The 116,498-nt window shown below is 44.5% G+C and overlaps 2 protein-coding genes and 2 long non-coding RNA genes across 9 annotated transcripts; 2 read left to right on the forward strand and 2 right to left on the reverse strand.

Annotated features, from left to right (window-relative positions):
- Positions 1-6,414: 6,414 nt before the first annotated feature.
- On the reverse strand, positions 6,415-9,561 carry LOC134165168 (uncharacterized). Of its 3 annotated transcripts, none has more exons than XR_009965413.1 (3): positions 9,380-9,561; positions 9,087-9,221; positions 6,415-7,228 (listed from the first exon to the last, which is right to left on the reverse strand). It is a non-coding gene; the product is annotated as an uncharacterized LOC134165168 (long non-coding RNA). The 3 variants fall into 3 exon arrangements; XR_009965412.1 differs by having other exon boundaries at positions 9,332-9,561; XR_009965414.1 differs by having other exon boundaries at positions 9,503-9,540.
- Positions 9,562-9,820: 259 nt separating this feature from the next.
- Positions 9,821-16,144, forward strand: GMNN (geminin DNA replication inhibitor). 3 transcript variants are annotated; one of them, XM_062621681.1, is made up of 7 exons: positions 9,821-9,876; positions 10,384-10,438; positions 12,223-12,321; positions 12,704-12,833; positions 13,476-13,558; positions 13,637-13,747; positions 15,651-16,144. In XM_062621681.1, exons 2-7 carry the CDS (start codon positions 10,403-10,405, stop codon positions 15,852-15,854), a joined length of 663 nt encoding a protein of 220 aa, XP_062477665.1. In that variant the 5' UTR covers positions 9,821-9,876; positions 10,384-10,402; the 3' UTR covers positions 15,855-16,144. The 3 variants fall into 3 exon arrangements, with proteins under 3 accessions (XP_062477665.1, XP_062477664.1, XP_062477666.1); XM_062621680.1 differs by lacking the exon at positions 9,821-9,876 and adding an exon at positions 10,071-10,194; XM_062621682.1 differs by lacking the exon at positions 9,821-9,876 and adding an exon at positions 10,235-10,256.
- A 6,053-nt stretch (positions 16,145-22,197) lies between these two features.
- RIPOR2 (RHO family interacting cell polarization regulator 2) lies at positions 22,198-86,708 on the reverse strand. Its single transcript, XM_062621679.1, is given in 23 exon segments — positions 22,198-23,739; positions 23,741-23,775; positions 25,211-25,301; positions 25,541-25,624; positions 27,105-27,307; positions 28,320-28,478; positions 29,447-29,608; positions 30,545-30,680; positions 32,276-32,444; positions 34,235-34,419; positions 36,926-37,615; positions 39,635-39,764; positions 40,772-40,920; positions 41,589-41,714; positions 42,954-42,997; positions 47,056-47,119; positions 48,030-48,179; positions 50,864-50,917; positions 51,951-51,974; positions 52,243-52,321; positions 53,009-53,164; positions 54,408-54,534; positions 86,440-86,708. Coding segments are annotated over 23 exon segments (3,372 nt in total). The 5' UTR covers positions 86,504-86,708; the 3' UTR covers positions 22,198-23,448.
- LOC134165171 (uncharacterized) lies at positions 23,709-31,650 on the forward strand. 2 transcript variants are annotated; one of them, XR_009965415.1, is made up of 3 exons: positions 23,709-24,476; positions 29,437-29,681; positions 29,813-31,650. It is a non-coding gene; the product is annotated as an uncharacterized LOC134165171 (long non-coding RNA). The 2 variants fall into 2 exon arrangements; XR_009965416.1 differs by lacking the exon at positions 23,709-24,476 and adding an exon at positions 26,573-26,864.
- Positions 86,709-116,498: the final 29,790 nt, after the last annotated feature.

The raw sequence follows: 116,498 nt of genomic DNA on the forward strand, positions 1-116,498 counted from the left end.
TGGGACCAGAGCTGTTTAATATTTTCATCAACGACCTGGATGAGGGAACTGAGTGTACCCTCAGCAAGTTTGCTGACAATACTAAACTGGGAGGAGTGGCTGACACACCAGAGGGCTGTGTTGCCATTCAGCGAGACCTGGACAGGCTGGAGAGTTGCGCGGAGAGGAACTTGATGAAATTCAACAAGGGCAAGTGTAGAGTCTTGCATCTGGGGAAGAACAACCCCATGTACCAGTACAGGTTGGGGGCTGACCTGCTGGACAGTAGTGAAGGGGAAAGGGACCTGGGGGTCCTGGTGGACAGGAGGATGACCATGAGCCAGCAATGTGCCCTTGTGGCCAAGAAGGCCAATGGCATCCTAGGGTGCATTAGAAAGGGTGTGGTTAGTAGGTCAAGAGAGGTTCTCCTCCCCCTCTACTCTGCCTTGGTGGGACCGCATCTAGAATATTGTGTCCAGTTCTGGGCCCCACAGTTCAAGAAGGACAGGGAATTGCTTGAAAAAGTCCAGCGCAGAGCCACGAAGATGATTAAGGGAATGGAACATCTCTCTCATGAGGAGAGACTGAGGGAGCTGGGACTCTTTAGCTTGGAGAAGAGGAGACTGTTTACAAATACGTAAAGGGTGAGTGTCGGGGTGATGGAGCTAGGTTTTTTTCAATGATGTCCAGTGGTGGGACAAGGGGCAATGGGTGTAAACTGGAGCATAGGAGGTTCCATGTGAGCATCAGGAAAACTTTCTTTACTGTGAGAGTGACAGATCACTGGAACACGTTGCACAGGGGGGTTGTGGAGTCTCCTACGCTGGAGATACTCAAGGCCCGCCGGGACAAGTTCCTGTGTGATGTACTCTAGGTTACCCTGCTCTTGCAGGAGGGTTGGACTAGATGATCTTTTGAGGTCCCTGCCAACCCTTGGGATTCTGCGATATTGCACTCAGTCTGAATAAATATGTATTTTCCTAGCACTGGGTTGACAGAATTTTGCATATAAATGCCATAACCCCTATTTAAAGTTAACCTTCAGTCATAGAACCAGGAATTATTACAATAAAGTATCTGAGTTTGTAGTTATCAAGGAAATTGTATTTGCTGATGTGATTTTCAAAGTGGAAATTAAGTTTGTGCAGTTCTGGTGTCCTCAACATAAAAAGGACATGGAACTGTTGGAACAAGTCCAGAGGAAGGCCACAAGGATGATCAGGGGACTGGAGCACCTCCTGTATGAAGACAGGCTGAGGAAGTTGGGGCTGTTCAGCCTGGAGAAGAGAAGGCTGCGTGGAGACCTCATAGCAGCCTTCCAGTATCTGAAGGGGGCCTACAAGGATGCTGGGGAGGGACTCTTCATTAGGGACTGTAGTGATAGGACAAGGAGTAATGGGTTAAAACTTAAACAGGGGAAGTTTAGATTGGATACAAGGAAGAAGTTCTTTCCTGTAAGGGTGGTGAGGCACTGGAATGGGTTGCCCAGGGAAGCTGTGAATGCTCCATCCCTGGCAGTGTTTGAGGCCAGGTTGCACAGAGCCTTGGGTGACATTTTTGAGAGTGAGGCGTCCCTGCCCATGGCAGGGGGGTTGGAACTTGATGATCTTAATGTCCTTTCCAACCCTATTCTATGATTCCTTTTTGTGAGATTTTTGTATAATACTACTAGTTTCCCCCTCCTAAAAAAAAAGGAGGAGGTTCTTTAGACAACTCTAGAAGTATTTTCCAAAGGATATTGTGGGCGATGAAAGTTTAAATGGCTCAGTGGGAAACTGAACAAGTTTATGCAAGAGATATTAGCTTTATTTCCTTATCCTTGTTTACAGATTTCCTAATTCATCCTTATTTATATTCTGCCCTTTTTTGTTTCATCAGACCATCACATGCTCCTAAGTACTATACAGTTTCTTCACAAACAGAAGGCTGACAGAGTGGAATGCTAAATAACTGCTTCTGTCTGTAATGATCCCAATTTCTAATAGCTCCATCAAGTTGCCTGGAAAAAGGTTGATAGCTGCTCTAAACTACCTATGAGACCTTCACTGCAAGGAATGTGTCCTTAACTGTACAACTATTTACTCACAAGTCAGCAGAAGATTCTATTATCATAAATAAAAGATAAAAGTGCAAATATTTGCAAGAACATAATCATAAAGTGGCTCCTAACAACCTTAACAATCTTAACAGCATAATTAATGGAGAAATATAGTCTATATCATATGCAAAATTATTGTTTATCAGTTGCTGTGGCTTAACCATGTTAATTTTTGCCCCTTTTTTTTTTGCAACTTGTACTGTATTTAGATAGGAGTGATGACAATGAAGTGGATACATGGTTCAATTCAGTTTGGTACAGTATCTTTACAAAATACAGTGAGTTTGGGGAGTGACAAAGCAGTCAGACAGACTTTCCATCTGCTTTCAAGCTACAGGGAGATTTTGAATATGGAACCAGTAGACCTTCTATGCAATCTTTCAATAGCTAAGATGAGCACAAGGCAGTGCTTGTGTCTTTCATTTCCTACAGCTTTACTTGGTCCAGGTGACTCAAGCCCTGTTACCTAAAATTTGGTGCAAAAGAAATACTCTCCAAGACTTGTTCTGGAGTTTTAGAAAGCAGGTATTCTTTATTCGGTGCTGGGAACACACGGGATTGCTCCACCTAGCATGTCCACTGAGTTACACAAAATTCATTCCTTTTATTGTACAAAACATGCATATGCAACACATTTCTTGGAAAGAGGCAGTCTCTCCCAAGAACTAATTAAAATATTTACATTCACATTCCGCATATACCATTAATTGAGGCTGGGGTCATTTGAGGGGCTCTGGTGGTCTTTTAGGGTCTGTACACAGTGTCCTTCAGTTAAACTCTGATGATGAGCTTGTGCTGTTCAGACGTGTTGCAGAACTTGTCAAGGTAGTTGATTGCACACTACCAGTCTGAACTGGTTACAGTTCCTTCTGTGGAAACCAGGTTCTTCTCATCTTTCTTGTTTTGTTCTTCAGAATGTTGATTTGTCATTGTTTATTGCAGATGTTTCAAAACAAGACCTTGCCTCCAGGTTAATTATTTATAGAAGCTACATACTCAGAATCAAGTATGTTACAAATAATTCAAGGGATCAAGTCTGCCCTTTTCTCATGAGAGTTTTTGATGGATTGTCATCAGAGACCCTCATACTAAACTTTTGTACCTAATTTTAAACCATATTTGAATATAACAACTACAATGTTGTATCACCATACAGGCAAGGATACAAATTAGGATAATCAAGATTATTCCAACAACAAAAAAATTTTAACCAGGACAAGTTTGGCAGCCAAGAGGTAAATTTATCCTGTATTGATTGGAATACGCAAGAAGTGTAATCTGTGGTAACGTCATGTAAAATTTTAGTGCAATCCCAGATCTCTTCCAAATCTGTAGTAATTCTGCCACTTTGATCAATATACATGCAATAGCTGTATTTATGATGGTACAAACACCACCTTGTGAAGTCAATAACAAATCTAGGGCCAACCTGCTTTGGATCACTACTTTTGACAGGCTAGATACTTTAATCTGCAAAGCCTATATGGCACAAACGGTTTTCTTTTCAATGTTTTCTATTACTGTTGAAATGTTTATTATGGTTTTCTCTAATTCAGTTACCCCAAGCCATGGGAAGAACCATCTCATAAAACCACTGAACCCATGGGCTCTGTCAGCTAAAGCACTATGAACCCTGTTTACTGTACTCCTTGTGGGTATGGTCTCTCAATAATTGTTATGTTAGGAACTAAAGCTCCAAAGGTCCATGCTCCTCTCCATCCTAGGGTAATATTTTCTGAGCAGTTGTGCCACACAGTCAATAACATCCTGTTCCTGCAGGAACTAGAAGACCAGTGTAATTCAGTCATTGAAATTCAGGGTCTATCTTTGCCATGTTAAAACAGCATCTCGTTACAACATGAGAGTTTTCCCACAGAGATACCATTTCCTGAACTTACTTAACAGGTCCATGTACTATTTTCTTCTAATATAATTGTGTTTTTTTCCATTATGTTTCACGCTTCTTGACACTGGATCTTTTTAAGAGCGGTATTGCTCCAAAATGTGCTATTTGTCCAAGAGCCATTAAGTGGAAGTGGGATTCCTATTAAGGATAACCTTGGACTAGAATCCTTAGGCACTGGGTGTGAATCCAACAATCTCATTTTTGTACAGGAATTGGGTAATATTTTGGATTAGAGATAAGTGTATATTAAGCCTTATTCTCACCAAGCAAGAGACAGAGCCTGTACACAAGTCATAAATGTTTCCTGACATCTTTTTTCCAGCTGAGTTTTGTGTTATTCTTTCTACCATTCCACTTGACTGAGGTCTATATGGTGTATGCAAATCCCAAGAAATTCCCAATATTTTACTCATTTGTTGAACTTCTGCTATAAAATGCGATCCCCTATCTGATGACATTCCCAAAGTAATTTCAAATAATGGGAAAATTTCTTTTAATAGCATTTTACCACTTCTCTCACTCTTTCAGTGTGCATGAGAAGGCTTCTGGCCAGCCAGTAAATGTGTCTATTAGAACAAGCGAATATTTCCATCCCCCTTTTCTTGGCAGTTTGCTAAAATCTATTTTCCAAAACTCTCTGGGTAAATTATCTTGTTTATTGGTTCCTAATAACATTTTATTCTGAGTGTTAGGATTATTTTTACTACAAATTTCATCTCTCTCTGTAACAGATCTCACAACTTCTATTGTATTTTGGCTAATAACAGTTTTATGTAGGTGTTTCAATCAATTTTTAAATCCCCAGTGTACTCTAACATGTTCCTCTTTCATGATTTTTCTCATCAGAAAGTAGGGTATTACCATTTGTCCATTAGGGGTCACTGCCCATCCCTTTTCCTGGTTTTGTGCTAGTAAAGTGTCAATTAGTTTTCCATCTTGAAGGTCATGTTTGGGGTTTTCAGTTAAAATAAGTCCTTTTTTCTGGCAGTAGAGCTAACACTTCACCTTCCATTTCAACGCCTCTTTCTACAGCCGCTTTTGTCGCTAAATCTGCTTATCTGTTTCCCAGTTCTTGAATGGTTTTTCACAATCGATGGGCTTTACAGTGCATAATAGCTTTCCTTCTAGGAAGTCTGACACTGTCTAACTAATGTGGTCAGCATCTTTGACCTCAGTCCCTTGTGCTGAAAGTATCACAGTACCACAGTACTGTGGGGACCTCAAAAGGTCATCTAGTCCAATCCCCCTGCTGGAGCAGGAACACCTAGATAATGTTACACAGGAATGTGTCCAGGTGACTTTTGAATGTCTCCAGGGAAGAAGACTCCACAACCTCCCTGGGCAGCCTGTTCCAGTGCTCTGTCACCCTCACTGAGAAGAAGTTTCTTCTCAAGTTTAAGTGGAACCTCTTGTGTTCCAGTTTGTACCCATTACCCCTTGTCCTATCACTGTTTGCCACTGAGTAGAGCCTGGCTCCATCCTCATGACACTCCCCCTTTATATATTTATATACACTAATAAGGTCACCCCTCAGTCTCTTCTTCTCTGAACTATAGAGACCCAGCTCCCTCAGTCTTTCCTTATAAGGGAGATGCTCCACTCCCTTAATCATCTTGGTTGCCCTGCGCTGGACTCTCTCCAGCAGGTCCCTGTCCTTCTTGAACTGAGGGGCCCAGAACTGGACACAATATTCCAGATGAGGTCTCACCAGGGCAGAATAGAGGGGAAGGAGGACCTCTCTCGACCTACTAACCACCCCTCTTCTAATACACCCCAGGATGCCATTGGCCTTCTTGGCCACAAGGGCACAGTGTTGGCTCATGGTCATCCTGTCGTCCACTAGGACCCCCAGGTCCCTCTCCCCTACACTGCTCTCTAACAGGTCGTTCCCCAACCTATACTGGAACCTGGGGTTGTTCCTGCCCAGATGCAGGACTCTACACTTTCCCTTGTTATATTTCATCCAGTTATTCCCTGCCCAACTCTCCAGCCTGTCCAGGTCTCGCTGGATGGCAGCACAGCCTTCTGGCGTGTCAGCCACTCCTCCCAGCTTAGTGTCATCAGCAAACTTGCTGATAGTACACTCAATTCCCTCGTCTAAATCATTGATGAATATATTAAATAATACTGGTCCCAGTACTGACCCTTGAGGCACTCCACTAGTTACAGGCCTCCAACTAGACTCCGCCCCATAGACTACAACTCTCTGGCTTCTCTCCTTCAGCCAGTTCACAGTCCACCTCACTACCTGATCATCCAGACCACACTTCCTCAATTTAGCTGTGAGGATGCTGTGGGAGACTGTGTCAAATGCTTTGCTGAAGTCAAGGTAGACCACATCCACTGCTCTGCCATCATCCATCCACTGTGTTATTTCCTCATAAAAGGCTAAGAGATTGGTCAAGCATGATATAATGGTCAGGCATAATCCTCTTTCTTTCCGTACGGCTTCATGGGCATGAACTACTCCAAAGGTCCATCCAAATACAGACAACTTTTCCTTTGCTCAATTCCAAGGTATGGGTGACAGCTACCAGTTCTGCCTTTTGTGCTGATGTTTTCAGGAGAAGGACCTTCACCTCTGTTACATGCAGCAATCACTGCATAGCCCAACATATGCTTTGTTCTCACATAAAAATACTACCATCTGTATACAGAATCATAGAATGGTTTGTGTTGGAAAGGACCTTAAGATCATCAAGTTCCAACCCCCCTGCTATGGACAGGGACTCCTCACACCAGACCATGTTGCCAAAGGCTCTGTCCAACCTAGCCTTGAACACTGTCAGCATTTACCACTTCTTTGGGCAACCCATTCCAGTGCCTCACCACCTTCACAGTAAAGAACTTCTTCCTTATATCTAACCTAAACTTCCAATTTAACTTTTAACCCATTACCCCTTGTCCTATTGCTACAATCCCTGATGAAGAGTCCCTCTCCAGCATCGTTATAGGCCCCCTTCAGATACTGGAAGGCTGCTATGAGGTCCCCACACAGCCTTCTCTTCTCCAGGCTGAACAGCCCAAATTTTCTCAGCCTGTCTTCCTGTGGGAGGTGCTGCAGCCCTCTTACAATCCTTGTGGCCTTCCTCTGGACTTGATCCAACAGCTCCATATCGTTCTTATGTTATATAGTTCGTAGTCCAGTTTTCCTAATGGAGCATCCTTCAAGTCTGGACAACTGGAGCAGGCTTCTTCAATGGTCTGTAGACAGTCATGCTCAGATACCCCTTCTATCAGCTGGGCTGAAAGAAACATGGCAGGATTGACAATGGCAGTTGTTTTGAGCACGACATCATTCTGTTCCAACAATACCATTTGGTATTTCAAGATGCTGCTAGGGGACAACCAATGCGCTCTTTTCTGCTCCAGTAAGAAGAACCGTATGTGGAACATATACTATCATTTACTGTCCCAAAGTGATCTTACTAGCCTTGTGTATTAACAGTACTGTTGCTACAACAGACTTTAAACATCCTGGCCATCCTTGGCTTACAGTGTCCAATTGTTTGGAAAAATACGTCACAGCTCATCTTGAATTTCCCAGAAGCTGTCATAAAGCTCCCAGTGCTACTCCCTGCCTTTCATAAGTGAACAATTCAACAGCTTTAGTGGGATCAGGGAGGAGCTTTCGTCAGTACTTGTTTTAATCTTTTAAACACAGCCCTTTTTTCTGTCCCTTCCAGATGGGCGTTTTACAGTCGTTCTTTAGCATCTCATGTAACAGTTTAACTAAAAGCCCGTAATTTGCAATACACAGGCGACACCATGCGACCATTCCTAGAAATGCTTGCAATTCACAGGTACTCTGTGGCGCCGGCAGGCGACAGATGGCCTCCTTTCGTTCTGTGCTCAGCTGTCTTTTCCCTTTTATAATCTCAAGGCCCAAGCAGGTTAGTTTCTTGCACAATTTGTGCTTTCTCCTTCGATATCCTATATCTGCTGAGTCCCAGAAAATGTAACAGGCTGATAGTCAATATGGTACACTGTTCTTGAAGTTCTGCTGCTATTAGTGTATCATCTACATACTGCAGCACCATCCCGTCTGTATTTTCTTGTCTCAGTAATTTCAACTCCTTAGCTACTTGGTTTCCAAACATTATATGGCTACCCTCGAACCCTTGTGGAAGGACTGTCCATGTGTATTGCGTTTTCCTCCCATCCTCAGGGTTTTCCTGCACAAAAGCAAATAGCTCCTGACTCTCTAAATCAAGAGGTGTGCAGAATAAGGCAGCTTTTATCTAAAGCTGTAAACCAACCTTGCTCCCCCCATAAGGGCAGTTAATAAAGTGTATGGGTTGGCTATTACAGGATGAGTATCTTGGACGATCTTATTTGTTGCCCTTAAGTCTTGAACTAACTTAAGGTTCTTTCCATCTGCCTTTTCCACTGGTACTGTATTTAGATTTACAATCCTTTAACAAATGGTATCTAAGAAATCTCTGAATGATTGGCACTAATGCCATTCTAGATTCTAATTTTAAAGCATACTGTTTCAACCTTGCCTGTATTGATCCTGGTCTAAGCTTAACTCTTACTACTTTGGCATGTCTCAATCTCACAGGTATTTCTCCAGCCCCCACAATTGGGAGTACTGCTTCTTCTGTTTCCTAAGAGATCAGTGGGAGATACCACAAAGTGGAAAACATATCACAATTCATCATCCCACTTTCCCTCTCTTTTCAAAACCAACACTGACTGTAACAACATATCATAATCCAGTGTTCCACTCTTCGGCCATTTCTCTCCACTAATTTGTACAGCAGCCACCAATGATACCAATATTTAATTTGACCTTGTCTCCTTGCAGTCCCTCCTTGGGGTCCTCCAATCTTTTCCCAGCGTTTCAGAAGACATCCCAAGGGAGATTTCTTTAAAATCCCCCCACCCTCGAAGGCTTATTACCCCTTATGTCACACTTACAATGTGCAACTAAAAACAACAAATTTAACACATAAGTCAAAAGAGCTCTTTGGTGGGACTCCAGCCCACAATTACCAAACCTAGTGCACAAGAAACCCAAAATATCCAACTGCTGTGTAGGATAAATCCTCATGGCTTAGGTGGATGGGAATTTCCATAAAAAATACCTTTTGTACTCACCAGGGGTCTTACTTCAAGCTCTCAGGAATCAGGGTTCTTCCCAAGGAAGTCCTCGGTGCCAGCTGGACGTTCTGCAGTCCCAGGGTCCATAGAGGTCTAGAAGCATTTGTTCCAGCTGGGTCGCCAAAATAGTACCTAAAATTCGGCGCAATACTCTCTTAAGACTCGTTTTGTAGTTTGACACGGTACGTGGAGCAATCCGCCGTGTCCCCAGCACTAAATAAAGAATGCTTGTTTTCTAAAACCTCAATACGAGTCTCAGTATTTCTTTCTCGTCGAGTATGAGGTAACACCTAGGCGCAGACTGCACCAGACAGCTCTGTGCCGCTCCCCAAGGCACTTGGCAGGGCCAGGACGCGTGGTTCACAGCTGAAGTGTCTCATACCCCAGCGCTCTACTCCGAGTGTCCCTCTCACCTTTCTAAAGGTGAGGATCTCTCCTCGGACCGCCTCCAGCAGCAGTTGCTCCACCCGATCTATGCTCCCCCTTATCCCACCCGCCTCAGGGCCCCTCAGACCGCCCGCTCGCCCTCCTCGCTCTCCGTCCTCCCGCCATTGGCCCACGGGGCGTGGCTCCGTCGGCTGGATGAAAGAGCGCGGCTCACGATTGGCTCGGAGAGCGGCATCTGATCACGTGGCCGTGGCCCCCCCCCCCCGTTCTCCGCGCTCCTTAAAGCCGTACGCCGAGCACTAGCGGGCAGGCAGTTGTGTGCGCTCTGAGCTGCAGCTGCGCGTAAACGGCTGGTGGTGGTGAGCCGGGCCGAGGTCGGGGAGTTCGCTGGGTGTACGCGGTGGGTTGAGGAGGTGGGGGCCGCTCTCCGTCTCGGCGAAGGTTTTGGGAGCGAGGTGGGCGCACGTTTTCATGGCGGCTTTTGGGTCTTGGCGGGCTCCTGCCTCGCTTCCCCATTGGCCGCGGCGGCGGGCTGGGAGGGGCGCTGCAGGCTTGCTTGGCGGGAGTGGTGGGGGAGGTGGGGGTCTTTCCGCCATCTTGGGCGTGCGGCTGAGGCGCTCTGCCGCTTCTCATCCGTGTAGGAAGGGACAGCGGGACTGTGGTTCGTGGTGATGTCTGCCGTGGGCTGCTGTGGGAAAGACGGTGTCAGCGACGCGGGGTGTGTCCTCGGGCTTTGCGTTTCCAGTGCCTGTGTCGGGAAGGGACCCCGAGAGCCGCGCGGTTCACGACTGAATGTTTAATGCTGCCATAGAAGTTGATGAGCTGAAGCTGTAGTGGCCTGTAGCTAGTGTCCCCGTGCTTGCGTTGTAGCTGAGCGTTAATAATTATTTTTTTCTTTTTTTTTCAGTGACCCTATAAATTCCAAAATGAAACAGAACGCAGAAAAAACAGGACCTTTGCAGGTATAGGCTTTGAAGTCTTGAAGCTAGAGTATGGGGCAGATGGGGTGGAAAATTAAAAGGTTATCAAGAGCATCTCAAACACGGGATTTCCTTTGTTATGAGGTTTGTGCTCAGTTCTGTAGGAAATGGTCCCTCTGGCACGTGTTTCGTATCTACTGAAGGAATAGAAAGGGGATCTGTTGCAATGTGCTTCCACCTGGCTTATGACCTGTTGGCTTGGGTATCCTCATGGCAGGCAGCGTGGCTTGGGAACACTGTCCTGCTTGGGCATACGAGGTTAAGGCTGCTTTTTTCTTACTGCTCAACAAGGCCTTTTTACTTCAGCACTGAGTGTGCTGTCTTTCCATGTGACTTAGGTTTTTAGGTACTGACTACCTGCCCTAATTTGGTTACTGAATCAGTCTGGCTGCTGAGGGGGTGTAGAGTGGGTTCTGCAGTTTGTCCTTAAATAGGGCTGAAGAGTTAAATCGGTCTTGGCTTGAGCATGCTTTAACTGAAGTATTCATGCAGGCAGTTATGTTTTTGAAGTCACCCTCATGAATCATAGTTGCTGTGGAATTGGTGGAAATGCTTAAATAATACAGATTTTTTTAAGAGGTGGCTTATAAGAAGTTACTGAATTTTATACTTATTCTACTCTTGTTACAGTGTTCCTTTGTTAAACCTTTTAATGTAGGCCCTAAGTGGAATAGTGCAAATGCAAATAGAGGCTAGTAGTCTTCTATAATGAGGAGTTATTGTAATGAAAACCTCTGGTATTAATGAAAATTGCCAATTGTAAAGTCTGACTTACGCACATGGTAATCTTGTCCTGTAGTGACTCTAGGGTATACGTTTCTCAGTGTGGCTTTTTGTGCTTTCAGTGTGTTAACTCATGTATTACTTAATAATTTCTTGGTAGAGTATACTTAACTTTAACCCTCAATAGCAGCAAGCAGTGCCTGACACCGTGTGCCTTCTATGCCCACAGCAGTTACTGTTTGGCCTTTAGTTTAATAGTAGGGTGATTGGTGGCAGAAACTACCGTGGGAAATGCAAGCTCTTGTCAACTCAAGTACAGTGTGAATCGGGAACTTTCTCACGCTGGTATGGCATTGTGCTCTGGCTAGTCTTGCTAGGTTGTCTGCCATTGTTTGCTGTTTCATGGTGGCTGTGTAACCAACCCAATCAGAAAGCTTTAATGCAGGAAAGAGGTATTTATGCATGACAGAAAAGATGATAAACATACTATTTATATGAAACAATAGTATGTCTGGATCGAAGCAAGGAAGCTTTAGATCTCTTTTAATGGGTAATCGAAGCAACCCATATATTTAAATGAACGCCGCTTGAGGGTGTGTTCACAGGTAACCAAAGCAGGTACTGCCTGTGACTTAGCCGCATAAACTTGCAGTTGCAGTCACTTTGGTCTGTGTCCCCTGAAGTCATAAGACTGCTGTTGTCAAATACAACTTTGAGAGCTTCAGCTAAAGTTTGTGTGTCACTGCATCGTAACTGGCCTTGAAATCCAGTTGGAATATTTCTGCTGGAAGAATTTTTCAAGTTCCTTTGTGAAGGGGGCTTCCCAGAGGCAAGGACTAAGCATAGCTTCTTGTGATTAAGATCCATCTCTGCTACAGATAACTAGCTTTCTTTTACACAAGCCTTAACATAGGCTAGGGTATCATCTTTTTGTTTTGAAAAGATGAACCATGTGTTACCGTAATAGAAACATGACAAATTCAGAAGCTTCATTCCATGGAGAGATAAGTGGCAAATGTCTGAAGCTTTATTCTTCTTTCTAGAAATACCTCACAGACACCACAAGCAGTGCTGCCCCAAGACGGACTCTTAAAATGATCCAGCCTTCAGCAACAGGTTGCCTGGTAGGCAGACGTAATGAGGTATGAATTAAAAGATAGCTTGTAGATGTGTAATTATTTCTACTTGTAGTGAAATGCTTTTGAGCTCTTAACTGAAAACCAATATATTTGAAAAACCTAATATGCTAATAAGTACGACACAACTTAAGCTTATTATTGTTTTAATAATTGACAGTATTAACTAGCAATTTCCAAGTACTTCAGAAAAATGTTTGCTAGTTTTCTTTTGTTAAACCTATGGTTATCAAGGAAGATGTCTGTAAATTAGAACTATAATATGAAGAAAGCAGGGCTTATGAAGACATGTTTTCAGTCATAGTGAGCAGATTTACAAGTCTTTGGTTTCTTTTTTAAAAAAGCTGAAACATTGCTCTGAAGTTAAACCTGCCTGTGTTCTATGTAGAAGAAGTCTTCAGTCAAAAGGAAATGCAAGTTAACCTCAAAGGCTTGTAAAGCTGGGGTGTCTGTGGTAAAGGAGCAAGAAAGTGAAAATATTAATGATGCTGTTGAAGCCATAGATCTCATGATAAAAGGTATGTGGTAATTCCTGAAATGTTCTCTTGCACATTTTATGCTTCTGTTGGAATAGAACTTGAAATGCTGTTCCTTTTGTCAGTTGGATATGGGCTTTGTGGTGGTTTGTTTTTTTTTTTGGTGATGCCTAGCAGGAATTGATACTTATTCTGTGTACAATGGTAAATACAGTGTAGATAGCCAATGCTTAAGAACAAGTTTGGTTGCCAGTAGCTGAGAAGTGATGTGTGCAACAATGTTAAGAAGTCCCGTAGCTCGTTGCTTGGCTATGAGCTTTCAAGTGACTAAGTTGAGGTGAAAGCCTGTTCTGGCATAGTGTGCGGTGTGTGCAGTTCCTCAGAACCATTAAGCCCAATATGGACAGTGACTTGGTAATAAGACTTCTGTCTTCTACATAGTACAAAGATAAAAAGTGCATGTTAAAAGACTGATATTTGCAAATGTGACCATCTGTATAGCCATTAATATATTGTAAGCTTACATTTCTAGTTGTAAACAAGCAACTGATTTCTGGGAAAGCAATACATGGAATGAGTTCTTACTATCACAGTTTATAGAATACTTGTATACAAATTAGATGTCTTAAAGTGATCCCAAAAATTCAGTCTTACCACAGGCTCACTGTTGTTTTCTTTCTTCAGAAAGTCCTTCACCTCAGTATTGGAAGGAACTGGCTGAAGAAAGGAGAAAGGCTCTGTATGAAGTACTTCAAGAAAATGAAAAGGTAGCTAGCAAAAGATAATGAACTTCCTTACTAGTGGCTAGTGTCTTTCTGTTTTAACATTTTGTTATTTGAACTCAGTTGCACAAAGAAATTGAGCAGAAAGATGGTGAAATTGCCCGCCTGAAAGAAGAAAATGAAGAGCTGATGTCCCTTGCTGAACATGTGCATTTTATGACCAGCATGATTGAGGTACTTACAGGACTTTTCAGTTGTAGAATGAAAATGAGAAGCCAGCAAAGATACTTTTAATGAATCACGGCTTCATTTTTGTGTGCTCCCAGAACACTCCTTTTTAAGTTACTTATCTGTTTCCTGTAGGATTGCTCTAATCCAGAGGCATAGAGTTTCTTTTAGGAGATGATTTTTTTTTTTTTTCCACCTTGGAACCCACAGGGGTAACAAGAAAGTACCAAGAGTGACTTTTCCTGAAGGGAAGATTCAACCTATTGTCATAGCACAGGCTTTGCATGTTACAGATGGTAATAAGGGAAAGAAGGGTTCTTTTTCACTTTGAGGTGATTTAAATTCAAATGCTTAATAGACTTAGCATCCTTCCAGTATCTGAAGGGGGCCTATAGGGATGCTGGGGAGGGACTCTTCATTAGGGACTGTAGTGATAGGACAAGGGGTAACAGGTTAAAACTTAAACAGGGGAAGTTTAGATTGGATATAAGGAGGAAATTCTTTCCTGTTAGGGTAGTGAGGCACTGGAATAGGTTGCCCAGGGAAGTTGTGAATGCTCCATCCCTGGCAGTATTCAAGACCAGGTTGGACGAGGCCTTGGGTGACATGGGTTAGTGTGAGGTGTCCCTGCCCATGGCAGGGGGGTTGGAACTAGATGATCTTAAGGTCCCTTCCAACCCTAACTATTCTATGACTCTCTGAGGCTGCTGGCTAAACCAAGTGTTTGTACTGGTTCTGCCCTTTGGGGAGCTAAACTTGGAACCAGGACACACAAAGAGGACCTGCAAGAGGGAGAAGGAAGCACCTCTCCCTTCTAAAGTCAGGGTTTCACTGAGGAATTGCCAGTTTTGTGGAAGGGTCTAATGCATTTAAGTCTGTAGTTTTCATAAACTTGTAAATTTCAGAATATCTTCCTCTGAGAAGTCCTTGGGGCTATATAGTTGTGTCACCGATTCCATGACTCCTCTACCAGGAGTAAGTTGTTTGTAACAGCCTCTGAAGCTGTCATAAATATATAGCTATGGAACCTTGATACTACAATTACTAGCTAGGTGGTTTTTGTAGGGATTGAGCTCTCAACTGGGGTATGTAGCTGGATGCGTGGCAAATACTTTGGTTCTGATTAGACTGAAGAGGTGGAAATAAAATGAAAAATTATTGCAAGCAACTTGAAGTAAACAAGTTAGTTTTTAGTTCAGTTATTTAGCTCAGTCTTGAGAGACTCCACTAATTTGCTACACTTGAATTACTTTTTTTGGTATTCAGGGAGTGCTGCTTGTTATGATTAACCCACCCGCCGAAGTTAAATGACTTGAGGAATTAAAGAACTAATATACTTGAACTTCTCTACAGGTCCTCAGTGGTTCACGCTAACTTCTGAGGTTTTAATGAGCCTTAAGTGATACATTAAACAACTAGAAACCTTAAGAGCAGCCTTTTAAAGTCCTCTATTTTTCTTCCGTAGATCACCTTAAATAAGGAACTCTTAATTTGATCAGTGAGTGCTAGAAACTGCTGGGTCTTCTAATTCATCTAGACTTAATGTAGCTTCATTATCTCTGCTTAAAAATTGAGCCTCATCTGCTATATAGTAACTTTTCTAAAGTTATACCTATACAGTACTATAATAATACTTAACTTGGGAAGCTGTTTCCTGTATTTTAGGTTGCCTAACATAAAACCTAAGGAAGACCTAACAGTCAGCAAAGCAGCAGATGTGATCTGTGAGTTAGAGGTAGCAATTTGAGTTAAACTAGAGTGTTTTAAGTTTTTTGTGACTGAGGAATGTTTTAATTACACAACAATCTCCAAATGAAGATAATTAGCTTGCTTAATTTAATATGCACATTCTTATTTCACTGGCTGTTGAGTAGAAAGCATTAAATTTGCTGTCTCCTGTTTTTCCTAGAGGCTAACTGGACAAGCACCTGACAGTCTTGAGGAACTGGAGAGTCTGGCTCTAAAGCAGTCCAAACAAGAAAATGAAGAGCTTAACTGTGCAGATGATACAGACAGTGCTTCTGAGGAAGGACCATCGCAAGTATCATGTGGTGTACGGGGGAGTATATCAGATCTTGCTTCAAAGGAAACAAATAATTTGCAACAGGAATAACAGCCTTTAAATAGGTCTCTATATGTGGCTTTTAATTGCAGACTTCCTCTTGAAAGGATATACTAAAACTTGTCAGGTATAGGTAACTCTTGTGGAAGAATTACAGATGTTGGTTTTAACTGAATTATGTGCAGTGAGAGTGCCTGGATGCTGCATCCAAAACTTCCCACAGGCTGTGCTTAGTTGCTTGTATAGAATGCAAATACTGTGTATTTGAAATTGTTGTGTAAATATCGGTTGGTCTGACATGATACATGAAAGTTGATAAATAAATCTTTGCATTATTAAAACTGCCTCTTATTTGAATGGAAAATTGCTTGTTCTAGATTTAAGTCAGTTGTGACTGATGTAAATGGAAGCTTTCAAGTTTTTTAGTGAATACGTGGGCAGTTTTTAACTCCTGACTTCCATAATTCTGGAGAACAGAATGGTTTTGGTAGATAAAGCAGAATAAAAACTGTGTGCTGTTGGTGAGGCTTCAGAAAGTCAAAAATGGGTAATAAGGAGTCTAGATTTATGCTTTTTGGGTTTTTAAATGATTGCCTCTGTCTTTTAAGAGAGCCTTTTCCAAGATCTATAGATCAGACCTTAAGTAGAAAGTGTGTTTTAGAAATGCATTTATTGGCTTGTGAAGAAAAGGTGGTGTGTTCTTGCTCCTAGTAGTAGCTGTACTGAAAAATTGCATGCAGACAAAGCAACTGCCTGCACTTGAGAGCTATTCTGGAGACACAGTATCTGTTTTCAGTGTACTGCTCTCGTATTTACCAAAAGATAAAGCACCTTTTTACCAAGATAGTAATGTTTTGAAGGGTTTACAGGAACATAAAGCATACTTTGGAACTTAGAACATCTTATCTGGCATTCATATGAGGTGAAAAATGCTTGCAGTTGAAAGCAAGTTAAGTACAGTTTTCCAGTCCTGAGTGAACTCAGCAATTTTGTAACAAGGTCTTAAAGGGCTTTAAAAGGTGGCTGCCATTGCAATATCTAGTGAAGGTATTAAAGTTGAGTGGCTTTCAGGAGGCAGAGGTACTTGGAGAGATTCTTCTTTGAGTCCATCAGGCTTTGTGAAAATGGGTGCTTCAGGGTATGCATGAAAAAATCTGCGGAGTTATTGGATGAGCACCTTTAGACTTCTTCTATATCTTACTCTCTCCCTGCTTCTGTCAGCAAGTTAATAGATTTTTCACAATTTATTTCAGTTGTGACATTTGGGGAATGTCAAACATTATAGGAAGTAATACTCTCGTCTTCCATTTCACCTTGAATCTGGTAGCCACAACATGAGGCATCATGTTTTCCTGGGAACTTTGTAAACAAAGGATTACATCATACAGTTTGAGGGCTCTAGAGCATACTTGGATATAATCCTTTCCATTACAGTGCAGAAATGGTGACAAAGGGGTGTCCTGTAATTTGTACTGATGCTGTGTTTAAGAGAAACTGGATGACTGCTTTGTAGAGTAACCTTTGTTTTCTGTTCAAAAGAAATAGATAATGCTGTCAAGTGACAAACATCTCCTATCTCTGTTTCTTAAGCAATCTTAATGTTAGCAGTTCTTCAACAATAGTAAATAAGGAAATGCATGAAACCTTAGTTATAACTTTATGCAGTGCAATTCAGTTTGAGGTATTCACAGTTAACAGACATTTTTCAGAGGTGGCTTTATTTTTAAACATCGGGAATATTTTACATTTGCAGAGACTGCAGGAGGGAGGAAAGCACTATTGCATAATAGCTGAACAGTGCAGCTGAGAGCGCAACTTACCTTCCACCACTTCACCACCTGCTCTGTGAACAGCTGTAATATGGATGCTGCTGTTAGAACCAGGATTTGCATGCATTATCTGTGTCTGGCTTTTTCTTATTTCCATCAAGAAGGGCAAGAAAAATGCTTATTAGACTTAAATCTTGTGCTTTTTCTTATTTTTATGTTGTTTTTTTTTAATAATAGACTCCCCTAAGTAGCTGCATGTCTACTTCTCTTGAAATGGACTGTGTGCAAAATGAAGCATGCAAGTTTTCCTTGTAGCCTGATGGGTATATTGCAGCATTTGGACCGCCTGAATTGAAGAATTTTTTACATCAGAAAAACATGTGCCATGTAGTAGTGCATAAACCTGCACCTAAAGTCTTCAAACCAAGGCTATTACGGGTTTATTAATTTGAACTCATTAGATAGAATAGTTTGCTGTATCAGCTCCTGAAAAAAAGATGGTGCAGGACAGGACTCGGTGTGAAAGCTCAAGCAGAGCATAGAAATAAAACCCCTGTACAGGCTTAGTCTCCATCATTGATGTTTTGGACCTTTGATTGAACAATCTCCCTAGGCCTATTATGTCGGAAGAATAGTGTTGTCAGAAGGTTTAAAATGATGCATTAATCACTGCTTAAACATGTTCAAAAAGGAACAAGTTTCATTTATTCTGACATTCCCAAGCATTTTTGGAACATGCATGCAGTAGAATGATGTTACATAGCCTAGGAACTTTGTATGCACATGTGAAAGGCTTGTCAAATGTGTAGTAATTGTACAGAAATCTATGTAATTAGTTCTTTTACAACCATCTGACCTTTTATCTTTGTTTAATTATGTAGGGAAATTCATTTACCACTGAAACATAGCTATATAACAGCTGAAAATCAGCATCACTGAAGACAAAGACATTTCATATCTAGCTAAATTACAGAGACCATTCTGTTGAGCAGAATAAAATTACCATTTTGGAATCTAACTGCATAATGTGATTCTTTCTGAGAAGTCATAAATGCTTTTGTGCACCAGCTTGACCAGCATGCTGACTCCTTTTCAGTGCAGGGACTACGGCCACAATCTTGTTTTTTCCCTGAAGTATCCTATGGCTGCTGAGAAGTGGGATGCTCCTACTGCATCCCAGCACTTCTCCCATAAAAAGCGTGCCCCAACAGGACAATTTTAGACATGTAAGGCTGAAGTGTGGAGAGATGGGCCATTTGCAGGTGTCAGCTGTTTGAAGGGGGAGCTGCTGTTCAGGGACAAGCAAACTGAGGTGGATGTTTGTGAGAGGAGAAGCTTTTTAATTGGTTTAGCAAAAAAATAACAATTTTGGTGTAAACATCCATTGTACTTAAGACGATGCACAGAGAAGTGAATTGGACGGTAGTAACTACTTGACTGAACAACTGAAACTGGTGGTTGGCATTGTGTTGCTTACGTGAGGGCCCACAGTGTTGTCGTGTGTTGCGTAAGTAGTAACTTTGGTCATCAGTTTTTTGCAAGGAAGCAGGATGCATATTCATATACTCTTCTTGAGGGCTGTCTGAGGTTGTTTTATTTTCAGAACTGGTTTTGAGATTCTGAGCAGGTGGTTTGCAAATCTGCCAAGGCTGTGTGTTTCCCATGCTCTGTTGTTCTTGAGACTGAATTGCATTGTTATGATTTTCTTCAGCAGAAAATGTTCGCTGTGTATTGTTAATTCCTCTTTCCAGTCTTGTGACAACACAAAGTAGTTCAGCAAGTGCTAATGGTGTTCTGAAAAACTTTAGTTTGCTGCTGCTCTGTAAATTTGATACCTGAAATGGAATGTGATTGGCTGTGTTCAAGGTTAAACCCTTGCGTATGACCATACCTCTGTCATACCCTCAGGGACACTGCAGCCATTTGGAGAGGGTGCTATGCATCGTATTATTGGGATAATTCCATTGCAAAGCAGGAGTCCATACTTAAGATATGTAGTCTGGCAGTTGTATTGACTCCTGATTTTGAATGTTTAAAGTTAATAACCTGGATATAACAGACTGCAGTATAGGATAAAGCTATAGTGGATGCTTTTTCTGAAGGTGTACTGGGGACAAGAGTCTTAATAGTAGCATGAAGCTCTGGGCAGCCCAGCTTATACTGTGGCTGTAGCTAGAGTACTACGGGTTTATATCTACCAGGCAGAATACAGAGAGACAATAACAGCATCACAGGGGTAGTGAAAACCACCATAGCTATGAAAAGCATGAAGTGAAAATAAGCCACCCACAAAAGCACCAGTCAAACCCCTTTTCCCAGTGTGCTTTTCCCGATTAGCAACCTGTCTCCTCAGTCTGCGCTGTTACCGAGTTACTTCAGTACAGGAACTTCTTCCTGAAGTATTTTTTGGGGGTAGCCCAGACCTTTAAATTTGTTCTAGTCAACCTGCTGCAGCCCTGAGAAAGGGGTTGTCATTTGTCATAGAGTTATAGAATGGTTTGGGTTGGAAGGGACCTTAAAGATCATCCAGTTCTAAGCCTTCTGCCATGGGCAGGGACACCTTCCACTAAACCAGGTTGCTCCAAGTCCTCTCCAATCTGGCCTTGAACGGTGCCAGGGAGGGGGTTTTAAACAACCTGATGTAGTGGAAGGTGTAACTTACAATTACTGCCTGCTGGTTCATTCTTTGCTCATTAGTAAGCATCCTTCCTGCTATATTCACCTCTACAGGTCTGTGTTTTCCTGTTCTACAGAGGAGAGGTTTTGCATTAGTGTGGTAGTAAAGGGCAGCACTGTCAGCTCTGCAAGCATAAAAGCATGTAATTTATGAGACAAATATAGTGCTTGTTCCTTTTTATTTGCCTTCTGGTTTTGGAACTTCCAAAGTTTGTTCACTTTTTCAAAGTGACCCTGGGGGTCATGGGGATGTTGTTTGGTTTTGGACTTAAATTGAGAGTGTGATTTTATATGTTGTCATGAATCATGTTAAAGCATGATTCTTTGTTAGCTTTCTAACACAGTGTTAACACTCAAAGTGAAATTTAGCCTCTCTGCGTCTGTGTCCCAGGTTCAAGCTTGTCAGTCTCAGCACAACAGGAACTGAATTTGGTCTAACCACTCCCACTTAAATTCCTGTGAATTTCCTCACTGACTTTATTGAGAGGAGGATTTGCTCCTGCCTGGTTCATATGAGCTGTGTATGTGGTTTTTAATGGTTATAATATTGTAGCAGATCAGCTTTAGGTTAATGGACTTCTCAAAAGGTGGATTTAAACTACAGTGAGATAAAAGTAGCTATACGTTCCACTTGGCATGGTACCTGTAGGTATGAGCAGCCTTGTGTTCTCTGCAGCTTTGGCTCTGCTCCATAGGCAGTTCTGCATTCCCTAGGTCTGCGCCATGGGGCTGAATGTCTGCAAGAGGAAAAGGAGTGTCTTCTGTATGAGAAAAGTCTGTCTTCACAGAAGGAAGAAGTAGCCAGCGAAAGTCTGGTAACAGCCCTGGAGCTTCTTCAGCATATTTTCCACTAGTCTGTGTGAAGCCTTTCTTGATTATCTTGAAGGATACACAAAGCTGTTTTGCTCCAAACTTAAACTAGGACTAGCTAGAAGTGTAGGGTGCTAGTGCTTGCTTGAAAGTGAACTCTGCTCCTTCTGAAGTGACAGTTCAGGACGCAGCACCTACAACCGATGGCATTGTGGCTTTTGTGTTAACAAAACCATCTTCTGTGCTGTGACAGCAAACTGCAAGCAAACCTTTGACTGACTATATATTACAAGTAGGAGATTTTGGCAGAAATAAGAATATAAGAACATTCTCATCTTCTTTTAAATACTGTATACCTCTTGCTGATGTTCTGAGGTGAAAGCAAGAGCCTGCACATATGCATTGAAGCAACCAGAGAAGGAACGCTGAGAGGGCACAGCCCTCCCCTTGTCTTCCAAAATGGCATTTTAGTTTAAAACTGGCTTTTTGAAGAAGTGCTTTGGTTCACCTCACAGAGGTACAACTAAGAGCAGCTGTTTTCACTATACTTTCATCTCTTCTCTACTTTTTCTACTTTTGTGGGTTGTGTGTTTGTTTCAATTACTAAAACAATTTGCCACATACCCCCATCTTGTCCAGCAAAAAGAAGGAAACGCAGGTGTTGTGCATATTAAGACACAAGCTAGTGCTGTGCCTTTTCACCCCTGCAGAAGTTGCAGTCCTCTGCCCTCAGGCAGCAGTCCTTGCTACATGTAGTTTACTTGTTCTGATGTTTCTGTAAGACTTTAACGTTCTTCTAAGTCTTAAAGTTGATCTGGTACACAACACAAGTTATTTCTATGCTGTTTCACTTGTTCTGATATTTCTGTAAGACTTTAATGTTCTAAGTCTTAAAGTTGATCTGGTATGGAACACAAATCATTTCTATGCTGTAAGAAATCAGCAGGTGACTTCATATAATTTAGCTAAACTGAGATTGTCATAAAGTTTTGACCTAACAGCTCTCCCCAAATCCAGCTGCAAGTAGTGAATGTAAGAGCTACCTGGGACCTGACTTTCAGGATGTTTGATGGTTGTATGAGCCTCACAGGAGAGGGGGTGCTGATAGAAAGAGGGACTATACATATGGACTGATGTGCTTAGTAATTAAAAAATAATCTTTATTATAACTTAAATGTGATAGGAAATATGGTGAGTACAAATGCCACAAAACTAAAAGAAAAAAAAAATAATAAAAAAAAAGAAGCAGAAGTCAGTACAAAAGGACACCTTGGAAGAATTCAGCTGATGGGAGAGGTGTGGTATAAAAACCATAACATGGCTATTTTACCTGCTGCAAAAAGAGTCTATCTTCCTCAGTAAACAAGCATTTTGAACTGTACAAAATGTACTTTTTTAATTCAAGGAAGAATATATATTTATAAATATACAGATATGTACACTGTTGTAACATTCACAGTAAAAACAAAAACCCAAACAAAAGGGCCCTGGCCTGCCAAGTGTTTGGCGCACAAGGCTTCCTTTTGATGTGAACTGTTTGCAATCTTTTCTATGTAGCCTATGCAAATTTGTATACTTCAACTGACATCTAAATAGCATTTCATGCATAATGAACACAGTACAGGAACACTCTTCTGTTAAATTCTATTCACTTCCTCTGTTAACTTAACGCTCACAATCAACAGTTTGAAGTACTTACTGTCTTTCATCCTTGCAGTGGGGAAGGGGGGAATGCGTTCACTTCACCCTCTGTTTATTACTGCCTTCTAGGTCCACTTGTTCTAGTTCTTTGTATTGAAATGACTATAAAAAGCTATGATCCACTAATTAGAGTGTATGAAATCCAAGCCTGCCTGCAATTTACAGGAGCAAATGGCTTTGGGGACTCAATTATCTGTATTTAGTCTTTCCTGGAATAAATAAATGCACTTTACCTTTTCATTTAGTTTTCAGAAACCTACGTGATTGATCCCCCTCACAAATCTGCATTAATAACAGCTTGTAGCTGGAGGGCAATAGAAAGGAAATAAAAGACCAGTGAAGGCATTTAGAATGAGTCACCAAAGTGACACCTCCCAGGGTTTACATCATGCTGTTTCTGGAGGCAAATCTTGAAGAAACTTGCTCTGTCTTCCATTAATCAGAAGGCCAAGTGGTGTTCCTTGCTGCTGGAGTGTTGGTGGGAACACCAAGAGAAGGCTGCTTTGCTGTCCTGTTCAGGTAGCCTCCGACTTGTCCTTCTTAGGTACAGTATCGCACATCTCAAGCTTTCACGACAACTTCAAGGAAGTAAATGCAATACTCAGTAAAACAGATGAAGATGCCAAATCCTAAAAACTCAACTTTGTTGAAGCTGAATAACTGCGATTACATCATACATTACTGATCAGTCAGGATAGTTCCTCAGCATCCAGCTGTTCCATCATGAGCTGCAAAGAGGAGCCAATAGGAACCCTTAAGCTGGATTTTAAATGTTGCCTTTCCTTAAGAGGTCTGTAAATTGCTACATTTGAGGGCTTTCTCCTAGAATTCTTCAAAGTCTTCCTTCTGCTCCCCACACTGAAGTGCAGCCTCATCCTATTAATGCCTGTCACGTGTAGGCAGGTGCTTTTCCACCTAAAAAGCTGTGGCAGTTTCAGTTCCACGGCGGCTTCCAACTCTAACAAATTCCCGGGGAAATTTGTCCAGCTGTTCATATGCCAGTCTCCCATCTTCACCTGGATGCAAAATGTTAACGCATAATAATGTATTATGTCATTGCCCTACAACATTTAAAATACTGGATTCTCTGCTGTTAGGAAGTACTGTTCAGACACTAACTTCTTCCCCTTAAAATTCCTCTTGCTGAAGGCAACTTCAGAAATTAAATGGAAAAGTTAAGCATGCTCTGAATATTCAAATTATTTTATTTTCACATGTAATTTCCTGGTTTTATCTACAGCAAAGCAGACGTAGAGATGTGACTTGTATGATTAGATGACAGTATCTGTACCCTTGGCTTACTAAATGACCTGTGGTACTTGTCAAGATCTCAGTTGCAGCTGTGATATACTTGAGGGAGATGATGTTTATCTACTTCTACTTTGGACAGTATAAAGCTTACCCAATTCTCACTTCCTAACACTTTAAATAAGTGAGTCTAGCCACTTCTTCACTTTTACCACTGAAAACCAAGAAGCAGTCTATTTGCTAAATTTAACTATTTGTGTCTCTCAAACCCTTTTCTCTTAGGCACTGTCATCTCTGTGTACCTCAAGATAGAATTGAGCCTAGTGTGCTGAGCTGGCCATTAGGAACCAAAATGCTCTCTCTGTTTTGTCTACAGATCTCCCAGAGATTTCAGAAGTGTCCCTGCGCTAGTTGTTTTATAAAGTGAGCACTGACACGTCCAACAGCAGAGTGAATTCCTGCTGAACTGGTGAATAAAAGTATATTTGAAGGGCTTGCATAACTAAAATCACAGATGGGCACGCACATGGAGTAGAAATTCTTGCCTGATATAAAGGCCATTAAAATACAACTTTTCTCTACTGCCCTGAAACTACTGGTTTGAGTACGGATGCCCTGAAACTGTGCGGCCTTGCTTGCAGTCACACACTGCTATGCAGCTAGATTACAGATTAATGAACAGGGTATCTCTTGTCTCAAGGACAAATGAGGGTCAATGCAAGGTGCCTGAGTTATGGTGTAAAGGACTTGCAGGCTCGGGTCTGCCCAAATAAGCATATAAATGAACACTTGGCAGTGCTGATGGCATTTGGGCGTGTGACTGTGGCACTACAAGGGTGATTGATAGGAGGGGATCTCCAAGAGGGGTTTTATGAGATGCAGCAGGCAGTCTGCTCATCCTGCATCCTCAATGCTGCTTGGTTTTCAAATTAATTATGAATTATTTCTGTTTGTCAATTTCTCCTTTGCTGTTTTTAATTTTCTGCTTCATCCTCCAGGCTCACACAATTCAATTGCTCTTTCTGGCTCATTTTCATGGTTTTCAAAATTAATGATATTTAAGAATATATATTTTTTAGCCTGTTCAAGTTTCTAGGTAAAGCTTTGGTTCAATTTAGAGTCTTATGCTTGCATAACTTAGGTATCTTACATACTGCTTTGTCAAAAAAGAAAATTAATACTGCTCTAAACCAGGCAACTCACCAAGGGCAAGCAGGGTTTCGGACGCCACTTTTCTGATCTCTTCATTGTCAGACTGACAGAGTGTGACCAGCATTTTAATACTCTCGGTAGCCTGGGAAGTGCAAAAGATAAGATAAACTTTGTCATCATCACAGAGCCTGGCTGTTTTTGCCATGAAGCTTCTAAACCGTTCCCAAACAGTACAGTATCTGTAAAAGGAAGCAGTGCAGCAATGCAAAACAAAAACACTATTGCTGCTGCTGTTGCAATTCCTATTTTGCTGTTTGTACCTCTCAGATATCCTTTCTTTAAAGTAAAGCCAAGAACCACAATGAATTCAGTGTCTCTTACCTTCAGGAACCTTAAAGCCAAGCAAGCTGCTTTCTGCAGCTGGAGGTTGGGCTGGGTTAGTGCTTCACAGTAATAAATCAAGGCCTGAAAAAAGATAGAGTAATGATGAAAATGTCTGTGTCTCTACGGAGCAGAAGGACTGTGGAGGCATTGCTGCCCTGCTAAAGGGAGAGGGATTGCTGAAGTGAGCACATGGGATGGAGAAGCACAGCCCCTGCTACAGGTAATATGGTGGGATAATTCCCTACAGCAGATAGGGAATTGCCTGCAGGCCAGGCCACTAGTTATTGCTTAGTAATCTCAGGCCAGCTTTTGGTGAGGAACAGTTCATGTGAAAGCAAGAAGCACAGTCTGGCATGCTTGAGAGCCTTTCCATATAAATTGCCAAAGAGCTTTAAATGGGCCTTGGAGTCTAAATAGCTCAAGACCTGACCCTGGAGATCGTCTCTCTAATGCAGAGGTAGTAATGAACAGTCTGGGATGGACCCTAGGGGGACTGCAGGTATCTATTATAAGGTTAGCATGAGCTGCTAGACCACTTTACTGTGTGGCCCTAGAAATCAGTAGCTACTGCTGAGCAAACAAACCAGTGTGAGCAGCAAATCTCAGCAGCAGTTGGCTGCACAATGAATTCAACTGCAGCATAAGGCTACATAATGCCCTCACACAAGGCACCTTGTGGTTCTTCCTGCAGACAGTGAACTAGGTATCACCTACACATGCCTGTTCCAGGAGGAAGTTCTGTTTCACCTGAGATGCTGCCTCCATGGTGCTGGGGTTGGATGGAATGAGATACCAAGAGGATGCAAAACTGGAAGATGAAGTGGGAGGGCAAGCAAAGAGGGGATTGGATCTACAAAGAAGAGCAGCAAAGAGTGAGCTCCTTTTTCTCCTCTCTCTGCCTTCTTTCCGCCACTTATCCTCTTCCAATTGCCTCTTATTTCACTCTATCCTGACAGGGAACAAGAAGGATAGCTGGGAAAGGTCTGCCATGAAGGGGTAGAAGCCAAAGCCTGATATCTTCTTATTCTTCTTCTCCCTTCTCTTTCATTTTTGGGTTTAATCTGGCCCTGCTTGCTGCCATATCTGTGACAGATCTCAAAGCTGAGCTGTGTCTGCCCAAGGTAGTCCATCCCTCCCAGAAATGGTGGGAGGTCCCATAGATGCCTCTTTTGGAAAAAAAAATACAGAAATCCCAGACCTAATTCTTTGCATGTTGGTGATGCTGAGGACTATTGCCTTGAAGCCTTGGGCTGAAGCCAAGTCTGAGACAGGCCAGCAGAAATGCTGAAGTGTGGAAGATACCTGGAGAGCACAGCAGTCAGTAAGTACCTCAGTTTTGGTTAGTACCTGTTTAGTGTAATGACAGATAGAAGCAGACTGGTGTAATGACGGAAACAGACCTGCATATTTGCAGAAAAATTAGATGGGAAATCCCCCTGGGTAAGTTTAAATCAAGCTTGGAGCAATTACTTTATATGTGTAGACATTTGAGACACATAGGCAGAAAAAACGTCATGACGATACAGGTCTCTTATGTGACAGGTGATTTTCTGCCACTTACCTTCTCCCTGAAGTGCCTGTTTTCTGCAGTAGCTGTCAGAAGTGATGCCACAGTCTCACTGACTTCATTTTTATTTTCATTGAGAAGTAAAGCCAAAGCTCTCAAAACTTCTTGCTGTGGTGGAAGGTTATTGGAGTTTATTTTGGCCACGTTTTGCTGCAGTTTTCCATCTTTCACTGACTGCAGCACCTGAACCACAGAGGCTACAAGTGCAGGAGAAAGGTCCTTGTTATTTATTTTATCCTTTCAATATCCCAGATTTCCCTGCCAGCAATCCTCAATTTATACTATGCAGACAAAGTACACAAAAAAATCCCCCTCTGAGTAACTGCAGTATTGCAGTGTCTGCATGGGGAAGGAATTGTTTGGGCTGTAAATTGTGCTGGTTTCCCACCTGTTTTTCCAAAGGAGATGAATAGATGGGCTAGGTGGGACACTGCAGCATTTAATGCCTACTCTGAGCTAAGGGCCTACCTGTCAAATCTTCACTTTCTGCTTGAAGATGCAAATCCTCTCCGTAACAAGTGAAACCCACACCCTTGTCAGGGTAGTGACTTCCTGAGCATCTTTATGAGAGCTTTTCCTAGGCAGATTGATGTCCATCACCCAGAGCCATGTCTAATTGTTCCAGAGGAGGGCTGAAATACCTTTTTACTTCCAGGTTTTTGAGTAAAACTCCCCAGTAAGCCCAAATAATAATGAAAAACTAGGCAAGGTTCCTCCAATTCCCTCTCAGAGAAGAAAACTTGGCACACCAGGGAATGCAGTGTAGAACACTCTAGATGCTCTGTGAAGCATCTGCTTCTCTTTAGCTCTCAATGGCAGAGCCTGTCAAACACTGAACTGCTGTGATACCTTGGCTCCTGAGAATCACTCAGGTGTCTTCATTAAGGATAGTGAAAAACTGGAATGTCACCCAGTCATCCAGGCAGGCACAGAAAACCTCCCAGCCCACCACCATCAGTCATTTCCTAAAAACTAACTTTCAACATAGTTTTTCCCATTTGAATATGGAAATGGAAACAACTGAGGAAGCATCTCCATCAGCTCCTTTCTTTCAGTGGGTTCAGGTGCATTTGGACCTGCTATCCAAGGCACTTCCTTGACTCTTTTGCCCCCTTCTTTTGTAAAATTAGCTTCTGGGCTGAACTGTTTTGAGCTGAACTCAGACACCAATGGACTCCCCTGTTAGCCACCAGAATTTATATATCCTACCTTCTTTTGCGAGCTGCAGCAAATAGCTTCCAAGGTCATTAACACTGTGGCTGGCAAAATAGTTGTAATACTGGAAGACGGTAATGATCTCAGAGGACATGCTGGAGTAGAGGACAGGCTCCGTCCGATCCAGGATCTGAGACACCAGGATCCTGAAGACTGCAGGCAGTCATGGACATAGGGAGATATCAGTGAGGGAAAACAGCTGCTGGCAAAATGCCGCAGTCTACTTTAAAGCCAGAAAGAAAGAACCATATTTGCAAAGCCAGATACTTCCCAATGTTTCTAACCACAGCTGTGGCTAGGTTACAAGCTAGACACACCTTCTCCCTGCCTAGCTCTTATCACCAGAGGATATCTTTGTAAGGATGAACCTCTGCCAGTTTACTGATGGTTAATGCAGATATCTATCCCATCAATACAGTATTCTTTCTACCCGAATGATATCCTGAATCACTAAACACGTATCTACATGCACTGTCAATTACGACTCTGCGATGCCACTGTACTTCACTGAGATGCTCACAGAGACAGGATTTGGCTTTTGGCTTTGCTTGTTTTTATGTTCCTGCGTGAGCATGTGGCATGAAGAAAACTAGTCTGAGGCACTGTCTGTAAGAACTGTAGCATGGAGGAGGAAGGAAAACAGTACTCTGGGTAGGCTTCTGCAGTGCAGGTGCTCACTCCTGAGCAAGTCACCCTGCTTCCCTGTTCTGTCCCACAGACATCTAGTTTTCAGATAAACTCACTCGAATGTGTATGAATTTCATCCCCAGTGCACTGTAACGGGGCATGGACGTTATACAGACACATAAAATTACGTGTGAGGATTTGTACTTCAGCTTGTACTTTGGAATAGACTTACTTTCCAGTTAGCTCATAAACATTAGATCATAAACATCACTATATTTTCTTTTCTGCTGACCTCACCTTTTTCCCCTATTCTGATCTCACTATTTGGGGCCAAAACTGTTTTAAGAGTTGTAGCATTAGACTTAAAATACAATCTTGAAGCTGTGACGAAACAGACCTCAAAGGGTTTGGAAAACAAAGCAATGAACGTCAAAGCACACAACTGTTCTCCATTTTGATAACTGACACTTTTTTTTTTCTGCAGTAGTTGGTACCTGTTTCTGCAAGTCCTGGACACTCCTCATTCACAGTGGTGGCAAAATTGGTATCCAGCTGCTTCATCATCTTGTCTGCAGATGTGTGATACACTCCTGAAGGGCCAGTACACTTCATCCAGAAAGCCAGCAATGATAGCTTCTTGTGGAACTCTGGAATTGCTGGAGGAGAAGGCAATATGAACAATGAAACAAAGCAATGCTAGAAGCATCAACTTCCAGAAGAGAAAAGATGGTAAGAGCAAAAGAAACCTCACCTACTGATAGACAGTTACTGTTTAGTGCGTCGCCTTGTGCCATTACCTCTACAGAGTGTGATTATGTGCTCACCCCAAGTTTGTGCCATACTTTTTCTGTTTCCCATAGCAGGATGTGAGAAAACTTGCTCCTGATCCAGCTCTGGGCATTCACGTCTCTTCCTTTTAAATACCACAAAACACTAGGGAAATACCACAAATGTTCTGCACAAGACTGGTCCCTTCCTAGCACTGCTTTGTGGCCTTGGGTAAGTCACTCAACCTTGCCTCAATTTTCTGATAAACAAAGTAAATACACCATGTTGTGTTTATGTATCATGGCAGAATGCTCACAAGGGTAACTATGTGCTTGTCAAATACTTCCAAGGTATTAAAATAGATGCATCAACAGGAAAAATAACTAAATAATTCTCCATAAAGATGGCAAAATAAAATTGATAAAATGTTCAAGAAGTTGTATTATGCCTCTCATAGTTATAAGGCAGATCCTGTCTTCCCTTGGGAAAGAGGAAAGAGAGGTGGAGGAAGAATTTGGCTCTTCAGAGGTGGCAGCATCCCCACTCTATCACAGTGGTGGTGGACCTCTGTCCGTATTCTACACAAGCAGGATAAGAAGTCCTTTCTCTTCTCAGTTGCTTGGTTTTGGATACCAGAGCTGAAGATGGTATAAGGTCCCTGACCTGCTGTGGCGACTGCTACATCTGCTGGTAAGTCATGAGTTGGCCCTTATTACGGTGACATCTCCTCCAGTGATGGTGAGCTCTGCACAGCGCTCATTTCAGCAGGCATGCATGCCCAAACAAACCATTTTCAGAAGGACACCCCCTAAATTGTCTCTTACCATCAGTAAGGGAGGTGATGTTTCCCAAGTTCTCACTGCTGATCTCCGCGATATTCTCCATCACGAGGATCTGCCTGGACAGCTTATCCAGGAGGTCTCTTGCCACAAAAGGTGTTTTACTGGAGAACACAATTTGCTGGTGGAGACAAATGGGGAGAGAGGAGAAGGAGTCAACCTCAGAAGAAAAAACAACTGGCAACTGAAGTGCAATAGCAAGTTTACTGCCCTGGAACCATGGCGTCTCCTTAACTTTGAACGTTATTTTTCTCTGGGATATTGTATGGTCATGGCTGATATGCATTCTTGCTTATATCTCGTATAACACCTACATCCAGACCCAGACACTTGATTATCCAGGCAGCCATTTGCATATGTAATTTCTGATTTACGCACTCTGCAAAGCTAAAGGAATCTATCATCATAAGCCTTAAAGCCAGAACAGAATATTAATCTGACTTTCACATAATATATGCTGTGGACTTACCTGCCTGGGGGCACACCAATGGTTGCTCTTTCTCCACTCCATTTCAGCTCTGATGAACTACTCGGGTGCCTTTATTAATTTGGTGCTTTCTCCCTGCTGCTGACATCTTCACGTCATTGTTCAGCAGTCCACATAAATATTGTTCATGTCCAATCTGCTCCATGTGTGGACAATAGCTTGAGCTCACCTCCCCTAGCTGAATATGTACTGTGTACTCTTGTATTTAAACCAAAACCCTCCCTTTTTCTCATACTTGTGAGTCAGCAGTGTCCAGCTCAGCACTAAAGGTAATGGAATTTGGCTTGCTCTCTATTGCTTCAGTGGGCCTCTGGGAAAATAAAGCTAATTATATCTACGCTGGAAGAGCCAAATAATCACAAAGGGGAAGTTGCAGTATGTTTTGATTCCCAGGGAAACCCTGAAGCCCTTGCTTGCTGGAGGTTTAAAATCACATTTCCTGTGCTCAGGTTCCGAAAAAAGAACGGCTCTAAAACGTTGTGCTAGTTAGCTGTGAGCATGAACAGACAATTTTGATGTCTGCCATGTGTCAGGGGGTTGTCATGTGCTGCCTTCACTGCGTCTGTTGCAGACAGTCCACCTCACTTGCACAAATTCATTTCTGCTCTTGAACATGGAGGCCTTGTCTCAGTGGGGCCACAGGCTTCTGGTTTACCACTGAAGACATGGGCTGCTGTAACCAGCGACCTATTTCATTAGGACCTCCTGGTGAAGCCAGTGGACATTTGTAACCCAGAGCAGGGCCTGCCCTGCCAGGATGGAAATCATAGAAGCATAGAATGATTTGGGTTGGAAGGGTCCTTAAAGATCATCTAGTTCTCACTGCCCTGCCATGAGCAGGGACACCTTCTGCTAGACCAGGTTGCTCCGAGCTCTGTCCAGCCTGGCCTTGATCACTGCCAAGGATGGGGCAGCCACAGCTTCTCTGGGCACCCTGTGCCAGTGCCTCACCACCCTCATAGTGGAGAATTTCTTCCCAATATCCAATCCCAGTTTCCCCTCTGTCAGTTTAAATCCATTCCCCTTGTCCTATCACTACATGCCCCTGTAAAAAGACCCACTCCAGCTGGTTGGGGGTGAAGGGTGTCACTGCCCTACCCCACACAGCTGCTGTCGCTGTGCTCACACTGCCTCCCAGGAGCAGCACAGACCCTGCTCGTACCCCACGTTACAGGCACACACCGGTGCCTGCAGGAAAACCCATTTCCCCAGAGGAGCTGTGCCGGTACCTGGATGAGCTGCGTGCAGTACTGCAGGTGCTTAACTATGGTGACATCCAGGCTGTCGTTCCCCGTGGTCAGCGGCAGGGGGCTGCCGGCCACGCTGGTGCCCACGCCGGTGTCCTCGGTGAGAGCTTCGCTCAGGTGTCCTCTGGCTTCCGGGTGCTCCGTCCTGTAACTGGGGAGGACGAAGGGAGGAAGGGTCAGTGCAGGGCCAGCCACGGCCGTGGCACACACACACAGACACGCTCACTCAGGGGAGAAGCAAGCAGCAATGCTGGAAGCAGCCACATCATACCGCGAAGGGGCAGCGCTGCGTGGCCGGGAGCCGGAGGGCCGTACCCACCGAGGGGACGGCTCTCTGGGCCCTGACTGGTTTTCCCTGAGCGATGCAATGCCCTGAACAGCAACCCTTTTTAACCTGCAGGCACTGTCGCTTGGTGGTGACAGCTTCCTCTCAGCTGTTGGTGAATCGCCTCCCCAGTCAAGGTGGATTAAGCACCGTTCGTGACATCCCGAGCACCGAGCTGCTAAGAACAGCTCTGTGCTTTCCTTGTCCTCCTGCTACCAAACCTAGTGCTCGTTGCAGAAGGAAAGGAAATCCACTGCTGGAGTCAGAGACATGATGTTTTCATAGGCTGTTTCAGGCAGAATTTGTACAGCTTGCTTTGCTAATTGTTTCTGTAAGAGCGTAAAGCTGGCCTCACTGTGTTTTAAATCCTTATATCCAACATTGTCTTGTACGAATGTGTTTAAACACAAAGCCTGAGGTCAGCCTCCAGATGGCAAGTGTATTTGGCTGCAAGTTCAGAAGTTTCAGCACTTGCAATCTTTACACTGAGTCGCACACTTACACATCTAAAAATGGAAGCAGGAATCTACACTGTCTGGGGATGAGCCAGAGGGGAAAAAAAGAAAATGTAACTAACTTCTACTTTCGCTTAAGGGATTTGAGTTGCTTTCCGAGTTAGCTTGTAACTGACTTACATTTTTGCTGCCTAATTTCAATTCATGCTAAAGCGCCTGGTTAAAGCCGGATCCTTAAATCAACACAGGCTGAATGAGCTCAGTGCCATTTTAGCAACGCCATTTTCCAAGTTTGTCTTCCCACCAAGTCATATTCTGGAGAAAAAGATACTCAGTGTGGTGGTGGGAACTGCATGGTGGCTGCTTGTTTGCACTCAAAATCCTTTTAAACAGGCCACAATAAGCTGCAAGAAGCATAGCTCCCCGGCTGGGAAGCAAGGGGTGCCAGGGAGCCATGTTCTTTTCTTTTTTTCCAGCTCTAGCACTGCTTATATGCCTGCTGGGCATTGTGTCAGCTGCAAGGATGCAAACATGCTTTTAGGATCTAATGACTGAAACACAGCATCTTAAGGTCACACAACAATGACAGACCATGGCACAAACACCACAGCTATTTCTTTTTGTTTTTTTCTTCTCAGAAAGACCAAAAGTGATGAAAGAAGGGCAGGTAACACGCAGGGCCATGAACAGAGTACCAGTCATCACTCTTACATTCCAAAGGAAACCTACACCATGCTGCTTAAATCTGGCCCTGTGTTATTGTTACTGACAAGCTTAATCCACTGCAAAGACTCATTCGGCTAGAGAGAAAAGACAAAGGGAGGGGGGAAAAACCACAGAGGAATTAGTAATTGCATCCAAGGAAAGCCAGGTCCAAACCTATGTCAAGGAAGAGGCTCTGCCAGTATTGATGTCAGCTTAATTTAATTTAACCTTCTCCTTTGGAGGACAGATTGCATATATTTCAACAGGGAAAAAAAATGATCCTGGAAGCTGAAGATTTTGTATGCAGCAGCCACGGGGAACCCTCTGACCCTATGAACTCATCAAGGATTACTCAAGTCTTCCTTGAATAATGTGTGCACCGGGATCCCCTGTTAGCGACAAAGAGCTAGGGTATCAGTTTGGCGTAAGCACAGCTGGCAGTTACTACAAACTTACCTATTCTTCTCAATCTCAGTATCTGAAAATACTGAGTCTGCACCTCCTCCACCATTACAAACCTCCACACCACCACCATCCTCATCATCAAAGTCAGAGGTGTTCAGGAAATCAAAGCTCTCTAAAGCACTTTCAACTGTTAGACTTAAACTGGAGGACCTGCTTCGGCTTACTGCTGGCTTGCACTGCAAAGGCAGAACGAACCAATGAAAACCCCAGATATTAGCTACTACTGAAAGAAAAGAAAAAAAAAGAATAAAGCTTAAAACTTTCAAATTCTTCATTTTATTTCTTTAAACTTCATTTTATTGGGTGTTTCATTTCAAACCTTCATATTCATAGCACATACAATCAAAGCCTGAGAACTGGAAAACCCCTTCCATTCCTCCTCCCCTCCCCATCCTACCCACTTTCCTCCCCAGAGCAAAACCCTCAAAGGCAAAATTTGATGTGTTTTATAGAAATGAGGAGTACAGCTTGAACCCAAGTGACTCAGCTTTCAGTGTTCTCTGAGAGGAGAGACAGCAATTAACACGGTGGAAGTTGAAAGGGGAGGGCATATTCTGTAGTTACTGTTCTCCAGCTACAGAAGCCAATTTCTAGATGTCCGATGGCACTGTGGGATTTATTCCAGATGTAACTCCAACAGACCTTAATCAGGAGTAAACATAGTCCCATATCTGCAGATTTAGTCATGGGATGAGAGGACTATTGTGGCCTTCAAAGCCACATGGCTTATCAAGGAAAAGCCAAATCAGGCATCAGAGTTGACAGAGAAAGCCAGTATTGTAACTGGGAAGTTAACAGTGGTAGAGAGTGGGGAAGAAACGTGACAGAAACTGTGCTGTTGCTGTAGGAAGTATCAGACACTCTGGTCCCACATGATGACGCATCCAGACATGCCTACAGAGTTGATTCCAGGGTCACCTTGCAGGAGCAGATATAGCTTGAAGGATCACCTCCATTGGTTTGTGCAGTGACTTCAACACCTTTAGCACCATGTGGTTATTAGATCAGAAACAGCCAGGAGCCACCAGTGCTGTTACACGAGGCACATCTTCTAGGCAGGAGCCAGGACTGTCTCAGCTTGTGGAAAGAAATCCATTGGCCTCTAAGCTGCTGCTGACTCAGCACCAGCTGCTCTAGAGCTGAGGGGGTTTGGAGTTCTGTTTCCAGTTCATCTGCACACAGTATTAATTTTATAGCAGTTGTATGTTAGCACTTGACTCTACAGCCAGGAGCTGGTCAAACACACTTCCCAACACCTCCGTGACACAGGTGGGTGCTGTATTCTGATTCCTCTGCCAGCACTGACTGTTTTAGCTACCATTTCTTTCATGACTTCTTCAGGCAAAAGCAAACAGCAACATGTGGGCTTCTTTTCTTTGCCCATCTATTATGGCCAAGAGCGATTTCTTCAGCCACAGCTGGATTCCAGCTCAGCGTTTTTGCATGGGGAGTCCAGCATGGCTGCTGGCAATGCAAGCTGATCAATAGGTGACACCCAGACATAAGCAGATCTGAAAGAGGCAATTCATCTCAAGAGTGCAGGAATCCTGTGTGCGTACATGTGTCCTCTCCCCCCCATCCCATCCTTTGTAACTTCTGATAAAAGGAGTGTAAATAAGCAGTCTCCATTGTCCCTCTGCTCTTGAATAGTTGAACTCTTTGTACAAGCTGCAGAGCAGCCAGAAAGTTAAAAAGTAACAGTAATGGTAGCTTTGCCCGCTTGAACCTCCTTGGGAAACAGTGCAAAACCCAGGGGCTACAGGCTGTTAAAAGACCACTTAACTTGGGGAAGTACCATGCAGCTGCGAACACCAATGGGAACAAGGATATTAACAAAGCTTTTGTGTAAAGATGATTCTGAAGGATAAACACATCCCTCCTTCCTCCTCTGCCATGTGTTTGAATGATGAGGCTTAAGTGATTACCAGACAGACTTGCATATGAATATGAAGCATTTGAAATGATTATTTCCCATATAATACTCTTTGCACAGTAATGCCTCAAGAGTTGTTACCAGTCACAGTGATCAGGAGTAAAGGTATTTACAACACACATGCAAAACACTTCTCTTTTTGTCAACACTTTCTGTCCATTCTGATGTAATGACAGGATGTCTCTCATTTTAAAAATGGAGGGGGGAAAGAGGAAAAGGCTTGAAAGAAGCCTAGGTGATGTGGGGATGGCAACCTTTAGCAGGACTCATGCATCTGAATCCCTTTGGTAATTTAGAAGGTTCAGATTCTATGGCTGCAAGGCCCGATCCTCAGCTGATGTAGTTTTACACAGCTCCACAGTAGTACACCCACTGAGGATGCGACCCATAGATTTAAAAGGCAGAAGGTTGGCTATAATCTGATTTTCAGTATGGCACAAAAGTGGTTTCTCCAGAGAAGGGTTTGATTTAATTACCCCTCTGCCACTGCACCTTTTTCTTTTTCCCCCAGGTTTACCACATTAAAAGGTCCATTGCTGGAGAATACAAGGCTACAGTAAGCACATCATTGACCACAGAAGTTTAAAAATTGAACACTGTGAAAGGATGCTCCAAGCAGGAGCAAATCTACTGCTACTGCGGAGTTTTACTGGTCTCCAAAAGCCCTACTTTGATGTTTGTGAGGCAGGGGAGGAGATTCTACCCACTCAGATTTTCTTTAGGGTAGTATTTTCTGAAAACGTACTCACTTTTAGGATGTCATCTAGATGCATCACCTCCTGGTCCAGGTCCTGAAACTCTTTATACTGCTCTTTATGTGGCTCAAGAGCTAAGAGAAGCCCTTGCAAGGCTTCTTCAATGCTTCCATCCAGATAAGACTTGTATCCTTCTGATTCCCCACTAATTGACCCCTCGCACAGCAGCCTCTCTGGGATCATGGGTGCCTCAGCTGATGTAAGCCTTTTTACCAGCTGCTTCGTGATGTTACCCTCATAGGTATCCAGCTCCACAGGCTTGAGCTCTGAACCTTCATCCGTGTCCTGCAGGAGAGACACTGGGACACTTGTTTCTAGGAAGACATGATCGCTCCCAGCATCAGAGGTCTTTCGGCAAACTTCAGGAGCTGCCTTTGTGGTGCTCTTGTTCTCAATCACTGCGCCCTCTCCCTCGGACAGCAGGTCCTTCGGCTCAGTGACAGAGTCTCTGCGGGAGTCACTGCTGCTACAGTCCAGGCTTGAGCTCTTGGAGGAGCTGAGACCTTGGTGCTGGCTGGGGGTCGCAGTGATGTCGGGGCTGGAGCTGACATGAGCAGAAGAGGGCTCTGCTGAGTTGGCAGGGGGCACGTGGTCTTCATAAGGCAGGTCGCCAAAAGTGAAAGAAAGAGGCCGTTTCTCGGTGGTTGCCGTTCCATTCTCAAAGACATCATCTGGCAAATTTGACTGAAAAGGTAATAGAGAAGGAGATAAAATGTTTTTCATTCAGCACTGGAAAGAGGGAAAAAATACAGTGTGTGCCTGGGAAATAAAAACATAAGGAATAGGAATAAAGAAGCATTCGAGACTTGAAAGACGGGAAAGACATTTCAGATCCAACTTCTGCTTTCATCTGGCACTGCTCCTGATTTCAGCAGGAAAACTGCTGGGACACTTGGGCTCAGCATCTCTCCAGTAAGCAGAGAGCTCTAGGAAGCAAGTCCCAGAACAGAGACTCAAACTCTGCTTGTCTTACCAGATTCCCTCAGACAGCATTTCCAGTGAGCTTCTCCAGTTCCTGCAACATGTCTCTTTTTAATGGAGTTGTACGTAAGCCACCCTGTATGCATCTTCCTATCCATTATAGATTTCTCTTGTATTTATTTTCTGACTTCTAAAGTAGCAATCCCCAAAATTTAGTGCTGTTTGCTCCAAGTTTTTCTAGTACCATGGCATTTAAATGGTGACATTACTGTGCTATTGCTTTTCTGTTGAAATTTTGTTCTGCATGTGGATATCTCTCCTAATTGTTGAGCATGAGTTATACTGAAGTCTCATTTGACAGGAGTTTCTGCCAAAATGAAAAAGAATTCTGTGGTGATGTATTGACCAGGCCACTGATCATTCAGGAAACAAAACCAGCATATACAGACCCAAAAGTGATCACAGCATGTCATGTCTCTGACAGACCTATAGAGAAAAATCACTATAGGAGTCACAACCTGCCTATCTGACCTACAGATCTTGCTCGTTTTGTGGCCAACTCACAGAAATGCACAGCACAGATGAAAGGCAACTACTATTTTGCTGACGATTTGCTGGAAAGAACCATAGACATGCACACGTTGGCAAGGTGCTAAAAGGTGCCAAAAACTTTTTTTTTTTCCCAGCACTATTAGCAGTCTTTTTTTCCCCCTAAATATAATTATACTTGAAGGTTTATTTCTTCTTTTCCTCAATATGGGTATGCTTTTAGCATCTGAAAGTCATGTTACTAAGCAAATGTTTAACATCAATCAGTGCAGCGGGAGATTTTTAGAGAATACCATTAGCTTGTATTCCTGCCCTGCTCTCTGCCCACAGATAGTTGGCTTCTGATCATTATCCCTGTAGAAACCAAGAGGAATTTTGATTCAATGGGAGCAGCATGGGCTCACAGTCATGTTCTCCCCTCTAATCAGTCAGCAAAATGAGTGAGTTGCAACAGAGAGCGACGCATGAAGCATGCGGGGGAATGGAGATGCCACATGGGGACTGACAAAAACCTTCACCAAACATAAACGAGGACTCACATATAGCTCTAGCTTTGGGCTTAGCCTGAGCGATGGCAGGTCACTAAAAGAACGACTGCGACGAAGCTTGTCAAAGAAAGTGTCTTGCAGAGCATCTAAGATTGTCAACTTTGGCCTGTCTTGCAGGGGATGCAGCCATTTCTTCAACAGTTAAAGCAAAGAGGGTGTGAGGAAGGGCAAGTTAAATGAATGCTTTACAGCAGTGTACTAGATTACAGGCATGGGATTCAGCACTTGTAAAATTCATATCTGTACAGATGGTCTATTCAGTTTATACGCAGTCCTGATTAAGCAGTCAGGACTTGATTCACACAAAAATGTGGGAGCACCCTATGAATATCTTAGGTACGGGAACAAATTTTAGCATGGGATACATTAGAAATACTAGTGCTGTAATGGTTGTTTAACTACTGTTACAAAATGAAGACACGTTTTAAAAAGCTGATTCAGGTTTTCTAGCAGTCAGGCAAGAATAGGTATGCAATAATTTGCCACACAGTTTGAAAGATGCCAAGACCACGGCCACCTTTTAGGATTAGCAGCTAGGAATGCACTTTCATTATAAGTATTTGTAAGGGTAACCTGCTGCAACCAGGGGAAAAAAGCTTCAATGTGTAAAGCAATGAAATATTTTCAGTACTTGAACTGCTTTAGGGCTTCTCATTACATAAACATGAAGCTAAACAGAGCTTACAAAGAATGAGTGGTCCTTGAAGGTTGGTGTTTCAGGAGTGCCTTGGCTGTACATGGACATTCTCCTCTGGAGAGCAGATGCCTTGCTCACATTTCCTGCAGATGGGGTCAAGTCTTCAACATCAAAGGGGCTATGGACACACAAGCAGAGAAAAACAAAAGGCTGTTAGGTTGAGAGAGAAGGAAGCTCAGGTCCACAGAAAGGATGTTTGAAAAGGTGGTTTATTAGCACATCAAAACCCAGAGGCAGCAAGTTCTTTTAACAGAAATGTTTAAAAGAAAATGTTGCTAATTAGACAGCAGGTTCCCAAGTGTGGTTTTCTGTTCTGGTAAGTGTTCTACTCTCAGACATCACTTATGTAGCATAGTTATTCTTCTCACATGAAAAGTATTCTTGGATTTGAGTTGCCAAGTGTCACACATACTAATGAGAAAGGTGCTCTACTATTAATAGAGCTGTTGCATTATAAAGGAAACCAGCAGCTGTTATTGCTGACTTCATGTTTATTGTATTAGAAGAAACAGCATACATGACTGTAAAAGTTAAATACATCAATGCTTCTTCATTTACCTATTTCATTAAAATGCAGTGAGAATTGGGTTTGAATCCTAACACTGTGCTGACCAATGCAGACACATATGGCAATGCTAGGAGATTTCCTACCATCCTCATGGTGAATGAAGCCCTTAAAAGCCAGCTTTTAAAGATGGACAACTTCTGATCTTGGCTAGGCTGGCATAAATCCAGGACAATCTACTGAACTTTACACTAATATTAAAAAAATGAATGCACATATGAGCACTCAGTTCTGTCCCTCTTTTAAGCTTAGGGAAGAATTTTACACTTAAACAATTCTATGATCTCTCATCACTATATGTTTCACATGTCTTTCAATGTCAGTACTTACCAAACCTAATTTAACAGCCAAAACCAGGCACAAACCCCTTTTGCCACAGGTAACACAACGAATCTATGGCTGGCCATGAACTATTTCTCATCTCCCAGACTTGGGCTACAATTCCTTTCCCATCTGTCTCAGCAGTAAGCAAAATAAAGAGAAGAGACTACATGGATGGACCTTTTCTCTTCTGCAGTGAATTTTTACAGTTGCTTAACCAACCAACCAGTTGTACTTACTACCAGGTGATTTCAAGGTTCAGCTTTATTGTGCCAAGGTCATTAATGTCTACTGCAACCACCTGAGGCCGAGCTGCAAACAGGTCTTTTGTCTCACAGGTAACACTTCCCACAAGGATATGAGTAGCAAGTCCTTTAACTTCTGTGACCTGTAAGAGACCAGAAAAAGACATAGAATCGCAGAGTGGTTTGGGTTGGAAGGGATCTTTAAAGCTCACCCAGTTCCAACCCCCCTGCCACAGGCAGGGACACCTTCCACTAGACCAGGTTGCTCAAAGCCTCGTCCAGCCTGGCCTTGAGCACTGCCAGGGATGGGGAAGCCACAGCTTCTCTGGGCAACTTGTGCCAGTGACTCACCACCCTCACAGTGGATGGAGCAGTGGTGGAAAGACCTGTGTATTTCTCCAGATCAACAGATGCTGCTTTCTTATCTGAGCAGTATTAACAAACTCATCAGGACTGGGATTTTTTGGTTTTTATATATTTTTTATATTTGGTTTATATTTTTTTGTTGGTGGTTTTCTTGAATGCTGTTAATAAACAGGTTTCCAGTGCTCCCTTGCTTTGATGTAACTGATCTGAGTTCCTGGAGAGCGATGTGAGGCTATGGGGAGAGTTAGGATAACCTCTCCACAAGACTCCCAAACTAGTAAGTCTCACAGCATCTAGGATGGACAATACTATAGTACATCACTCTAGTAGGTATGTTGGAAATACTAATGATAGCTCATTTCGGAAGAGTTTAATGATGCTGATAGTGCGTGAGAAGGCAGCTTCATGACTCCTTGCTTGCAGGCAAAGGAGTCAGCATGTGTACCTTAATGGAAATCAATCCAACAATGAGAGGGAGGAAAACCATTTCTTCTCCATCCCAGCTCTGCTTGCCATTCACTTCTATTTTGCCCTTCAGTTTCCATCGCTGGCGACCGTAACGCATGAAAATCTGAAAAAGAGAAATCCTCGTATTTTCTTGAGAAATCTGCTCTCGTGATGCACAAAAATCAGAAGCAGAATTGGGGAAAAGGGTCAGTAAAACGTTGGAAGAGGTAGTGGCTTGGTGCTGCTCTTCTGCTTCCCATCAAGCCAAAAGGAAAAGGTCTATCCTGCAGGATCTGTGCCTCCCAGCTCTCCTAAACACTTTTGGTAATGCACCTCTTGCCCCAGCTTTTACCTTTGTGTACCTAGATGACAACCAGCTGCAGGAGCTTTAACTCTATTTGCAGGAAAGCAGCAACGAGGAGGGCAGGATGAAAGCCCTCATGACATTTCCTGACATCTACAGCTTGCTGGATCTGCTGCCTTCCCAGGCAGAAGAGAGGGTAGATGAGCTCATGGGTATCCCCCATCAGAGGCCTCGCCAGCTGTGAGACTTTGGCTGCCCAGTGATGCATATAACAATGCAGTAAGACAATTTGAAGTGATAAGAGCAGCAAGCCCATTTTGGGCTGCGAGGTTGCCTGGGAGAGAGCTGTACCAACTAATTGGCCCCACAGGGGAAGCACACGCTTGCAGGCATGAAAGCATCAGGAGAGATTTCTCACAGGGAATGAGAGTGGGAACAAATGAATCAATGATCAAGACATCTGGGAAGTACAGGTTGGGGAGATCCATTACCAAGCCACTGTGATTTATTGCAGGGTTAGCTCTGTTCTCTATAGAGCTGGAGGCTTTTACTTAATTAACCTGCTGATAATATTCTCCACTGGAGTGTTGTACTGACCAGAGATCCTGACACAGACTCATAGCAGGTAATATCTGGGTCTGAAGAAATGGTTATTCTTTCTGCTTCTCTGCTTTATGACGAAGTCTTAGCATCCAGTAAGGATGTGTTCAGTTTGCTCTACATGCATGGGATGAAACATATGCATTTTCCAGGGGAATTAGAAAAGTTTGTCACAAATAAAATTTTTAAAATTTAAAAAGCATAAAGAAAACTTGTAGTCCTTCTAATAGACATTATCCAGTGCTCTGACTATAATTTTCAGGTCTTCTGACAGATGCCTTGGCAAAGGCAGACATAAGGAGAACTATAAGGTTTTTCAGAGTGTATACTGGAAAAATAATTGCTGTTTCTTGGGGTGCTGATGTGAAAAGGTCTTATTCATTTTGATGTGAAAAGCAGCAGAAATCTGCCTTCTGATTCTTTTACTATTAAATAAACCATAAACCAACGCAAACATACCTCGTATTGATCTCCTGGGCAGAGCCGAGCGAAGCCAGCCAGACCTGAGAAGGAAAGACATGAGGGGCTATGGGAGGGCCTGGGCCCGGTGGTGTCCGGCAGCGGGTTGCAGTGGGGTGCCCAAGGCCACTGCTGCTGTGCTTGGACAGGAAAGGGTGGCAGCACCCTACAGCCCATTCACCCACTCGCTGGGAGGTGTCTGTAACCCCCCTCTTATTTCTGCCTCCTTTCCCCCCAGTCTTATAGAATCATAGAATCATAGAATAGTTAGGGTTGGAAAGGACCTTAAGATCATCAATCTTAATTTTCTTTCTATTTTTTTCCAGTACATAATGAATTGGGTTGGGGCTTCTTGCATAAGAAAGACTTGCACTTCCCACCTGGTTTATCCTGAAGAGCTCCAAGTTTCCTTTTATGTAATAATTATACAAAAAGAAGAAACAGCTTCCTGACATCATCTGGCTTCAGAAGCTCGGCTTAACACCCTTACTATCGCATGGTGCAGGTGAGCTGTGGAATACCATGCACTGCTTGCTTCCTAGCACTAATCAGATGGAGCTATACATTTTAACACAGATTCCCTTTTAGTACATCTTAATAGAGAGACAGTAAATGAGACAGGCTCCTTCTGCTTGGCATTTCCTTAACATTATCATTCCCATACTAGCTGAGTATCTTTCAATAGTAAATACATCACAAAAAGTGACTGACATCTGTAAAATGAGATTTACCCATCTTTCCCCAGAGGGGGAGTAGTGCAGCAAAGCACTAGTGTTTATTTGATCTGTTTAGTATTTTTTCTTTAAGGCAGCACATGGTGATGCTATTTCTATACTGGTGCTGTGCATATGAAGTGAAAGTTTCCTGAGGAACCATGCTGAAATCCCAGGGAAGCTACTGTCCCTCTCCTAGCCTTGCGACCTTCTCTTCTACAGGATTGAACTGGTGGTTTTTCATTCAGAGGGATCCTCCCCTTTCTCACAGATCTCCTCAGTAGGTAGCTGCTGCACCTCTTTTGCTATAGAAATTTACCAGCTTTGCCTGGGTAAGCCTAAAACTATGCCTCTAGTAGTGTTGCAATGCCCAAAGAAACCATCTTGAGGAGACATACGAAGCCTGTGGCAGAGAAAGGAATGAAACCAAAATTGCTGGGGTCTTCAGGCTGCGTTTGCCTTAAAATGCCATGACTGAACCTATATGGGTGTGTTAAAGCAAGTATGGTGAGCCCTAGTATTGGCTTTATTTGCTGGGCTGAATTAGTCCCCATCCCTGAATGCAGTCGTGGCCTGTCCCTGTGGCCTGCTTGACCCTCCTCTTCCATTTCTTTGACCAGAAAAGAGTTTTCTTCAGTCGTCTTACTGTGCAGCCCTTACAGAGGGGCCCTTGCACAGCACTCATATTACCAATTCCTTCCTAGTTTATTTACTGTTTATAAATAATTCAAGCTTACTAGCACTTCACTGCTGTTTCATTCTCCCCAGGCACACTTTTATAAGTGAATTTGATCTCTGCTGGGATACATCACTGAAAGTATCTGAGGAAAATAAAAGGTCCTTTCTTTGCTCAGTGGATGGGGTTGGAGGGTGAGGAAGCACAGCTTAAAATTCCACATGGATGCTGTCTGGAGTCAAGGTCCGTGAGTGGTGACTGGCCTAACCAGGCTTGTCAAGTCTCTTCAGCCTGATGAACAGGGGGCTAAGAGCTTACTTGATTACAGGGGATATAGTACTTTCCTAGGAAACAACATTTTGGTAACTGACTGGCTTCTGGGGACCAAACACATGGCAGAAGCCAATGGCTACTATACAAGCACCATGCCTGTAGTGTAAATGGAATGGGTGATTGCTCCTGGGGTATCAGCACAAGTAATTAGGGAATAGGGTCCTTACGTGGCTGTGGTAAGGTGCCAGGGCCACCTGAAGCTCACACAGCCTGTGCAGCCCTGCCCATGTGCAGGATGCTGGACATGTGGGCACATGGACTGTGGTTGTGCTGCTGGGCTCCATGCTGCAGAGCCCCTGGTGCATCAGGCCAGTGTATTGCGTTCCGTGTGTGAGACAGCTGGGTGTTTCACCTCCTGCTATCTTGGTACTTCCAAGAGGCAGAGGAGCATTTTCCTACACATCGTAACAGGACACACTGATTCCATACAGGCACTTCTAATTTTCCACTGTTTAATTTCAGCACCTGATTAACCCCTGAGCAGTAATCTAAGCCTGCAGAGAAGTTTATTCTCTTTATTTTGAAAAATAATTAGGCTTTTGGGGGGGCTTTTTTTGAATACCAGTTGTAAAAATGCAGTGTGGGTCCCCTGCTCCCTGGCAGTGCTGTGTAGTTTGGCTTGCTTTCAGTGTAAGTGACAGAGGGCACAATGTAAAAATAACTTTCACTGGAATGGCTAGGAACAGATAAGATTTGGGGAGAGGAATGCTTTGATTTTAAATTAGATCCTAAAGTTAGCTGGATATACTGCAGTATAACTTAAGGGAGGGGCTTGCTCTGTGATCTGCAGGCTTTTGTGCTAGAGCTGTTGTCAGCTTTAGCAGTGGCTGGATTGTCCTATTGTATTCCTGCTCCTAGGGAAGACTATCTAAATAGAAATCTTAGATGTCCTAATTAGAGAATACTGAACAATACAGCATTTCTCTTTGCTATTTTCTAATTTGGGCTTCTTTATGTTACGAGAACTGTGTTCAGAGGTAGCTGTTGTTCAAGGTTTGTGCTCAGCTCTCACACATGAATGCAGCACCTGACTTCTTGAGAGCTCATGAGCTTCGCTGGAGGATTTGGACATAGAAAGTAGAAGGGGCCAGACCTTTTTCAGCACAGACGTTTGTGACACCATGACATCTTCTGCAACATGTCCTGCTGTCAGGAACTGTGCATTGCACTGCATTTACAGCAAGTAAAGGAACGCTTTGCGGGACCTGGTGTGATGCAGTGCCCTTTCTACACTACGTGACCTCATGTTTCCTTCAGCATGTTCATGCTATGATTCTGCTGTGAGTTTTTGTATAGCAATATCTGACTTGGTTTCTGTGTGTTCATCTTGTCACTTTACATCTATGCATCTTTGACTGCCTTTCCAGTACTGAAGAGTGGGGGCTTTAAAACCTGAGGTTTGGTGCTGTGGGATGGAGCTAGGAGAACTCTAACAGCTGCTGCGCTTGTTTCTCTCATACGAGAGCACAGAGTAACTATTTTAACTTAATCTAAGCTAGACCATGTCAGTGCAACCACAAGAAACAACTAACTCAGCTGTGACAAGGCAGGCAGAATCAAAGCCCTGTATGAGACTGGTAAGCTTTAAAAAATGCACCAGCAGATTTTTTAAATGGCAAGATTTCAAGTGAAGAATTAAGAGTGCATGAGTATTTCGATGCTGATTTTGTTTCCTAGAACTATTTTCAGGCCAGTGATTGAAGATCCAAAAAAAGATATCCCCCTACAATCTCTTCTTTAAGAGTCTTAAAGGGATAACAGGATTAGCAATAGCCAGTGATTCACTGATGCTTCAAGTAAAACTGATTCCATTGTATGCAAACCTGTCAAGTCTCCTGTCATAAAGACAAGGAGGAAAATGAAAAGGTGGGTGCCACCACAGAGTTATCTAGGTGATTAAATGGTAAACTACCTCAGCTCTTTGCTTTTTTATGTTTGTTTGAAAATAGCAGTAATCAGGATCAGCAAAAGTAAAGGACTTGCAAACATCTGTTGTCAAATTAAGGAAGTTTTGAACTTCAGCTCTGTGGGCATTCAACACCATTTCCCAGTCATCTTCTTAAAGGATTATGAAAAGGCAAAGGGGACAGCAGCCTACTGAATTGCTCTGGCCATCAGGGGAGTGTCTGAGGGAAGTAATTAGCCTTGAAAACAAGAAGCAGTATCTCAGAATGTCTCTCTGTTAGCTTTGATGGTCCTGGTTCTGTGATCCTTTCCAGTGTGCAGGGGTGTAAGCTGGGGATTTGAGGGCTGAACAATGCCTGTGGTGGGGGGCAAACCACGCCTATCATAAATACACATCACAGCAGTGTGTCTCGCTAGCATGCACAGTGGCTGCTACTATTTTGGAGAAAGGAGGGAAAGGTGAAAAGGCAATTACCTTTCATCTTGATGCAAAACTCCCCCAGTAGGCTCTCCAGCTCTGCTTCTATGGTACACATGTTCTGTGTTGGAAAAGAGAACGGTGAGGTCAGACAAAACCCTCTCTCTGCCTTCTTTTCTTTTTTCCTTTTTTTTTAAGGTCTGTTTGGAAGGGAAGATTCTGTCATGCAGATGAAAGCTGTGTTGCAATAAAATCAGTCCGCTGAGCCATCCTTGCTCTTTAGCTAAGTCTGACCCTAAAAATGGCAGCTGAGCTGTGCCTGCTCCCACCAAAGCTGAATGTAACCCCGAGCTCTTCTTCTGTTGCACTGTAATCCTCCCGTTGGCACAGGGCAGTTGTGGCCCTTGAAGCATGACCTGGTCACTCCTCCATTCCCCTCCAGCCAGGAGATGTGCCAGCAGCAACTCCATGCCAAAGTGGCTCCCAGCATGATTTAACATGAACTACTTTAAGAAAAAAAGGCTCTGTGAGGCGTTATTGGACCCAATCCGGTTCTTCCACCAGATTTAGGAAGGGTGTTACAGCTTGTATGCTGGGATGTTTGCAGCGCTAGTAGACCCTTGTTTATCTACTGCCTGTTTAAATAAAATAGCTCACAGTAAGTAAAATAGGATGGGTTGCAGCAGATATCTGTATACATGTGGGTTCCAGCCAACCTGCTATCCCCAAATTTGCAGTGGTTGGAGTGTAAGTAGGTTCAGGGCAGATTTATGCTTTTTCCTTGTGCAGCAGTTCCTGGGTGTAACCCTGCTCTCATAGAGCATAAACATTATTATTTCAAGGAACTTGCTGGGCCCATGTACCCTCTCTAACTCACTAGGTATCGAGTTGAAGACAAATAAGTAATAATTCTTTGCTGAGTTTGCTTTTGATCCCTTTATTTGGATGAAATTCTCCCTGAAACCAGTGGCAAAGTTCCCATGGCCTTCAAACAGCATGAGAGCAAAAAGAGCAAACTGATGAGGCTGTACCTCTGTGTACTCCTTGTAACTCCTGTTGATTTCAGTTAAACTCTCCCGAGCTGCTTTGCTGGCAGGAGACATTGCAAAGGCTTGTTTCATTTTGCTGGCACCATCGCAGAGACGTCTTTGGATACAATAGGCTTCATAAAGCTCATCCACCTAGTGGGAAAAAGGAAAGTGTATTGGAAAAAAAAACAAGAACCCCATCAAAATAAAACCAGCCATGAAGTCATTTGCATTGTAAGGAAACTCAGCCAAGCGGTTAGCTCCAATGGAGGGGCTGAGCAAATGAAGCTGTGATACTGTTACAGTCTGTGAAAAAGAAACACAAGATAAAAATCACTTCCAATGTAAAAATCTCATTACAGTAAATGCTGCCAGCAATTCACCTGTTTGCCCTGCTTGCCTTTAACCATAGCATCTCCCTTTCCCCCATACGTGGGGTTATGTGCAATCGTAACTGTAGAGCAGGCATGCAGCAAGCCTCTCAAATATACTGGTGTGGAAAAACTCTTTCAAAGGCAACTGCAATGCTCACACTGCCAAATTGGATTGGATGCATTAAATGGCACATTTAACAGGGCCAGCAATGTCTTCCGTATTGCTAAGGTCAGCTGTGCATCAAAGCTGTTGCAGTATTTGACCAATAAGTAGTGTTGGAAAGTGGAAGTGATTTTTGCAATTCTCACTGCCCATCCTCCAGAAACTGGGAGTCATAGTCAGAATCAGCACAAGTAAGGGGCTTAGAAACAGCTGATGTCAAATTGAACTTCAGCCCCTCAGGCTAATAATTTCCTTGTCATCTTGTTAAACTCCTTTGCCGTGACTTGGGCACCCAACATTTCGTAAGCACTCTGGAAGTTTTGCAAAACCTAGTCACACGCTGCTCACCTGGATCCAGCTTCAGAGTGCAATGGATTTACATGGCTCAAGCTTTGGTTTCCCTTTTCCCTCTAATCCCTGCTCTAAATGTATATATTTATTCCATCTGAGAGGTTCAGGAAGAGTCCACAGTGGTATAGCTGGTGAATGTATATGTTTCCCAGCAGAATTTCTCTCTATGAACGCATCCAGTACCTTGACTTGTTAATGTATGACTTTTTGTTGCTGCACTAGAGATAAGGCTGATGCAACAATCCAGGGATGTTCCAAATCCCATATTCTAAGCCTTGTTTAACCTCTAACAAAATGTGCTGTTGCTTATTTGTTTGGAACGGGACTGGTCTTCCTGACAGCTTCAAAGCCTTAAGTTTTTTTCCAAGGCTAGCTTGGATACCTGATGTCTGAAGCCTCTGACTTGAGGGATCGCTAACCAAAACAGGGACTGCTTTGCAAATTGAAAGAGTTCAGCAAAGGGTAATGGGGGCACAGGTAGCATTTTACCATTTCAAAGTTACAAAATAAGCCTCTTGGAGTCACTGCTATGTCTTTTGTAAGTCAGCAAGCTAAAGACAGCCACTATAAATAGCTGTCACTTGGTATTTACTTCTGCCATCAGGGTGAAGTGTTTGCCTAGGGTTGATGTTGTGCCCTGCCCATGTGTACATGGCTAGGGCATGCTCATCTGCCCCCTAAATACACAGGCTCTGCTGCTGTGCTTCCCACTTCCCTCATTTTGGTTTCTCTATGGAATGGGGCAGAATGCATTGCTCTGGCTCTGATTCGGTGCTGCTGAAAAAGACCTTCTCTATTGGACAGAGCCTTGGGCAACATGGTTAAGTGTGAGGTGTCCCTGCCCAGGGCAGGGTGGTTGGAACTGGATGATTTTAAGGTCCTTTCCAACACAAACCATTTTATGATTGCAAAGAGAGATGTTTCTTTACCTGCCCAAGCCTGTAAGCTTTAACACAGCACAGCACAGCTCAGTTCCTTTTGTCTCTGTTGTTGTGGGTTACAGAAAGTGAACTAATGTACTCAGCAAGCTTGAGTAATCCTGACCAGCATTACCCCTTGTGTTCAGTGCTTTTCAGTCCTATAATAAGCCCAGAAGCCATTAAATCCAAGCAGGCTGGAGTGGGAAGGACTTGGAAAGAAATGTTTTTTAAGCACTAATTTTGCCATTCATGTTGCCAGCAAGAGAGAAGGTGGTTTGGGGAACAAAATCTCAGTCTATTGCCTTATGATTTATATTTTTTTTCTAGCTCCAAGAGCAAGAGAAAACTCAAAGTGAAAGGTATGGATGGGTTGTTATAATTGGAGCACTTCAAGCTGCATGAATGCTTTTCAAATGACTCTCTAAAGACATTTCATCCATCAAAAATAATTCATTCTTTTGTCAGGCTCAGAAAAGCAACTAATCACTAGCAGATATGTTTATAAGTAGAAGAATACATGCCATGGATTTTGCCCGGCTGTAAAATGTATTAGTCACAAGTACCTCTACTGAATACTCTCACTGATGTGATCAAGTGGACGTGGGCCCCAAACCATGCAGCAAAAGCGTTAGCAGTGAAATCCAGGAATAAATCCAATCTAGCTGCTGCGTATGGTAGAGACAATTGTTGAATTAAATTACTTTCAGATGCAACTCTCCTTCTACCTATAGTTTAACAAAAAGCGTGCACTGAGATAGATTTTCCCAGCCAGTGTCAAACCCTATGTTCTCTCTGTACTAACAGTGGGTGGGAGTGTTTCAGGGCACGGCTGCACCTCAGGGACTACAAACCATGTGGAAGCCTTTCTTTGGCTCTGATGACCAGCCCATCACAGTAAAAATACTGAATCTGGGAGAGGCTTCATCAAGTGAGCCTCCCTGGAGAAGAGGGGCAGCAGGAGGCCAAAGGTTTGTTTTCATAATAACATAGGAGCAGATGCAGAAGAAAGAGGATAGGAGTGCTCATTACCTTGCTAATGTGGAACTCCAGCCTTCTCATATATCTTTCGACTGCTTTGATTTGCTGGAGGAGAGGAAGAGGTAGAGGGTGAGGCACATGAAACAAATCAGTAAAACACCACCACACTTTCTCTGCTAGTCCCCATGGATCTGAGAGATGACTCCTCAAAACACAGAGGGTTTCAGTGCCCTTGAATCTGGAATCAGCTGGCCCACCTTGCTACCATTAATCTGCTGCTGACAGCAGAATTCACTGACTTGCGCGCCTAATATATTTTCAAAAAGGGGTTGTCTTCGATGGGATTCCTCTAGTTTTTAAAACTTTTAAATGAGAAAACAAACAAACAAACGCAGAGAGCCTTTTTAACCCAAAATACTGTACTTTCAAGAACTTTGAAAACCAGTATTAAAATTGATCAGATTTTGCATTTCAAACTCCATTCTCTTCCTTAGCAAACACTTTCTGACAGCAAAACCAGGCCTGGCATTTTGACTGAAAAAAAAAGCCAGACTTGTTCAGGAAACATTTTTTAAAGTTTCCTTTTTGTTTCACCCAAATTTTCCTGCAGGGAGAAATATGTCCAGCTTTTCCTAACCAGGAACTGGCAGGAGCAGGGATGAGCCAGGGCTTGACCCGGCTCCCACAAGACCCTCCTGGGGTGCCTGTGCCAGCCTCCCAGACACCTGGATCTGGCAGGGCCATGCTGCAGAAGGTGACAGCTTTAATGGCTGGCAGCTGACAGCAATAGGAGGTCTCATTCCTCTGTCTCCCTCCTCCCCTGCGCAGGGGTCTCCTTCCTTCCGTGTGGTTGTCCCAGAGCTTGTTTAACTTGATGGACCCTGTGACAGGGCTGAAAAGGTAAGTTTGATGCTGGGTTAGTGAGCACAGCTGGTTGCCAGAGGTTCTGGATAATATCCCTGGGAAGAGGAGGGGAGTGGGACTTCTTCCTTTCCAAGAGCAAATTGTCAGATAACTTCTCCCTCAGCAGTGCTGGCCTGACCATTAGATCTGGCTGAGAGGTTTCCCATGCCAGCTACCTATATACTGTAAGGGTACTAACTTCCTTGCAAAACCAGTGTCAAAGGGAGTAACATACCTTATCTAAATCGTACAGGACTCCCTGCAACAGAAAGCACAAAACTGTGATTAATTTTGCAGCATAACAGCACTATGAGAAACTTGATGAACTATGAGAAATTTGATGGACCGTGAGAAAGTAACATTTGTCAGTCAACAGAAATCAGAAATTGGTCACAAATAAGACCAGGGCTGGAAGAGAAGAAGAGCATCAGTGCAATGTCTCAGTATCCCACTCCCACCCCCTGGCTGCCCCAGCACCTCGAGGAGGTTCACTGTGCATTCACACAATGAAAAAGCATTACACGTACCAGGCGTGAGTTTCTTTTCATGTCTTTTAACTGAGTAGTCAACTTATCCAGCTCTGTCTGGTGAACTTCCAGATACTCACTGTAAACACAAGCCAGAGAAAGGACGCATGAACTCTGCAGCACACAGTGAGCTGGCTGCTGATCATCCTAAAAGAAAATCTCTCCAACAAATGTCTTTCTTTACTGGATATGTTTTCAGACAAGAGCTCATCCACATCAACCTGTCCTAAATGCAGCTCCCTGCTGCTTTCGGGGGAATAAATAGGAGCCAAGTATTTAGCTGTGTTTTAGCTGTATATTAGCTGTGTATAGCACTTACTTAGCTTGGTGTTCTCCTCTCACTGAACAGCCAGTTTCAAGTTTGCTAATCTGCTGCTTACTTTGTGGGCTGGTGCCTTCCAGTTACTGCCCTTGTATCTGGCTGGTTAAAGCCCGGTTATCGTCTGGGATGTTATCTCAAAGGAGATAGGATTCTAAGAAATCTATTTTTAGTAGGATTCTAAGAAATTCAGAGTAAAGAAAAAATAATCTGATTTTGAAACCCCAGCCTTTGGGAGCTTTCCTAGCAATTTCAGTGGAAATGGGTTTCTGTCCCCTGTATTCCTGTTTCCCATGCAAGTATTTCAGATCCTAAGTGTTATAATCCAGGCTCCAATAGGTATATGCTCCTCTCCTACAGTTAAGGATCCCTGTTCCTGTGATACATTTCTCTAGGCTATAAAATGCCACAGGAAGTGTCAATCAGAAGCAGGATAAAGGCTCTTACTCCAGGCCACTCTTCAGGGCTCGGTAGACCTCTTCCATCCTTTTAGGCTGGGGCTCTTTGGGCGTGGTGCTGTTCTTGTGGCCCAAATTATGCATTTTCTTCACCTTTGCTTGGGGCTTCTTGAGTGCAGAGGAATTTTCAATAAAGGAGTTACACCTGCAAAATGAACATCAAAGAGGAGGAAATCCCTATAAATCACAACCGTCTCAAGGGAGGCGTAGCTAGGAGAAATCTTCTGATATTATCTCTGCTAGCAGAAAGGAATCTGGTGCTGTGTCTGCCAGTTGAAGGACTGTGTTTGTTTACAGGTTAAGAGGTCTGAGCAGCCCGGGACATGCGCTGTAGGCTTTTGATGTGCCAGTTGCCTTCCTGAGATATGAATGCAGGTCTGGAAATGCCACGCTGACTGTGAGGCTCATCAGACGTTTCTCTGTCTTATACCATGCCTGTCCTGCCTCACATTGCTCAGCCACAGCCATAAAAGAGCTGAGCTACATCCAGGTACAAGAAACACAAGGGAGCCCAGATAATCTGTGCCATAAAATGTGGGGGCTCCTAAGGAAGATTTGGCTCAGTTAAGAGTGCCTCTGGAGGACAGCATCACGCCTCTGGTCTTGAGCATGGACCATATTTAGCTCTGTATGAAGAGGGAGAATAGTTGTGCTACGTATAAGTGAATCTCCTGGGGACAGGTCAGCATCTAACAACCATTGCTGGCTTGACCTGACAACAGGAGGCGGCCCTTTGCCTGCTGTTCCTCAGCTGCTAACTGGTGGTCCGGCACCAGGAGATAGTGATTTCCACAAGATAAAATTAATTGTAAAGTAGCCTCTGGGGGCACTGGGGACTGGATAACTTGCTAAGTGCCTGATTCAAAGCCCTAAATCCTGTCTAGCTAAAGGGTAGTGCAAGGAAAGGCTCTAAAGCTAACCTCTGCCCTGTTTCAAGCAGGGCATGAAGGCAGGCAGCCCTGCAAGGGAAACAGAGGTGTTTCGAATGCATAGCAGCACTGCAATGGAAAAAACTGTCTTTTAGGCAGGAACAGTCTTAAACTGGGGGCGGTGGGTAGCGTATTGTGTTCCAGCACATGTCTCATGTTGAAAAGATCACTGCATAACTTAGTAAATTAAAATGATTCTCTGAAATGCTCTCACAGCTCTGAGGCCTGTGAGGAAGCCCTGCATTAATGGGGGAGAGGCAAACAGGCACTTGGGTAGTTAAGGTAGATGGTAACAGCTTGATTATGCAAACAATACATAGAAAGATTTTTGCCTAGATTTCCTCTCACAAGTCAGGGAGAAGGCAGTCTTCTCTCACCTCTTTTCCACCTTCACCCCTAAACCCCAGTGCTCCCTTAGGACCCAACTTGGAAATTCCCCTTAGAAAGCACAGCACTTGCCTGGAGCGTCTCTCCTGAAGCCCGCTGAAACCAGCGAAAGACTGGCTTCTAATAATCCCATTAGGACCTCCTGGAGAGAATGAGTGTGATCCTATTGACATGATTTCAGGGAGCCTGGATGATATTCCTGAAAAACAACAGAAAGCAGGTCAGTGATGGAGGAGGATAAGAGGCAGGCAGTGAGGCTGGGGCTGCCTGGTGTCCATTAGTTATGGTAAGGGGTAACCAAATCCCAGGAGGCGCTGTGAGCCAGGGCACGAATCTGTTTGCATTGCCAAATTGTCCTGACCCAAAAATAAAATGGTCCGATTTTAACTTCTGACTTACAGCCCAGGATCTACTGAAAATGTGCCAAGACACCAAGAGGGTCTAACTGTGGGACTAGGAACTAGTCCCAGTGCCATCCCTGATATCTGCCATGCCTGGCATGCTTCTCCTCCAGTTCTGGTGTCCCCATCTGCTACATCAGGGTGTCCTGGAGATTACTCTGGGAGGGTGCAGAGCTCTTAGGGTGCACTCACCATCACTGCAAAATGATATTGCATATAATAAAATTTTGAAAAGAGGGATCATTCAGCATGAGTCAAGTCCTGCAGCTCCCCTTTGATCCTTGCTCCTTTTCCCCATGGCTGTTCCCACCTGGCTGCTGAGAAGGAAGATGCAGTGAGTATATGCACAGCTGCAGCATTCCATGAGAAAGGGATGCCCTCCATCATGAGAGCAAACAGCATCAATGAGAGTAAACAAGCTCCAGGTACCATATTCTCTGCATATCACACATTTGGGAGGGGGCTTCAGCATGTTGAGAAGAAGCCCCTGCTCTGTGTGTTTACTCATTTCCAGTGCCCATCTCAGCATCTACACCAAACTAAGGTGATTTCAACCAGCACAGAAATAGCAAACAAGTGGCATGGTTCGTAACAGCTCCATCAACTTGCTGTTGCCATGAGGGTAAAGGGGGGATGCTTCCCTCTTCCTCTACTATGAGGGTGATGAGACACTGGAACAAATTTCCCAGTGAAGTTGTGGCTGCCCCATCCCTGGCAGTGTTCAAGGCCAGGTTGGATGGGGCTTTGAGCAACCTGATCTAGTGTGAGGTGTCCCAGCCTACAGCAGGTGGGGTTGGAACTAGATGAGCTTTAAGGTGCCTTCCAAACCAAACAGTTCTATGGTTCGATAACTCCAATGCTGGACCCAGATGGTCCCAGTTCATTTCTCTCCAACAGCTGGGTCAAGGGGTGAGTTTGGTGCCAAGGCAGTATGGTGTGGCAGGGGCTGGAGCTGCAGGCAATGGAGATGATGCCTGGTGAGACCATGACCTGCAGGCTGAGGAGGTGACAGTCTAAATCATCCTCTCATCCTCACAGATGAGGAATGATCACAAGCGCCCAAAAAAACACTCACCTGTGAAGGTGACAGATTTACGATGTAAACCTTCACAATCAAGCCTATTTATTAAAGATAAGCGCCAAAGCTACATGGCTCCTGCATGGCAAACACTCACCAGAGAAAGCAAACGTGGGGAAACACTGTGCCCCATCCAGTTATGTTTAATTAGCAGCACTAAGCTGGGCAAATACTCTTTGAGGTGGCAGTAGGTGTAATGGCTAGCTACTGCTTCTCTGTGGAGAGGACTGCATTGCCTGAAGTGCTGCTTTATCAGGAGTATTTCTGCAAGAGCTCTGCTAGGAATACTTCTTTCAGTCCTTGCATTGCCAGCGCTAGTAGTAATGTGAAGCTTTCTCTATTGCACAGTCAAAACAGTGTACCTCTTTCTGTTTTGGAAGCAAGGGCTGCAGTGGGCATGTGAGTAGGCAAACCACATGGGCTGCAATTGCAATTAAGGCCAGTTCTGTCTGCAGGCTCTGGAGAAACTGCAGTGAGGATGCACTTTAGCTAACTTGCACAGAGGTAAACATGCTCAAGCCACAGCTGGAGATACCTGATTCTTCAGTCAGTGAGTGCCCAAATTTGGCCCTATACTCACCCCTAGCACCCTTAGGCTCTCGGCACACCTCTGCAGAGCTGAGCTCTGCTTAGGCTTGCAGCTACCCAGCACCTGGCTGAAGCTACTTTGCAGCTCCCAGGGTCACACCTCACATCCCAGTAGATGGCACAGCATCCACCCATGCCAGTCTGACAGTTCAAACCCAACCGAGAACCAGCTCCTGCGAGACAAAGCGGAAACCACCCCATCACAGTACTCTGGGAGTCTGTCTAGCAAGTTCCCTTTGGTTTTGCAAATAACCCGAAGATGGTTAAGCTGCGTGCCGAATGCTCCTATTTGCATACAAGGATTTGCATTAAAAGTGGGTCCAGAGAGCCAAGGAGCAGAAAATCCCTTGCAAGCGTTCAGTGCTTGCATCGTTTGATAGGATGATTAACACACATCCTGACAGCAGCTGGAGACCTATGAGGGCAGAAGCTAAACAACACTGACAGTCAGAGGAGATTTAAATGCATAAACATCAGCCATTCCTCAAAAAATAAGAGGAATAAAACCAGCTTGAGGCTGGGTGCTAATCATGATCACATTTGCTATAAAAATATAATTACTTTAGATACAAAACTCAAAATGCTAACGTCTTCCACACAATTAATATGTTCTGTATTAATGTGAATGAAAGATGAATGGGTTTCCCGCTGAACAAAATCTTTGTGTCCAAATGTGACCATGTGCAGAGAGAATGGAAGTGTTTTGGTTTTCCTTTGGGTAAACTTAAAAACTTAATAATTTTGGAAAAGGAATTTACTTATTTTCTTTATTTTGCTCAAGCACTCAGATGGCTTTGCAATGCTTTAGTAGCTAAGACTTTCCCAGAGATACCAGAAGGAAGTGTGGAATAAGCGCAATTGAAATGCAAATTGTAGACCTGCCTGGAGCTGCTTTTGCTTTGCTTTAGCATAAAATGGTCAGAACTCAGAGTGCAGATAGGCTTGTACTCTCGATATATTATATATAATCTTAGTGATTAATGTATGTTTGGTTTCTGTACAGAAGAAAACTGTGATTAAAGGAGGTAACAGAGTTGGAACTGATGAAATCTCCCAGTTACTTTTCAGTTTGTCAGATTAGAGGTTGACCCTACTGTACAAACACAATCTGTTCTTGAGATTTAAACTTACATTGTTGACATCTCAAATACTTCCAACTGACCTTACAAAATAACACTGACTCCACCAGCAGCAGCCTCTTAGCCCAGACTCACATAGACACCAGCTGCATATGGGCACCACGTCACTGGATTATTTATGATACCTGCATCTAGCAAAGACATTTTGAGTAATGAGTATTTGTCACATTGTTGTAATATACTTTGCCTCTTAAACCATTTCCAGGCCTTTGTGCTATCAACTAAATAGACCTACCTCTGCATTTAATAATACAGTTGTATTCTGTTTCTGTGCATAGATACAGTCACTAGTATAATTTCAGTAAGGCTCAGTCTACAGGGATCTTCTACTGACCTGACTGGTATCCCTACAGATGAACACTACTGAGGGGATTTTGGCGGTACTCCAATGTAGCGATCAAGTTTCTAAGTCTACATTTAGTAGTTATATGACATAATGCTCCTCTCTTCTAGATACAGCATAAGCTTTGCTCTCAATATAAAGCATATTGAACATCTAAAATGATATTAAATGCCTTTGAGATTTGAGAGATCCACCTCAGCAGAGGATGCACTGACCATGCTTACATTTTTAAATCTATCTAGCTAATGAACCACCAATGTTTCATTTTAAAAAGGCACCAGTCTGCTTACTGCTAATGCAGAAACATAATTAATATAATTAGTACTGCCCGTGCTAAGTGCATGGCAGTTGAATGATGAGCCCATCAGTGAGTCAAGGGATAAGGTGAAATCCTATCAGTACTCTTTCCCTGCCCTATTCTCTGACAGCTTGCAGCAGGGAATGGCAGATAATTGATGATGTCTCTGTCCCCAGGGAAATAAAAGTCCCCTTTCCCAGCTCTCCTTTCAGTCTGGAAATGGGAAAACAGCTGAGCCTGAGTTAATGAGAGGGGAAGGGACCATCAAGGCCATCACATCTATAGGGCTGCCCTCTCTTCATCACCTTCAGCATGAACCCCCACCTCCCATAATGCAGAAGTATTTGACAAACAGCATGGACATCAATCCAAGCTAAAAGAGGGTAAATTCCATCAGAAACATATGTGCTAAATCTAGACTAACTTATGCATGGCCCCTTTTGGTTTGCTTTTTCCCCATAGTATTTTTTATTCACCACATTTTGAGACGTTGGGTTTGGTACACATGTGCTAGCAACCATGTAAAGCTGCAATGAATATCCTGGTGGTAATGGTGTCCTTGATTCCCCCTGTTCTCTCCTTGTAGGAGCTATGGTTACAGCTCTGGGTCTAGGTTTTGCTGTAGGCTGTTAGGGAGCTCTCTGCAGCTGAGGGTTCATGGAATAGAGGCTTCAAGGACACTTCAGGATTATGCATAATCCTTGACTGAATAGGAATGAGGGGTAGGACTCAATGAATGAAAGGATCCTTGATAATCCTTTGTTCCTGTATTATTTTTTTGTATGACACATGTTTCAAGGTCCACTTGGGATCTAAGCAGCTGCAGTCCCTACAGTGAGATGGTTTGTATGTTGTTCCTTCTGCTGATCTGTGTTCTGCAGGGTGCCCATTAAAAATTGGTGGTAATTATTTAGGTTAAGGTAAACTAAGGGGATTCTCTAAACTGATGTGAGTGGATGACTACAGAAGTCAACTGATTCTATTTTGCAAGCTAGGAACATTTCTTATCTGCAAATCTGGGGTATGTCTAACAAATTAAGTGGTATCTTCTTGAGTAATGAAAGAAAAGATGTCCCTCTTTCATCTATGTCAAGGTATGTTCTGTTTATCAGACTAGCTGGCCAAAGATAAAAACTTCTAATTGCAGAAAGATCACATTCAGGAATGTGCACCTCCAAAAGAATAAATCCAGTAAGGGAAGAAACTGGTTATACCCTAGAAGTCACGTAAGGCCAGGAAGTTCTTTCTGCTTTGCACTCATAAATCCAAAAAGCAAGCTCAATTCTGAACTTACTCAGGCTCGGTTCAATGCTGAGCTTATTCAGTACAGCTTCAACTGGTATCACTTGCTTTTGTAGCTTGAAGTCTAGTAATTTTTAATATTTAGTTTCCAACTTCTTCCTTCTTACTTAATTGAATCACCCTGGCAGTATGAGGCCAGAAGGGCCAGTATCCCAAATAACCACCTGGAATTTATGGTTTCCATGTTTCTTAGACTCCTAGAAGGCACAGAAGGATGCACCTTGGATGAGAATGTAGACATTCTTGTGGATGTTTTTTTAATATAAAGAATTGACAATAATATATGGGTAAGAACACTCAGGAGCATTATAAAAACTTTCACATGAAACTTAATTCTCACACAAGAGTTTTTACACTTATAGGCACTACTGGTAATTCCTGAATATGTCAGGAACATTTCTGTGGGATTGGATCTCCTGGAAGCACCTGTAGAAGGGTGTCTTCTGCTGGTCACTGGATTACATGAGTTGTGGCTTTGATTGCACATTTTATGCTCCCAGTGACTGGGCTGCTCCTTCCTTGTGCAGAGTAGCATTCACCAGAGCTGTACAGGCATGTGAGCTCCATCTGAAGAACTATTCTTGGTTACCAAAACAAAATCATTTGCATTTTTTCCATCAAAGTCCAAGGCTATGAGATTCCTAAATAGCAGCATATGGCTATACTGACAAGCACACTTCCCAAGCCTACATCAGCCGGTGAAAGGCCAGCAGATCTGTGAGCTTCAAATGTTAATTTTAGCATACAGAACAAGAGCCACGTGGACTTACCAGCATGGCTGCAGAGAGCAGCACTGCACAGAGAAGGAGTTATAGCTGACACAGGCCCCTCTCCTTCAAATGGGAGTTTTGGGAGCACCTGGGTCATGCTTGGGTAGGCATCAAAGGTGTTGGTAGCAACATATCCCTGCCCCAGCACAAGGAAGAAAACTTCTGCCCCACCTCTTAGAGCAACAGGAATCTTAGTTTAGTGCACCACAGCTTGTCCTGCCCCTGGTGGCAGCCTGAGGTGGGTCTTTTCCCCAGCCACAGACATCCAAGCCTTGCCACCACCTATCCAGCAGGATCTCTCCAAAGGCTTTGTGCTCACTTGTCACTGTTGCTTTATATACAGTGACACCTACGGTGATTCTTTATCAGTCTCATTTCAACACTTTCAGTTTGTGTGGAATCAGTTTTTACAATGCACAAAGAAGTGTTTATGCAACTCATGCATTTTTTATAGCTCTACTTAAGTCCATAGCTGGGGGCTTTAGTTTGCCATGCAGAAATTGCTGCGAATGAGCACAAGGCACAGTTACCTATTTCTAAGAAACAAAAATGTTAGATTTGGGTATTTTGTTGCCAAATTTTACCTTTTGTTTCAAATAATGTTCTTCCCAAGACTTGATACTGACAGCAAGACTTGTACTTCATGGTCTCATTTCCATAAGAACATTTTTTATGTTGAATGTAAAGACATTTTCGACTCAAATGTTACAGTATTTGCTAGCTCATCACTAGACACTCCGAGCAGAAACACAAATTGTCTACCAACTGGAATAGCTCATGCTGTTTGTTCTGCTCCTTCTACCCAAATTGGATGTACAGAAACCAAAAAGCAATAATAATAGCAAGAAAAAAGCTAACAGTGAAGGTCAGTAGCAAAACGGTAAAGAGTATGTGGCTGTAAATGTATAGGACCTGATACCTGATACTCCCGCTGCAATATAGCTCCATAAATTCAGCAAGCATCAGTCACCTTTCACACCAGTCTAGCTGCTAAAGTCAGCATGGGGACTTTTAACTCTATCTTGCATTTTTTCTGTAAAACTTGCCTTTGGCATCACTTCACGAGCACAGAAATAATGTCTGGGGGTGGCAAAAGTAAAAGCAGCACCCCTTCTGTCTTATACCACAATTAGCTTTCTTCCTGCTGCTACTCTTTCACCAGAGGTCCTGGTACATGACCCACTTTTCCTGCTGGGGAGCTACAAACTGCCCTTTCCTTTGCTTAACCTCCCCTCAAGAGAAACACTCACAGCATTGCTCCTTACCCTTGGTACGGCACATGCCAAAAACATAAGGAGAGGGAAATGCGAATGAGTTATTCCACTGTCATAAACCCAAGAAAAATAAATATGATCCTAAATGGTTCCCGTGCAGGACAGATGGGTTCATGGTCACTGACCTCCTTTTTCCCAGTTCCAGCATTTGTTTCTCTCTGGCAGCTGGAGTGAGTGTGTGCATGAGCCCACATGGTACCCTCCCTAATGCCATTCCCTTACAGCACAAGGAACACGGAGCAATCATATCCAGCTGGAATTAGTGTAGATAAGCAAAATTTGGTCTGTAACAGTGTATATGAATGTGGCTGGGGGATCAGAATCCAGCTGTCTAATCAGATTTGACGTTCGTTCATTTCAAACCCACCCCGCTATGCAGAATTATCTTTGATTAGAAGTCAGCTCCAATTCTACTCATCATTGATTATTCGTTATGGCAATCAAGGATTTAATTAAAAACAAAGCCCCCCCTGCCATTCAAGTGCCAGCAAGTAACCTAAAGAAAATGTATTTCTGAAAATCAACTGAAAATTATCTTCTTGTGCTCTGAAGACACCTTTCCCTAACACCAATTCAGGGCAAGTGACCTGCACAAGCAATGAATCACGCTGTCATTTCAGCAGTGCTACCCAGTAGTAAAGGTGGAAGGCTTTGTGCTGTTCTGTTCTCTATCCCTATATTAGGAGATCAACTACAAGGAGTGATCTTGTGTTAAGCACTAAGACTAGCATGATGCCAAGCAGGCTGTGGGAGCTACTCTGTCCAGCAGCAGCCTAGGTACTTCTCTACCTCTTTCAGCTCAAGCCACTGAACACTGCCTGGCTGATTGCACATGCTGGGTGGAATTTCAGTTTCTCAGTTCAGATCACATAAAGCAATCAACCTGTACTGCACTTCTGAAAGCATTAGCAGTAGGGAAGGCCTAGGAAGCCATGAGTGGTGCTGGTGGTCTCCCTTGGCCTTTACTGACCAACAGTAACAGGTGGATAAGCCCATGAGTATGATCTGAGAACAAGGAGGGTAAGTCATCCCTGATATCAATAGATGCAACTCCAGTGGGAGTCTTTTGTCAAAATCCATGATGACTCTGAGCAGTGACCTAAATTTTTGTGTCAAGTACAAGCAGCAGAGTGGCTTCACTTTCTCAGACTGTGTAAGCAATGAACATAAAAACCTTCTCACTGGCAGGAGAGAAAAGCAATGACCCAGTAGTGTTTAATATAAAATCATCCTTAAGAGTACTGCTTTCCTTTATTACTTGGCACCAGTATTTCTGCTGTTTACAACTCTCATTTAATGCAGATGGCAGCAGCATGGGCAAGGACAGCAAGCAGAACATACAACCTCTTTGCATCTGCAGGGAAGTAAATGCATCAAAGAGACACATAGGATCATTTTGGTAACCAGTGGACTGCTCTAGAGATTATTTGTTTCGCTTCAGCCAAGACAGACAAATTGTAGCTGTACTTGGTATCCATTCCAGGTACGCTCTAATATAAGCATGAGCCAGCTAAATTAAACAAATAAGACAGGCTTTTCATCCTTGAAAGGAAAGTAAAACACCACTGTTGTTAAAACCTTTCAGTTGCTAATGAGATACAAACACTTTGCTACTCCTCTTTAAATACATGGGATTAGGGTGACTTAAACCGGCCTGGATGTTTATTGATCATTCTATTTCAAGGGTCTTCTTAATGTCATGTTGCTCACTAAAATATTAAGATACAAAACTACATGTTTAAGGGCAGAGGATCTTTAAAGCTGAGCATTCTAGTCCCAGATAGGAGCATTGCAGCAATGGATTTGTTTAATCTTTTCGACACCTCACAAGAGCACTGCCGTAAAAGTCCTGTGTTACTTCATTTGTATTTGGCTGTAGCATGTGTCTGAAGCTCTCCTCTAGTACATCATGTAGCTGAACACCGTCCATGCACAACTAAGAGAGGCTGTGTGCCCAGATGTTACTCCCTTGTCTTTTGTCTTCAGTCCATTTAAATTCAGTACTTGAATCTTGTGCTAGAGAAGACCTTACATATATGATTTCTATGAGTTATATTTAAAGTTATGGCAGAGGTTATTATTCTTCTGGCTAGAGTATTTTAATCTTTAAAAACTCTCAAAGGTATAATAGACAACAGTCCTTATCTAATATCACTAAACAGCCTGAACTTCCCCAAAAACCACTACCTTCTTCAGCCAGGATCATTAAAGGAGCTGTAAAAAGCAGCTGAAATACATTTGATGCAGGATAGAGGGATAAGGGAAATCTGTGCTATGAAGAGTCCCTCTTGGAAAAGCTTGTGTTAATGATGCTCGTACTGGAGAAAATATCTGACAACCAACAGGGAAAGTGAGCAAAACCAGGAAGGTGCTTGCTATGTGCAAGAAACCTGATTGTAGCCTTCCGGTTCTTATAGGGGGCTTATAAGAAAGTTGGGGTCAGACTTTTTAGGAGGGCCTGTTGTGATAGGAGAAAGAGTAATGGTTTTAAACTAAAAGAGGGCAGATTGAGACTAGACATAATGAAGAATTTTTTGTATTATAAGGATAGTGAAACATTGGCACAGATTGCCCAGAGAGACATAATGAAGAATGCTCTGAGCAACCTGATCTAATCGAAGATGTCCCTGCTTATTGCAAGGGGATTGGACAAGATGACCTTTAAAGGTCCCTTCCAACTCAAACTCTGCTATGATTCTAAGTCTCTCATCATAGGAAAGCTGTTCCCTCTTGAATCTGCAAGGGTTTTCTGCTCCCTGGGGCAAAGGAGATTACGCTGCTTGGGCAATTGCTGGCACAGATGTGGTTTGGGCCAGTTTGCGCTCTCCCACACAACTACTGGGCATGGTCTGGGAACCGGCAAGGGCCAAGGACCATTCTCAAAGCAATCTTCATGTGTTTTCCTCTTTTGAAGAACAGGGGAGTTTAATGCCATGGATACAGTCTGGTCTGTGCCTGTTGCCATTAGTGCGTGAGACCAATCCTAAATGCCTGTATTTTACTGTCACAGGCACAGTCAAAGCAAACCTGATGAAACACTTAAATACATGGCAAGTAGATCCAGTCAGGTTAAATTGGTAAATTTAATCTCTAGTGAACATTAAATACAAAAATTTTGAGTTTAAAAGTCACACTGTCCAGCCATGCTATAGGTTTAGTTACCATATGAGTCTTTTAGGCACGGAGACATTACAGATAAACTGAGCATGGAATGAATAGATCTGACAGCATTTATTGTTGCTGAACTACAAGGCAATTATGACGTATAACTTTGCATTGCTCAAATTAAAGCAGCAGTCATCTCACCACAGCCCTGCTTTTCCACAGTCTGCCATTTAAAGGAAAAACCCACTGGGGCTATTGCAGGCTAATGGCAAGCTTAGAAGAATGACCCCTTATCTTGTTCTCCCTCTCACTCCTTCCTCGTTTCCCTCTCTGTTGAGATTTCTGCATTTTCCAGTTCACATCAAAGTGATGGTCTGTCATTGAGGGTATAGGAAAAGGAGGATATAATGGGTTTACAAGATGATGGAAAACTAGTTCGTCGTTTTGCCAATGGAAGCAATTGTCTTCCTCACTTCACGGTAGCATGACATTCCCACAAGGAAAAAAAAAAAGTGGCTGCAGAAATTATGCATACAGCGTTTGGTTTATGTTCACGTAGGAGCTGTTACACTGGATTCACTGGTCCCTTCTTCTGTACCAGGAAGGACGATTATTTTCTTTTTAAGGGCAGGGACACGAAAGAATGGGGAAAAATGCAGCCCCTTGCTGGATAACTTCCAGATGAAAAGCTATCTAATCATCAGGGATCTTTAGCTTTCATTGTAGGGCATGGAAATCAAATATACTGCAAGTGCTTCCAGTCCAGCACCTGCATGCATGGAAGCAAGGCTTTGTGGTCCAGCTGGGGAGATGATGGCAACATCCCCCTCTGATTTCAAAGAAAGCAAAACCTTAGTATATGCAGGCAGGATTTTAAGCTGATTATTTTCCAGCCTCAGCTGAAGCCTTAACCTTTTTTAAACGGCTTTGGTTTGGTTTTGTGCAACACAGATGACTTACAGAGCATTTCCAGCTCTCGGCTTTATTAATCTAAGTATCTAATAAACTGAGCACTCACCCCTGTTTACTTTAGAGGCCATCTATTCTCATGCATAAGGTCTTGTGTATATCTAAGTAGATGTGGCCTGCAACTGTTACACTGAATTCAGAAAAAAGCCTCATTGTTCGAAGAGCACCTCACAGCCAATTGCTTCCTGTCCCACAATCATCTCTGTGAAAACCTCCAAGTCCTTCTTTGAACTAACAAAATGGTATATTGCGGATGTACCAAACAAGACAAGCAAAGGGCAGTCAGTCACGCAGGACTTGACACATTATGCACTTAATTGAGCATTGGCATTTTTTCAACAGCATCTTCATCCACGGACATGCCTGTACGGTTGGAAAAAGGCACAGAACAGCTGTTACTACCATAATCCAGCAACACTTGCAGGGATGGGCAGAGAAAAGTGTGTCTTCATACCCGGGAAGACTCCCTGGCCAAAGACTGCTCGCAGGGATGTTATAGCACAAAGCTGAAACATACGTCCCTACCACAATTAAAGTTTTAAATCCAAACATTTTTAAATTAAATACCAACAGAGGATGTCAGGTTGCTTAATTATGGAAAAGGCCCTTTCCCTCATGTTATACAATTAGAAAACGCCCATAAGACTTCGACTACAGAGCTACATCGAATGCCCTACCTACCTGCCTGCCTGAGACAGTACCACAGACAAGTGACACTATCTCAGCCCCAAGCACAAGCCCCACTCCCCGAGACATCTTCAAAGGGCATGTTCAGTACAAACACTATTTTTTCCTCCGATTTGCCTCAGTCTGCAGCAGATGCAAGATAAAATCAACAAAGAAAGATGCCTCACTGAGGGACAAGTCAAGCTGTTTCGGCTGCTCAGATAGTGAGATGGTAATTTGGGGATGAGAAAGGAAGCTGTGGTGCTCAACCTTGCCCTGTCTGTTGAAACATGAACTCCTGCAGCTATCTGCAGGTGCTTATTTGCCTATCTCCAACAGATTTCACTGTGAATGAGTTCCTTCCTTTGGTCAGCTCAGATAGAAATGTTTAAATAGTCAGCCTAGCCTGGTCTTTTGTAGAGGTGAAAGCACAAGCTAAAACCAGAACCTTGGTGATTACTCTGCTGCAACTGCTTTCTGGAGTTGATGGACGGCCTCAAGCTTTTCTGTTGGCAATGTTTTCAGGACAAAGTAAAGTCTGACAAATATCTGGGTGGTTTTGAAAGTAGTAAAAGGTTTCATGCAAAAGGGATTATTTGAAACAGATCTCGTGTCACTGAAGGGTTACCAGCAGGCTGCCTGACCTGGGAAGCTCTAGCTGCTGCAATTAATAGGGCTGTTTGAGGGCCAGGGGAGAGGGCAGGCTGTGAGCAGTGGGACAGCAGTAATGAGGTGGCCGGCTCTGCCAGCCAAGGTCAGCTTACTGAAGGCATCAGAGACCAGAGAGCTTCTGATGCTCTAAAAGGGCTGGACAATAAAATGTATGATTGTGACTACTTCATGTGTTGCACTGGGTCCAGGGAACTGTCAGCTTCAATTTGTTCCTTCCATTGAAGAGAAGGAAGATGCTTGCATACTTCTGTGCTATATGCCCTTTCTTTTGTGCTGGCTGGGGAGTAGAAAATACAAGATACACTTCTAACACAAAAACATGGCAGAAAAAGGTAACTTTAGGAAAGAAAATCCAGTTAGTTCTTGCATCATGCTTAGAGGACTCACTTCTTATTGAGGCCGCTGGGTGCAGAGCCTGGATGCGAAGACCAAAGCAAGGTCTGTGGCTGTGGCTGCCAAAAAGCAATTCAGGAGCACCAAGGTGATTCGAGGTGTACACCAGCATGTACTGGCGCTCGTTTTTTGATCATGGCTGGATACAGCCAATTCCTGGAGCCTTGCTGCTGCTCCCTAATTAACCTGGACGTGGTGAAGGAGGGCGAGATCCTCTCTCTTCCCAGCAGCACCAGACCCAGAAGTGAAGATACTTCAAAGCTGGAGGTATAAAGCCAAAACTTGAGGGGCTGAATCCAAACCCCCTGGATGCAGATCTGTAGTGATAGGAGAAGGGGTAATGGTTTTAAACTAAAACCTGGGTAGATTTAGACTAGATATAAGGAAGAAATTTGTTATGATGAGGGTGGTGAAACACTGGAACAGGTGGCCCAAAGAGGTGGTAGATGCCCCATCCCTGGAAGTGTTCAAGGTCAAGTTGAACAGGGCTCTGAGCAACCTGATCTAGTTGAAGACGTCCCTGCTGACTGCAGGGTGTTTGGATTGGGTGACCTTTAAAGGCCACAGAATCGTAGAATGGTTTGGGTTGGAAGGAACCTTAAAGATCACCTGGTTCCAACTCCCCTGCCATGAGCAGGGACGCCTTCCACTAGACCAGGTTGCCCAAGGCTCTGTCCAGTTTGGCCTTGAACACTGCCAGGGATGGGGCACCAGAAACTTCTCTGGGCAACCTGTGCCAGTGCCTCACCACCCTCATAGTGAAAAGTGCTTCCTAATGTCTAATCCAGATCTCTTCTCTTTCAGTTTAAAGCCATTTCCCCTTGTCTTATCACTACACACCCTTACAAAAAGTCCCTCTCCAGCTTTCTTGTAGGCCTCATTTAGGTATTAGAAGACAGGTCTCCTCAGAGCCTTCTCTTCTCCAGGCTGAACAAGCCCAGCTCTCTCAGCCTGTCTCCATAGGAGAGGCGTTCCAACCTTCTGATCATCTTTGTGGCCCTCCTCTGGACTTGCTCCAACAGGTCCACATCCCAGCAGGATGGGACAGAATGGGACAGGGCAGGAGTGAGCCAGCCCTAGCCCAGCCACTCAGCTCACATGGGTGCAGATAAGCAAGGGCAAAAGCAGCATTTGCATGGAGGAGCAAAAATAAAGCTGCTGAGCAGCAGTGGCCAGGAAAATACAGTTTCTGCTTTGATTTGGGGTATGCAGGGAAGGACAGTCATGAGGTTCAAAGTGAGCTGGCTGCCTAGCCTGAACTGAGCCATTCCTGACATTAGGCAGAGATATATAATATGATCTGGTTTATTGCACGCAGGGTTGGCTCCTGCTGCCGCTCTGCTTCCAGCCCTCTCACAGGGAGCTGGCTAAGCCCATCCAGCTGCTCCTCCTCCAGCCACCCGGCTCCTCTCCACACAGAGTGCCCTCCTGTCTTGCTCTGGAAAAACTGAATGTCTGAAGGGCAGTGAGGGAAACAAAGATGTTGGCAACTTCACTACAGGAAACTGAATTCTCGTTTACACTGTTGCGCATCCAAACTGGAGCCATCACAGTTTGTGAAGTCCCTCAGAGCAAAATTGCTTTCCTCACAAGACTTTGAGTTTGATTTTCTAACTTCACAGTGCGTCCAGTGCTTCCTCTCTGCCTTCTCAAAGGGCAAGCACATCTTGGAGCCAGTGGGAAAAAAGTAGTGCATGCCCTTGCTGATTAGTTTTGAAAATCTCTTACTGAGAAACGTGTCTAAGAACCTTCCTGCCAGAAGAGCAGCAAGCACTGGAAGCTAAGTGAACAGAACACAGACCTCCAAGCTCCGGCTAAGTGTGAAAATAACCAGATTTCTTCCCATTTTGTTAAGAGAGTCATCCAGGAACCACATAGCTTGAAAGTGATGTGGCAGACCCCTATCTCACGCTAATTCATGTCCTGGTCCTCTCTAAGAAGCCTGTGCCATAGCACACATTCAGGCATCGTTCTCCTCACTTCCCTCCCTGGCTGCTTTCAGCTGATGCTCCGTGCTAGCTCAATGGGCACAGACACAACCTGCCCATCTCCCTGCTGCTCGCAGCTTAGCTTGAGTGGTGAAAACTACCCCCGTAAGTGGGTTGTCAGTGAGCAGCTTGTCACTGCCACATGTATAGCATGAGGAGAAAAAAAAGCCCAAGTCAGACCAGCCATCCCTTTTTTGGAAAAAGCCAATGCTGCCTTTAGTTCTCACTCCCACTTCTTCCCAGTGGGGAAGCAAGGCAGCTCTCCCCAGAACCAGACCTTTCCCAGCAGAGTGTTTTGTGTGGAATTTACCTTTCTGCTTGCTTGGGTTTAAAAATATCAAACAGCAAAATGTAACCCTGCATGCCGTGTGAATGCGCTGCTGAGAGTTGTGAAGTCGTGCTCTGTACCGCTTGTACCCTGAGTGTTTGCTCTGTGATACTGGTGAATAAAGTGGTCATGTGCCATGAGACCACAAGGAAGTACAGCCACCTTCTCGCTTAGGGATGCTCCTTCATCCTGAACCACACACTTCTCCCTTTATACATTCTCAAGTGTTTAAGGAACATTCATTCCGCTATAGAAAAACCTCTAAGATATAACTGGATTGTCATTCTAGGGAGAAGCAGAGATACAGAAAAGCTAATTGCTCTGATCCCAGGGCAGGATCCTGAAAAGAAATGAAATCTGTTCCTTCTTACAAATTAAAACAAACAAACAAACAACCCCCCTAAACCCACACCTTGTCAGGGAAGTGCTGCTTGAATGTCAGGCATTAAACCAGCACAATGATATGGATGCCAGGATTTTAAAAGGCCACATTGCACAAGTGCTCCCCTGCACTTGCAGCCAGTGCAGACACCATCTTAACTGGCTCTCCTAGTGATTCAGTTACTGGCTGAGCAAAGGCTGAATTTACAGAAGAAAAGATAGATTCTGCTGCCTTTACACTCCCACTGTTTAATATATAGCCACCCACACTTACTTAAGCATGGAGCACTCTGTCACATTTGCCCATTATGGTTATAAAGCCATGCTCCTAACCCGGCTCAGCAGATGCCTTCCTCGAGTCTGGCCACAGTAAATCACTTACATATCTTCCAGTGTGTGAAAATCTCAGAGACAGCTGGGCAGCAAGTGCAGACACCTTCTAGGAAAGGCACCGTCCTCTTGCCTCCTTCCTTAAGCCCCCTGTTTGGGTATGCTTTTGCTTTTGTTTATTCAGAAGGAGAGGGATGCTTGTGAAACCTAATTAGCCACTGGAGAACATGAAGGTAATGTTTCTGTTTGGGAGTGTGTTCCCTGCCCCGGGCTCCAGCTGCGTGACAGCAGCTCAAACACGGTAATTAAGATGAGCGTGGCTGAATGCACGGCCAGATTAATGAATGCAGAAATTACACAGGAAAACACATTCAGCTCTTCTCAGGGAGATGTATGAAAGGGTGCAAAGGCAGAACGGCCACACGCACACAAACGCGCACACACAGTTTCCAGAAGCTTTTTGAAACTTTGAATGAGAGACAGCAAAATACTCAGTTAACACAGCCATAGAAAGACCAGCCCAGATTAGGCTGACCTTTTGTGACCAGAGCATTCAAAGGTAAACTGAAGTGCTGTGCCAGTGTGTAGTACGCTTGCATCAGTTCTTGGGAACGAGCTAGAGACTGAAAGGAGAACTTAAGAGGGTCTAAGCTTTCCTCCAACCAGTAATACCATAAAAGCTCACTGGAAATAGAAGACCTAATAGACTGAAGAGTTTTTTTTATGGAAACCAGGCTAAGCACTTCCACGCGCGCTGGGAAACCATTAAACTCGTTCCCCCGCACAGCTTTTCACATCCCTCAGCGAACACCCACTCACAGCCGAGATTTCCTCACATTCCCACCCCAGACGCACACACAGGACGCCGCGCAGAACTCCCTTGTCCAGCCACAAATACCTGTCGCCGCCTGACCCCCGCGACCGGCGGGGCAGTGGCACCGGAGCGGGGTCAGGAGCCGCTCGGGCACAGACGCTCTCCATCCCGGTTCGGCCACGTCCTGCCTGGTCAGCAGGAGCCCCCCTTCCTCCTATCAAGGGTTTCTTTCCCGCTCCGACCCCCCGAGCCCGTGCTGGTACCTGTCGGTGCCAGCGAGGCTGTCCGCGCCGGCCGCCACTCACAGCCCGTCCCGGGGAGCCGCTCTCCCGCCGCAGCCCAGCGCTCCGCGGACAGCGCGCCGCCCCATCCCCGGCGGCAGCGCTCGCAGCCGCAGAGCTAATTATAGCCCCGAAGAATTAAAAAAGAATCATTTAAAATTTTAAAATTGAACAAAAAAAGGAAAACGGAGGAGGAGGGGGGCGGGCAGCCCGTCTGGGAGCCCAGCGCACCGCCGCTCTGGCAACGAGCGCAGCCGCTGCCGCTTTTCCTTGCGGAGCTGCGGGAGGGAGGAGGAGGAGGAGGAGGAGGAGAAGGATGGGGACAAGGCGGAGGAGGAGGAGGCGGGGGCGCTGCTGCGAGGCGCTTCGCAGCCGCGGCCCGCCCCCCCGCGGGCGGTGCGGAGCAGAACGGAGCTGATCCCCAGCGGGTGGTGTGGGCCCCCGCAGTGTCGTGTCCCCCCCCACCAATCTCTTCCCGGCTGGCAAGAGGCGGAGCTGGCGGCTCTGCACCTCTGTTGGGAGCGTCCGCGCGGCTCTTCCATCTTGTCATTCGACGCTTGCTGCCTCTCAGGGGGTTTACCCCAAAGGTGGAACATCCGCAAAAGCCCTCTGATCCCGGCGCATATACCACGCTGATCCTTCCGCAGGGAATGGTGGGGGAACAGGCTCCCGCAGCTCCGCTTTCCCGGGGCCAGTTGCCTTCTGTAGTGTGTGCGAAAGCAGACTCTAAATGTGGATATTGGGAGGGCTAACGACGGCAATTAAAGGTGACTGTAAATGATAGAACATTGCAGTTAATGGACCTTACGTTTCTTCCTTTGAGCATCTTTCTTTGAGTATCTTCCCTCTGTTACCCCAGAAAGGAAAAAAAGGTAGGAATGCAGCATTTTCCCAGAGATTCTGGGGTGTTTTCTTCAAGTCCAGCCTTCCTTCCAAAATGTATAGTCCTATTTACTATAACGGGGGGGAATCCCTGGTAGGTCTGTGCAGTTGGTAAATAGACACAATTTAGATGGTGGCTCAAGGGGGCAATATTGATACCATCCCGATATTCCTGTATCTTTATCTTTGCCCATTTGGGTAAAGGTAGACTCACCCTTTCTAAAGGTATGTTTTTCATGGAGCTTGAAGACCTGTCACACAGAGGATGACACAGTATGAGGAAGTTTAGGAAATCACAACAACGAAAGAGAGCTGGGCTTTCACAGAGCATTATACATGGAAAAAAAACAAACCCTCAATGAATAAAAATCCAAGCTGCTAATTTCACCTGATCTGGAGTGATTTTCAGCAGCAGTAATGAACCTGTGTTATTTATATTGTATGCTGAAAATAAACAGCACCCAGTACCCTTAAGCAGTAGAAATGAGAGAAAACAATTCCAGATTAAATAAAAGCAGAAAAGGATGCTGGTCTTCACACTGGCGTGCAGAACTCTGGGGCCTACAAGCTATTCCCAAAGGATTCTGAGTTCAGACGGGCTTTACAGCAATCCCAGCGGTGCATTTCCAGAGGCAGACACTTCTCTACCGCTGCCACCACAATGCTACTGCTGAGGTGAGATGTTTCGGGTGACCTTTCTATGTCTCTGATGGGATTGACTACTCCCCATTTCATGGGTTTCACACAGGATGTGCACTGTGAGGTCAAGACAGAAAAGCTGCTTTCTGGACAAAGCAGCTGTGAGCCTCAGGCTGTGGAATGCCAGGGGAAGAGGAGAGGGAATATTTGTGGCAATGCTGAAAGCTATAAATGTCTCATCATGCATACTTAATATGCTTTTGAGTCCATTTCAACCTTTTAGGGGGTGGCAGATCTCACTGTGGAAGCCTGGTTAATTTATTAAATGTTTTCAGTGTTATATACTAATTGCAGCATCCTGCTCCAGTCTTGAGCCTCCTACAGTAGTTCTTGGCAATTGCTTTATCGTATAACCCATGTCACAAATTCCCTCTGGCCCTTTTGGTATCTTGAGGAAGAGTTTTTGAACTTAAGGTTGCAGATGCAAATACCTCATTCATTTACAGCCTCCTCTTTCAAGGAAATATTCTCTACCCTATGCAAATACATGTGCTAGGGATGTATGAGCTTATTTCTCTTGATTTCTCATTGTAGTTTTGCATAACAAACACAGAAAGCTAGTTTCCTCCTCTTTGTCACCCCAAACCCTGCACACATTCCCTCTTCCCTGCTTCCAGTGCTGCAGCTTGCCGAAACTGCTGGGAGATTGAGTAGACTTGCAGATGCTCTAGATAAAATCTCTGTCCCACTTAGTCCTTCCGGAACATGTATTCATCCTGACGCACATGCTTTTGAAAGGCTCAGGGTCAGTCGTTCCACGTGTGTCTTGTTTTGCTAATTCGGTGGAAAATGCCAGAGAGCTCTGCCTCCCTCAGTAATTAGGCAGGAACCGGAGCTGCCGTTGTATTGTGGCTGTGATCATGCTACTACTCCTATGAATTATTCACTGTATTACAGTGTAATCTGCTGTTATGTTAAAAATAGGTCAGCATGAATGTCCCCAGTGAAATTTCTAAGTGACAACAGCTGATTTGAGCTTTGTCTCCAGAAAACAGTGACCTTTCCAAACCAGTAATTGCCAATTATGCTGCACTTCCACCTCCTTGCCAGCTCCTGTGCACCTTCACAAACACTGATTCTCAGCAATGGTAACCCCATATTATACTTGAGACAACTAAGCCAGAGTTCCTAAATTACCTGCTGAGCTTTGCCGGGGCACTTTCTTTGCCATTAGCCTTTGCTCCCAGGCCAAATCGTAAATCAGGATTATGAATGAAGAGATTATAGTCTGAGAATACCTAAACGGTCTGCTCCTCCCAGGCACCCGGAGGGCTTCTTGCAAGGGCTGAGCAGGATTTTCTGGCTGATATGCATCAGTTACACATTGCTCCAGGGGGTGGATATAATGAGAAGTACTTCACTTTTCCCATCACCCTCCAGGCTCCAGCCCACTAAATCCATCAACTCAGCAAAGCCAGGAGAGCTCCTGGCTCGCATGTCCATTGCAGACATACCTAGAGAAACCTGGAAAGAGGGAGCAGGACCCGGTAGTCTGGACACAGGTCTGGGGAAAACCCTTTTTCCCACATAAGATACTCTGTGGGAGGATTCTATGAACACCCCTGTGAAAATGTGGGATGTCGGTGCAATTTCCCTGCTGATAGTGGGGTGTATGCCTGTTATGCAGATACAAAGACTTAGCCTAGGCCTGGATTCTTTCACCTGCAAGCAAGGACTGGTGTCAATACTCAGCAGACCATGCAGATAGCAATTCACACGGAGGTCTCCCATCAGCATGTTTGGATCAGCCAAAGGAGGTGGGGCAGAAAAATGGCTTTGAGCTTTGGATGTCTGAGATAGGTCAGGCCTGCCTTAGCTTTTAAGGAAGGCAATCTGTATAGGAGCTTTTTCTGTTGTAACGTTTCTTTGCTATGTTTCTATGTAACTCTCCTGCTCATAACGGGGTGCCTGGAAATGCATGGCATCTTCCTATCTCTGATGAATGCCCCACAAGACGTCTCCAGCAGGTATCACACTGTGTGAACACAGGTAGCAAGCCTGAGCGCTCTTATTTGGGGACCGTGATCCAAAAAAAGGAGGTGAGTTGATCACATTTGGTGTGGGAAGCGCAGCAGGTGCCAGAACCATCATTTGGAAAGGCTCTTAGGGGAGAGGTAAAAGACAAGAACCTGACCTCTGCCATGAGCAACCTGGGCAAGACATGAGCTTTAACTTTCTAAGCATACACAAGTTCACTGTTACTCTTTCCAGCTAAACACAGTAAAGTGTTGCCACAACTTTCCTGCTACACCTTGCCTGTGCTGCCCTTTGGGTTGCCCCCCTTCTCTGTCAGCTGAGCCTGCCCAGCACATCTGGCTTGCGCTCATCATCATCCTGTAACACTTCTTACTCTCCTTCTAAAAGAGTTTGATCTCCACTTGTTTTTCACTGCTGACATCCTCTAACCACTGTGCAACCATTTCCACCTTTTTACTTCCCATCACTGTGTTGCTGCTCCACTCTCAAGTTCCGCATTTCTCTTGCTGTTGCTTTTGTAAAGCTTTCCACCTGCTGCTCTTGGGGCATTTTGTGGGAAAAGTGACTTGAGATGATCTTCTGCAGATATTCAGGAGCAGATTCAACCTTCTGGGACTGCTGGCCAGATGCTCAGCACAGCCGGATCTTTGAGAAAAACTGAAGTATAATGCAGTGGTTTTGCTCTGTGGCATGGTGGTCAGGACACAGTTGATATACCAAGGAACAGCTATGCCTGCAGAGAGAGGGCCAGGGACATAAAGGGGAATTGCCTTTAGCCTTTCATGTACTGCAAAAGATAATGCTTTCCATAGGTAATCCTTTATCTCTTCTTTGGTCTGCCTTGCTGCATTTGTGCTGAACTGAGATAGCTGCCTTTAGAGCAAGAACACTTCCCACTGATGGCCTGTGCCTCTGGCAGCATTTGAAGATAACAGCTTAACTTTGGGAGGCATTTGCACAAGCATACAGCCTACCTGCCTACATGTGTATAACTTGGGGGAGCAGGAGGAAGGAGCCACTGATTGCTTTCCCCCCCCACCCGCCAGAACTGTCCGTATTTCAAAATCAGCCTCAATGCCTTTTTCAGGCAGATTTTGGGTGGCAGTGTTCGTGGAGGGCTGCAGGGAGCAGCGCATTCCAGTTTCTCAGACTGCTTAGCAACCAAGGCTGCTGAGCCGCTCTTAAGTGCACACCAAGTGTGTGGATGGCATGTCTAGTGCTGCAGTTCTAGCCTTATTTCCCCCTCTCTCTTGGTTTTGAAAAGCATTCCTTGTTTTCTAATTAAGGCACACAGAAAAATGCTAGAAACTTATTTTTGCTTTCCAGGACAGCTGGAAGTCAGCTATGCAATGCAATGATCAGAGATCTGAAGCGACAGGTATGGTGCTGTTGGCCTGCTTTTTGGGAGCGCAACTGTCAGACCACCTCTTCCATGCTGTTGGCAATGGGCTGGCTTCAAGTTCTGCTGCTGGACAGACTTGAAACCCTCTTTACCACCTTGTCCAGAGGAGTGCGGAGAGTGGAATGCAGTGCTTCCCAAAGGTCTGCAGCATGGGAGATACCTGCCTGGGGCTGCCTTTCTCAGTACCACCAGCATGCATAAGATCAAGAAGGCACTGTTAGACTGTTTCCAGGAAAGGATCCGGCTTTGTAGACAGAAAGTTGATCTGATCCCAGCTTCCTTGTTGGGATTGTCTTGAATCTTTACGTAATCTCTTGGCTCTTTCCTGTTTCTTGGCTCTCAAGTGCCCAAACCTGGCTCCCTGCCACAGATTTCTTTTTCCATCACAGCAGCGGGCTGAATTCCCCACTGTGTTTGGGAGTCTCGTAGGGTTTGATGCCATCTCTACCCAAGTTACCAGACCTGTTGCTGAAACTTGCTAGTGACATCAGGGCTCTAGTTAAAATGTAGGCTCAGCCCATGTTCACTCCTTTTGCAGCCTCACCTGCACTTGTAAATCTGGGACAAGGTCTGAAGCGCAGAGGAGAAGAAAGCCTTTCTTGCACATGCTCAAGCACTCTCTGGTTAGCAGTCCCAGGCATGGCTGGGCCAGCCCCATACTCATCCACCCCAGGCTATGAAGTAGGCAATTGACCTGGAAGGACCAGGGATCATGAAGGACAGGTATTATATGGGGCCAAACACTGTAGGACATGTTATCAACTACCAAAGTCATCCTAGTTCCATGACCGAAAGAGCAGGCTGGGGGCACCCAGGGCTTCGGCCTGCCTTGCTGTGCCCTCCAGCAGCAGTGTAAGGACAGCCTTTGCCTTCCTCCAGCAAAGTGTGTCCCACAGGTCATGGCAAAAACACAAGGAGCTGCAGGGATGAAGAATATGGTCTGGGGAAAATCATGGTCAGGTAGGAGAAGGATACAAAGGCTGGGGTGGAGGGAACAGAGCAAATCATGCCAGACAAGCTTCAAAATCAAGTGCCATGTATGAAGCCTGCAGTGCTGCACACCTGTACTCCTGCATGTTCCCAGTGTAGTGGCTTCATAACAGAAACCCAGGAAGAGTCCTCTGGGGAAAAGGCTCCAAGCAATTTCCACCTTCAGTTACACTAGTATAAAACCAGAGCTGCCCTGAAATCATTTCCGGATGGACAGCAGTATAGGAGACCCAGCCAGTTCCTCAGTGTGGCCAGTGACCTGGGCTGACCGAGCCCCTCTTCCTTTCTCCTGGGCCACAGTTCTGCACAGCGCGCTGCAGCTTTGAGAAATCATTTTCATCCCCTTCCAGCCTCCAAGATACCACCACAGCCCTCTTTTCCTCATCACCGCATATTTCTGTGGCTTAAATATAGCAAATATAAAACAAGTGCAGCGCACATGAAATGCCATTCGGGGGAGCGCAATGAACACGCTGCCTCTGTAACATAATGAGCCCCAAGTGCATCTGCCAAATATTTGGACTGAGATTCCAAAGGAGAGGGAGTGGATCTATGGCACGGAGAGGCTCGTGATCAAACCCGCAGGCCAGTATCCCTATGCATCTCTTGGGGGAATATAGGTTGCTCGTTGGTCCAGCTTGCCTTAACATGGAAGTATTTAAGCACTCGCAGCAGTTGTTTCCTCTAGAAAAGATGAAAAGCAGCTTTTTGTACCATGTCACTAGGGATGTGAGTGGAATTGAATTAAAAAATGACAAATAATATGTAATTTAAAGCAAAGAAATAGTGTTTTCTTAGGGGTGTGGTCTGGCTTTGTGGCTAAGGTTAAATGATGCTGATTAAACTATGTCAGCTTTTCAACATCTGACCCTGGGTACTATTTTCAGAGCAGTGGTTTTTGAAGTGATTAATGACAACAGCTTGGCACTAAGCAGTGGCTGGTGTTGCTGATTAAGCTAACCCTTCCTTGGCGCACAACAGGCATCAGGAATAGAATGGGCAGGAAGCTCCCCAGAATGACTGAAGAGGCAGAGCAGATCAGGACCTCCCGAGCTGCCTGCTCTTCCATGGGAAAATCAAAACAAAGCTATAGCCATCCAACTCCAGAGCTGAGCTCAGCAGTGCTGGAGGGTTCTGCTCCTCCTCTGCCTTCGTTCTGCTTTGACAATATTTTTCTATGGACCCTTTTCAACATTTCTACCCCTCTCAATAACAAAAGTGACTCACTTGTTAAATTATGCTAGTATTGCTAGTGTGGCACCCCTTGCACATGTTTGTAGGAGGATCTCAGAGATGCTATCTAGCCTCAAATCTATCTGCATCTGTAAAATTCCTCTTTTCCCTGAGGCACTCAAGAGAAGGAAATCTGTTAGTTCAGTGTGAAGGCTGAGTATTATGGCCCAGTCCTTCAGTCCTGATGTTACCCAGACTCCCCAAATCATTCAGTTCATAGATCAGACTGATTATCCAGATGGCACTCTAGAACTCAGGGGTTCCCTAGAGGAAGCAGGCTGTTCTCAGTCTGCTCTTTACATCACCACCATTAGGAAACTCCAGTGACCCCTGGTCTGCTGGTGACATTTGAGACAGAAAAATGACTTATCTACTCAGTGCTACCTCTGTTATTTTCATGGCATTACCTGGGCCCTGTCCTATCTTTTTCTTCTTCCTTCTCGAGTGAGAAAACGCAGTGAGCGGGAGTCCAAAACTTACAGGGAGCTCCCAGTTGGCAAACTGCACTTCTACACAGGCATAACCACCCTGCTAAAATGAACATAGTGCCCGTGGGTTACATCCATGTTCACAGCAGAACTTTTTCACTGCCCTGAGCTATCACAAAGTGAGAAAGATGTGAATGAAGCTCCCTTTATGCCATAGAGCCTGAAGGCTGGCCAGCATCGTTAGCCTCTAGCATCTTAATCACAAACTTCAGAGAGCCGTAGGGCAAAGATGGAAGATTTCATCTCCAAGAGCATTCTGCCGGAGTCCTTGAAAACTTAATGCCTATGGTAATGGCAATATATTCATAAAGCCATCCCCTCAGAGAGGCTGTCCCCCTCTTTTCTGCTGCAGGTGGTTCTGACACACCTCCAGGGAAGCTCCTGGATGGCTGCTGGGCTACTGCCATTCCTGGACCATAGGCACACTCCTCAGGGGAGCCCAGAAGGTTTTTCACTCCAGTATTGCATGGCATGAAGAGAGGATCACTTGCACAAAAGCTTGTTGCTGTGGGTGACTTCCCCTCAGGCTGGGCACATGGTGGGCAGGAAGGCAGGGCTGGCCTGGGGAGCAGCCTGGCATGATGAAAGGGGAGGTGTTGCAAGCCCTTGTCTGAGTTTTTGAGCAGTTTTGGGTTTTGCTTCCCAGGGTGGTTATTTCACCTGGGATTATGGACTCGAGTATTTGCCATTTGTTCAGTGAGGGGCTGGGTCGCAGTGGGACTTTCTCCAAAATCTCTCTTTATTTTCTCACTCTGGCTATGTGCCTCTCACTGTACCTTCCTTTCTTTACACCTCGCTTTTTGTCTTTCCATCTTTTTACCAACTGTTTGAAACCTAGGTGTCATTTCCAAGTTCTAGGTGCCTGAAATTTCCGATTCCCAGACTCTGCAATTAAACCAGAGGAAGCCAGTGTCAGCCCCCATGAGTTATGCAGCACTAAGCCTATTGTGCTCAGCATTTCCACAGTGGTTTTGCTTCACCTGTTGTCCAGTTGCCAACGACGCAGGAATATCCGTGGCTCCTCACAGCATAAATGCTTTCCTGCACCCTCCCCACCCAATCTTTTTTTGGGGTGTGCAAATGCACACATATATACCTACCCCCCTTAGCTCAATGTCTCTGGGTTGAACTAGGAATTTCAGCAGTGTGGAAGGATTGCTTAAGTGGCTGCCACAGTGGGACCCCTCTTCAAACCATCTCCCTGCTCTTAGATGTCAGATCAAGGCAAAAATTCCATGGGGCCTGACAGCACCCCTCATTCCCCCCACGCCATGCTGAGATGTAGGAGAAATCCTACCATGTGGGAATCATCCCACCATCAACCTCTGTGACAAGTCAAGTGCTCAACTACTTTCCCCTCTGTCTCTAACACATGTTCTCTGACCATTTTCACTCTTTGCCTTTTAACTCTGCACTTCCTGCCCCGGTTGTTTTGTGACTGTCACACCCTTGGTACACCAACCACAAGGCTTTGGTTTTAGCATCCAGGCAGGGGAAGCTCATTTCAGAGGCAGCTGAGCTGTGCCTCGAATTGTTAAAGGGGTGAAGCTGTTTACGCCATCAGCTCATGTTAGCCAAGACACATTTATTTTGTGACTTTCATGATGGGGCTGGGCGACAAAAAGCTTGTTTCACAGAGCTTTGTAGAGACACCGTCTAAACACAGGAGGGGGGAAATGGGTGAAAAGGAAGGCAATTTTGCTGTAGCTTTTGGTGGGACACTTGTTTTGCAAGCTTAGAAGGTGGCATGAGCACACCTAATCAGTGGTTTCCCTCTGGCTTGTACATACCTTCCTCTTTTCTCTGAGGGCTGGTTAAATGCCACTTGTTTATTTGACCTGTTTTTCTCCTTCACTGTTGTTATTATGAGTGATTTAGGAATATTCTGATGAATACGAACCAAACAAGTTACCTTCAAGACATGGAGAAGGAAACAACTGAAAGATCAAAGATCTTTAATTAAAAAATAAGGACACAACAAAGCAGAAAGTGTCTCTCCTTTCAATCCTTTTCAGTTCTGGGCCTCAAGGACTTAAGCATTTCTTCTTCAGCTACAGAGCACAATGGCCTGTTAAAAATAGCCCTCCAGCTGCCCAGGACAGCTGGAAGTGAGGGAAGGCCAGAGCACTGTGGATTGGTTGATGCACCCAGGGTGGGGATGGGCATCTCGCACTGACTCCTCTGACCACAGAAAGCCCTCTCACCCATCTGCATAACTCTGTATCTGCCCATGGGCCACAATCAAAAGAAGCAGCTGTGAGAAGTAGGTGAGCAAAGCATTTAGTGTAAACAGGAATAAATGCTCCCTAAGAGAGCTCCATTTTCTCCATGCCATCCTCTTCCTACACATTAAGTAGGTCTGCCCATGTTTTTGGAGAAAGGTGTTTCAATTTTTGTTTGTAGGCAAATAACTCTTACTATGATCTATCTATCTGGTTAAAGCAGGCACTGTTGCCTTGGTGATGCAGTGATGGGACTTCTCTTCCCTGGATTGCAGTGACTATGGCACATGTGTTCTCCATTTCCGGGAGCATGAGATAAGCTGAAAGGACAAGTGGGGCTGGTGGGACCTGTAAGCATTTTCAGGACAATGATACGTAGTCTCCCAGCAGTCAGGGAGGAGACGCTCCCATGCTTAATACATTGCAAATCTGCTCGCCTTTACTACAGCCTTCTCAGATATTAGGCACTCATATGCTGGAAAAAGCGGACATGTCAAACTCTGAGCTGGAAACAGGAAAAATGGCATCTCTGTATACCTCTAAGACAGACATTCAGTGGAATAGCATACTGATATATACTCATGGATATCCTTAGAAGACATGATTTGTTTAAAGTTGCATCAGTTTGATGTGCTCTGTGGGGAGAAGAAGTACCTGGACTGGTCCTCACCAGAGCACGGCTCGCCATGGTGGGTGAATGGCTTGCTAGCTGCAGCATAGAAAGAAGCTTGGGCCAGTGGGTCATGGACAAGCTATGACATTGATCTCCCTGCATGACTTTCAGACATGTCACTGCAGCTGCATGTATGAGGAAAGCATAGTCTTGTATTGCTTTAGGGGAAGAGAAAGGTTGCTTAACCTGAATTGTTGCTGAACAAAAAAGCATGTCTCAACTTTAAGTTAACATCCAAGACTTTATCCTCATTTTTCTCTAACATCAGCAGTGATGTTACAATACACCAGGCAGTACACATAACCATGAACAGCAGCTACCTTTCATTTCAGCTAAGCCTCAAAGCTGATCCCAAACCCCAGAGCTAAAACTCTTTCTCTCTTAAAAAGGGCAGGTAGGCTGTACAAGGATGTAAAGGCATCTGGTACATTTCTGAAGCACACTTTTAAAGTTTGATGCAGCTACTGTTCTGCTGTTCTGTGGCAGGCTGGAGTGCGGCTGTGTGCCATGGCAGCACATCAGTCCTGGGCAAGGAGAAGACCCTGGGACTCTGTGCATTGCACCATCTCAAGGGGAGCTCTGGTCAACTGAACTGGAGCACACACTTGTTATTGGACATTATGAAAAAGACAGCTTTGCTTTTTTCCCCCATGTTTCGGAAACATGGATGGGATTTTGTGTTGGCTCTGGCCTGAGAGGCAGGTGACAGTTATGGGTTCAGCTAGTGGGCACATAGAGGAGGTGGGAAGGGGAGACATGAGGAGAGGTCAGTGTGGAACAGCTCTATGAAACAATCTGCAATAAATCACAGTCTAACTTCTATTTCTCCTGTGCATTCTCGGTTTGGATATGCTGATCACTGCTAAAGAAATGCCTGGACCCATATGCTACCTGTGTTTGCTGAGTGCTTGCAAACTCTGTGCACACATATGTCTGAGTTGATCCGGCAGCTCCTGCTGTGCCAAAACCCTGGACCCAGTCAGAGGCTGTGCTGGGGTGGTGGCATCATGCCTCCATGTGAGCATTCAGCTCTCCTCCCAGGAGACCAAGGTCTGCCAAGAGAGCTGACGCATGCCCAAATCTCCCTCCCTCCCTGGGCATGGGAGCTGCAGGAGCCTTGCTGGCTCCTCAGCTTAGACAGACCCAAAGAAAACTCATGCCTGTTTGGCTACAGTGATGAGGGGAAGCCTTGTGCTAGTGGAGGCAATTTCTGTAACTTCCGAATCTCAGGCACTTGGAGTCACTGAAAACTAAGCATTTTCCTCAAAGCAGGTGTTTTGACTGAACAAAGGTGTAAAACTAATTGATGTCACTTGCCTTGAATTAACATATTGAGTAAGGCCGTAAACAAAACTTGTCACTGCCTATACTTTCCAGAGGCTGAAATGGTTCCTTCTCAAAACATTTGCATACTACAGCTGTGCTCTGTGAAACGATGAAAATGATGTAGAGAAGAGGGAGCTGTACTTCACTGAACCTAAGCACAGTCATTTTGCAAATTCTCTGCAGATCCTTTGAAAGAGGGTAGCATAATGTAAGTGCAAGGTTGATATTAGAAAACAAGAACATTGGCTAAAGTATTTTCTTTGAGGATGAACATTTTCAAGCTTTGAATACCTGCTGCAAGAGTCAGCCTGATTTTTCAGGAAGATATGTGTAGGATATGTTGCCACACGAAGCTCCGTGACTTGGGATTTCAATAAGGTAAATAGGTACAATAAGGAAAACACATGCTACTGGAGCATAAGCAGATAAAAATGGCGCAATTATCAATGATGACGCAATGGTCCTGGCCTTGTTACAGAGTAAGTTATGTAGGAGTCATATAAGCAAAATGCCCCATCCCTAGCAGTGTTCAGGGCCAGGTTGGACGGGGCTTTGAGCAATCTGGTCTTGTGGCTGGTGTCCCTGCCCATTGTATTGATAGTGTAATTTGACTTCTATAAGAAGTAAGACTTGATAGCGCATGAGATCTTATTCAAGAAGCTTAAAAAGGATTAGATCAATTTGGGAAATGCTGAAGGGCCTCAGAACAAGTCTGAATGACAGATGTAACCCAGCTGAAGAATCATCAGGGATGCCAGTTTCTAGTGAGGACCTGCACAGATTGATTCTGTCCCTATGGGATTTAACTCTTTTCATGTCAGTGACCTAAAAGGCAACTTTAAACTGAATATTAAGATGGCACAATGGCAAAGGGTAAGAGTGGTATGAATACAGTCTGTGGATAGTTATATGAGACATTTATATGTACAAGCAATAGTGAGTTCCTTGCTCTCCTGGGCAAGAAGGCAACAAACTCCAAAAAACCTAGAACAAATCAGCACTTGAAGAAAAAAGATAATGGCTATCTTTAACTGTGAGAGTAGCTAAGCATTGAGAGAAGCTAAAAAGGTGGATGGGAGATCTGTCATCACCGCTTTCCAAACCAAGCCAGATGTGGAGAACAAAAACCCTCAGCCCATGCCCTGTGAGCTGTGGTCTGCACTGAGCTGCAGTTCAGCACCTGACAAATGCCTCCATCTGGCCTGGAAATCTCACACTCAGTTTTGGCTGGCTCCTAGGTCTCTGCAGCGCGAGCAGGGTGACTGAAACAGGTTCTGCTCCTCCCCTCTCGGATCCCACCCAGCTTGGGGAAGAGCACTGGGTTGTCCAGGGTCAACAGCACTCCAGAAATAGCAGCCAAGAGTGAATGTTTTCCTGCTAACCCGCTCAAGAGAGAGGAGAGGGGCTGAAGGGGAAGGCTAGCACTGTGCCTGTGTTGTCCGGGCTTTCCAGCTGGCAGGTTTGGAAGCCAACAGACCCTCTGGCCAAGAGAGCAGCTGGGGTAGATGTGGTCCCAGTTACACACAGATGACTTGAAGAGTCTGTCACCAACTCCTAGGCGTGTAGGATAACCCAGGTGGGAAGGAAGCTCAGGAGGTGATGTAGTCCAACCTCCTGCTCCAAGCAGGGTCATGGAGAGGTTTCTAAAATGTTCCTGCTTTGATAAGCCAGCCTCCTCTAGCTGTTGTTGGATCAGCCCTGCCAGAAACAACTTAGTTGAGAGGCTGGAAAGGATTTCTTAAGTACTGTGTCTTTCCCTTCAGATAACACAATATAAATGTCGAATAACCTGCACACATTCCCCTCCTTCCCTCCTACATTTCTGATTAAGAACATAGGCTAGAGGTTTCAGAAACAGCAACGGAGCCTAAATCCCACTGGCTCTTCAGAGCACTTGAAAATGTCCATATTGAGTCAGAGCACACAGCTGGTGATCCTGGGAAGCAGCATCCACCTGCATAAGAGCAGGATGCAGGGAATGCAACGGGGTACTTTCATTGCCAGTTGGTTTGCCCACTGGCATTTCCCCATGTCTTCCCTGAACTATTAGGGTTTTTTTCCTGAATGCAAATGATCTGATGTCTCCTTTCTTCAAATCCATTGCCCTTCTGAGCCCAGTCTGAGACACAGTGTGAGGAGTGGGGGCATATAGACGTGAGAAATGTATTTGAGTACAGAGTACATCATTGAAACTGCTTTCTTTTCTGTGCTGATGCCTTTCACTGGGACACAGATAACTTGATTTGGCACTATTCATTGCTAAGTTTTCCATACCAACCGCAGCTGAGCTTTGTTTAAATGAGGTTTGCTGAAGCTGTGCTGAAAGTGAGTTTAAAGGTTCACAGTCTTTGGAGCAGATCCAGGCAGCTCTTTGTGCCTTCAACTCCCTTGGAAACTGCAGAGGGCTGGGGGCCGGGAGAAGATTTGCATGAGCAAGTTCTTCCCCCAGCCCCTGCTCAAGTGCAAAGGGCAGCAGCTAGCAGCAGAAATTAGATACCGTGGGCCAGATTCTTCTTCCCCCTCAGGGTCCTCTTATCTGCGTCTCTGCTGTTTTGACCTGAGATCACTCGGTACACATGTAACCAGTGACTTGGGATGCTAGCAGTGAGGAATCAAGCTACAGCAAAGCAGTTTTAGGGATAACAAACTACAGTGCCAGCTTTGTGCCCTGCATTGTGGCAGTCAGAGAAGAGGAGGCTAATTTTGCTCTGGTAATTTAAGCAGAAAGTCACCTTTAGCCCCTATAAAGAGCTTCTACTACTTCAGTGACAGCTGCACCTGTGGTGAATGCCCAACGCTACTTTGCACAGTGCAGCCACTGTAGAAAACACATTTGGTGTTCCCCCAGCTATCTTCATCGGCACTAACCCTCTTGCTAAGGAAGCAAGCTGCTGAAACAGTGTGAAAGTTATTTTTATTGTATCTAGGGTGCTTTTGTTCTCCATTCTCTTAGGAGAAAAAGAAAGTCTGGTCACCCTGTGACCTTGGAGCCCATAGACAACTTCAGATTTACCCAAGAAATACCACCCAGGCTAGAAACCGGCCTCTAGTCTGAGCAGGGGAAGGATTAGTTTAAAAAAAGATGACTTTACCTTCCCCAAAGACATCATCTTCTTCCCCGGGTGCAGCCAGATCTTCTTGGGTGTGCTGCATCATGGCAAGGATGCAGCTCAGGGAGCAGCCAGAGCCAAGTGCTTGAACTGGTTCCTATGCTACAGCTTGACTGTTTCCTTTCACCGGTTCCCTAAACATTTTGGTGGTAATAGCTTCCGCATCCGCACTTACGAAAATAGCCTCATTCATACGAGTAACGCTTCTTGTTTTTATGATGGGTTTTGAGGTGGGGTGTCCTTACTGCTGAGAAGCCGATACTGATACTGAGAGCAGAGACAGGCAGGATGGGCACAAAATGCACCCTGCCCTGTCACACAAATGTCACAGCAGGAGCTCTGTCACCCTGGGGTGCAGGGGTTTTGCATATGAATGCGAATCCTTTCTGGTGGCAGAGGCTGGGAACAACTTGGTCCTGCAGAGCAGCTCACTTTCACCCCAGGGACAGCTTGACCCAAGTAACCCCCTGGGGCTCTCTCAGTCCCATGTGTCCATGGTCTTTTTCTCATTTAGCATGGCAGCAATGACAGTGCATTCTCACCCACACTGAGATGACCTGTGGCAATGGACACATGAACAAGCTGGAAAGCCCCAGGTGACATGAATTGTCCCATGGGCAGATGCACTAGCAGGGATGTAATTCTTGCAGTTAGGGTTTCCCGAGTCACCATCCTCAGTGTGTTACCAAACTAAAGGACCTTCCTGATGATCAGGTGAACAACAGAAGAACACCAAATTAGAACTTGCTGTCAGTAATAGGTATATTATTTGATTATTGTTGTCACTCTAATTCTGTATCACACTGGTCCATTCAGTCTCTGTGTTTCCTGAACTTATAAAGCAAGTTGAATCCTTCCTGCCAGGTCTCCCAGTTTATGAGAGGACCTTGCCTACAGACTAATGTACTCTAAACTTGCACAAAAATATATTTGGGCTTCAGGGAGTGTATGAGCCTTGCACAGACCTGCTGACTTCATCAAAGCACTTGGGTATTCGTGTACATGCGTGTGCACATACAGGTGTGGGGCCTAACACTGCCAGTCCCTCACATTTCTGTTATCAGAAGTTAGGGTGTAATGACAGTAAACCTGTACCAAGTTTTGATTAATCAGTCTAGTAATTGCATGTGTTGCCACACCCTTGAAAACGAGATTCCCAGCACAGCAGAGGTGTTCGTTACAGCTTCCCGTACATGAGTCACAAGCAGATATAATGAGCTCATCTCCAATCATTATGGTTTGTTTTTTAAAGCTCAAGCGGTGGGTTACTGCAGGGCTGGAAATGGAGACAGCTGGTTTCCTAGGCAGTGCACTTGAACTAGTCCAGATGGAGAAGACAAGCCAGAAGATGGGACAGGTCCATTTGGAGCACCTGACCTAACCCCAGCCCAGGCTTTAGAGCCAAAACTTCCCTGCAAGAGCTGCTCCGGGCAATGGGCAGCTGTGACCAATATCATTTCCTTAAAACAGCAGGAGATGGGTGAGAGAAATCTTGAGCCCCTGTAAAGTCAATGGCTGAACTGCCCTAGGGTACTGTGGAGCATGTCAGCCCCTGAGGATTGGTGTGGGTCAGAAGAGGCTTCACAGTTCCTGCTGTGGAAGTTTTTTGGGCTTGATTTGAGTAAGTTGTAAGATGAGCAATACTACACATGCAGACTTGAATGACTCAAAACAGACAAGCAGCCTAGCAGGAAGAAACCTGGAAGGAATATGCTGCAACAGCAATGCTAACTTCACTGTGTTGTCTTGCAATTTGAGCTCATTTGTAAATTGGGCATGGGCAGTTTTAGCCATTTACTGCTCTTTCAGAAACACGATGTTGTCCTGGTTATTGCGGCAGCTCCCTTTTGTGCCACATTTCCCTGGGACTTAAAGTTATTTCCCTACCCGCTGTTTTCAGTCAGCCTCTCTGGATGCCTGTTACCTTGACAGCCCTTTTTTCTTTTATTTTCAGGAATTAAAAGGCATCAAAAGCTGTCCTCTCTCCCGAAAACAACTGTCACCAGAATGAACACACCAGTCAGGCTGGTGATGAATGGTAATGACTCAGCCTCCACTGCAGATGCACAAAGAGGAGTCTATTCGTTCCCATTTGCCACATCGTCCCTTGACGGCAGCCTCACCTACATTGTTCTCAGCATGAGATATTCCAAACCTGTCCCCTAAGGGAACGGGCTGCACTTTTCCTTGAGAAAGGATAAGTTAACAGACAAAAGCAGCCTACTTCAAGTGGATGCCCTGACCCTCCTTCTTCCTGCTCCATCTTTGCATTTGTGGAAGCATGTTTGCTGTGTCAGTTTGCATGCCCCTGTCTTTGCCATTTCCTGATCTTAGCCATCCAGCCTAACAATGTAGCTTCCTCCCTGCTTTATTTTGTGGCATCTCAGCTTCTTTATTGCCCTCTGTACCCACAAGAAGTACTTTGTCTTGTTCTTGTTGAGCTGTTCCAAAACACAATAACTTTTCACCTGTTGGCTAGTGAAGCCCTACTTCACACCAGAAAAGTCCCAAATCAATTTTGCAGTCAAGGCAAAGCTCTCACGTGTGTGTTTTTCATGTAACCACATCGGATGTTGCTCTCAGAAAAAGCCACCACCCATCCTCTAAAAACCTGTCAACAAAAAGTGGGTAGACCAGGGAAGTGTCAAAAACAAGGGCGGATCAAGCAAGAGACAGCTCCTTTAAATCACCCCAACTTTACTCTTCTTAACCTGCAACTTAGTCTATTAGAATTTCTGACTCAGGAGAAAAAATCAAGTGTTCTGATGTTTTATCTTCAGATACAGGACTAAAAGCAAAGACATCCTTAATGAAAAAGAAGCGTGAAAACTTGTGCCATTTAGCAGTCTGGATGGGGTTGTTTTAATTCATCCCTACCTTAAATTACCAGCACCTCCACATGCAGCAGGAGAGATGAGTTGGCCCTTGTATGCCCTGCTATGCTGGTGCAGAAGGGAGGTGTCTTAAACAGCTTCTGCCCTATTCATATCTCCTGCTCCAGCGCAAGGAGGATTCCCACGACGCAGAAAGTTGTTTGTCAGAGGGTTAGTCAATGCTCTGCTTTGTTCTGGGGTTACTTTGAGGGTGAAGATTGCATATGGGGGAATAACCTACATGGAAAACAAGGAGGGAAAAAAGAGCTAAAGGAAGAGCAGATGACCCCAAGATGGAGACAGTATGAAGAGGGATATAGGAAAAGGTGGTTGACGTCAGTTAGTGGTCAGTTTGGGAAAAGGGAATGTTCACATGGATTTTAAGCCCTTCTGAAAGTTTTACTCTGGATATTGCTGCAGTTTCAGTCTCCCGGTAAACATCCTCCTCAGAAACCTGACGGATGGTGCTGCAATAACTTTAGTTGTTAACTCATTTGCAAGTTACAGGGACTCCAGGGACTTAGGTTATATTTAGACAGTCTGTGTCAGTCACTGAGCTTAGTACAATTTTTTCATTGCCAACTCTCGAGCCTTTTTGCACTTTTTTCCCTAAAAAAAAAAAAAAAAAGGGATATTCAATTCCAGAGAAAACTTGGGAGAAATTCTCCCTCTTTCTGTCTGGGAGAAGAATCAGCAGGCCAGGCCAGTAGAGGACATGACTCACTCAACACAACTTCACAGACCTTAGGAGCCCTATGCACAAATCTTCATGAGCCTATAAAATAGACACCACGTATGTGTGCTGATAAAAGGGCTGGATCCAGGAACCACTCACCCAGCAGAGAGGACAGTGGTTCCTGAGGACCCCCGTATTGAATTAGATGGTGAATGTATGAATTGGCCTCAGGGAAAACTGCACTCTTGTGCCAGGTGGCTGAAGAACCACAGGCTGGTTTGCCTAGCCCAGCTGGTGTCAATGTCCATCTTGGACACCTTGGTTTGGGAGCCTGGAGGGAGGTCCAAGCGCAGCCCTGTACTCAGTACCCCATCAGACACGCACATCACAGTGAGCAGGAATCACAGCCTGTGTTGTTGCTGCCTACTGTCTTCCTTCATGTTCCCTGCCCTTTTGTGATCAGTGAACCCTTCATATAACCTGGAAGTGAGTTGTATGTGTGTCCATTCAGGTGCGCCACTGCATCTAGCACATCCCACTAGGCCCATCAAAGGTGACTTTGGTTTTCTTCTTCTTTGTCTGAGAGCCATTTTGCATTCCAGTATCATTTGGCCTACAAAAATAATCACTTTCTCATAGCAAAATGGTAGTTTAGTAAAAGGGAGGAAGAAAACCACCCTGATGAAACCCCTAGAGAATGAATATAATCTTGAAAATTGTACTTAGTGAGTAGTTCCCAGTGATTCATTATCAAAAGAGAAAAAAATGGTCAAGTGCAATTTTGCAAGGATGGATCTGGTATTATTCAACATATCCTTTAATATCCTAGATGATAGAATGGATATGATCACACTCATTACAATTACAGATACCGGACTGACAAGGAGCGTACAAGGTCAGAATGAAAATTCAAGCTAATATTGAAAAACTGGAGAAGTGGTCTGGAAAAAACTAAATCCAAGAAAACAAGCTGTGAAATACTATGCTCAAGCAAGAATAATCAACCTCATAAATGCAGGCTGAGGAATGGCTTCTTAACTGTGACATTTTAGAAAGGAGGCTGGGGGCAGCCAAAGGGGGCTCAGCAATAACGCCTGAAAATAGCAGGCACCTTGCCATCAGGTGTGATCAAAAGCAGAGGCACAAAGCAATTCAGTCACTGTGGTTGGGCTTAGCAAGGCTTCTGCAGAGGCAGCACATGGCTTTCAGGCATCTCAGTTCAAGGAGAATAGAGGCTGTTTGGTGACAGTGCTGAGGGGATGGACCAGACTGCTCAGAGGGCTAGAAAACGAAATGGAGGAAAAGATAGGGGGAACCAGAACAACTTCATTTGAGGGAGACAAAGTGAATAAGGGAGATAAGAACAGCCCTCAATCCTTCTTCTCCACCTCTGTGGTGCACAAGAAGTCATAGACTTAGACTGCAGAATGAAAGAATCAAATTAGGAAGAAAATCAGCAAACTCACAGAAACTAGGAAGAAGCAAGTTAGGAAAAAACCTTTCCAACAGTCAAGGCAGTGAAGCAGCAAAAGTGAGTGCTTGGGTGAGTCAGTGCTGAGTGAATCAGAGTGCTGCTTTAACTTATAAAGCATCCATAAAGATTTTAAAGAGCAGAGTAGTCAAGTAGCTATTGGGAATAATATAAGAATAGTTGATCCTGCCTTAGGGAAAGGCGGTGGGAGTAAGGGATCTGTTGAGGTTAGGCTCAGTGTTATTTTGCTAGAGCAGCTATTGAGTAATGCTGGATTTCTACTTGTTAGGTTTATTTCTTGGTGACATTTAGCTGAGTGCTAAGTTCTCACACTGCTTGAGGGGTCCAGCACATTCCAGTGGCTATTGACTGGGATGGGAATATCTTTGCTGTTTCAGCCAATTTATGTATCCCTACTGTCTCTCTCCTCCTGTATAAATCTTTGTGTCTGGTTGGTTTTGCCTTCATTCTTTCTTCCTAATTATTTTCACACCTACTCCTCTATGACCCAGAGAGGTCATTGTCATCAACAAGGAATAGATGATGAATTTTTCACCCTTTGATGACTAAACCCCATGGGTTTCTCTCAGACATATTTCAGATTGTTTTGATAAATTGTTAAAAAGAAGTAGTCTGCAGACCATAACATGCAAACTAGCTGATGCTATCCCCAACACAACCAACAAATATGCTCAATCTTGCTAAACATCAAAACCTTATGTTACACATCATTTATATAAACTTTTAACCAACTTGATCGAATTCTAAAATTGACCAAAGAGGTCTATACAATATTCTAATGCCAATGCCACAGCCACAAGACCTTCCGCATTTCCTTCACCATAGCATCTGTTAATCAAACTTTTTTTCCCCCAAGAGTAGTTTTCCTGGGTGTTGGAGGAAGTACAGGGAAGAAACTCATCTCATTGTTCAGCTCTATGTTTTCAATCCTAGGCAAAGTATGCTACAAGTTGATTCCTAGCAATATTTCAGTAATGTTTCCATAAATATATGGAGTTCCTTTTCTTTCCTTTTAGGAAGACTAATAGAAATGGAATGAAAGCCCCGGGTTATTTACTGTAGACTCCCAGGTCACACTGTCAAACAAATGCTGCCTGTAGATGAATGTCCTTGCTACATGTTAAATTAGCTCTGCCTGTAGACTATTCCATTTTAGAACCTTTGTGTACGCCTTGTTTCCAGTTTCACCAGCTATTGGAAGGAGTGAGGAGCTGGCCTTCTCCCCTAGTCTTTTCTGTTTCTTCCAGTTCCAACCAGCACAGTGCTTATTCTGCTGCTGTGAGATGGCTTTTGACAGTATCGACCCCAGGCATTTTGCAAGACAATGTGGGGGGTTTTCTCTGACAAAGGAATTTCTGAAGACATTCTCCTATATTCCCAGAAACTGTGGGTAAGATGGGGAGCCGCAGTTGTGAGATGTCTCAGACCCTGCCTCGGGCAGCTGCAAAAGGAGTATGCAAACATTTCTCTGAGGCTGTCTGACTTAGCCACTTCCAGCACCAGGACACTGTCAAGTCTCAGTATTTTCCGTTGCCCATAATGCATTCCTTTTATCAGTACATAAAATGCTGTGAATCACTATTTAGCATGATTTTGTGGCTCTCTTACAGAGCACCACTTAACAGGGGCTGCCACAGATAATGTTCCAGGCAGAAGTATGAAATTGAGGCCATGCCTTTGCTTCCAAACTCCATTACAGAGAGAGCGTGAACACCACAGGTTGTCTCTGGCAGGGCTTTCTCTGCTAGACTCTGTATTTGCAAGAGCTGGAACAGCCCTAAACCTTTGTTTAGCAGGAAAGTGTTACTTCAGTCTTGCTCAAATAGGCAACTGCAAAGCTGGTATGGCACCAGCTTCACCACAGGCTGGAGACACTAGTGAGGTACTTTGGTATCTAGCCCAGCCTGGTTTCCATCAAACCTTTGCTGATACTGGTTCCTGACTTAGGTGCTCTCTCAGGCCATGTGTCACTCACACCTGGTACCAACGTGCCAGGGAATCAGAGCACTTAAACCCAGACTTAGTGGCAATGCCAACACTCAAGCTTTTGATCCTTCCCCAGTAGTGTGTTCCAATCCAGTCACTGCAGGTGGCCGTGGCACAGTTGTTTTAAAACTGGAGCATCTTTGTGTTAGAAAAACAAACGGATGTCTCTAAAAGATGGAAAAGCTCTCTTATATTGCCTGTTTGGTGTGTGACAGCAAAGAAGAATTTATTTGTTAAGGACAAGAAGGTTGTGAAGTTGAGGCAGGCCTATTCTGTTCTTGCTTTTGGGCAGCTTCTTGAGAATGTCTTGTGAAAAATGTCCCCACTTTGTATGTGCAACCTCCTGGTACATCAGTGCCACCCTGGGATTGAGTTCTCTGAATAATTGCAACAGCAGGATTTGCTTCTCCTTTTTCTGAAGCTGTAGAATAGAAGTATAGCTGAGAACGGAACCTGTGGTAAAGGAAACCTCGTTGCAAGGGATCCCCACCCTGTTTGCCTTCCTTCTTGAGCAAGCAGTACAGGGCATGCGCAGGGGCTGGACCTGCACCGGGCTGGTAATAGCTCTCCTGGAGGGATTGCTCCATTTTTACTCCTACAAAGTAGGGCGGAAAGGAGGATTTTTATAATTCATATTTTTTTAGCACAATGTCTCACTTTCTGCAGCTCGCTGAAGTGAGTAACAGCTCAGAAACAGTGCAATGGCCACAGCAGACCGATTTGACATTTGTGGGTTTGGCTGCTTTTAACTGCAGAGTAACACTTCTCCCTCCCCTGAAAAGCATATAGGGTCAAAAGAAGGGGTGTGGATTTGAGCCCCATCAAAAGAAGGAAGTGAAGAGCCACTTCCATATCTTCCAGGAAGAAATTCTGCCAGCTGGGTGGACAAGCAATGGTATTATTTGTAGAGTATCTTAAAATGAGGAAATCCCTGCAAATATTTACATGCTCCTGCAATTCCCTACCCCACCAAGGTATAGTGGTTTAAGATGGGAAGTGAAGAGCAGCTTTTCCACCTTTACATGAGAGATGTACATAAACTGGCTGCTGTTGACCATGGTATCCTGAACAAATTTCACTCATAAAATGTACCTAAAGCCTTCCACTGGCAAGGAGTTTGGTTCCCTCCTTCTGCATTGCTGCACTAACACTTAGCTGGCCCAGGGGAAGATCACCACCCACTGCATCAGTGCTTCAGAAGCCCTGATTTTGTTAATCAGCCCGTCTTTCATCCTGGCCTTGTTTGCTGAGAGAGCTACTTCAGAGAGAGCGGTACAACACAGGAAAGTAAAAATAGCAGCAAGAGTTTCAGCAAAATGTGGCACTTCATGCAATTATTTTTTTGCTGTTTGCATCTCCTGAATTTTCTTTTCCTAACAAGTTTAACTCTTGTGTAGAGACCACCACACACACAGATTGAGGTTAGTGAGTGGCTCTCCTAAACAGTGATGGATCAAGGAGTTAGCTTTTCAAAGTAAGCAAAAAATGGCTCAGTCTGCTGAAGTACAAGTGTTCATGACATTAAGTATTCTACACTAAAGGCAGTTCAGAAATAATAGTCATGGCTGATAGAAAATAACATAGGCTGGCCAAAAGGAAAACCAGAAACAAACTAGCATACCCATATGGGCAGACTCTTTGTTCTAGTTCAGAAAGATGCTGTGCTTTATCCAACAGCCTCAGTACAGGCTTCACTATTGCAGATTTGATGAGAAATCGGTGATAGCAAAGTAGTGACCTGCAGTGTGTGTGACCAAGAAGCTATTGTGGAAGACACACTTGCATGCCCTACTTCATGCTCTCTGCATGGAGAGTGCACAGCCTGTGAAAAAGCTTGGGGGGTGTGTGTATATTCTATCTCAATTTGACTTCATGCTGCCCCTCTAGCTGTGGAGATAGGCAGAGAGATGCTACCGTTTGGGTAGGGTGGCAGGGACGGAGGAGCCTGGCTATGAGCCGGCTTGGTGGACAGCAGCAGACACTGCAAAGCGTGCAGCAGCTCACCTTTGCCATCAGAAGGCAAAGCCCCAGAGGAAACCTCTCCCTACCTCTAACCAGGTGGCTGCCCCCTATCACAGCACCCTGCCCTCCATGGGCTGGTGGGAGGCACCGATGGTACCCCTCCTCCCTGCTCCTCTGCAGAGGCTGGCCAGGATGGGGATAACATTCAAAGTCAAACGAAAAAAGGTTAATTATATTTTTCATCGTGCATCTTAGCAACCACACCTACATGAAAATCTAAGTATAAGATCTTTTACCCCCCACCTTTCCAAGCAATTAGCATGCTGAAATACAGGCAAGAAACAGGATGGCGGTGTCAAAACTGACACGTAGGAAGACCGTTTCCTTTTCGCAAGGGTACACCAAGCTGGCTGAGAACAGTTTCTGAACTTTTCTCCTCCCTGTGGAGAATTGCCTCCGCAGCAGCTTTGGTAACTGTCCAAAACCTCCTACTTTTGGTGACTGGCACTCTGCTGGCAGTCGATGCCCAGAAGGTCTCACATTTCCTAAGTAAGAAAGCCCCAACCCCCATGGACTGTTCTCCAGTGAAACTAGGTTGCTCAAAAACATCTGAGAAAGATGGAAAATGAAGGCTGCCCGTTTGAAGTAGAGAGACTGTCTTTTGGAGCTGAGTAGAGAAGAAAGGCAGCTGATGACATATTCAGTGCAGCGCTGGCTCTGTCTGAGCCTTCTTTTGTCGGCCAAACTTTAAATTAATCTCAGTCTGGTTTCTGAATCTTGCTGGCAAGTTTTCTGGTAAACTTCAGACTTAGAAGAGGCTAAAGAAGGATGCTAGCCAGACAAATTTATGTTAGGGTTTCCAGGTGTGACCAGCAGTGCCTGGGAAGCTGTTTGTGAAACTGGAGGCTGCTGTGGGAAATGTGGGGTGATCTCCTCCAGCACTGCACATCTCCTCTGTGCAGGGAGAGCAGGCAAAGCCCCCCGGCTGAAACACAGCCAGGCCTATGTAGCTGGCCATGAACCAAACCTGTATATGCTCATGAGCTGATATATCTTGAATAAAGAGTGAATCCAAGGCCTTTGCTTGTGCTGTGTTTTCCGTCATAAGAGCAAATGATGACTTTTTTCTTTCTCTTAGCAGCTAAGAAATGTTATTTCCACCCAACAAGTTCGCTGCTCCAACCTGCAGATGATGAATAGAGCAGACAAGGTGAGGCATTACCATATAGGGAGGATGTCACTGGGGAAGGCAGGGAAGATTGAGTTGGGAAGGAAATGCCTGTGAGCCTCCTCACACAAGGGAAACCAAAATCTCTAGAGATATCTCTATAAAGATATCTTAATTTCTTCATGTTTGTTGACATTTGACCTCCGAGTGTCTTGTCGGACTGACAGCCTTGTTCTTTTTCTTCTCTCTGTGCCCCACGAGGCTGGGACACTGCTTAATGCCAACTCATCCAAACAGTCCTTCCCAGAGTGCCTACTTGTCCCTGCGCTGGGTCTGGAGACTCAGGACCAATTAAAACAAGGCAAAAGGTCTTGTCTTGAAGATTCTAATGAAATTCCCTCTGGTCTCCACTTGCTTTAGCAGTTACGTTAACAATCCACCACCAATGGGCTTGCAGGACTAGCTCTGTAAGTGTGCCTGAATAAGGCTGTTTCCATTTTCAAGGCCAAAACTAAACTTTTGAGGCAGGCAATAAGCCTGTGATTAGGCCTTTAGAGTAGTTTGCATTTGAGAAGATGCAATAACTTGTGGAATGAATCACCAAATCTGAAGTTGACTTTTCTGGTCAAGATTAAGAAGAAAGTAGCTGAGTGTAGGAGGATCACAAAATACATTAAGCATAACAGCAACAAAAGGTCTGACCCAGCCCTATGAGTTTGCGGGTTTTACTTTCTTAAGTGCTATTCTTCCTCTCAGGAGCTACCAGAACAGCAATACACTGAGCTTTTAGCACATGCTCTCCAGTTCCTTCATCTCATTCTCACCCTCAGCCACAGCCAAATGACTGTGCCTGACCCTAGTGAGCTTGAGCAAGCAGGGGTGAGGAACCCTTGCTTGCTCAAGTCCTCTTTTCTGAGAATAGGGAAGGCAGAGCAACACTGGGCTCCACCTTTCAGACCTGGCTGTGGATGAGCTCTCACTTCTCTGTTGCTTGCTCCACAGCCCAATGAGCAGAGCAAACCCATTTGAGACAGAGACACATGCTCCTCAGTGGCTGATCCATGCTGGTGGAGAGGACTACTGCAAGAGCTGGTGAGCTTCCTTGACCCAGTGGTCAACCCAAACTGCTCTTTGTTAGCTAGCCTTTCCTACCACACATGCAGCAGTATAATTAGGTTCATTAAAAAACCTCTTACAAGCCAGAAGCAAACAGGTCACCAAAACACTCCACTGCACACGCTTGTCCCTTTAGGGATGGGAAAATAGAAGAAGGGAGCTATGGCAGATGTCAGTCACGCTTCCCGGCATGCCCCTGGAAGGGTGCCCTTGCCTTGGGCATGAGCCCAGCCATGGACCTCAACAGAAAATGGAACACAGCTCCCTGTTGTCTTGTGCAGTGCTCACTTAACTTGAATTTGAGGAAAGCCCTTTGAGCAAAGTGCTTTGCATAAGAGTAGCAGTCCATCCTGAACATCAGGATTATCTTCTATTTCATAGCCAATGCTCAGAAGGCCTTATAACCAGCTTGTAAGCACTGTCTGTGGATAGCATTGCCCCCTGGACTACTTGCAGGAAAGGCATCACAAAGCAGACCTGGGCACTTCTCTTGCCTAGTAGCTGTGTTTAAAATTGTGTTTTCTGTGCTCTTAAAGAGAGGGGTTCCCAAGAGCACATAAATACCTTATAAAGCAGCAGAACATTGAATAATTAATTTTCAGCAGGCAGAAGATTTTATTCCAACCAGAATGGCATAAAAATCCTTTTGGATTCTCACAGTCTGTAAGTGAAAAGCTGAGACAATTCAATCTAAAGTCTTTTGTGAAAGAGGATCAGACAACATGATCTGATCCTCACACAGTGATATCCTTACTCCATTCAGGAGGAAATGCAATTTTCTGTTCTGTTTCTCAGTGATAGAAGTAGAGAGTCCACAAAGCAGCATATCCTTTTCAGTCCTTTCCTCTTATTTTGTAATCAGAAATTATCTTCCAAAGTGCAATTCCACTGCAGCAATCCAGAGCATCATCCCACTTGTTTCCACCAGCAGTGTGCTGTTTGCTCATTTGTGGTGGTGTTCCCTTCTCATATACAGCCAACTGGTAGTTGGAAAATGGTCTATTTATACTGTATTAAGGCAGAAAGAGCTGATGCATTATGTTGTTGGTACTTTGCATGTATTGTGAACAGCTAAATAATTCCTTTGATGAATTACCAAAATACAAATAGAGATCATGAAGGACTCAGTCTTGGGATAAATAACACAGATAGCTCTACCTGGGGATGAATAATGCTTTCCACAAGCACCTTGGGTGACAGATGGCAGTGAAGCAGCTGATCTTGTGTCAGGAAAATGCCTATATGGTACAGCCGGTTTAAGAGATGAAGCAACAAAAGAGGAGAGATTTGCTAAAGACACAGAAAACCTTAGTGAACAAGAAAACAGCTATAAAGCTAGTTACTATGAGTAGTTTTCTGCATACAAAGGTGCACAGGATTCTGACTGCATGACTTGCAAACCACCTATACTAAATTTTATTCTTCATTTATCATCTTTATTAATCTTACTGCTCAAAACCCAACAGCAGATAAATTGCTAACCCTATGTAGTGCATTAATGTAGTTTTCTTTTGTGGCTGGGGTTTATAATGCTTCCACTCTGTTACCATCCCTAGCAAAACCCACCAAATGCAGTAGACTGCCCACAGGGCAGCATCTCCTTACATCACCCTTCCTCAGCTCACCCCCACCAGACTCCAGCCATCAGCAGTATGTTCAAGGTGCAGACCCACTTGGTATCTAAGGGTCTGAGAGAAGCAAAAGAAAGCTGAAGAGCTGTGTAGCCCCACAGGCCACAACCTAATTGGTAAAAATACCACTAAAAGCCAGGCACACCAGCTTCGGGTGCCAGTGCTGAGGTGAAAGCCAGGAAGATTTCATGTGAGGTTGGCATCACTTCCCCAGTTTATCCAGAGGGTGTGGAAATCACAGACGAGGAGGCTCTCCTTTGTTGAGAATACTGTAATTCAAATGCAGTAATAAAGGTCTAACTACTGCGTGACTGATGGCCAGCAGCTGGGTTATTGACATGCAAGGACTGAAGTGGCTGCAGGCACAGGGTGAATTTGTACCCATCACCCAGCTAACCCACCAGCAGCACCAGGAGTGAAGTGGCACACAAGGTGCTCTCACAGCACTGGCTGGCTCTTACTTGTGCTGTTTCTGTGATAGTTATAATAGTTTTTTCCCACATTGGTCATAGCCCTGTGATGTTTCTGGTGGGAAAAAGCCATCTCTATTTCGTGCCACCCTTCCATGAATTTTCATGGCTGCTATTCCAGAACTCATTTCAGTGAGTTTCCTCAGAGTTCCCCAGTCTGAAATGCTATGTGTTCCTGTAATAAGGATGCCACTTGTAGCTAGAGGCATTTTTCATACATTACTTATTCATTATTCTATGTGATGAATGTAGGAGGTGTTATGAATCCTTGGTAGGAGATCTGGAGGTAAACTCATTTGTTTCTAGTACTATGTGATTAAAAAGAAACTCTCTACTTGCTGAGGCAATGAAGGTAGTGAATTTCTCTTATCACTGAATGGTGAAAAACTTGATTTCTTTCATTTCCTCCATCAAGGAAGCAGTGACTGCCAGCACAAGCACAGCGTGATCTGTTCAGAAGATACACAGTTGCTAGACTAGATCTGTTCTCATCACTTGCAAAACGCAGAGCCAGGAAGTAGGCAGTTAAGGGATAACATCAAGTATTTAGGAGATAAAATCTGCACAGAGTATAAAATGAAAGATTTAATCTAAGCCTTACCTTAAAGACCTGGGTTTGTTTTCCTGTCTACTACCTACTGTCCATATCCAAATGAAATGTTGGAAGACACCCATGACATCCTCACAGGCAAGTTCAGGAAGTGTGGGCTGGACAGATGAGGTGCATTGAGAACTGGGTGAATGTCAGGTCTTGGAGCGATGTGGTCAGTGGCACAGAATCTTTTTGGAGACCTGTAACTAGCAGTGTCCCCAGAAGTCACTACTGGGTCCAGTATTGTTTAGCTTATTCATCAGTGAATTGATGAATCAGTTTGCTGATGATGCAAAAGCAGCAGGAGCAGCTGATAGCCCAGAGTGTTGTTCTGTCACTCAGAAGGATATAGACAGGCTGGAGAGATGGGCAGAGAAGAACCTTCTGAAGTTCAACAAAGGCAAGTGCAGGTTATTCCTGTGGAGGAATAACCCCAGGCACCAGTACAGGCTAACCTGCTGGAAGGTAGCTCTGCGGAGAGTTACGGAGGGGTTCTGGTGGACATGAAGTTGTCCATAAGCCAGCAGCAATGTGCCAAGAAGGCCAATGGTATCTTGGGCTGCACTAGGAAAAGCATTGCCAGGAGGTTGAAGGAAGTGATCCTCCTTCTCAATTCTATTCCAGTGAGGCCCCACCAGGAGTACTGTGCCCAGTTCTGGGCTCCCCAGTACAAGAGAGACATAGAGTAAGTCCAGCAAAGAGCTACCATAATGATAAAGGGTCTGGAGCATCTCTCATACAAGGGAAGGCTGAGGAAGCCTGGCCTGTTCAGCCTGAAGAACAGAAGACTCAGGGGAGATCTGATCAATGTGATCAAGTGTCTGAAGGGACGGCGTCAAGGGGATGAGGCCAGACTCTTCTCAGTGGTGCTAGGTGATAGGAAGAGAGACAGTGGGTATAAACTAAAGCACAGGAAGTTCCACCTGAACATGAGGAAGAACTTCTTTACTGGGAGGGTCACTGGGCATTGGAATAGTTGCCCAGAGAGACTGTGGAGTCTCCTTCCATGGTGATACTCAAGAGCTGCCTGGACACAATCCTGAGCAACGTGATCTAGGTGACCCTGCTTGAGCAGGGAGGTTGGGCTAGATGACACCCCATGCTGCCTTCCAGTCTCCACCATTCTGTGATGCTATGAGACATTACATTTGAGTACAAGCAATGTAGAGTTCAAAGTTGCCTGTTTCAGGAGTGCTGTCTTTCAGGGGTTTGCTTCTGTCTGTGACAGAAGTACAGACCTTACCAGGTGAGATAGTCAAAGGTTTCATGTGGATTTAAAGGGGGTAAGTGAAGACATGTCTTTTTGGTTTCTTTATAGTTCTACAGTTTCACATTTCCCTTAGCACAAAAGACCCCAAAACAAAACCCCACAAACCCCAGCCACTTGAAAAAACACCCAGCCCTTACTGAAGGTGAGTGTGCGGATGGCATTCAGGAGGACAGAAAAATAGGACTGGTATTTCTTAGCAAGGAGGATCTAGGCACCTGAGCAGCCAGTACTGAGAGCTCTGTCTGGATGTGGAATACAGAATGAAAAAGATGGTGATGCTCAGAGCACCATAAGGACCTTTGCAGTAGCTCAAAGCCATTTCCCAGAAATGGGAGGAACATAAGCATGACCCAAAGAGATGAGAGATGGTAACATTCTTAGGCAGAAGACAGTCCTCCAAAGGGCTGATGGATTCATGGTGATTCAGTAGCTAATCACAGTGGCCCTCAGAGACGCTGGAGGTGTTACGCACCAGTGTCCCAGGGCACATTCCAGCAGTGGATATACTGCTGGAATCACAGCTAAAAAATGCCCAGAGTGCCTCAACCACTTACCCCTGCTGTGCTCAGCCCTGGGCTCTCCCTCTGCTCCACATGCCTCTGCCCAGCTCCCACTGCCCTGCTATCGTCTGCCCTGGGCAGAAAAGTACTCCCAGCACCAAGGACTTAGCAGTAGTTGTTTTTGCCTAGATCTTTCCCCTGCTTTGTTTGCATGGTTTCACTTCTGTTTGTATTCATCATGTTCACTTTAATGAATTGTTCTGCTTTGTTTCTTAGAATATTACTTGCACAGCTACTTTGCTGAGCATCTTAGTGCTGGGGAAAGCGCTGGTATGGGAAGATTCGGGAGTATAGTGTCCTTTATTCAGTTGTCTCCTGGAGGCTGGGGGGCCTGCAAGCTGGGCTTCCCAAGCTGAACAGAAAGACCTGCTTTTAACAGTCTGATTCACCAAAAAATAATGCTGCTGCTGGGGGTAAGAGCTCTCCTCTGCTCCCAAGGCATGGACAGGCTAAGGAGCCATCAGGGATGAAGCACTGCAGACTGAAACTGAGGCTTGAGTAAACACTATAGTCCCATTAGCAGTAATGCACCATGCACGCAGTTGTCAGCATTTTGGTTTCAGACTAGTCTTCTGGGCTTTTCTGAGGGTGAGAAATCAGCTGGGGTCTCCCACCCTCAGCTTTCATTCTGAGCCCATCATGGTGCTTGCAGACGCTGTGCAGAATGCAGCCCGCAAACAAATCCCTTGGCAGGAGGCTTTCAAAGTCCCAGTGACATTCCTCAGGACAATCCAGCAGTGATCACAGTTGAGATGGCCACTGTGTGAAGCCTCACAACCCATGATGGTGAGGAGCAGGCAAGGCTGATGAGGTCTGGGAAAGTGTGAAGGCATCTCAAATGCTTCCTGCATAGTTTGTGGAAAGCCACAGCATCATATCCTCAACTACAGCATCCACAACTGCTGGGTACAAAACAGCCTCGTGGTTGACAACAGGCTGAAGGTAGGTGGAGAAAGAGCTTTTGCCATTATGGCTTTTGATGTAGTGGGAAGGGAGGAGGAAGGGTCCAAGGCCTTGGGATATGTGTATCTTGAATCACCCCAGAGTAACTGGGAAATGAAGCCTGGGGATCAGCCCTATTAAAAGAAGCGCGATTTCAAACTACATGAGAAATAAAAATTCATTGTTATAGCCTTCTGAGCACGTCTTTACTGGTACAAATTCCCTCCTCTGCTATCAAACAGTGGGGGCTGTTTCTCTACTTCTGTGGCAGGAATTGAGCTGTAAAGACAAATTTTCTATTGCTACACTTTAAAAGGGTGCCAACAAAAAACCCCAACCAAGAGCAAGAAAAGAACCCTGAAAATGCCCAAGGTCAGAGAATACAGAGCTGTACATATTTTTGATCTACAGTTAGTATTCTTATCTAGGCATAGAAGACATAACTTTTCTTTTTAGAAGTCAAGTAACTAATACAAATCCACTACGCTGAAGAGCAAATGCAAATCCCATGAAATCACTGTGCCCAGCTCTTATGGCTGGGATTTTGGCAGAGCCCTGGCTATACTGCCCTATGAGTGATGGCACCTCAGATGAAGGCTGTGGGCACTGCAGATAGCTCTGTCAGGCTCGCGGGCAAGGGAAGTGCCCCGCAGAGGAAAATCATGAATGCAGCTTCTTACATTACATTAGTACATTCTCTTACATTAGTGCATTCTCGTTAGCCAAGCACCAGCTCATACTGGCTGTGCAACCTCTGAATCTGGTTGTGGGCTGGAAGCATGGCTGTTGAGAAGTGATGGGTTTACAGAACTACAGAAGTTGAGTAGGAAAGACCCATGGGTACCCCAGCTAAACTGTGAGTACATCTGTGCCAGATTTTTCCCATGAAGGAAAGAGGAGCTAAAAAGGGACAGGGAAGGAAGGATTTTGGAGAGTTAATCGCATAGCATCAGCTAATATAAAGCCCCTGGCCCAGCTGAGACTCAGGCTCTGAGGTCTCTTAGCTAGGTAGGAGACATCAGAGAGCCACTTCCTGACAGAAAGAGATGCTGAAACCCGAAATGAAAGCTAAAGTTAACCTGAAGTTGAAAATCTCTTTCTTGGAGAAGATCTCTCGTAACTTCCTGAGAGGACATTTTGTGTCTTGAATAACCATCTCAGTGAAGTTAAGTAACTTCTAGTAGAGGCAGAAATGCCCATCAGTTACAATTTCCACTTGATCTGAAAACTGTGGTCATGTGCGGAGTTGGTAGGGCCCATTTCACCAGTAAACACTCTCTCATGGACACTGGAGAGTTGAGAAAATGCAGGCACAGTCCAAAAAAATGTTAACGCACAGTCATCAGACAAATCCATAACAGCGAATGGAAGAAAACGATTTATTGCTGGTGCTACTCTGAAATTGTCCTTTCAGGACAGAACCTGACCATGGTAGCACAATTGCCAGGAGGTCACTGCCTGACAAGTCCTCTGCCTCATTGAAAACACTTCACTCCTCCTGATAGTCAGTCTTAAAAAGCAAGAAAAATGCAACAAAACGTGACGCAATAATTGCAGATTATTGCAGCATGTGCTCATCTGCCTTATCCAAATCCCAGCGTGTGTTCTATGTTGTGTGCCCTCTCATCACAAGATAAACCCTCAGCTCTTTTCCTCGTCAGCAGATTTTTGGCAGCCAAGGAAAATAAAGTGCCACTGACCATCTTATTCATGGAATAACTTAAAAGGAGAAAGTTTTGGTGTTTGTGCTCATTTTTGGCACAACAAATGCCTGATTATCAAAGCAGCCCAGCCAGGCGGTGAGGACACTGCTTGGTGCTGGCTGGGGTGTGGTCCCAGCCTGTGATGTGTGGTGTGGAGCAGCCATGCCTCCCCAGTAGAAGATGGTGTTCCTGCCCCTATCACCATCACCATTTGAGGAGGCAAGTGCCTGGGAGCTCCCCTCAAGTGTCCCCCCATACTCCTCAGGGCACCCACTTCCCCTCCCTGTGCCAGGCCAGGAGATGCTTGTGACTGCAACACTGACAGGGGACATCAGTTAAGGACAGAGGTACAGAGTTGAAATGCAGAAGTGTAGAAAATTAAAATAGTCCTGGAAGAGACCTGCAGAAGTTAATTCTCTGCCTAAGGCAAGGCCACTCTATGCAGATTTGCTAAATTGTTCCCAGATAAGGTGGATCTGAGCCTTTCACAGCAGCATGTCCAACTGCTCCATGGTCTCCACCCTTAAAAAAGGCTGTCAGCTGCCTAAAGTTTAACCCAGCTCTGCCCTGATGCAGTTTAAGACCAAACATCAATGCAACATTTATTTTTTAGCAAATATATTCAATTTATGTATATTTTAAAGAAAATCTACTGTAAGATGTTTTCTGCTTACTTTTCTTGAGCAAGATATTTAGTAAGCCTTTATTCACAATAATCTCAAGCCTTTCCCCTGAATTCCTTGTTGTCAGTCACTTGTCAAAGGGATTACACAAGAGCAAAGGTTGATCCAGGGAACAGGAATATTCATGTGTGAAAAAGGAGTTATGGTTTTGAGTCTAATATCCTCTTTCTGAAGTGAAAGGAGTGCTGTGGTTTCATATCGTACCCTCAACTTTACAATAGTAATGAGGTGTGGAGCAGAGACAGGCATGTGTCGAGGTGGATCTGATGAGCTGGTTGACCAGGCTCGCTGCAGGGTGCATGGCTTTGGAACACCCAGCTGGGTGGGCAGCAGCATACCTGCCATGCACAAGCAGAGCCCTTGCTGAAATCAAGCCATGGATGCTCCTGGTCCCCCAAGACTGGTGCTGCCTGGCACCCCACAAACACCTCTCCCTGTCCCCAGCACATTTCCATGATCTGCCAAGGGCTCTTTCTGTGTTGTCCTGCCCTGACCTCACAGCTGGGTTTGCATGAGGAAACCGAACCACACCTGATACTTCTTGCTGCCAGGAGGGGAAGTTTCAGATGCTTAAAGTGTTGCTGCAGCCCTTGTGCTTGGCACCAGTTCAGCTCTGCTTGTTTCTGGTCACTTGTGCTAGAGAGCATTTGATATCACACTGTACATGGGGTGTAACAGGGATACAAGCTGCTGGGAGGCACAGATCGTGGTGGGAAAATTCTTTTTGCACATGGCAAAATGTGTTACTTGTGATGGGGAATCACATCACACATGATCTGTCACTGGTAATTTTCATAAGCAAAGGAAATACTTTACGTAAGTAAAGGCTTATTAAAACCAGTAATAAAGAAAATGGAAGGCAGAGAAATTTGCATCTACATCAGCCCATATTCAGGAATGTGCAGTGCCCAGCTGCAAGTGCTATAGTACAGCAACTAACAGTGCAAACAGATGATGCTATCTGGTATTGCTTTCAGTAATTGCAGCTTAGAAATGTCTCACTGAGAAAAATCAAGGGAAGTCATAAAATAGCAGTGAGTTGTTTATTTGCATGACTGTCCCAGCAGGAGAACGCTCTTTTGCACAAGGTTTGAAATCCCAGGGAGGACAGGGTGTAAACAGGGGAATGCTCACCAGAGATTGAGGAGTATGGTCCAGCAACCCCAGCAGCCCCCAAGGGGGAAAAACTCTCCTAAAGGAATGTTTTGCTTGCCTTTTCAGCATCACAGGGAGGTTTTGCCACAGAGTCTTTCTGTGCATTATCAAGATTGTGGCTGATGTAAAACATTTGTTAAAACTTTTTAAAAGCCATTTCTGGATGGCAATAAGAGGCAGAACTCAATGACTGTGTGGACGTTTCTGCTGCTGCTTACTTTACAAGGGTGTGATGCCCTGTTTCTGTGGGGGTTGTGAATACTTATTCCTTGCTGGCATGTGGTATAGTGGAGCTACTGATGTCCTACTAGATATGAGTTTTTCCTTTAGCCTCTTGTCCAATGACCTCCTGAGCATGCAGTGCTCACCTTGCTATGTCCATGTGTCATCAGGGCTCTGAAGCACCAAGATCAAATGCCCCGAGGTGGATAAATTAAGCCCCCTGCTTTTAGTGTGTGCTTTTGTCTGGGACCTTAGCACCTCACATTCCTGCTGGCTCCATGAGATGGTGAGAGGTCCAAAGCTCTTCCCCTAAAGCCAGTTTTCCATAGATTTCTTGGTTATAGTCTCTGCCTCCATCTGCCTCAACACATCTACACAAATGCACTTTGTGCATACTACATCATTTTGGTGTGTGAGGTGTTTCATTGACCCTAGATATGCTAGAGATGTTTGTAAACATCTTTACTAGAAGGTATGCTTCCTGTCAAGTAAGTCATTCCCTGAATTTAACATGGATTTTGAAAATAGGTCTCTGCATGTGTGAGTGCAAATGAATCCCTGGGTTACACTGACTGAGTCTCAGCAGGATGAATGTGCCTCCTACCTCTGTGCTGCTGCAGGAGCACCAGGCTGTAAAAGCCTGGATGTTAAAGAAAGAGGTCAGAACAGCAGGTGGGTCAGGAAATGTTTAAGAAAAAAAAAACAACTCATCAAATATGAAATCCTCTGAAAGTACATGAAGTTCTCTGCCATTAAGGAGGAACAGCCCCAGGATCAGCATCAAGATTAGGGGTGTTATAATGCTGTTCTCCGGCTCTGAATTAATCTGTGTGTGAGTAGCAAAGGCAGTGCAGCTGTGCCAGAGCTGCTGATGGTGTTTCCAAGCCATGTGGTTGGGAGGCACCAAGGGGAGCAGCTGAGGTTTGATGGGCAAGCTCCTGTGAAGGGAGCTCAAACCATCAAAACCCTTGCTATGCATGGCAGGCATTTCAACAACTGCCAGAAAGCAGCTGCTGGTGGAATTCCCTCAGCACATTCTACCTCTAAAGGAGGATGTAGGAATTGGGAGGGGACAAGCAATTCTTCGCTGTGAGGGTGGTAAGGCACTGGAACAGGTTGCCCAGAGAAGCTGTGGATGCCCTGGCAATGTTCAAGATGAGGTTGCATGGGTCTTTGGGCAACCTGGCCTAGTGGAAAGTGTCCTGAACCATGGCAGGGGATTACAACTGGATGATCTTTAAGGTTGCTTCCAACCAAACCATTCTGTGATTCTATGATTTATCACCTACTTGTGTATTGTATCATTTAGGGACATAATCACAACTCAAATCTTCATTTTTATATCCATGTCATCACGGTTCTATTGGCAGCACCTTGCAGCTTTCAGACTAGAAAATTCTGGTAATATTTAATAAGATTTATAATCCAAACTAGCTGAAGTTAGAGGGGTCACTGAGATGTGTAATATATAATCTGTTGAAGTGGGGTGAGCCAAATTCCTGCAGTTCAAACTGAAGCTAGAAAGTCTGTGCCTCTCCTCAAACTGCAGCACAAGTAACTTTTTGCTCCATCTTCATTAAACATGGGAGCTCTGTGTTTGCAGAGCCTGAGCATAATTGCATGTAATTTTTGACTGTGATAAAGAATCTCTAACGATAAAATACACTAAGGAAAAACAACAGAGATAAGATCAAAACAACTTGAAATTGGAACACTTGAAGTCTTGGCAGAGAATTTGCTTAGGAAGTTTACATGGCAGGGAGGAGTGTGATCCCTCAAATGCTGGGGATTACATTTCCAAAGTTACAGCAGGGGTATGCAATAACAGCTCCATAATATTTTGATTAGGAAGGAATCAAGCAACATACTGCTGGATGCTGCTGCCATAGCACACCCATTGGCAACACCCTCTTTAAAGAAAAAGGAAAAAGAAAGAAGGAAAAAAAGGGCAGGGGGAGGAATATTCCAATTGCTTAAAAATACATAGGCATAGAAGTCAGTGCTTAGAGAAGACATTTGCTTCTTCCCTTAACACTATTTTCCACCTTGAACCCATAAAACAACAATCTGTGTTTACAGAAACCCTGCTGTATCCAAGAAGGAAAACTTCTCAAGACTGTTGCAGCCACTGATGGTTTCTTTGGGATCTAACTAGTCTAAACAGGCTTTCCTCCCTTGCTTTTATATAAGTTCCCAATACTTTTCATTCCTGCTCAATCCCATGAATTTAGCACACACTTTTCACTGGCTCTAGGTTCTCAGACAGTGACATGCAGTGGCCTCTTCAAGTCTGGAGAGGACAACTTGATTTTAATGATTCACTTCTGACAGTGTTGGGGTTGAGGACATTTGAGGCTGAGCTTTAACATGGAACTGTAGCAGGAGCTGTTCTTGGCTTGCTCTAGAATCAAGGCTGCTGGGCATTAATTAGCACTATCAGTTTCTCTTTCATGAGTGCCCACCCCATCACCTAAACCAGAGAAGTGTCCCACAAGCCATGTGCCAGCCCAGGGCACAGATGGAAGGTGGTGTGTTATTCTTTCCAACACTGCAGTATCAGCACTCTGCACCTGAGTTCTTCTTCCATCCTGCAGGGACTTTCTTGCTGCATGTCATGACATAATGTAGGTGTAGGCTGAGCAAGAGAAGGTCCACTTCAGTCTTGTCTCACTGCAACTATTAATTTCTTACTTTCTCTCACAAATATCAGAGGGTTTTGAACATGCTGGTTAGCATCATTGCTAGCTCTTATCAGGTTTAATGTGGAAAACAGTGAGTGAGTGTTTGTCCTTATCTCCTGTGAGTAGTATTATTTCAGACAGAGCAACTACCTCACTGTACGCTTGTACATAATGGACAGGCTAAAGAAACCCAACTCAAACCCAAACCAAAAAGAACAAAGCATGGCTGCACCCACAGTGCAACTTGGGTGGCATTGAGACTCAGACTAGCTGAAGCTCCTCAAAGGTCATAGGCATCAACATTTTCACCAGTAAGCACCCCCCTCCTGGAGTTTCACTGATGACTTCCAGGGAGGCTCCAAATATCTTGGCACCTCTCAGACCTGAGACCATTTTCAGTGCAATAGACTGGTGTCCCCTGGCAGCAGGAGGACATTCTTCACAGCAAAAGAACATTTACGTGCTCCTTGCGGTGGTACCATACACCCTGCTATTGACACCAGCACTCACCTGCTCCCACCATGAGACCTTACATAGAGCTCAGACTGGAAAATCTAACCAACAAAAAGATTGCTTGAGCAGCTGGGCCTTTCGGGTGGGCTTATGATACTCCCAACATACACACCAGTGTGTGGTTTGGCACAGCCAGCAGCTATATTGTTCAGCATTTACATTTATCAGGGATACTGGTCACACTTAAATACTCTTGGAACTCTGGACTTTAATTAGTAAGGTGTCAAAGTACTTGCAGTGCTTGTAGGAGATAGCTATAAGTGCCCCCAGACAGTGCCTGATGGAGCTGCCAGCCCCATCTGTAAAGGGGGTAGCTGGGTGTTAATGAGTGTCATCAGTACTTAGCATCACTCAAACAAGATAAAGAATCAATTATTCTATCAATATCTATTTATAACACCTCTGGATATCTAACAAAAGAATAACAGTGACAAGCTAGTAACAAAAAGACAGGAAAAGGAGGTGTTTAGAATCATAGAATCATAGAATTGTTAAGGTTGGAAAGGACCTTTAGATCATCTAGTTCCAACCCCCTGCCATGGGCAGGGACACCTCACACTAAACCATGCCACCCAAGCTCTGTCCAACCTGGCCTTGAACACCACCAGGGATGGAGCATTCACAACCTCCCTGGGCAACCCATTCCAGTGCCTCACCACCCTTACAGGAAAGAACTTCTTCCTTATATCCAATCTAAACTTCCCCTGTTCAAGTTTTAACCCGTTATCCCTTGTCCTATCACTACAGTCCATAATGAAGAGTCCCTCCCCAGCATCCTTATAGGCCACCACTGGAAGGCTGCTGTGAGGTCTCCATGCAGCCTTCTCTTCTCCAGGCTGAACAGCCCCAACTTTCTCAGCCAATCTTCATACAGGAGGTGCTCCAGCCCTCGATCATCCTCGTGGCCCTCCTCTGGACTTGCTCCAACATTTCCATGTCCTTTTGATGCTGAGGACACCAGAACTGCACACAATACTGCAAGTGAGGTCTCATGAGAGCAGAGTAGAGGGGCAGGATCACTTCCTTTGACCTGCTGGTCACGCTCCTTTTAATGCAGCCCAGGATACGGTTGGCTTTCTGGGCTGAAAGTGCACACTGCAGCTGGCTCATGTTCATTTTCTCATTGACCAGCACCCCCAAGTCCTTCTCTGCAGGGCTGCTCTGAATCTCTTCTTTGCCCAACCTGTAGCTGTGCCTGGGATTGCTCTGATCCAGATGTAGGACCTTGCACTTGTCATGGTTAAACCTCATGAGGTTGGCATCAGCCCACCTCACAAGCATGTCAAGGTCCCTCTGGATGGCATTCCTTCCCTCCAGCATTATCAACCGAACCACACAGCTTGGTGTCATCGGCAAACTTGCTGAGGGTGCACTCAATCCCACTGTCCATGTCAGCGACGAAGACGTTGAACAAGACCGGTGCCAACACCAATCCCTGAGGGACACCACTCGTTACTGGTCTCCAGCTGGACATTGAGCCATTGACCACAACTCTTTGTGTGCAGCCATCCAGCCAGTTCTTTCTCTACTGAGTGGTCCATCCATCAAATTGATGTCGCTCCAATTTAGAGACAAGGATGTCGTGTGGAACAGTGTCGAACTCGTTGCACAAGTCCAGGTAGATGACATCAACTGCTCTACCCCTGTCCATCAGTTCTGTAGCCCCATCATAGAAGGCCACCAAATTGGTCAGGCAGGATTTCCCCTTAGTGAAGCCATGCTGGCTGTCACCAAGCACCTTGTTGATTTTCATGTGCCTTAGCATGCCTTCCAGGAGAATCTGCTCCAAGATTTTGCCAGGCACAGAGGTGAGACTGACTGGTCTGTAATTCCCCGGGTCATCCATTTTCCCCTTCTTGAAAATGGGGGTTATATTTCCCTTTTTCAAGTCATCGGGAACTTCACCTGACTGCCATGATTTCTCAAATATGATGGACAGTGGCTTAGCAACTTCATTTGCCAGCTCCTTCAGGACCCGCGGATGGATTTCATCAGGTCCCATGGACTTGTGCACATTCAGGTTCTTAAGATGGTCTCAAGCCAGATCCTCTCCTACAGTGGCCCTAGGGTTTTCATTCTCATGGTCCCTGTGTCTGCCTTCCAAGACTTGGGTGGTGTGGTCAGAGCATTTGTCAGTGAAGGCTGAGGCAAAGAAATCATTAAGAACCTCAGCCTTCTCCAAATGCAGGGTAGATTTTTTAAGCCATTTAAAATGTGTGTGGTTAATTAACTACTGTGGTTAATTAGCATGAAATCATGCTAATGATTTCTAAACTGAAGATAATGAGACCAAAGTCAGATTCCACAAGGTCATGCCAGAGCTTGACCACAGTAACAAGGAGGCACAAAATGAACAAAAGTGCAGAAGCACTGGTTCGAATAACCCATGTACCCCAGCTTGGCTTTTTCAGCTTCAGTTGATGATTGAACTAATTTTTCCAGCTAAATGAAGCCACACAATTCTTAGGAGCAGAAAGCAGTCATATTATGATGTGTATTAAAGAAAAGTTGAATAAATGCTTTTGTGATGATAGTGAGCTGCCTTTCCTGTAGCAAGGAAATGTGAAGCAAATATGTCAGGACTTGCTTCTCTGCAGAATCAGTGATGCCCTTGGGTGAAGGGAGCTTGAGTAGTACTATGCCTGGGTGGAGTAGTTCAGAGGCCCATTTTTGGTAAAGCTGCAGATGGCTTATCCTCTTGATTTCTCCAACTCTGTTTCTCCAGACTTGAAGTAATGGCTTGGGAAGAGCATCACGGAGACAAACTTGCCCCTTTGAATTAGTGGGCAGAAGGACAGAAGTAGGTATGAGTTTGGAGCCTGTAATGAAAGTGCACTCTGTAGAAACCACACTTTGGTTATCTCTCTTAGAGACCTTCAGCTGAAAGAAGACTCTATGTAAGTTCCGAGAGGGGATTTTTCCTTTTAGTTTCTTATTTCATGTAGCCTCACAGGAGATAGATACACCAAATAGACAGCAGACCTTCGCAATAACAGATTGCAAACAGGATTAGCAGGGCTTGACTTCACCTGAGCGATCTGGCTCTCCTGTTGGTGGGCTGGATGCACAGGCTTCCTCAAAGGGGACTACTGCGATCATTACTAAAGGAGGTCACAGAAAGCAGACAGAGCAGGATGTTTTAGTCTTCAGTCCCTTTATGGTCTCATCTAAACCGAGGATGGAAGAATTGTACCTCTCTTCCTCAGCTTTACAGGGTAGTTTGTTTGGTTTGGGTTATTTCACATTCAAGGACATAAATGCCTGACAAATTATACCTAGTTCAGCGTGATTTGGGGGCAGCTGAGCATCAGATACATCATGCTGAAGCTCACAGAGCACTTTCTTCTATTCAGGAGATCTAGAGGGAAACTTTCCCTTGGAAGATTTCAGGACTCTCTGATGCATTTTTGATGAACTGACTGCAAGTCCATCAGTGGTACTCGCTCCCAGCACCTGGGAGAGGAGACTTGGGCCCTATATAGGGGGTCGCATGGCTGCAGGGTGGGCAAGACAGGCTGCAGGCATTTGCTCTGCACCCTTTCCTGGGGAAAATGAGCAGTTACAGAACTGCGAGGTCTGGAAGGAAAAGCAGTCAGGTTTATCTCACAGGACAGGGGGCAATAATCCTTCAATCCTTTGGTAAAGTACAGTATCAAAATGTGCCACCAAAGAGCTGTGACCACTGGACTTGCTTTATATTGTGTTAGTAATGCAAGTGCATATAGCAGCACATATAGATATACAAGGCAATTTATCAGCCTTATCCTGCCTCCAATTGGATATTTGCCTTTTCAGACAAAATTTGTTTTAATGTGAACAATTTTCATGAAATAACTGAGACAAAAAATGGTCCCTAATTTCTGTCACTGTCTATGGATAGCTTGATTAGAGAGATCTGACATAAATAACTCAGCATCTCTGCCCCAGCCACATTGTAAGGTTACCACACAAATGAAATCATAAGTTGGATGCACACTTTTGCCTTCAAGGAACAAATGTCCCCCAGATCCCATCTGCCACCACAGCAAGAGCGGTTTAAGCTTCTGCTTCTGACAATAAATCAGAGCAAAAACCTTCCACGGGTGCATATGCTGCAGGATGGGCTATTTTAAACAGCAGAGAGCAATTTCAGAAGAGGAAGTCTTTGGGGCTGTGCAGAGGGCAGCTCACCTGTTCCATTCCTGTGGGGTTTCAGCACCCCCCCAAAAGCACCTCCTCTTGCAGGTGCACCCACCACAACACCCTGCCAGTCCCCCAGCACACACAGTGCCTGCTGTCAGCATGTCCACCTACCTCACGTTACTGTCAGATGTACACACCAAGCCCATGCTGGAAGAATACTTAAGCTTAGAAGATACATGAAATCTGTTGCTGCTACTATTTGTGTTTGTTTGGGTTTTATTTTTAAGTAAATTACATTAATGACAATGCCTGAGACACAAAGTACCTTGTTTTCATTTTAATTAGCAATTATGGTTGCTAATTAAAGCAATACCAAAATAATTGTGTCATAGTACAAAAGTAATGCACATATTTCTCTGTGCCAGAAAAATAAGATTATGTCCTCCAGTCATAGTTCCAGAAAAGATAATGTTTTACTAATACTTTTACAGGGCTTAATTCAGTGTATGTAGGAGAGAGAAGAATTGTGTAGCTTTTGATTTATGGTGCACAGTTGATTTATGGACACAATGTCACATAAAGGTGCAGAGAAAGATCACCGCAGTACCTGTTCTTAGAATCATAGAAACAACTAAGCTGGAAAAGACCTTTAAGATCATCAAGTCCAATCATTAGCCCAGGACTGCCAAGACTACCACTAACAAGTAAGGGTTTCATCTACATGGTTTTTGAACACTTCCAGGGATGGTGATTCCACCAACACAATTAGCCAAAGAATCATCTTTAAGTGATCTCACATCCTCACTTTCTTTTGTTTTTTCAAATCTTCTTTGTATGCTAAAATATAATCTGTAATTCTGTTGGTATGGATTTTCTTTGCCTAGAGCCCTCATATACACACATCTTTTACCATTTACTCAGGGAAGCACTCATCAGAAAAGACTGATTACCTGCAACCAACTAAATAGGGTTTTTCTTAAGAATAAAGGCACGTCCTCCACAAAAGCTAATTCATGCAGCACGCCTCTTTGAATATATAGTCTATCAATACACAAGAGTTGGAAGTGGCACAAAAGATCCTCAGAAAACACTTCTAATTGATTAATTTAGCAGGGTAGCACTGTGGAAATGATTAATCTTAGTCTACCAGACCTCCCTCTGACCTTTTCAGAGACTCTGTTGATCAGTAGCTGAATGGACTGATTTGAATACAAATGGTAATATGACAATAGCACCCAAATTCTTTAAAGCAAAGTTTTCCCATCATTTTCATGTAGCAAATAGACTGCAACAAAGATGCCTACCCTGGTTTCTTGCTGGGCTGTCTGATTAGCACTGCAACCCACCTGCGTATTGTACAGAAACAAGCATTTTTGTGCGATCCCCATTTAGGTCCCTCCTGCTAGAGCCATGGCAGCACATATCTCATTATTCAGCATCTCTGTCTTCTTGGGCTGCAATAATTTCTTTTTTCTTCCCCTTACAGGTGCATAAGAATCACCACAAAAGTCCGTGCCTGAGTCCAGCTCCCAGACTAGTCCCAGTTAGCAGTGAGACACGCTCATGCAGTTGTACCTAAGACAATCAGAAATAGAATCATAGAATGGTTTGGGTTGGAAAGGACCTTAAGATCATCTAGTTCCAACCCATTTGCCATGAAATGGCTTAACCGAGCTTACTACTACAAGCAGAGAAGTTAATTATCAATAATTAGCTCACTCAAGGGCTGTGGGCTTACCTCATGTGGTTAAAAGGAGTGGGTTTCTAATATGATGCCAATTTTCATTACAGAGATAGCAGAGATAATATAATACCAATTTTCATTACAGAGATTTCATTACAAAGATAGAGTGGGTTTCTAATATAATGCCAATATTCATTACAGAGATAGCAGCAGCTATTACTCATCTCAGCATCTTAAAGATGTGGCAGCTTCTCCATTCTTGCTGAAATACTTTGGTGTTTTTAATGAGCATCTGGGTGTATTAAAAAGACCCCATATGCATATGTAGGTAAAATATTGATTACTTAAGTTTTAAGCCATAGTGGATTTATCCAACACTCTTGCACTAGGAAAGCAAAGGAAATAGAAGCAATTACAGGCAAACTGAATTGCTCTGTTTATGTTCTTTGTAGAAGGTTTTTTTCCTGATAAAAAGGGGATTTGACATTTTTGGGTTAGACTTTAGGAACTCAGTGCAGGATCCTAGCTTTGTACTGCTGC

Source organism: Pezoporus occidentalis, unplaced genomic scaffold (assembly GCF_034315485.1).
Source record: "Pezoporus occidentalis ecotype Australia unplaced genomic scaffold, CSIRO_AGI_Poc_V1 ctg231, whole genome shotgun sequence".
NCBI classification, from domain to species: domain Eukaryota; kingdom Metazoa; phylum Chordata; class Aves; order Psittaciformes; family Psittacidae; genus Pezoporus; species Pezoporus occidentalis.

Coding starts and splice junctions, on each gene's coding strand:
- GMNN (XM_062621680.1), top strand. CDS start 10,148: ATGTCTGCCGTGGGCTGCTGTGGGAAAGACGGTGTCAGCGACGCGGG. Junction 12,322..12,703: donor TGGTAGGCAGACGTAATGAG/GTATGAATTAAA, acceptor TGTTCTATGTAG/AAGAAGTCTTCAGTCAAAAG. Junction 13,748..15,650: donor TTATGACCAGCATGATTGAG/GTACTTACAGGA, acceptor TGTTTTTCCTAG/AGGCTAACTGGACAAGCACC.